This window comes from Girardinichthys multiradiatus, chromosome 12 (genome assembly GCF_021462225.1).
Source record: "Girardinichthys multiradiatus isolate DD_20200921_A chromosome 12, DD_fGirMul_XY1, whole genome shotgun sequence".
In the NCBI taxonomy this organism is placed as follows: domain Eukaryota; kingdom Metazoa; phylum Chordata; class Actinopteri; order Cyprinodontiformes; family Goodeidae; genus Girardinichthys; species Girardinichthys multiradiatus.
Genome location: NC_061805.1, coordinates 12,294,888 through 12,405,958, shown reverse-complemented (window position 1 = coordinate 12,405,958; position 111,071 = coordinate 12,294,888). Strand labels below are relative to the sequence as shown.

Here is a 111,071-nt window from a genome sequence, read left to right as displayed (position 1 = left end):
AAAAGGAATGTGTGTGGAAATTACCATATGGAGTAAGTAATGTACCTGCGTCAGCCAGTCACAACATGAAGTGAGTCAGATTTATGGCTTTAATAGAAACCAAAAACAGGAACAAATTGAAAAATGAAAAAGAAAAAGATTTATATTTAATGTATTTACCGATCACTGGTGTGATATAATGCTGACTGGAAGTTTAGGTCTGACCACAACACTCAACTGTATTCTTCCTGAATCTTTCACAGAGACGGGCGTGTTCAGGCCTGTTGCTTGGGGTAATGTGTTTGTCAATAAGGAAGTGGCTGTGACGGGTCCAAGAGGGCGGGTAAAGGCATGACATTGTTGGAGCAGCAGCACAACTTGCAGGTAGACCACATAAAACCTGATCAGAGCACCCATCAGCAACTGCTTGGACTGGGACAATGACACGAATACTCCTACTGTGGCTTCTCTTTCTAAACGCCTCGCTCAAACCCTCAGGTAAGTGAGTGGATACTGTTACATCTATTCATCACATGGGCTAATTAATAACTAAAGCCGTGGCTATTTATTCAAAGCACGCCGGGATGCAGGTTTCTAAACCTGAGGAACTAGTTGTGCTCTTAAGCTCTTGTGGAGGGAATGTATAATGTTACAAAAATCAAAGATACTATGATAACTGTTAAATATCTGATTGTGTCCATACATTTGGCTGATGTACTTTTAGATAAGGTCCAAAGGAGTTTTAGGATGTGTTGATTAGTTAAGAATTGGTAGAGCAGACTCTGTGCCCTGAGGTAACATCCCGCTAAGAGCCAAAACATAACAGGAGTTAGGTTGTTGCATGCTTGGTACTGTCCAATAATGACTGCAAGCCAAACATGGTAAACACACTGATAAACTGTAGGAGGCGAACGCTGGATCACAACAAAGCCTCTGCCCCCTCAGGTGCTACTAGGTCCTCGGGTAACCATGACTCAGAGGAAGTTAGTCACTAACTTTAAAGCTCCTTCCACTGATGGACAGTAGAGAATCTGGACAAGAGTTTTTCCTGATTTTGTTACAGATGGGGTTTTATAATGAAAGTAATAGAGTCTGTATTTAATGTTAAATCTGCCTTCGCCAACTGTAAGACTGAAGAGTTCTCTCTGTCCTCAGTTGTCCGGTGAATTAACACAATTCACATGGGAAAGTGCATCCGTTTCCTTTAACTTTCCATTAACTGTGAATAACTGCACTATTATTCTTACTTTCTGCTTTTATATTTCTATCTTTGTATGAATCTGCATGCTTCGACTTGCCTGTCATTTTGCTGCTGGTATGTCGGAGTTCCCCACTGTGGGAAAGTAAAGGTTATTTCTATTCTATCATAAAAAAAATGGTGAGGATGACGATAGAATCATTTTTGTCTTTAAACATATCTGCCTCATTCATTAGAAGTCTTTATCTGTTTATTTATCAGTTTTTTAAGAGCCAGGCTGAGGTTTTCCTTTTGGTAATTTACCTAAGCGCTGCTTTACTAGTTTTAGGTATGCACTTTAAGCACATAATTTGTCATGGATTGCCCAACAGAGACAATGGAGATTCCATAATTACTGTAGAGGTTAGTGTTAGAGCTCAAGTCAGAGAGTTTCTGCTCTATCTCTTTAACTAATGTGTGGTGTATGAACGTTGCTATCTATTTCAAAACATTTCAGTTGTTTCACATGTCTGCGTTATAAGCAGCGATACATCTAAAACTTACTATTATTGGATCTCAGCCCCGCTTTCCAATCAGCTGATCATAACATGCTGACAGATTGGAAAAGTAGGTGATGTTAAGGAAATGCTTTATATGGGCATCTTTATTATGACGTGCACCGTATATAACAGTTTAGTTGTTAGGAAATATTAAGTGTCGAAAAACAGTTAATAATTATTAATAAAATGAATATTTTCTGAAGGAACCAAATAGAAACCAGGAACTACTAACCAAAAAACATTGACTCAAAGGCAGATTGGCCTGTATTGGCCAGATTGGGGTGCAGACCAAGAGGAGAAATGCCCCCTTGCGTCAAGGAACCAGTTGCTGACAAATGTACCTGTCAGGTGGTCAGAGAAAGAGGCTGTGTGGTGTAATCCAGTGGGAGGTCATGATGTTTATTGAGGAGAAGACAAACTTCCACATTTATGCCGTCCGGATCCGGATCACCACCACAATTTAGTGGATTCTTCCTTAGGCTAAGACACACACACACACAAACACAGTCAGACATACAAACCCGCATCACCCCTTTGGCTTAGGTAAAAATGAATACGAGGAACCCTGGAACCAGAGAACATTTACCAGGTGATAGCTCCATCGAAGGAACAAAAAGTTAGTATGCAGCAATGGATGGTGGAAGATAGGAGATTATTGTAGTAGTCACAGAGAAGAGGTTAAATATTAATGCTCTTCAGCAAGACCATTTGAGGCAGACTTATTGAATGTCTTTAGGATTAAAAGTTATTTTTTGGTACAAATATGCCAATAATCCAATTTCTATAGTTGTCCAGTTTTGTTTAGGGTTGTGGGGGGTGGTTGTCTGTCTGTAGTGGTCAGTAAGCAAGAAGTGGGGTACACCCTAGACATTTTTCCCATCCATTACAGGGCAAAGACAGAGACACAAGAGACAGCCAGATGTCTCACATAGATGTAAAGATAGTTTATCTTGAACCTAAAATGCTTGATTTTGGACTGCAGAAGGAGACCAGAGCTGTAGTGTGCGTGTGTAGGTAGGTAGGTAGGTAGGTAGGTAGGTAGGTAGGTACACACGTGGACAAAATTGTTGGTACCCCTCGGTTAATGAAAGAAAAACCCACAATGGTCACAGAAATAACTTGAATCTGACAAAGGTAATAATGAATAAAAAATCCTATAAAAATGAACAAATGAAAGTCAGACATTGCTTTTCAAGCAGGCTTCAACAGAATTATTAAAAAAAATAAACTCATAAAACAGGCCTGGACAAAAATGATGGTACCCTTTACTTAATATTTTGTTGAACAACCTTTTGAGGCAACCACTGCAATCAAACGATTCCTATAACTGTCTATGAGACTTCTGCACCTCTCAGCAGGTATTTTGGCCCACTCCTCATGAGCAAACTGCTCCAGTTGTCTCAGGTGAGAAAGGTGCCTTTTCCAGACGGCATGTTTCAGTTCCTTCCAAAGATGCTCAATAGGATTTAGGTCAGGGTTCATAGAAGGCAACTTCAGAATAGTCCAATGTTTTCCTCTTAGCCATTCCTCTTGGGATTTTTTTAGCTGTGTGTTTTAGGTCATTATCCTGTTGTAAGACCCATGACCTGCGAATGAGACCAAGCTTTCTGACACTGGGCAGAACATTTCTCTCTAGAATCCCTTGATAGTCTTGAGATTTCATAATACCCTCCACAGATTCAAGACACCCTGTACCAGATGCAGCAAAGCAGCCCCAGAACATAACAGAGCCTCCTCCATGTTTCACAGTAGGGACAGTGTTCTTTTCTTCATATGCTTCATTTTTTGTCTGCGAACATAGAGCTGATGTGCCTTCCCAAAAATTTAAATTTTTGTCTCATCTGTTCATAGGACATTCTCCCAGAAGCTTTGTGGCTTGTCAACCTGTAGTTTGGCAAATTCCAGTCTGGCTTTTTCGTGATTTGTGATTTTCAACAATGGTGTTTTCCTTGGTCGTCTCTCATTAAGTCCAATTTGCCTCAAACAACGTCGGATGGTGCGATCTGACACTGATGTTCATTGAGCTTGAAGTTCACCTTTAATCTCTTTAGACGTTTTTCTGGGCTCTTTTGTTACCGTTCGTATTATCCGTCTCTTTGTTTTGTTATCAATTTTCCTCCTGCGGCCACGTCCAGGGAGGTTGGCTACAGTCCCATGGATCTTAAATGTCTAAATAATATGTGCAACTGTAGTCACAGGAACATAAAGCTGCTTGGAGATGGTCTTATAACCTTTACCTTTAACATGCTTGTCTATAATTTTCTTTCTAATCTCCTGAGACAACTCTTTCCTTCACTTCCTCTGGTCCATGTTGAGTGTGGAACACACCATGTCATCAAACAGCACAGTAGCCCTATATCAGAATTAGAATCAGAATCAGCTTTATTGCCAAGTTCGTACATACAAACAAGGAATTTGACTCCGGTACACTTTGCTCTCTGGTTTTTGTTTTTTGCATTAAAGAATATATATATATATATATACAATATACAAATATACACATATATAAATAAAAAGGTGCATTTGCAACATCTGTATGTATATAGGCCCACTGACTGATTACAAGAATGTAGACACCTGTGATGCTAATTAATGGACACACCTAGATTTAACATGTCCCTTTGGTGACATTATTTTCAGGGGTACCATCATTTTTGTCCAGGCCTGTTTCATGAGTTTATTTTTTAAAATAATTCTGTTGAAGCATGTCTGAAAAGCAATGTCTGACTTTCATTTGTTCATTTTCATAGACTTTTTATTCATTATTACCTTTGTCAGATTCAAGTTATTTCTGTGACCATTGTGGTTTTTTTTTTTTCATTAACCGAGGGGTACCAACAATTTTGTCCATGTGTGTAGGTATGTAGGCAGGCAGGCTGGTAGGTGGATGTCAAAGTTTCTTTCCTTGCATTTGGAACCTTTTTGACGCTCTGTCCAGGTCCTGTTTGTGATCCTAACAGTACAAAGTGCAGTGTGTGCTTAAAAAATAAGGAAAATGAAGAAGTAGAAGTGAAAAGAAGAAGTGATCAAAATCTGTCTAGAGCAAATAAATTAAATGCATAATTTACATCTTTAAAGAAAGGGGGGGGGGGACCCTGCCAGAGGGTCAGAGGAATGCAGCATACTTCAGTTTATCATCAACTGTAAACATGACAGTTTTTGCTCTGAATTAGTACAAGCCTGTGAGAATATTTACAACATAATACTTTCAGAAAGCTAGGACAGTGATTGATGGTGATATTACTTCTGCAAAGCCAGAGAGGGAAGAAGCTGTGGGGAGATTGGGTCAGCAAATGGTTGGACTGCAACTGTGGAAAACAATTATTCATTGCATTTTCACACTAATTTCTGTTTATGAATACATGGGTTTCCTTTAGTATAACCATTTACAAAGAAGGCAATGTACCTACCCTGATTTAGTTGAGCCCAAGGCCTTTTCCAGTGCTGGACTTGCTATAATGGATGGAAATATTGCAGAACTTAAACACATCACACTCCCCATATGGCACTCCTGTTTGGTATGGTATGGTGGTTTATTTTCATAGTGGCAGAGGATCAAGATCCCAGGTGCACCAAGGGGGTGGGGGAGTGGGGGAGTAATATAATATAATAATATAATTATGGAATCCATGCAGACAGTGATGTCCACAACATGAGACTAGAGCTGCAGGTAAATTACTGCAGTGCTCTTGACGGTGTGGCTGCAAATTATGTGACATTCCATCACCATTACATGTTCGTGTCCTGTATGACGGCTGAAGTTGCATAGTGTGCGCCAGGCTTAAAGTTCAGGCACTGCACACTGTAGATGTTCTTTTACAAAGCTCTGACTTCTTGATTTTGATGACTTGAGAAGAACCTAATCCATGGTTGGCAGGCATTCAGGTACTGTATATAGTGCAAAGAAAAACCTCTCTAATCTTCTGTTGGGTGTTCCCAGAAAGCCACAATCCAACCTTCGAGGTGGGGACGGACTATGAGGTGGTTCGACCTGTCAGACTTCATGCAGTAAGGAAAAGAAGCTCAGAGGTAGATCTTTCTTCTTCGAATACATTTAGACTGATTCTCTTGCATACCTATACAAGTTCTAAATGTGAAGGTGGATATGAGAATGACTGAAAGCACAATTCCCCCCCTCCCACAGCAACACCGACCAGAGACAATTAAATATGCAATGACTGTTGGAGGAAAACACATTCATCTGCAACTTGAGAAAAATAAGTATGTTCTTACTTCCCTGAAAGTATGCATCTTTCCTCTCTAAAGTACCAAAATATTACTGTTTGTGGTAAAAAATTCTAAACTAGATAAGGCATACGTCAATCTGTGTTGGTGCTCCAAAATGGTTTTATGATGCATTACATCTCTTCAGAATCAAAGGTTGAAATGAAATAGAAATTGATTTCAGTTCCTCAAACTGAATACAGATATATGATCATAAAATATTTCCATTACCAGTGAGTTACTAACCCAAGACTACACAGAAACCTACTACGAAGAAGATGGAACTCGAGTCACCATAAGCCCAAATGACGTGGTAAGTGTTTTAAGCAAGTTTCAACTCCATGTAGATAAAATGTGACTAACCACAGATTACAAGAAGCTGAGATTTCTGTGCTGGGTATTTTTATATAGGGTTTAAAGAAATAAATTGCCATTTAAGGCCAAGTATCCTATTATGTTTTGTATTTTAGATATCTAAGTATATAGAAAAATGAAACAGATAAAAAGGCCACTGTTGATTTACTTTTACCCGTTAACAATATTCTGTTTTGGTCAGGATCACTGCTACTACCATGGAAAGATTGTGAATGACAGTGAGTCATCTGTTAGCATCAGTACGTGTCATGGACTAAGGTGAGCCCCTCACATTTACTCATCATATCATGTGTGTAAAATGCTGATTTGGTGTAGATAAAGTAAATCTCTTCACCGTCAGTTGTACAGCTAAGCCATTTCACTGGAATGAGTGACTGACATGCTAACTCTCATAGCTGTTGCCAAAGTTTATATCAAAGCAGCAAAATCTGAAAGAGTGATGGTGCACAGCTACAATCTACCACAACCTTCCATGGTTTTGGAAATATTTCCCAAAAGCCACCTTTTCTTTACTAAAGAGAAAATAATTATCGGCATTACAGCAAACTAGTTACATTTTATATAAATAAAACTGAATTGAATTAAACCTTTCAACTACAGACCAGCTTTTTGTATGTTTCCACTGTAATTGTGATATTTTATGTTTGGTGATGAGCTCCAAGTCCTTTAGATTGAAAGGCCACCTTCCCATCACCCTAATCTTCAGCTCCATTAACAGATGTATTGCAGGACTCTGGCTGGGCCACTCCATAATGTTATTCCTTTCATTCAGAAGAAACAAGTTGGTAACATGAAAAGATAACTTTAAACCTAAATCTGCTGGGGCTATGGATAATTTGGAGCTTAACTGTATAAATCACAAATCAAAATTTCTCCAAACCTGTTAGGTATTGTTTAGTCAACTCAGAGGCAAGAACGATACAGTCAATTTACTTGCAAGGGTAGCTCTGCAGTACAGACTACAAAGTGTTGGCACCCCTGTCTCTTTATGTGTGTTTGTGTGTGTGTGTGTGTCTGTGTGTGGGGTCAAAAAGGTTAGGGTTCATGTGTCTTGATTTTAAACAGAGCGAGGGAGTGATGACTCGGTACCAGTCCCTAGATGTTGCTGATAAAAGCATAACTCATTCCTCTCCCCATCTCCCTTTCTCATGTAAGGAGGGAAAGGCACTTATAGCAGACATGAGTGATAAACAGCACAAAAGTTTTCAAACCCCTAACAGAAGCATTAAAAAGTGAAGACATAAGAATATCGTCTGAGACGATATGTTTAAAGTATTCAAACATGTTAATAATAAAGTCAAATGATATTTCCAGACATGTAGAGCTTCAAGGACCACATAACTAAAGTTAGGGACATCAAGTGAAGCAAAACCTTACCAATTTTAACTTAAGATTAGATTTTCAACCCTGTCTTTAAGCTATCTTTAAGCTATCTTTACATGCTATGTACACAAACAAGTTCATGGAATGGAAAAGTAATGCTATATCTCAGCCACAAAATTCTGTTTAATTTTGTGCCGAAGTATTCATTGTTACATGGTATACAGGTCCTTCTCAAAATATTAGCATATTGTGATAAAGTTAATTATTTTCCATAATGTCATGATGAAAATTTAACATTCATATATTTTAGATTCATTGCACACTAACTGAAATATTTCAGGTCTTTTATTGTCTTAATACGGATGATTTTGGCATACAGCTCATGAAAACCCAAAATTCCTATCTCACAAAATTAGCATATTTCATCCGACCAATAAAAGAAAAGTGTTTTTAATACAAAAAACGTCAACCTTCAAATAATCATGTAGAGTTATGCACTCAATACTTGGTCGGGAATCCTTTGGCAGAAATGACTGCTTCAATGCGGCGTGGCATGGAGGCAATCAGCCTGTGGCACTGCTGAGGTCTTATGGAGGCCCAGGATGCTTCGATAGCGGCCTTTAGCTCATCCAGAGTCTTGGGTCTTGAGTCTCTCAACGTTCTCTTCACAATATCCCACAGATTCTCTATGGGGTTCAGGTCAGGAGAGTTGGCAGGCCAATTGAGCACAGTGATACCATGGTCAGTAAACCATTTACCAGTGGTTTTGGCACTGTGAGCAGGTGCCAGGTCGTGCTGAAAAATGAAATCTTCATCTCCATAAAGCTTTTCATCAGATGGAAGCATGAAGTGCTCCAAAATCCCCTGATAGCTAGCTGCATTGACCCTGCCCTTGATAAAACACAGTGGACCAACACCAGCAGCTGACACGGCACCCCAGACCATCACTGACTGTGGGTACTTGACACTGGACTTCTGGCATTTTGGCATTTCCTTCTCCCCAGTCTTCCTCCAGACTCTGGCACCTTGATTTCCGAATGACATGCAGAATTTGCTTTAATCTGAAAAAAGTACTTTGGACCACTGAGCAACAGTCCAGTGCTGCTTCTCTGTAGCCCAGGTCAGGCGCTTCTGCCGCTGTTTCTGGTTCAAAAGTGGCTGGACCTGGGGAATGCGGCACCTGTAGCCCATTTCCTGCACACGCCTGTGCACGGTGGCTCTGGATGTTTCTACTCCAGACTCAGTCCACTGCTTCCGCAGGTCCCCCAAGGTCTGGAATCGGCCCTTCTCCACACTTTTTTCCTTCCCACAGACTTCCCACTGAGGTGTCTTGATACAGCACTCTGGGAACAGCCTATTCGTTCAGAAATTTCTTTCTGTATCTTACCCTCTTGCTTGAGGGTGTCAATAGTGGCCTTCTGGACAGCAGTCAGGTCGGCAGTCTTACCCATGATTGGGGTTTTGAGTGATGAACCAGGCTGGGAGTTTTAAAGGCCTCAGGAATCTTTTGCAGGTGTTTAGAGTTAACTCGTTGATTCAGATGATTAGGTTCATAGCTCGTTTAGAGACCCTTTTAATGATATGCTAATTTCGTGAGATAGGAATTTTGGGTTTTCATGAGCTGTATGCCAAAATCATCCGTATTAAGACAATAAAAGATCTGAAATATTTCAGTTAGTGTGCAATGAATCTAAAATATATGAATGTTAAATTTTCATCATGACATTATGGAAAATAATGAACTTTATCACAATATGCTAATATTTTGAGAAAGACCTGTACCTCGTACTGTAAATAAAAACAGAAATCAGGATGTTTGCCTTGTACCTGCTCTCAAAAGAGGAAGAGCATTTAGGCGCGGTGCTGATGGTGTAGGGGTTAAGCACGTGACCATATGCAGAGGCTACAGTCCTCGAAGCAGCTGTCCCGGGTTTGAGTCCCGGACTTGGCGACATTTGCCGAATGTCTCCCCCTCTCTATCCCTTTTTCCTGTCTGCCTACTGTCAAAATAAATAAATAAGTAAAGGCCACTAGTGCTGAAAAAATATCTAAAAAAATAAAAAAGAGGGAGAGTGCTCTGATCAATGCAATATCTCACTGGTTTAGGGGTTACTTCAGGACAGCTGCCCAGAGGTACCTAATAGAGCCTCTCTCTCCTGACGATAACGGCGACCATGCTGTGACAACTGTTAACGACAAGACCTTCACGCCTGCAGTGTGTGGCGTTACCAACACCTCCTGGAGCAATGACACAGAACCTCCAACAGGCCGGAGCCGGTCCAGATCTGGGGTTGGTACATTTTAACTCAACATCTTCATCTCCTAGTCTGAGGTTAAATGTGACTTAGGATGATGGGGACACAGAACAAATACTTCAAAAAAAATACTATATTGACACAATGCTCTGTGAAGAAACTAACATGTGTTTGACCTTGTTCCAGGGTATTTCTATTCTCCAGCAGCAGAAATATATTGAGCTTGTTCTTGTAGCTGATAATCGAGCGGTAAGAAATTGAACAATTACATTTCATTGTCAGCACTAGTGGCATTACACATTTTGCAGTTAATTTCTAATGGTCCACAATTATACAGTACCTTAAAAAAACCTTGACTACAGTCTACAAAGAGCTTAGTACTGTTTTTTATATTCACCCATTCACTCAGATTTACTCATACATATAGTCATATAAAAAAGGCTTGGGCATCCCTGATAATTTTGATTATTTTTACTTTTAAGCCTTTGGGTATTTGGCTGAACTAGTTCAGTTTGATATATGAAACAACTGATGGACACAGTAATATTTCAGTAGTGAAATGAGGTTCATTGGATCAACAAAAAATGTGCAATATGAATGAAAACTAAATTTGACAGGTGCATACATTTGGGCACCCCAACAGAAAAATCACATCAATATTTAGTAGATCCTCCTTTTGCAAAAATAACAGCCTCTAGACGCTTCCTATAGCTTCTAATGAGTGCCTGGATCCTAGATAAAGGTTTTCTGACCATTCCTCCATACGTTACATCTCCAGTTCAGTTAGGTTCGATGGTCGCCGAACATGGACAGCCCCCTGATGTTCCATGATAATCAGGTCTGGGGACTGGGATGGCCATTGGAGAACATTGTACTTGTTGCTTTGCATGAATGCCTGAGTAGATTTTAAGCAGTGTTTTGGGTCGCTGTCTTGTTGAATATCCATCCCCAGCGTAACTTCAATTTTGTGACTCATTCTTGAACATCATTCTCAAGAATCTGCTGATATTGAGTGGAATCCATGCGACCCTCAACTTTAACAAGATTGCCAGTATCCTTCCCCTAAATCATAATGTTGAACAATCTTTGTTTTCAGGTTATTTGGGAGTTGTTTGGAGGCCCCCATGTTGCGACTCTTCAGAGGAGATGCAAATAGGAGAATAACTTGCAATTGGCCACCTTTTCTCATGATTGGAAACACCTGTCTATGAAGTTCAAAGTTTAATGAACTTACCAAACCTATTTTGTGTTCCAATAAATCAGTGCTAAGTAGTTAAAGGTATTCAAATCAATAAAATGAAAAATGTTCCCAAATGTATGCACCTGAGAAATTTTGTTTTCATGCATATTGCACATTTTCTTTTAATCCAATAAACCTCATTTCACTACTGAAATATTACTGTGGCCATCAGTTATTTGATATATCAAACTAAAGTAGCTAATCCAAACACACAAAAATTTAAAAATAAAAATGACTGAAATTATTAAGAGCGCTCAAACCGTTTCATATGACTGTAATACTTTGCATACCACTCTCTCCAATCTACATATACATATATAACATTCTGGGATAACTTTTTTTCGGATCAGTTACAGAAAATGCATTGCATATAAATGCATTTCTGCATCATATAGTATACCCAACTACTAATAATTTGTCACCTCCTCTTTTTGTTTAGATACCAGTTTAAATTGTCTCAATTCTCTTTGTACATCCATCCATTGAGCAAAACTGATTTTCTTTTCAAGTTGTTCTGATGGATTACACATGGGAATTGGCAATTGGCTTAAATAGCTGACTTCTTGAATTTCCAGTGAAAATATTATCATAGTTATTTTGTGGCAGATTTCTAATTTCTTTGTTACAATTCTTTGCTTTGCTACATGTTTTCTGGGCTGTTTTTGACTTCATTATACAGGTCCTTCTCAAAATATTAGCATATTGTGATAAAGTTCATTATTTTCCATAATGTCATGATGAAAATTTAACATTCATATATTTTAGATTCATTGCACACTAACTGAAATATTTCAGGTCTTTTATTGTCTTAATACGGATGATTTTGGCATACAGCTCATGAAAACCCAAAATTCCTATCTCACAAAATTAGCATATCGTTAAAAGGGTCTCTAAACGAGCTATGAACCTAATCATCTGAATCAACGAGTTAACTCTTAACACCTGCAAAAGATTCCAGAGGCCTTTAAAACTCTCTGGAATCGGCCCTTCTCCACACTTTTTTCCTTCCCACAGACTTCCCACTGAGGTGCCTTGATACAGCACTCTGGGAACAGCCTATTCGTTCAGAAATTTCTTTCTGTGTCTTACCCTCTTGCTTGAGGGTGTCAATAGTGGCCTTCTGGACAGCAGTCAGGTCGGCAGTCTTACCCATGATTGGGGTTTTGAGTGATGAACCAGGCTGGGAGTTTTAAAGGCCTCAGGAATCTTTTGCAGGTGTTTAGAGTTAACTCGTTGATTCAGATGATTAGGTTCATAGCTCGTTTAGAGACCCTTTTAATGATATGCTAATTTTGTGAGATAGGAATTTTGGGTTTTCATGAGCTGTATGCCAAAATCATCCGTATTAAGACAATAAAAGACCTGAAATATTTCAGTTAGTGTGCAATGAATCTAAAATATATGAATGTTAAATTTTCATCATGACATTATGGAAAAAATGAACTTTATCACAATATGCTAATATTTTGAGAAAGACCTGTACCTCGTACTGTAAATAAAAACAGAAATCAGGATGTTTGCCTTGTACCTGCTCTCAAAAGAGGAAGAGCATTTAGGCGTGGTGCTGATGGTGTAGGGGTTAAGCACGTGACCATATGCAGAGGCTACAATAATGAACTTTATCACAATATGCTAATATTTTGAGAAGGACCTATAGATACCTTACCATTCTTTCCACTGTTTTAAATAGTATTAGACTTGTGCATGTATTTGTTTAGGATTACAGCCTTGAATCGACCCCAAGGTCTTTGTTTGGTGGTCTAAACTAGAGCTGTGCCACATATTGTGTCTACTTATGAATCACCTTTTACGAAACCTGATGGAACTTTGATCTTATGCAACCAAATGTTGTTTCAGTACATAAAGATGAACAGAGATCTGACCAAGATGAGACAGAGGATATTTGAAATCGTCAACTTTGTCAACATGGTGAGTCAGTGCCATTGCCTTTCCGGGGGAAATTACACAACAAATAATTTTATGGTTTGCAGTCAGCTTATATCACTGTCATGGTATCCAGGCTTCTGCCTTTAATTATTTTGCTGCACTCAGCTTTTTTTCATTACTTTATTGTTATGCTGTGCCACCTCTGCAAGGCTGTGTTTTGTTGAATAAGGAAATGGAATTGCTCACATCTTTTTTGTTTCTTTCTGGTGATCTCCTGCAGGCATACAAACCCCTAAATACCTTCATCGCTCTGGTGGGACTGGAAATCTGGTCTACAAATGACTTGATCTCTGTTACCAACCCTGCTGGAGCCAACCTGAATGCCTTCATGACATGGAGAAACTCCGAGTTGGTGAAAAGGACAAAACATGACAACGCACACCTCATCAGGTCCGACTAAACTATAAGTACAAATTGTTCTGTCTCTAGTCAACTTGAATTAAGTAACATCCCTTTTCTAACTGTACGTGGATTTTGCAACAGAGAAGTCATTGCATGAAGACAGATGTATCGCAATAAATTCATTTATTTCAGTAACTCGAACAGTGAAACTCATATATTTTATACATTTGGTAGAGAAACGGTGATAGATTTTAAGCTTTTACCTCTGTTCATTTTTATGGTCAAACGTCTATGGCCATGTTGAAGCCTACAGAATCATAGGGAAGACTGCCGACTTGACACATGTCTAGAAGACAGTCACTGACACCCTCCAAGGAGAGTAAGCCACAAAAGGTCATTGCCAAAGAAGCTGGTTGTTCACAGAATATGGTTCCCTTGCATATTGATAGAAATAAATTGGAAGGAAAAACTCTGCTATAAAATCTTGCAAAAGCAACCCTTACAAGTGTCTGGGGGAGATTCACAAGGTATGGGCTTTAGCTACAGTTGTTGCTTTAAAATCCATATAAAACACAGATTTATCCAGAACATGGGCTACAACTGTCTCATTCCTTTGGGGTGCCACGTCATCTGCTGGAGTTGGTCCACTGTGTTTTCCGACATCCACAGTCAACCCAGCCATCTACCAGGACAATGTAGAGCACTTCATGCTTCCTTCTGCTGACAGGTTTTATCGAGATGCTGATTTAATTTTCCAGCAGGACTTCACAGCGGCCCACACTGCCAAAGGTACCAAAAGCTGGTCCAATGACCATAGTGTTACTGTACTTGACTGGCCAGCAAACTGGTCTGACCTGAGCAGGAGACTCTATAAAGTACTGTCAAGATGAAAATGAGAGACCCCGGCCCCAACAATGGAGACGAAATGAGGGCTGCTTTTAAAGCAACCTAGGAATCCATTACACCTCATCAGACCCACAGGCTGATTGCCTTCATGCCACGCTGCTTTGATGCAATTCATGCAAAAGGAGCCCCAACAAAGTATTGCGTACATATACTGTGAAGTACATGAAATTTCTGTATTGAAATCATTGTGATAATGGTCTTTTGTGAGATTCAAATTGTCTAAAAAACTGCTTTTGGGTTTTCATTAGCTATAAGTTTCAATCATCAAAAGTGACAGAAATTACAGATTAAGTTTTAAGTTACTAAAAGAAATCCATCCGTCTGAACCTGATTGTCCTTGCAGGGTAGTGGGGGACTGAGCCTATTTCCAGCTGTCATTTCGCAAAGGCAGGGTCAGAATTCGTCTGAAATATATGAACTTTTTAATTACAGTATCTGCTATTTTATTTAGATGCACCTGTTGTTTGACTCTCATAAAACCACTTTCTCTAAACATCTGAATAGATTTACAATTTCCAAATAAGTCAGAAAGTGCATTTAACATTTTCCCGTGAGAATCAAGCATGAAAGAATTCAAAAGATAATTCCAAGAAAAATCCATCCATCACAGAGCAGTTCTTTCAGTACAGTTTTGGGGAAAAGGTGTAGATAAATCATGCAGTAATATGTACATCAGAAGCTGTACTGCTGACAGCCTAACACTGTGTGTGTCATTTCATAACCAAATCATGTAATACGGATAAGTTTGTCTTTATCCAAAAGAGTACTTAAAGTAAAACCCACAGAATTACAATATTCATATTTCCTGTAAATCTGTAGATGCTTATATTTATTTAAATCAAAAAGATGGAATACAACCATACTAGAAGAAAGCCTCATCTTGTCTTTCAGTGGGATAGACTTTGAAGGAGCAACAGTGGGTCTGGCTTTCATCGGGACTCTCTGCACTGACAACTCAGTCGGGGTAGTACAGGTAAGCTGGTGCTAACAGCGCTTCTTATTAGGAACCATACTGCTGAAGAAGTAATTATATTTCTGCTGTCTTCGGAAGTATATGAAATCATAATCACCTACTGCTGAAAATTAGTATGTGAGCATTAACATTCAGATAAGCCCAAAATTATTCGTACACAAAAAACTGTGCAGGGAACTAAAGATTAGGTTGATGGCAAGCAGACCTTCCACCCTCAAAGACTTAAAGCTCATGACCAAAGATAAATTCTGGGTTCTGGAGACAGCTGTAGCAAGTACAGCTTTGCAAAGACACTGCAGATTTTAAGCCTTGTTATTTTAAACATGTAAAAAGGTTGGGTTACGCATGGTATATGCAAAAGGCCCTCCCCCGAAGGCAAAGCAGGCAAAGCAAGCAAATTACAAGCGTAGGGACTGACAGCTTCAGCTGAATGTTAAATCAATCCATCCATCCATCCTCCATACCTGCTTACCTGTTAAGGTCACAGGGGACTTTATGTCTTTCTCCAGAGGTCATTGGGCAAGAGGCAGGGTACACCCTGGACAGGTCGCCATTACATTACAGTGGATGTTAAGTACTGATTATATATCATATGACATATGCTTCATTTCATCATACTTTAGGATCACAATAACCAAGCTATTGCAGTAGGAGCCACTCTGGCCCATGAGATGGGCCACAACCTGGGCATGGGCCATGACGACTCCAGTGCCTGTGCTTGTTCTGGGGACAGCTGCATCATGGCTGCAGCCCTCAGGTAAGGAAAGGTGTTCAAATGTCTCAGGCAAAAGGCGTGTTTGTTAAAGTAAGTCAGACACTGAGTTTGTCAAAGATTATCTAGTTTACCTGCAGTTCTCTCATTCTGTCTGTCTGTGTGTGTGTGTGTGTGTGTGTGTGTGTGTGTGTCTGTCTGTGTGTGTGTGTGTGTGTGTGTGTGTGTGTGTGTGTGTGTGTGTGTGTGTGTGTGTGTGTGTGAGAGTGTGTGTGTTGGGGCGGAAGAGTAAGCAGAAAAATAAGGCTTTCAACAAGTAAACATAATCTGGGATAAATGGTTTGAGAGCTACAGCTTTAACAGGCTTAGAGATGTGACAATTTACTGTAAAACCAATCACATACTGCACAGTCATTTTTAATTAATTCAGACCAGCTTTGACAAGTCCATATTACATTTTTCATGCTTGTCTCAATCTAAGGTGGTTTAAATGACCCCAATGACTTTTTTGTGTTTGAACAAATAGAAAAGAGATGTTTGAAAGTCTCACATCATGTTTTTAATATCCAGTGTTCAATATAGAATTATCCAGTTCAGGAAAACTAACCTAAATAGCATTCAATTTCAGTGCCATTAAGAAGCTCAGAAGGTAGATGCCAACGTTCACATAATTAGCAGCCAATGGTTAGTTGTGTTAATCTCACCATGCTTGCAAATAGTTTGTCTTTTATGGCAGTTTATTTTTATCCAACTGCCAAAATGCTGCCACATAAATTATTTAAAAGTGGTGGAGGTTTGTTCGGTGTTCCCCAAAGAGCAGCCTTTCTTAGTCCACTCGGTCGGCACAACAAAGCAACTCAATAACTGCTTAATTTCTCACTTGAAATACGAGTCTGAAAAGCGAAAACACTCATCCTTATATCTTGGGCTCACAGTAATTCACCAGACAAAGTTACGTGCCAAGAGTGGCTGAATAAAGGTAAAAGCAGATTGGACACGCATTGCTGAGACAGAACAGAAGACTGGACTTCAGCCATGGGAAGCTTATTAGAAGTGTCAGTGCTTCTGAAAAAGAGATTTGAAAAGGAACTGCAGGTTTGGGTGGTTTGATTGAAAATTCTGCTGTATCGCTTTTAATATACTTCCATCCACATTCATCAAGAAGCTCTGGGATTTGAACAGCAGTGCTTCACTGTATGACTAGATCCTGGTCGTCTTGGCAGATGGACTTGACAGGTGGGATCGATCAGACGCGTCTCCTCGTACACTCTGAAGCTCAACACTGGTATCCCTCAGGGATGTACTGTATGCTCAGCGTTATGGCTTTGTAAACCCTGGTCATGCACAATTGTACAGCTAAATGAACTGATGGGCTGGGGCTGCTGGCTGAATGGTTGGGCGGACTTGGCGGTGTGCTGCTCTGCTGGCTACTGTGTTTGGGAGGGGGACGGGGGGATTGGGGCGCCGGGCTAGAGGGTGGGTTGGGGGATTGCAGCGTGTGGGGTGGGGGGGTTGCGTCTTCCTCTTGTATGTGGGGTTACAGGCACTTGGATCCGCTGAGCGCAATGGTAGAGCTGAGCTGGATAATGTTTCTACCTGGGCTATCGTTGCAGTGGCAGTGTTGTGTTGTGTTGTGTCTGTGTGGCTGTGGGGACATGGTGGGGGACGCCGGCCCCGAGTGCTTGCCACTGGCCGGGGACCTCTTGTCAGGTGAGTTTGTCCCATCTTGGTGTGGGGTCGGGGGTTCTGTTGTGAGCGCGGTGTTCGATGGTGTCTGCCCTGTTGCCCCTGTGGGCGGGAGCTGGGGTGGCATTGCGCAATGCCCTTGCCTGGCAGTTGCAGTGCCTTTGCCTGGCTGTCATGGTGCGCTGTGTGGTGGGGGCGGGACGCGGCGGGGTGTTTGGAGCGCGGCTGTGTGTGGCGCTTGTGCTGTGTGGATGTTGCTTCGTTGGCTTTTTGGGGATGAAGCTCACCTGTGGGGGTATGCCAATGTGCTGTGGGGAAGGGATTTATGGCTTTTGGGTTCGGGGGGCATGTGTTCGATATCTGTGTCCTGGTTGGGGGTGGCCCTGTGGGGAAATTCATGTCGGGGTTCATTGGGGGTGGGGGGCTCATGGCGTTGGGATCAGAATTCATTGGGGGGTTGGGACTATTTTATTTTGTGGCGGCTTTGGTTGGCGGGCTGGTTTGGACCATGTGGACCCCTCTTTTGCACATGGCCCCCTCTCCAGATGAGGATGGGTGTTGTTGGGGACTGGGGTCAGGGTCCGGGCCGGGGTTGCTCAGGTTCAGGCACAAGCTGGGCTAGCCCGGACCGGGTTCAGGTGCTGGGGCGGTCTGCACCTGGACCTGGGAGTATAGAGTATGTATGGGAAGTGTGAGTGAGTGTACCACGTCAATTGTTGTTTGTCTTTACGTTGGGTGCGTGGGTTTTTATGTGTATGCATGAGGGTGGGAATGTGTGATTGTGACTGTGTGTGCCTGTTTTGTGTGTCAGGTTGGGTCTTGGGTTGCTCCCTCTCCTTTATCAGTTTAGGTCCCCATCAAATGTGGGGCCTATTCTCGCCACGCTACCTGCTAGAGATTGGTGTCTCTGCCCGCCGGTGTACTTGTGGTTCTCAGTGTCCAGGGCTGGGTGCTTTGGTGTTAAGATTAGATTCAGGTGTTAACAGATACACAAATGTTCTATATTGAGCCGCATTTACCACTAAATACATCTTGCATTGAAAAGTACCGTGCACTTTTTGGTAAAAAGGCTGCTAATATGAACGTTTCTGCAGGTTTAGAAGCAAGCAGGGTGTTATCTTGTATTCTCCTCGTCCCTCTTTCTTTCCTCCATTCTATTCTGCTTCTCCTCCGTTTTCCTTTTTGCCCCCCCTTTCTCTCTCTCTTTCATGCTTCTTTTATTTTCCTTTTCATTTCTGTCTCCGTGTCCGTAACAACTGAAATTGTCCCAAAGCAATTTCTAATAAAATTTCTTTTTATAAATATCAAGCAGAGCTTTAAAGCGTTAGCCATAATGCTCCACTTGTGAAAGTAAATCTGTTCGGCTTTTTCTTGGCACTCAGACAACAATTCTGAGGGCTACTCTGCCGGACAGGACACGGTAAAAAAAATTTAAAATAAAAAAATAAGAATAACACAGGCAAAATACAGAAACAGCAAAGTTCTTACAGGAATACCATTAGTAGATTACTTGATCCCCCCTGCTTTACATCATGATACTAAAAAAAGAAAATTGAATACATTTATTGTCTGAGAGGGTTTCTTGAATGACTGAAGACTTTACTAACTGCTGTGTCCTACTTTGGAGCTAACAAAGTTAATTTCTTGTTTGGCAGCTGGAATATTCCACGCACATTCAGTAGCTGCAGCACCATCAACTACGAAAGGTACCTGACAAACCGTAACCCCAGCTGCATCTTGAACAAACCAGACTACATGAAGATTATGGCTCCTGCAGTCTGTGGGAACGGCTTTTTGGAAAAAGGAGAGCAGTGTGATTGTGGCACTGTGCAGGTAAATAAAAGCCACCCCATAAAAAAACCTGGCCTTACTTAAATTGCTATGCTGCTTTTCATGAAGAGAATATTTCACTGTTCATAATTTCCTTAGAAGCTGACTTCCAAAGAAATTTAGATGGTTTTTAAAATTGGATTTGTAATTGCTTTAATGCTAATTATTTCCTAGCTCTTGTTGTCTGAGTGCCAATAAGCCCAACAGATTTACCTTGACAAGTGGAGCATTACGGCTAATGCTATAATGCTCCGCTTTATATTAAATAAACTTTATTAGAAACTGCATTGGGATTTTTTCAAATGCACTGGATACAGAGATGGAAACAGAAAGGAAAAAAAGAAGCAAGAAAGAGAGGTAGGGCAAAAAGGAAAAAGGAAAAAGGGAGAGAAGGAGAAAAGAACAGAGGGAACAAAAAAATGAACAGAATACAAGATCACACCCTAGAAGAGTGCTTCCACACCTGCTGAATTGCATATACAACAACAGCAATGTTGCCGAAAAGTGAACAGTACAAATGAATGCAAAATGTATTTAGTAGCAACTGCAGCTCAATATAGAACATCAGTTTATCTGTTAACACCTGAATCCAAACACCTTTGGGTGCACGTGTGAGCGTGTTTTTGTACATAAGGTTTCTCCATAAAAATATGATATAGCAAATGTGAGGAGCCACAGATCTGTCTCCCTGGACCCAAGACAGACACAGAGGAGATCTGAGCCACATACACCCAAAGACTCACCAGAGCAAGGGAACCCCGGAGCCAGGCGGCCCAGGCCCCGGCAAGCAGCCACTGGGAGTTAGCCGGCACACACCCAGGCACCCAGCCCCAGAAAACGAGAACCACCAATGCACCAGTGGGCAGAGACACCAACCACTGGCAGGGAGTGTGGCGGGAAAGAAATATGCCCTACATTTGATGGAGAGCCTAAGCTGATTCAGGAGAGAGAGGAGCCCAAGACCCCAACCTGACACAGAAACAGGCGCACACAGTCACGCTCACAGATTCACACCCTCATGCGTACACATAAAAACACTCACACCCCCAACGTAAAGACACACAACAATGGACGTCGTACTCTTACTCACACTCCCCATACATACTCTATACTCCCAGGTCCAAGTACCAATACCCCAAAGGGGCAACCGGCCCCTGGACCCAGGAGGTGGTCCCCTACCCTCCGGGTGTGGAAACAGGCAGACCGCCCCAGCACCAGCCCAATGAATTCCGATCTCAACCCCATGAGAACCCCACCTACCATGAACCCCAACATGAATTTCCCCACAGAGTAACCTCCAACCAGGACACAGATATTGACTACATGCACTGGGTTACTAGTCCCTGTCTGGCAGCACGTACCCGGGGCCAACAACCCCCACCATGCCACCGCAACCACACAAACACACCACATCATCCCCACTGCAACAACAACCCAGGGTAAAACACCAACCAGCTCTGCACCACCATCACCGCACAGCCAAATGCCGGCAACCAGACATTCAAAAAGAGGACACAACCCCTCCACCCAACACGCTGCAACTCCTTCGTACCACCCTCCGGCTCACCTGAACCCAAGGTTGCTGAATCCAAATGCAAGCAAATCACTGATTTTGCAAGGCACTAAATCATGAATAGGTCAGTGAGAAACAACCTGAAACATTTGATCCTCTAAAACTAATTCTGCAAAACTGAACATAGATACTCTTTAATTCAATAAAAATTTGCATCTGCGGTTCCTAATGATTAAAAGGACAGTTTAAAGGTGAAACGTTGAAACAGAAAAGGAATTAATCCCATTGTTTATTTGATCATGTTTTATAAAGAAAAAGGTTTCAATTCAATATGAGAATTCCTTGTGTATGTAAAGTCAAATTGAAATTCATTAACACTTTATAGATTTGATTGTTGTCCTCCAAGACTTCCTTTAAAGATTGTGGGGCTTGTCACAGTGTTTGCCTTTCCACCTGCTGTTTACTGAGACATGACTGTTCTTGGTGTTGAAGAATTATGAGTGACAACCTTTATGACAAACCCCAACATGCTTTAAAATAGCTAACAAGCCAGGTGATTCAGGGGATTCAGAAATGATAATCTTATTTAGATGGTTTTGCATTATTTTGTGATGTGCTAGACAACTACTTAAGCATTACATTTTTTAAAGGCTTTTATAAGCAAATTCATCCAATTTATACAAGGAGTATATAATCACAGAGTTAACCCTCTTCATCAGTTTGCTGTAATGGATATCAACTTTTCGACCCAATTGCGACGATGCGGGCCCTTAATTGGTTTTTTAGGTTTCGAGTAAATGCTTGCTTCTGTTTATCCAGATGCTATTTAAGAATTATAATTTCTTCGTTGGATTACACTCCCAGGGAGATTTCTCACCATAGGTCCAAAATGTTGTGATTTTTGAAACACTTCCGTATCACCTTTCCTTTGAGATATCATGCTGGGAAATGCAAAGATCCTCATCAAACTGTTCCTGGGTTGATAGAGGAAGATCACTCATGGATTGCATCGGGATAATACACTGTTGACACTGTAAGACAGTGGTAGAGGTTTGTCCTGTAACCGGTGGGTCGCCAGTTCAAACCCCTGCTCTGTCTGTCTCATTTGTTGTGTCCTTGGGCAAGAAAATTCAGCCTCCGTGCCTGTTGATGGTGGTCAAAGGGGTTGGTGGTGCCAATTGCATGGCAGCCTCACTTCTGTCAGTGGGCCCCAGGGTGTGAATGTATGAATGGGTTAATGACTGATTGTAGGGTAAACCGCTAGGGTAAACGCTTTGGGGTCTCTGGGGACTGGTTAAAGTGCTATACAAGTGCAGGCCATTTACCTTTTATTGTAGTGCTCATCTTTTCTTTTGTGGACAAATGATTTGCCAGATGTCCATAATCAGAAAGAGGATTCATAAATACTTCCTGCAGAGTTTTAGTCTACCTTTGGTGTTTTGTTGGAAAAAGATGCTTTTTGCTGCCCTTCTTGTTAAAAAGCAGCCATCTTGTCTTATATGCACTGCACTGGTGGCAACACAATTCTGTAATGCACTCCCCAAGAGGAGGCTTTCGATGTCCTGCCACAATCTTGGCTTGTTACTGTTACCTCTCGCCTAGAAGTTCTTGTTGATTGGAGAAAAATGCTCCTACAGGTGCAATATTAGAATCATCTTTAAAAGTCACAATTTTATTGAAGCGAATCTGCTTTTCTGATTAGGTTGACTGAGGGATTCCATCAAAATTTGTCTACATCTTTCCCTGTGTTTAGTACATGACTGTAGGGAAAAAAATTCTTTAAGGACAAACTTCGCAATTAATCAACATTCATAGGATCACGCTGCACCATGATCTAAAACAATGTAAATTGTCATTAAAAAAAAGCTGCAAACTTTGCAAAATACAACACCGGTGTTACAGAATGCAAGAGCAAACAGATGTTACAACAGTTAATAGCACCATGTTTCACATAGAGTATCAGCTGGGGGAGATTAGATGTTAAACCCAGTGCTGTCTTTACAGGAATGCAGCAACCCATGCTGCAATGCCACCACATGCACCCTGACAGCAGGTTCTCAGTGTGCTGAAGGCGAGTGCTGTGACAACTGTAAGGTGAGGTAAAACTTATTCCTCAATCCACAGCTAACTTTAACTGCCCTCTAACAATCTGTGAATTTAACAGATTGTTCTGTACGCTGCTGCCCTCTTGTGGTCTTTTGAGTTATAACAAATACTAATGTGAAAAAGTACAGATTTTGTCTGGTTTTGTTTTGTTTCACACTTACATGTTTTAGATTATGAAACAAATTCTAATATCAGACAGATAAGCTAAATAAATACAAAACGCAGTTTTCAAGAGATGATTTCATTTTTTAAGGGGAAAAAAATGGGCGGCACTGCTTTATCTTAATCTCTGTAACAGATTGTCTGTTTTGTGACTAGAAATGTTTCCAAAGAAATTAATATGTCTCTTTTGTAAGCAAAGGAAAAGTGTGGCACCCTTTTTCTTTAAACTGTTGAAATGGTATGAGAAAAAGTTTAGCCACAACTTTTTTTCAAAACTACAGTGATATAAGTAATCAATACTGACCTCCAGGAGGTTTAGAAAGGAAAATATTTCTCTGAAATAGCTCACTTATTAGATCTAACAGATCCAAACCATATTGCCCCAGGGAGGGACTAAAGTGTTACTTTTAACTACATATTATATTGTACTATTCTACATTTTGATAAAGCATACATCACATTCTGTTATATGTACAGCATGAACTGCATTCAAATACCTGAATGCTATAATTGTAACAATACCTATAACATTAGAACCTTAAACTGTAGAATCATATATGAAGTAATCCAGTTTGCTCCACACAGATCCAGCCTCGGTCCAAGGAGTGCCGCAGGAAGCAGGATGACTGCGATCTGGCAGAGTACTGCGACGGGAAGAGCGCCACCTGTCCTGAAGATGTGTTCGCTGTGAATGGAATCCCGTGTGAAAAGGGTTTAGGATACTGCTACAATGGCCAGTGTCCACAGAGGTCAAACCAGTGCATTAAGCTCTATGGGACCAGTAAGTGTCTCTTTTCTAAGTTCTATCATGGAGATGTTTCAAAGCGTGAAAAATTATATGACTGGCTGTTAAATTATGATTTTCTACTGCGCTCAGCTGCCACTGAGGCCCCTTCATCCTGCTACGAAACCATCAACACCAGAGGATTGTACTACGGCTTCTGCAGACGTCTCTCCAATTCCCAGTTCATCCCCTGCCAGGCACAGTGAGTCTCAGCACAGTGATCTGTGATCATCTACTATGATATTATTATCCACTAAGTAATTCACCAAACAAATCACCGGTAATTGACTGCAGACCAGGCAGTTTTTCTTTCATCAGCTCTGATCCGTGATTGGCAGGACCAAAAAACTAGCTGTTTATTAAATGCCACAACCCTAATTTCTGCATGAACAAACATGTTCTTGTTTGCACTTCAATCTGAGTTAAGTAAGGAAAATGTTTGATGCATTAATAGAGATCATCTTGGAATCCTAATTGTTATATTGAACTTTTGATTAATACAACGTTAGGGTAGGAGGTGCACCAATCGGCCAAAGTTTGCAGTTGGATAATTTACCCTTGATCAGCTCTGACCATGATCAGCAGAACAAATCCTGAAACATTAAATAAATCCTAAAACGAATGTCAACTAAAAACTCCCGTTATTCTTCAGTCAATAAACGTATCAGCTGCATGAATATTCTTTGACTTTAGGGAATACCAGGTGGTGGTAAGCAACATACACATTGCATAAAACGGTGGATAAACGAGGGATCATTTTGTAATTCCTTCATTCTTCTGTGGCATTAAAATACCAACTCTGCAGCTATGTCTCATAGGCCTTAGAGCAAATAAAGAAAATCAGAATCAGTCAAACTCTGAATGACTGGGACTTCAAAGATAACCAGGAATCAGAACCCTTCCAGAATCAGAAAGAAAATCAGAATCAAACCTCAAAGAAAAAACACACTAAAATGTCTGATTGGTGCATCTCTAATCCGTTGGGATACATTTCCCCTGAAGCTCTCTCAGCTGAAATACTGCGACTAAAGTAAATATGAACCTAATCTTTCTTGTGCAGAGATGTTTTGTGTGGGAAGCTCTATTGCCATGGTGGCAATAATGAACCAAACTACGGCCGTGCGGTCTCAGTCGGGACCTGCAAGGGATCTTTCTTTGGAGACTACACCAAAGACTACGGGCAGGTGGATGAAGGCTCTGTATGTGGAGATGGAAAGGTAAATTTTTTTCCTCTTTCCAGGAATATACACTTTTAGATTCATTATGAGGCGGACGCCATAGCTTAAAAGGCTTTATCTGTGTGTTTGAAGGTGTGCAGCCAGAATCAGTGCATGGATCTTGAAAGTGCTTACAGAAACACAAACTGTTCAGCAAAATGCCAGGGCAACGCAGTGAGTACAAACCAACATGACAGCTTTTCTAAACAGTACCGTTTTTAGATAGGAGTTAAAAGGATGGGTGGTGATAAACATTCTAAAACCTGCATGACATAGGCACCAACTGTTCAGCTGGAGGCATCATATGGTTTCTCTTTTCTCAGAGGCCCGATGTAAATGTCTTCCAATACATTTTCTTTTGACAACCGATAACGTTGCTTGAGATATCAATAAAATCTTTAAAGCATAAAGGGAATTTTACATTTTTAAGTAAATAGTGAAGACGCTAAACATATATAGCAGTCTGCTAGTCAGAGAGCATTAAAAAGCACTGTAGCATGTTATTAAGATGAACCTTTAACTGATCAAAAAAGCTAGTGCCTCTCCATTATGCAGGACTTAGACTGTTAGTCTATCATATAACATCCCGCTAAAATAGCAGTGCTTTTGTACGCCAATGTACATCTAGTCAATCTGATTTATTTTCTATCTAAATAACTAGATAAAACAGGACGAAATCTATTATAATAAACTTTGTACTGAAACTGTCCAAAGTCCAGTCTGGTATGTTTTCATGGTCTAATGTGGATTATTCAGGTGTGCAATCACAGGAGTGAGTGTCAGTGCATTCCTGGTTGGTTGCCTCCTAACTGCGAAGCAAAGGATGACGCTTTCAGTAGTCTTTCAACCGGTAAGAACCATCTCCAGATGTTCAATAGGACAAAATTTGGATGTAGATCATTGCTTTGTATTGCTGCATCCCAGCTAAACTCATTTTAAATTCATTCCTGCAGGAGCAACCATTGCAATCTCCATGGCTGTTATTCTGGTGGTCCTCGGCCTTGTTTTTGGTGCTGTGGGGTTCATGTGGAGGAAGAAACACAGTCCCACTCTGCCAGTGTAAGCAATTTTCACCTTTATAGATGAGGTTATTGTTGCTGTGTTGTGTTCCCAATGATGATGACTTAATCCTTTCCTGACAGTTCGCAGATGTACAGGAAGCCACCACCAGCCAGCAGCTCTGCTCCACATATCAACCAAAACCACACCATCAGTCAGCCCATGCCGCTAAGACAGGTAATGCTTGAGTCATTACAGCGTAATGTAAATACGCTGCTCAACACAACTCCTAATTTATGGCTAAAATCTTAGGCACCAAAACTGAAGCCCAAAGGGACTCCACCTCCACCACCTCCAGCAGGGAACCGACCCAAACCACCGAGCCAGAACTACATAGCTGCACGCCAGGTGACCACATTCTCTTGCACAAAGCTCACAGTAACACTGACATGTGTCTTCAAACACAGCTTTGGAACAGCTGAGAAATTGGTAAAAAATAAAAATTGACCACTTGAGGGCAGCACAAACAACAGGAAATACAACACTGATTTTAATAACCAGCCCAGCTCATTTTATAGTTGACAAGTGGTGTAAATCTCACTTCTACTGCAATTTTTTTTTATGTCCGTTCTTGCAATAATTTTGATAACAGCGACACATTACAATTACATAAATATCAGTTGAAGCCAAAAATAGGAAATGTTGAGGAACACTGAAAAAAAAAAACTAAATTGTAAATTGAGAAAACTGGTAATTGCTGAGGGTGACTGGGCGCAACTGAGCTTCTCGTGCCATTTGCCAATGAATTTTCCCTCTTATAGATTTCTTATGTCACACTTAAATGTTCCAGATAATCACACAAAAACTAAATCCAAAATGCAATTTTGAAAAAATAATTTAATTTATTAAGGGAAATAAGCTATCCAAATCAACCTGGACTAAACGAATTGCCCTCTAAAATTGGTAGTTAACTGTGATTAACCTCATTTTTTGGTTGACAGTCACCAGCCACACCCAAGCCTGCCTGCCAGACCTGTATCACGAAATCACTTACAATGTACCTGTTGGGCAACATGTAGTAGGTTAAAAGATCTCAAAATGCAACACATCATGCCCTGATATAAAGAAATAGATAAAGAACAGATAAGACACAAAATCTAAGGAATCTTTCAGTGTGGAAAGGGTAACAAAGGCAGTTCTAAGTATTTGGGAATCCAGTGAACTGCAGTTGGAGCCATTATATGTGAAGAAAGAAAAGATAGAAAAGTGCTGAATCTTCCCAAAGTATCAGGGTAACCAAAATAACTAGAAAACTGTACTGATGGCTCATGCAAGAGAACATAAATGAACCCAAAACAACAGCTTAATCACTGCAGTTCTAGCTAGCCCTTAGCAATAAGAAAGAGACTGGGTAAAACACAAAACCCCTAAACCACTGCTGAGCAAAAAAAACAAACAAACATAACAGCCTGTCTCATTCTCCAACAAATATCAAAATGATCCATCCCAAACCCATGCATGCAAGAAATCCTCCAGTGTAACAAATTCTGCAGAGATTGGACCAAAATTCTTCCACAGCGATGTGAGACACTCCCTGCCCGTTATCACCAACACTTGATTGTTGCTACCAACTACTTTTTGTATTTCCTCGGGTTATCTTTGTCTGATACTTTTTTTTTTTTTGAAGATTTGAAACATTTAAGTGTGACAGAAAAGCAAAAGCAATCTGTAAGGTGGCTAAGACTTTATCACAGTATTTATCTATATCAGCACAGGATTTTTGTAATCCAAAATGTCTACAGCCGAAAACCTAGAAGAAATCTGCCACTTCGATGCCTGTCAGCAGTTATTTTAATGGAAAAATCATCTTATTACGGTGGAAAGGGAAACACATTTTAAAAGATTTTGAAATTCTGAACCATAAAAGCCAAACAAGTTACCAATTTACCAGAATCAGTAAATTATTCCATGTTTTTGTATCACAGGCTCTGAGACCTGTACCTCCACCAAAGGTCTGACGTGCAGCACAGTGCCAAGTGTTAGTAAGCCCAGGGAGTCCTTCCTTATGGTCTTCAACAAAAGGCTGCTGGCTGTCCACAGAAACAGAAGTCCTGTCTCCATGGTCTCCTGCATTTCTAAACTGCAGCACCTGAGCCTTAACAAAAAGTACAAACTGAACTCTGTTAATGTGTGGCATCTACGATGGAATTCACAGGGATTCACTTTATGTTTTGATATGGCACATTTCTATATAAACTCGCCCTGAATGTAATAAATGCATATTATTTTGTAACCTTGTTGGGACAAAGCAGCTTTTAGCATCAGTGTTCTATCAGTTTCTATGTCACCCCTCTGGAAACCCCTGATGGTGGAATGTTTGTGGAATCGGCCCAGGTTTGAAGGTGAGGCGGTGGTTCGCAACAATGCTCTGCAAAATGCTGCATGCTTGGATTTCATGTTCAATATCAAGCCATGGCTATGTTAGGAAAACTGTGAAATGTGATTATGATTTTTAGATTTATATTATATTTACGGTCATTTTAAAGTACAAGCTGCATTTTTTTTAAATACCTTTACTCATGTTTACACCAAAGTACACCAAATCATTAAATGTCTGCTGGTCATTTAACATGATTTCCAGGTGAATAAATAACTATTAGAGGTAGACTAAACGAAACATACTTGATCAAAGTTTTAAGTTTATAGTTGTTGTGACTATGAATTTGGATATATTATTTAATATTAATACCTTAATATTTTATCAAATACTATTTCGGTCTGTTAAGGGTTGTCCTGTGAATACCAGCCCAGTAAGGCGGTGGTATTAGGACAAAATAGAAAGGTGTGAGACGAGCTCTGACATTATTGAACAGCATAAACTGCACATATATGGAATGAATTCACACAATTTCTTAAAATACAAGAATTTATTAACAAAAATAAGTCAACTCAAAGTCAAACATATTTCAATCAACAAACTCTTTACTATGCTAAAACAATCCAACTAAACTACCAAGCAGAATTAAAGAATAACGAAGACTAATGGGCTATGTACAATATAAGTTGATTAATGATAGTTAAAACCATGACAAAAAGAGTGATGTAACATTACCATGCAATGTTTATGTTTGAGAACCAAGGATTATCTTGAAGAATCTGGAAATGAAGTTAAGTTAGTCTTGGAACCAACTTAAGCAATAATCAGCATACCTTTAGACAACCATTCACAATGCAAGATCAGATAAAATATTATTTTAATAAAATTATATTTTAAGAACTAATTCTCAAGTGTTTAATTAGCTGCCTTTATTTATTAAATATTTAAAGAAATATTAAGGAAATAGTAAAATATTTAGCAGTTGAAGCTAACAAAAGAAGCTGATAGCTTAGCACCAGAATCAAACACACACCTTTAAAAATACCGTTAATAAAAGGGTTAAAATGCATAAGCGCGGACGGCGCGTTATGATCAATCTTCTGTGTTTAAAATCACCCTTTAAATAAAGTTTGTCTTAACTTCAAAAACACACAAACACAGACCACAAAGCTGAGCACGTGTGCTGCAGATAGCCTGCTAGCACTAACATAGAGTTCAACACAAACAAAACCAAACTTCATAAAATGAAAAACGTTCAGATCATTTCATCCTAAATATTTCTCTGCCCAAACCCTAACCTCGTTTGAATTGTGTTGAGGAGGAGTTGTCCGGGCGACGACGTTTGAAGAAAGCTCTGTGAACAAAGGGTTAGCTCCAGCTAACCTCCGTAGCTGTGGGTGAAAGACTGCTCGCTGTGTCCGCCAACCAACTGCACAGTTACTGTAACCACGGTGATGCGGTGCCGGTTTCCTTCCTTCAGTCTGGGAAAACCGCTCCACTAGGCTTCGTAGAGACAGCGTCTCTGCAGAGGATTCTCTGGAACACAGTTTGCTTCTGCAGGCCTCAGAGAGACAATCAGGCAATGCTTGTACCTTAATTATTCCCCTTCTTGAATGAATACCAGATACACATACAGCAATTCATCCATACTTAACTTTATGCATATGATCGATGATCGTATGACACCCTTGGATCCAGTTCAAGAGTTAAGTCTGTATGCCAGCAAAGAGCGCGCTGTGCCTCTCTGTCCAGACCCCAAGGTGACCCGCGTAGCAGAGGCAGGATGTAGCAAGAGTGGTGCTTTTATTTGGACAGTGACATCCCAGGAAGTCCGGAGTTACCCCGTTTCCTGGCTGTGTCGGACATAGGTTAAAGCAATTTATTTTGAAAGTTCCAGGAAAGTCTGTACTGGCCTTTCACGTTGTAACCATGGCTGTGGGTCCTAACATAGTTATTTAAATTTTGTCCTATAACACAATGATGATGATGCTACAAGCAGCATAATTCAGATAACTGTAATTGTTACAATTAACATATATATGAGAAACAAACCACCATTTGGTTTTATGGGTTTAATACTCCTTAATAGGAAGCCATAAAGCCAGGTGGTAGAGGAGGGGTGGGGGATTAGCTAAAGAAGAGTGAGTTTAAACTTAGGGGAATGTCACCACCATGGTTATAAATTACAAACGCTTTGTACAAGGTGATATAACACATTACTGTAAGAATTATGATTATTGATTAATTAATATTTATCAAGAATTATAATTTAAAATCATTATTTGAAAGAAATTAATTTCTTAACCAAAAATCATCACTTACGAATAGAAATCAAATGCCCTCTGGTGTTGTGATTATGGGCTCAAAGCTCTTTAATAATTACAATTAGTTATTTATCATTAATAATTGATAAATTATTAACCAAAACCACAAAATGTCACCGTTTATTCAACAACTTCATTGAAGGTGGGGGAACTTCGACCTTGTTTTGACAGATAAATCACTCTTGCACGGAATAAACACAAACGCTTCTCTCAATTATATATATGAAGATTTATTGAAGCCAAATAATACTGATATATCATTATTCTGGTCCAAAAATCTTCACCTAACTAACAAGCACTATTCTACACAAAGGGAATAAAAATGACTACCTAACAATAATAAGAAAAGAGAAATATATGCGCATTGAGTGTCTATGAAGATCAAACCAGCAGTTTTATGGACAAAATGTGCAATTTGGGTTAGATGGAAAGAGAAGTCCTCCTGGTGTGCTGATGTCTCAATTGTAGCAATCAGCTGTTAAAACGGTAGCACCACGCCCCTTAGCCTCTAGCAGCTGATTGCCCCAAATCTCGAACAAAGGGTCATAAAACTCTGAGGCGGGAACTCAGTGGAAAATCTCCAGCAATAAAACTAGAACAAAGAGTGGTCAGGCGAGGCCCAGACCGCAGTTGCTTTGAATGAAAAACTTTTAAAAGTCCAACTTCTAACTCCTGGCTGATTTGGGATCAGCCGGACAAAACATGAACACACACAATTCAGCAGCGCTTGCGCAGCAAATCAAAACACCACTCAGCATAAAACACTTCAATCAGTATTGCATGCAAAAAGTTGATACCTTAGATTAACTACTGGTGAATCTAAATCAACTTAACTCTGCCTCATCCTGCCCAGACCTCTAAATGCACATATCCGGTTTAATATGAAAAGAACAAAATTAACTTTGACGTTGATTTCTTCTCTTCTCTGGTTGACATTTGGTCAGGTCTGAAGAAAAATGAGGGGGGAGGGTCACGCGTCCGTGATCACCTCAAGGAAAAAACAGTAAACTTCTCATTTGTCCAGGAGGGGAAAATATGAAGAACCGTTAGTCGACTGAATCAACAAGGAGGAAACTCTTCTCCCTGGAAATAAAACCTCTGTGGGTTTTCACCTGCGTGGGCATCGACATGGTCTTCGATCGGCGTATGAATCTTCTGACCTTCTTGTATCAGACAGATTTCCAGCTTTCAAGCTCTTCTGGGAATGGCCTTGTGGAGCAAAAGTTCGCCTGCGAGCTTTTATCTTTCCAGACATGCACCTCCGTTGCGTTGTTCTGTGAGACAAGCAGGAAATGGCAAGGAAACTTTATTTCCTGCGGGTTTTACCATCCCAGGCGACGTCAGAGCAGCGACGTCTGTTGAGCTGCCATGTCACAATGCGCGACCAAAATGGATGACTCCAACATTACAATACAGCCCTTTCAGCTTAAACAGTAAATGGACAGCAAAACTCCCTTTAAGAAAGCTAATGAGGCAAAATATTTTGCTTTCCCCCATTTATCTTCTGAAAGTCTAAAAGTCACTCCAAGCAATATGGGAAGTTTGAACAAGTGGAAAATACAGGTAGACCCAGGGACACACCACTTCCAAGTGTTGAGGCAGAAACTAAAGAGTATATCTCTTGGAACTACAAAAATAAATACATTTTAGAAAAGAAATGCAACAGGAGTCGGTGTTTCTGAGCAAGCTGTAAGGAGTCGGCTAGAGGACACAGAATTTACACAAAGAAAAGCCAAACCAGAATTGTGACTTACACCCAAACAGAAGAAAACAAATGATCCAGAGAGCCAAAAGGAACCAATCATTGACGGTGGACTGTTGGATGAAAACAACATGTGGAGGAAGATTATGCCGCCCATTCAAGCATTCGAGGACTCGGTTCTTTAACTACAGATGGTTTTCTTTATTAATGCACTTAAATAGCTAGCACAGCTAGCAGCACAATACATCATGGACCACTGTAAACCAACATACAGAACAAATAATGAATTTACGTACATACAGTCTGTGGGTAACAACTAAAATACCGTTATAGAATTATATTTTGCCTACCACTTTGCCCGATCGCAGCTCCAAATGAGATGGGGATTACTTTGTCTTACAATATCTTGCTTTTCGAACAACAACATTAACACGCCCGCTATTCATCATGACAAGACAGGAAGTGACAAAAGACAGTAAAAAAAAAAAATGTCAAAGGTCAACCCACACAAAAACTGTATTCACAGCATTTACGGTTACTAACAGCTTGACTCTTCTGACCCTGTTGTCAGCAGCGGGGAAGACTTCTACGACCCTCGCCAATTTCCCAATTTCCACTGTTTCCTTGGCAAGTTCTCATCTAGCAGCAGGACGATGCACTTTAGTGTTTCTCCTGTCCTTAGTCCATTTCCTTCTTTGCTCCACATTGAGCAGATACTACTTTCTCCACCTGGTCTTGGTCAGCTTGTGGATTGGTCGAGGATGGACATGAGGACACTCCTTACAGTGCAGATCTGTCTCTCCCCAAGTGACTAGAAGCAGGAGCATTCATAATGAATCTGCATCCCATTTCTTTCACAAGTTATTCTGGTAGTCCTCTCATCATATTTTGGAACTCATTCCGCGCACCTACGAACCTTGGTCGCTTTGGAGTTGTTTTAAGTTGCCCCTTATTGCGATAAAGCAACGCAGCGCATTCAGGAAGGCATCAGTAGTGAGATCATCCATTACCCCTATGTGAATGGCTCCTGAGCACATGCAGGTAAATATGAACATTTCCTTAGCTCCTTCCTTCACTTGCTCACATAGAATGGTCCTAAACAGTCCTTGCCACTGTACGTGAATGTACCCTCCATCTCTGGTGGAAGGTTCTCTCTGGTGGAAGATCAACCATTTTTTGTTCTACATTTGGCTTTCTTAACATCCTGTACTTGACACACTTGAAGATGAGACACTTGGCTATTACATCCGAGAATTCAGAATCCATTGGCACGTATTTCATTGACTGTCATTCCACGACCCTGATGACACACCTTCTCATGGTAGTGCTTGACTAGGAGACAAGAGACATGATGTCCCTTTGGGAGAATGGTTGGGTGTCTGACATGTGAATGGAGTGCGGCCCAGGTCAATCTTCCTCCCACCCTCAGAATACCAACGTTGTCAACGAAGCGGCTTAATTTATGCAGGTAGGTTGACTTGTCTTGATGGACCTCTTTCTCTGGGCTTAAGAGTTTCAATCTCTGTACTAGACACTTCTGTTTGAACTATTTGGATCATGAATTTTTCAGCCTGTTGTCTTTCTTCAAGTTTGGTGGGCTTATTTGATCTCGTCTTCGGACCCTTCGCTTCCTTTGCACGACGCTTAAGTCTCGCTATGGCCTTTACTACTCTTCTCCTGTCTGAGAACTTCTCAAGGCGATTTGACAGCAATCCCTCCTCCTTTGCTTTGGTTATAAGAACCCGTGCTCTTTTGAGATCTGGATCTTCACTGTCAATCTCATCGACCTGAGTCTCTCCCTCTTTAAGGACTTTATTTTGCCTTAGTAAGTTAGGCCCAGTAAACCAGTTTGACTTCACGAGTTCCTTGGCGGTGAGCTCGTAAAACATGTGGTCTGCTGGGTTATCTTCAGGGGCAACATATCGCCACTCCCTTGGTTCTGTGCTAGATTTATTTTGCCGAATATGATTGGCTATCAATACATAGAACCTCCTTGCATCAATATTGAGATACCCAAGGACGACTCTCGAGTCGGTCCAAAAGTATTCCTGTAGGCCCCTCCAGTTCCATCTCTCATCTGAGCAGGTCACTTGTCCTTCTGGCCACTTCAGAGAGTTCCAATCTTGGCATTGTCATTACTTTTGTTGGTGCAACTCTCGCCTGTCCCATAACCAGAGTGCAATGGACTTCTCCAGACTTGGAAAGAGTAATGAGGTAAGATCATTCTCCATAGCCAGTTGAAGTAGCATCAGAAAAGGGGTGTGGTTCATACTGCTGAACTCCCTTGGGTGTTGTTGGTGTGTAGCACCTTGGTATTTCTACCGAAGACAGATTGTGCACATCCTGCGGCCAAGCTTCCCAATGTGACCAGGTCAATAGGAGTTGGCTCATTCCCAGCTGTCGTGTCCTGGCACATTTTTTGTAGGATCATCTTTCCCGTCAAGACGAAAGGTGCGAGAAATCCAAGAGGAACAAAGACTGAGGCTACAGTCGACAGCTACAGTCCTCTGCTGGTGAAGAGATTCTCCTTAACTGCAACTCGGAACTTGTCAGAACTGAAACACCATTGGACCCTGAGAGCTCGTTCCATTTTGTGTTCTCCAAGGGCCATGTCCAAGTCTGTTGCTCCTTAAGCACATTCTTTCTTTGGAACTGTGTCTATCACCTTTGTGTTATTACTGATGAACTTGTGTAAGTGGAGTTTTCCAGTTCTACAGAGCTCTCTTGCTTCTTGGACAAGCTGGATAGCTTCATTCACCGTCTACATTTTTCAATCCACCATCGATGTAAAAGTTGCATCGAATGAACCTCACTGTTGGCTCACTAAACTGTTTTTCTCTTTCTGCTGCCAGTTGCTTGAGCCTGAAGTTGGCGCATCTTGGTGAAGATGCAGCACCAAACAAGTGGACCTTCATGCAGTACACTGATGGTTGATCTTCCATCTTGCTTTCGTCCCACCACAGGAATCGGAGGTAGTCTTGGTCTGGTGGTGCCACATGAAACTGGTGAATGCGTTTCACATCATACATGATGGCCACCTTCCCTTTTCTGAAACAACACAAGATTTTAAAGGGCAGATGTTCGTTGAGCGATGTGTTGCAAAACTTGGCTGAACAGTCAAATACGGCTCTAATCTTTCCAGGCTTTTCGGGGTGGTAAACACCATGGTGGAGAATATACCATGCCGTTTAACTGTCAATTTCTGTCTCTGGGACCTTTTTAGCATCCCCTCTTGCCATTATGTCCTTCATGAAAGCCACATAATCCTTGCAGTATTTCTCGTCTCTTTTCAGACGTTTTTCCAGACACATTAGACCAGGAGTCCCTAATTAAAATAGCAGGAGGTCCACTACCTCTCTCATCCAAACACTTTGGGGTCCGCACATTTTAAATCAAGAGAAAAAATAAACAAATAAACACGGTGGCGCAGTTGGTAGCACTGTTGCCTTGCAGCAAGAAGGTCCTGGGTTCAATTCCCAGCCTGGGGTCTTTCTGCATGGAGTTAGCATGTTCTCACCTTGCATGCGTGGGTTCTCACCAGGTACTCCGGCTTCCTCCCACAGTCCAAAGACATGCCTGTTAGGTTAATTGGTCAATCTAAATTGCCCTTAGGTGTATGAATGAGTGTGTGCTTGGTTGTTTGTGTGTTTCCCTGTGATGGACTGGCGACCTGTCCAGGGTGTACCCTGCCTCTCGCCCATAGACTGCTGGAGATAGGCACCAGCTCCCCCGCAACCCACTATGGAATAAGCGGTAGAAAATGACTGACTGACTGACAATTTTTCTTTCATCTCAACCTTTCATTAACACTAGAGTTTCTTTAACTACTTATCAATTGTTCATATGCCTATGAAATCAGCAGTCGAGCTGGGTCTGTGCAAATTGGCATGTTTCAGCTTTCCTTGTTGTGATTGTGACAGGCATGGCAATTTGCTTAACCTTTTCCTTAAGTTGTTGTCCTTCTTTTCCATCTTAAAGTGTTTCTGCCACAGCTTCTATGAACTCCTTGATAAATTCCCACTCAGTGAAAGGCTTTTTGTGTTTACCCACTGTACTCACAGTAAACACTTGTAAGCTGTCCATCTACAACAGCCCTTTGAAGAAACCTACATAATGAGCTACAACAACATTTGCAACATCTCTTTGTTTTTGTATTTTGTGTGTTTTTATGTTTTTCGAGCCACAGTACTGTGGTCTCGGGCCACAATTCTGTGGCCTCATTCAGTAGAGAGGAACGTCTCAACATCAGAGAGTACTCTCTTGGGATTTTTTCACCATCTTTCATTAATCCGAGGTTCACTGAGCTCCTGGCAAGTGGAGCTGCGGCACTATACGGGATACTGCGCCGAAAGCGTCTTAGAGGAAACCGTGCTGGCGCGCTGGTAAAGCTCCGCAAAAGAGGACTTCGCACACCACTGCCTTCAATCCACCTGGCAAATGTCCGCTCTCGAAACAACAAGATGGACGAGCTTCTTCTCACCGGTAAAAACACGGACCTCCGCAGATCAGCGGTTCTCTGCTTCACCGAGACATGGCTGAGTGAAAACATCCCGGACCGCGCACTGCTGTTGCCGGACTTCCAGCTGCTCAGAGCGGATCACAGCGCGGAGCTATCGGGGAAGTGGTGGGGAAAACATGTAGCCAGATCTGGAGATATTTTCCATAATCTGTAAACCATTTTATTCACTGAGAGAGTTTTCCTCGTTTATAATAATCGGCTATATTTTCCACCGCATGGCTGCACTTCTGCCACGGAAAAACATCTTGCTGAGCTGATTACAGACGTGGAGAAAAAATACACTGACTCTTTCATCATAATACAGGGAGATTTTAACAGAGCAAACCTCTCCAATGGACTCCCCAAATACAGACAGCATATTAAGTGTCCCACCAGAGACAAAAACACACTGGACCATTGTTACATAGCTTTAAAGGACTCATATCATGCTGTTACCAGGGCTGCTCTGGGTTTTTCGGATCATTATCTAATCCACCTCATCCCAACCTACAGACAGAAACTAAGTGCTTCCAAACCCAAGGTTCACACTGTTCAGAAGTGGACTGAGGAATCAAAGCAGATGCTACAGGCCTGCTTTGAATGCAGACTGGACTGTTTTTGAAACCTCAGCCACTGACTTAAACCAACTAACTGATGTGGTGACATCATACATCAGTTTCTGTGAGGACATGTGTGCAAACCAAGACCTTCTGCACCTTTGGGAATAACAAGCCATGGTTTACTCCACACCTCAGGAATCTGCGCAGGGAAAAGGAAGAAGCTCACAGCAGTGGAGATTGGGTGCGGTACAGGCAAGCCAGGAACAAACTAAAAAAGGAGATCAAAGCAGCCAAGAGAAGCTACAGTGAGAAGCTTAAGAACAGCCGTTCTACTGGTGACACTTCAGCTGTATGGACTGGTCTGAGAAACCTGACTGCCTATAGGAGCCCCCCTACCCATCCTGAACAGAGTCCTCGCCTGGCCAACTGTCTGAATGGCTCCTACTGCAGACATGACAAGAAGCCATTCACACCTCAAATCATCTCCTCCACATCCCATTCAGGAACAAATTCCTCCCATAAAGTAACCAACCCCCTACCTTCAGATCCTCTGCCTGCACTAAAGATCTCAGAGGAAGATGTAAATAGGCTCTTTCAGCGCATGAAAACAAAGAAAGCTGGAAGACCTGATAACGTCTCCCCATCATGCCTGAAAGCCTGTGCAAATCATCTCGCTCTGATCTTCACAAGGATCTTCAACAAATCACTGGAGAAATGTGAGGTCCCCTTCTGCCTCAAACGATCCACCATCATCCCGGTTCCCAAGAAACCCACCATCCTAGGATTAAATGACTACAGGCCTGTAGCCCTGACGTCTGTGGTCATGAAATCCTTTGAGCGGCTGGTGTTGAAGCACCTGAAAGACATCACAGGCTCCCTGCTGGACCCCCTGCAATTTGCTTACCGAGTAAACAGGTCAGCAGATGATGCTGTTAACTTAGGTCTATACTTCATTCTGCAACACCTCTACCACCCAGGGACGTACACCAGGATCCTGTTTGTAGACTTCAGCTCGGCCTTCAACACCATCATACCAGACATCCTCCACCAGAAGCTCACCCAGCTCAACGTCCCAGCCTCCACCTGTCAGTGGATCAACAGCTTCCTGACGGACCGACAGCAGCAGGTAAAACTGGGGAGCATCTTCTCCCGATCCAGATCAATAAGTACTGGTGCCCCCCAGGGATGTGTTTTATCCCCAGTCCTCTTCTCTCTGTACACAAATGACTGCACCTCATCGGACTCGTCCGTGAAACTCCTTAAGTTTGCAGATGACACCACTGTCATTGGACTGATCCAGGACGGTGATGAGTCGGCATACAGACAGCAGGTGGATCGGCTGGTACACTGGTGCAGTCAGAACTACCTTGAACTCAACCCACTCAAGACTGTGGAAATGGTGGTGGACTTTTGGAGAACACCACCCCCATACACCCCCCTCACCATCCTCAACAACACTGTATCGGCCGTGGACCACTTCAGGTTCTTAGCAACCACCATGTCTGAGGACCTGAGATGGTCTTCACACATAGACACTGTTCGGAAGAAGGCCCAGCAGAGACTGTACTTCCTGAGGCAACTCAAGAAGTTCAACCTTCCACAGGAGCTGCTGGTCATCTTCTACACTGCCATCATTCAGTCTGTCCTGTCTTCATCCATCTCAATGTGGTTTGGCTCATCCACAAAACAGGACAGGTCTAGACTGCAATGAATAATCAGGACAGCAGAGAGAATAATCAGAGCTGACCTTCCCTCCATCCAGGACTTATACAGGTCTAGGGTCAGGAAAAGAGCTGCTAAAATCTCTGCAGACCCCACACACCCTGCACATAAACTGTTCAGAGCTTTACCTCCAGGCCGCCGCTACAGAGCACTGTTCGCTAAAACCAGCCGCCATAGAGAAAGTTTCTTCCCCCAGGCTTTCTCTGTTGAACATTCAATAGAGTACAAAACAACAGTATACAGATGTTGCAAATGCACCTTTTTTATTAGATATGTGTATATTGTACATTGTAAATATGTATATTCTGTAATAAAAAAACAAACCAAAGAGCAAAGTGTACCGGAGTCAAATTCCTTGTTTGTAAGTACGAACTTGGCAATAAAGCTGATTCTGATTCTATAAATGTAACAGAAATATAGACTAAGTCAGTCTAGTCTTACTTTTAGTATGGTTTGTAAAAATATCTCTGTCACCGAATTGCTTTACATGAAATGGATCTATCAATCGAATTTTTGAAATGTATAAATTATACACATTTATGAAATGAAAATATATGTCAATAAACAGATAGGCTAGTGTGCTAGTGGTCTTAGTTTCTTACATTTCAAAAAAGGAAACTGGTATAAAGTTGATTTATTTAAAACTTTGTCAAATGGTAAGATCCTAAAAACACATTTATTTAATTATGCTGAGTGCTTTCCAAACATTTAATTGAAATTGTTCCTTCTTTCATGAACCTCTTCTGTTTTACTGCCATCTTTTCAGCCATTCATTCCACTTATGAAGGAATTTGGCCTGCCAAAAATAATAAATGAAACATTTACAGCACAGTCTGTTGTTCTCCACTGAGCATGTGAGCTATGAGTTAAGTTCTAACTATTAAACACTTTCTGAGAGAAAAGGGTGTCATTCTCGCATCATGTCTTGCTGGGTGAACAAGTGATTAGCTATAACATGACGATTAGGCCATTCTGAGTCAGCATTCAGATTTTATCGCTAACTTAAGCTTGAGTTATGCTGCTCTGCTTCTACCTGTTCCTGTGCCCAAACATGCACCAGACTCAGCTTTCCGGTTGGCTCTGCGGTTGTTATGAATTAAGCACTGTTTGAGGTAACTTTTCGGTTGATCAAGGCCGAGGGCTCTGAACTGAACAGCCGTCCTGAACTTCTCCAGGATGGACAGTCTGCCGGTGTCTGTGCGCGTATTTGCGCAGTCGCGGTGTCACCTGTGTGCGCAAATAAAAAGTTTTTGTTTTTTTCTTTTAACTCATTGCCAGCTTTGGCCAAGCAGCCAGTGATTATATGGAGCACAATAAAAACAAATCTGGTTTTTTTTAGATAAAAATGTGAAATCCAATGCCATTTTGTGGCTTAGTGCATCTTTTTAATACTTCTAAATTTAATCTTTTAAGAGATCCGGGGCTATTCAGAAAACATCCGGGGCTTCAGACCCGGAAGCCAAGTTCGCGCCAGTCTTAAAACTTGTAGTCAGTAAACTTGATAAATGTCTTTTACCTATGCAGCCTCTTAGCTCTTACAATGCAAACAAGTATAGGGAAAGATGCGTAATGGTAATCCTGCCATTTTTTTCTAAACACATTATAAATGTCATTAATGTATTTGTTTTAAATGTGTAAAAAGTCTCCCAACCATTTAGAATTTTATTGGGGAGTTCGAATTCAATTTGGGTTTCAAGATTTCTGTTTCAGGATTTTGTGGGTGTCTGAAAGGGCGGCCACGTGTCGTCACTTGGCTGCCTTTAGCTTAACCACGCCCCAGCTGTTCCAGCGGTATAAAAACGTAAAGTGCAGTAGCCTTAATGGTTCTCACCCTCACTTGCAAGTCACAAATAGAGCCAATGATAGTTTGCTGCAAATTAGCTAACCAATTATGGCTCATTCACCTTGTTCACGCATCTTCACTGGATGCCACAATGTGCAGGGTAGCAGCTTGGTGACTTTACTTAAGTTTCCGAGATGACTGCATGAACAAACTCTGGATCAATTTTGTAAAGAGGAGCCGGTATAGAGACATCAGGATCACCACCAACACTGTGCCCACTTTCCTCCAAACAGTTTTACTAACTACCAGGAGATAAAGTTGGGAATTTTGGAGAGTCGGTTGGTGCTGGCTTGTGAGGCTGCACCGACCATCTCCCTCCTCATCCTCTCGACATCGCCGCTGCTGACGTTGCAGCCCTTGACATTTGCATCACCGGCATCTCCGAAGGCAGGATTATACACCCAACGAATGGGGTAAGTTTCCTTGTGTGCTTAAGTTGTAATAATTGTAAGTGCTGCCTGCCTTCGCAAACATCGTCTTCTCGTACAAGACATGGAGGCGGGAACGCTTCTGCGCGTGGGCGTAATTTCAGCGCCTCGAGTGGACACACCCAGCATTTCAGAGGAGAGAAATCTGTTTTTTCATTACTTTTGAGACTGAATTTTATATGCGTGACGGTGTTTTTAATCATTCTAGTTTGGCTGGATTATTATTAACACATTTCTGTGGTGTGACAATCTCAGAACACATTTATTGCTACTTTACGTGGATTTAACGCAGTGAAATCATAATGCGATGGAAAGTTCTGTACTTGCGCTACTTCCGAGCTATATTCTTTGCCGTGCCCGCTTGGTAAGCCACACTGCTCCTTTATCCTTCCCAATGCAAGGTTCACCAGACGACATGATACATCTTCAACTGCAGACTATTCCTCTATCCAACATCTTAATGGGTTTACCGCGACTTCGTCTTTATCTGGAGTCTTAATCCTCAGTACGGTGAAGCTTGTTCAACTATGCCACCCATGCAGGCATATTTTTTTAACTACAGATGGTTTTGTTTAATGCACTTAAATAGGTAGCAAAGCTAGTGGCACGATGCATCACAGACCATCGTAGAACTAGAAACAGACAAAACAAACAATGGGTTTACGTACATACAGTCCGTGGGTAACAACTCAAATAATGTAACAGATTTATATCTTACCTACCACTTTACCTGCTTATAGCTCCGAATGGGAGGATTACTTTATCTTAAAAAAGCTTGCTTTTCAACCAACATTAACATGCCCGCTATAGATCATGAGGAGACAGGAAGTCCCACAAAAAATGTCAAAGTAAAGGCGTGAATTCTGGCAGCCAACCCACACAAAAACTGTATTCGCAGCATTTACTAAGATGTTCTGGTGAAATTAGACCAAGATTGAAGTTTCTGGTCTACAGCAGAGGTTTACAAACGTTGTGGCACGACTACTCTGAGAACACAAAAATTTGATTTTTTTTTTTGGTTAAAAACACAATAACTTAAGTAAAATGTTTGTTTTTAACTGATCAACAATAAACTAAACACAATTTATCTTCAATAAAATGAACAACGCAGTCAGATTTTTATAGAAAAAGAATTTGTTAACACAGTAGATCCAAAAATTAAAGACTCTTGCATATTTGCAAACAGTAAAGGAGACAATTTCATTTTATGGGTGGATTGTTTTCTCTCGGTCTAAACATTTTTTTTATTTTATTCTCAGCAACCACAACAGGATATGGGTCACGTTGCATGTTTGAGGTTCTATTTACAATAAATTAAAAATGAAAGCAAAACAACATGGCTAGTAAAACACTTTATGTTGTACCTACATTTTCTACCAAGACGTTCTTAACTTGTGTGCATTGTGCAAAAGACCATACATACATTAAAAAAAAACCTCACCGTAAAAATCTTTTATAAAGTGCCCATCAGCGTCAAGTATGTCTGCTGTTGGCTCAGGTTTGTACCTTCTTAGGAGAGGACTGCAATGGATTGTGAGTCACAATTTGGACACCTTTGGTCTTTATGCTAATTAGTATGTGTGGTGTAAACCTACCACTGCATATCATCCTGAATAGTCCATTCTCACAAAACACGGTGGAGACAGAATCATGCTGTGGAGATGCTTTTCTTCTGTCTCATCAGGGAAGCTAGTCAGGGTTCAAGGGAAGACAGATGGAACTACATTCAGGTCAAACGTGGATGAAAACCAGTTAAGCTGCAAAGCACTTGTGACTGAGTTGGAGGTTCACTGTCCAGCAGCATAGCCATCCTAAACATTAAGCCAGGGCTACAATGGTATGGTTAAGTTCAATGCATCTTCATGTATTAGAATGACTCAATCAAAATCTAGATCTAAATCCAATATGGAATCAATAGTAAGGCTTCATATTCACAGATGCTCTCCATCCAAACTGACTGTTATTGAGTTATTTTGTAAAGATGAATAAACAAAAATTTCAGTGAATGTGTAAAGTTTGTAGAAGCATACCACAAACGACTTGCAGCTATAATCCAAACAAGGCTGGTTCTACAGAGTACTGACGTATGGGGGCTGAATATAAACGTGCATATATCTGTGTATAGCAACCCCCATACCCGTACTTCCCACGGCCTTGGTGCAGCACCTTTCAGATTAGGATTTATTTTCATTGCTTGGTTGTATTGTGTGAAAGGAACAAGCTGCAGGACGTAGAGGTACTGAGCTAGAGGTATCACTTGCTATGATGTTTGGTGAGGAAATGATGCTACCAACACAAAGACAGAAGTTACCAAAATGAAGAGGACTACAAATCAGAATGCAAGGTCAGGTTGAGTGATCTACGTGAAACAAGGTCATGGGCAAGGTTGAGAAGGTTTGGACATGTGCTGAGGAGGGATACTGGATACATTGGATTAGGGAGCATGAATGTGGAGTTACAGTGGAGAGGAAAAACAGCTTCAACCAACATTATCACAACCAGTCAAATCCATGTTTAGATTTATATTTTATTTTCCCCCAAAAGATACATCTACATAAACAAAATGATGGCCTTGCATGACATATATGATACAGTTCTTGATTCTTTACTACAGCTAACATAAGATTTTATTTCTTTAAACATTCTTAAAGACATGTATAAGGTCTGACAGGAGTCAGTACACTGTATGGCTCACCATGGAAAGCCTTAAAAACAATTTCTAACATCACAGATATCAATGTAAACCAAATGCTTCATTTTCTGGGAGATTATCAGAAATCTGCTGAACAGCAACTCAAAAAAGAACATTCTGGAAATGTTCAAACGAATGAAATGTGAAATCCTGAGTCACTACATGTCTCTGCACATACACAGGGTTCCTACACGGTTTTCATGCAAAAAAAAACGGACTTTTCAACATCAGTTTCTTTAATTTTCTAACTTAACTACAAACATTTTCTGTGAATTTATGGCAGACATTTCTACACTTTAAATATGAAACCTGCAAATACCTCAGACAGACAGACAGACAGACAAAGCAATAGAGAACACATGAAAGAGAAAGTTACAAAAGGAGGATTTGAAAAAGGAAAGCAAGAAAGGAGGGAAAAAAAACAGTGCGATAAGGGAAGCACACAGAATTAAAATCGTAAGGATAGCAGGAAGGACAGAAGGAAAAAAGCTCACAATGAAGGACATAATGACACCAGGATGCAAAAAAGGCAGGTAGGAAACAAAAAAAGGAAAGACAAGAAAAAATTTCAAAAACAGACACAAGGAAGGACTCTAGAAACAAATGACACCATGAAGGAAGGAACGAAGGGAAGAAGGAGGGAAGGAAGGAAGTAAGGGAAGAAGGACAAACTCAACTTTTAGACAATGGAATAATTTTCTACCCTCCATTTTCTTTTTACACATTTATTCTCATCAAATTCCAGACTTTTCTAGACTGTGTAGGAACCCTGCAGATGTTGACATGTGTGGCCACGGTGGCATGGCACATGGGCACAACTGCCTAATTTGTGTACCTGTTTAACAAATTTGTCAATTTACAGGAGTATTTTAAAGTCTAAAGCTTATTTCCACCTACCTTGTTGATAAAGACAAGGGAATTACAGTCAGGTGTGTCGGAGCACCAGTTTCTGTACGCTTTGGTGAAAGCAGGTCTTAAAGGGCTGGGAGTGACCGTGAGCAGAAGTGTGCCTGGAGAGTATTGGACCCATGAGGAAAGCATGCACACACCAGGGTCTCTGCAGATGTTGATGGCCCACCAAGTTAAGAGGGATGGCGAGTCTTAAATATACTGTATCTGTGAGTCAGGCACGCTTGAGATGAAGAAAGAATGGTTAGGCCTTGACAGACAGCTGTGAGTGTGGAGGTGGTACCTTTTATAGCACCATCCCCGCTGAGCACAGTGACTCAGTCTATTGTGTCTGTGTACAGCATCATCAAAGCGCTGGCGTTTCAAATGTTTTTCCTTCTCCCATATTCATGCCTAAGAGCCAAAAGGAATCTGCAACCTGTATAATCAACATGAGAACACTGAAACAACGCAGAGCCCAGGAAGCATGCCCAGTTCTTTTTTTAGTGCTTTAAAACAAAACGTCTAATCGAACTGCTGTGATAACGTTGAATACATTTCCTATGAAGCAGTTCTGGGGAAAGCAGGGACAGCAGGACCATGGCTTTGGGACACAATCAACAAATATGTCCTTTTATTCAAGAAAATAAAACCATCATGTCATTTTTACATAAACCGGTTGTCTTAAATCATCTCTTGATCGTCAAGTCTTCAGTCCAACAGTTTAACCAGAGAAGAAAGAGGAAGAACAGTCCCCAAACAGGATGTGGGAATACTGGCGGCTCTGGTTGTGATGAAAGAACACTGTATATGAACCCATAATGCTTCCTAGCTGCCATCAAGGGATCATAATACATACCAAACGGCAATTGTGATTGCACACAAAATATCAGTACCTCATTTCATTTCAACATTACATCCTTCTCATAAATGTCATTCCTAACCTACAATACCTGAACTTGTTTCTGTAGACACAACCAGAAACCAATTCCACATCAATGGGAAGAGGATAAATACGAATTAAATTATATTTTACATTAAAATTACATTCATCTGACACTTTTCATCCCTAATTCTTGAGTTTTTAACTTTTCCCTACACATATCTAGACATGCACCAATTGGAATTTGTCAAACTTTGGCCTTTTCCTAAAGAACCATAATATAAAAAGTTTTCTCTGCCCTACCTCCCCGTTGCGGGCTTTAATTATCAGGAGCAGATGTGATGTTAGGAGTTGCAAAAGTTGTAAAACAGGGTTTTAGTAATATTTTCAAACAATGTGGAGTTGTTTTACAGGGTTAAAGATTTAAAACATCTTTAGCATCTTATATTAGTGATTAGTGCGGTGCGCATTGTGAATATTTTGTAGAATGTCAAGCCTTCCTGTCACATGATCCTCAACCGAGGTTCAAGGTTTAAAAGGATAAAACAGAGCCACTTTGCTGTGTACTGTACAGCCTTTCTGTTATCTGCTGAAAGTCTCATTCTCTCTTGCTCTCCTACAGCCTGAATGAAGAACCAACATGATTTACATGCTATCAAAAATGGTCGACTTTAAAACAGCTTTTCTGCTTCGGCAAACTTCCTAACTTTGTAAGAACTTCCACTTTGAAGAGTGTTATTGTCATAGCAAACTGGTAGGTGTGGTGCATTCACTGGTCGGAAAAAGATCAGAATTTTTGAGTTTTAGACGATTTCTCGATGCATCTCTTCACATATTATGTATCTTTAAAGTGACTCAGAACAAATAAACACTGCACTGTATGGACTGTAACCTCACAGAGTCCAATGAGGCAATTTCGGCTACAGTATTTGTACTTTTCCCTTATTAAACTAGCACAACAATAATTAAAAAAGCTAACTTAAAGTGTCTGAAACTCCTACATAACAAGGGCTATTTCTATTTGAATTGATTTATAAAATTCTCCTTTTTAAAAAAAATCTGTTTGATGTAAGTTCAATGTCTTTAATCATTAGTTGCTATTAAATAAATCTGATAGATGTATAATCTTCAATAAATAAGATCAGGTTGCCCCCCAGCAGTTTCATCATTCAGTATGTCTTGTTTTTTTGTTGGAAGTGTTTTCCCAGTGCTTAGGCCTCAATCAGTTTTTATCCACTGAAGTTGCTATTTCTGTGCTCTGCCTGAGCAGAAGGCGGACAGTCAGTTTCAGCAGAAGAGACAGACAGACAGAGACATACAGAGAACATGGTATGGGTTGTGTGAAGATACGCGAGGGTTGCATCTTCGTTGCTTATCCATCAGTGCCGTTCTTGTTGGGGGTGTTGGTGTTGATGGTGGTCCCGTCTGGCTTCTGACCATCTTTGCGCGGCGGCATTCTCTCGTTTATCCGGTCCAGGCCTCGCGCCTCCTCGAAATTGCGAATCTTCCTTGTTGGAGAGAAGCCTTGTATGGCTGGAGAACAGATGAAAAACTGAAATGTAAACAGAAGCTATAGGGCTATAAGCACACCTTACTTGACAACAAGCATTTGTTGACGAATCATGTTTTGGAAGCCTCAGTTGAACTGGATCTCTTAACACAAAGCACAAAACACAGATTCTGCCAAGCACAGTACACATGATCTATGAACACAACACATGCACGGGTAAACAAGGACTTCTAGAGTTTGAATGCCAGTGGGACAAGCTACAACATCAAAACACTCAATGTTTTGTAGACTTACGGTTCGTCCCATGACAGCAGAGGAAACCGGACAGAGAACATGTGCCAATAGAAAGCAAACTAGTGAGGGAATCTTGAGACAAACTTTCCACATATTAAGCTGTAAACAAAAGCTCACAGGAAAGTTTACTGTTTTAAAGCAAGGTCCTTCAGAAAACTCTTGCACAACCAGATATATGTGATGGTGACCTGTTTGTTCTTATGAACTCATTCTTTGGATCAATATCTTTCCACACTTTGAGCCTTCTTTCTCAATTTGAGTTAACTCTGGGTTCAAAGAAAGAAACAAAGCAATATTTATGGAATAACCCATGAAGTGTATACATCTTTGGGATCAGCTCATTTCACCGCTTTAAATTGTCATACTTTTGCGCTTTAGATTGTTTCAATCTTTTTCCTAACTAAAGGGTGATGCGTACTCACTCTTACAACCGACAATTTCAAAGAATTTTAGAATTTACTTCGTAAGGAAATGATGGTATGTGCCCTTACCAGCAAAAGACCCCTTAGAGAAGGGTCTCTTAACCCTGTTCCTCAGGGCCCACTGTACTGCAGGTTTTTGTTTCCCTGCTGCACACCTAACTTGAATGAATAGGTGATTAGCATGTTTCTCCAGCACTGGATGGCATGCTGAGGAGATGATGCATACAGGTTCTTCTCAAAATATTAGCATATTGTGATAAAGTTCATTATTTTCCATAATGTCATAATGAAATTTTAACATTCATATATTTTAGATTCATTGCACACTAACTGAAATATTTCAGGTCTTTTATTGTATTAATACGGATGATTTTGGCATACAGCTCATGAAAACCCAAAATTCCTATCTCACAAAATTAGTATATCATTAAAAGGGTCTCTAAACGAGCTATGAACCTCATCATCTGAATCAACGAGTTAACTCTAAACACCTGCAAAAGATTCCTGAGGCCTTTAAAACTCCCAGCCTGGTTTATCACTCAAAACCCCAATCATGGGTAAGACTGACGACCTGACTGCTGTCCAGAAGGCCACTATTGACACCCTCAAGCAAGAGGGTAAGACACAGAAAGAAATGTCTGAACGAATAGGCTGTTCCCAGAGTGCTGTATCAAGGCACCTCAGTGGGAAGTCTGTGGGAAGGAAAAAGTGTGGCAGAAAACGCTGCACAACGAGAAGAGGTGATCGGACCCTGAGGAAGATTGTGGAGAAGGGCCGATTCCAGACCTTGGGGGAAATGCGGAAGCAGTGGACTGAGTCTGGAGTAGAAACATCCAGAGCCACCGTGCACAGGCGTGTGCAGGAAATGGGCTACAGGTGCCGCATTCCCCAGGTCAAGCCACTTTTGAACCAGAAACAGCTGCAGAAGCGCCTGACCTGGGCTACAGAGAAGCAGCACTGGACTGTTGCTCAGTGGTCCAAAGTACTTTTTTCAGATGAAAGCAAATTCTGCATGTCATTCGGAAATCAAGGTGCCATAGTCTGATGGAAGATTGGGGAGAAGGAAATGCCAAAATGCCAGAAGTCCAGTGTCAAGTACCCACAGTCAGTGATGGTCTGGGGTGCCGTGTCAGCTGCTGGTGTTGGTCCACTGTGTTTTATCAAGGGCAGGGTCAATGCAGCTAGCTATCAGGAGATTTTGGAGCACTTCATGCTTCCATCTGCTGAAAAGCTTTATGGAGATGAAGATTTCATTTTTCAGCATGACCTGGCACCTGCTCACAGTGCCAAAACCACTGGTAAATGGTTTACTGACCATGGTATCACTGTGCTCAATTGGCCTGCCAACTCTCCTGACCTGAACCCCATAGAGAATCTGTGGGATATTGTGAAGAGAACGTTGAGAGACTCAAGACCCAACACTCTGGATGAGCTAAAGGCCGCTATTGAAGCATCCTGGGCCTCCATAAGACCTCAGCAGTGTCTCAGGCTGATTGCCTCCATGCCACGCCGCATTGAAGCAGTCATTTCTGCAAAAGGATTCCCGACCAAGTATTGAGTGCATAACTGTACATGATTATTTGAAGGTTGACAATTTTGTATTAAAAACACTTTTCTTTTATTGGTCGGATGAAATATGCTAATTTTGTGAGATAGGAATTTTGGGTTTTCATGAGCTGTATGCCAAAATCATCCGTATTAAGACAATAAAAGACCTGAAATATTTCAGTTAGTGTGCAATGAATCTAAAATATATGAATGTTAAATTTTTATCATGACATTATGGAAAATAATGAACTTTATCACAATATGCTAATATTTTGAGAAGGACCTGTACATTTAAATCGAGTGTGCTGGAGCATAAACACATCAAAAACATGCAAAACAGCACAATGCTTATGTTGGCTATTGATTCAACAGTGTGGTAAACGGCTACTTTACTGCAGATATGGCATCCTGACTAACTCAGGTTCCTTACATTTCAAAACTCATTCATAAACTGATGATCTTAAATACAAATTCTTTAGAGCATAGTTTGCTATCTTTTGGCTGTTTTTCTTTGCAAATATTTGGTACAACAACAAAAAAAATTGGAATGTAAAAAAGTTCAAAACATTTTGTCACTCATTTTAGAAAAATAAACATATTATACAGATTCATTTCATACAGAGTTAAACATTTCAAGCCTTTATTTCAAATGATGAAAACGTAAACATCAGTGTCTGTTAGAATATTGTGAAAAAGTAAAATATTAGAAACTCACCCTAATCAGCTAAATAACGCAAAACACCTGGAAAGGAGCCTCTAAATGGTCTGTCAGTCTGGGTCAGTAAGCTGACTGGACAGATGTCCAGAAGACAGTCATTAACATCCACCACAAGGAGGTTAAGCCACAAAAGGTCATTGCTAAAGAAGCTGGTTGTTTCCATAGTGCTATATTCAAGCATATTCATAGAAAGTGTGTATCCCAGCAACAGGGATAACTGTAGCCTTGACAGGATTGTCAGGCAAAATCCATTCAAGAATTTCACAAGGAGTGGACTGAGGCTGGAGTTGGTACATCAAGAGCCCTTACCATAGATGTGTCCTGCACATGGGCTACAAATGTCGCATTCCTTGTATCAAGCCACTCCTGAATCAACGTCTTAAGGTAAATTTTCCACAGTCAGTGAAGATTTAGGGTGTCATGTAATTTGCTGGTGTTGGTCCACTGTGTTGTCTGACGTCCAGTCAACGCTGCCACTTTCTAGGACATTTTAGAGCACTTCATGCTTTCTTCTGCAGACAAGCTTTATGGAGAGGCTGATTTCATTTTCCAGCAGGACTTGGCAACAGCCCACACTTCCAAAGGTACCAAATGCTGGTCCAATGGCCATGGTGTTACTGTGCTTGACTGAGCAACAAACTAGCCTGACCAGAGCCCCAGAGAGAATTTATGAAGTTCTGTCAACAGGAAGATGAGAGACACCAGACCCAACAATGCAGATGACCTTAGTTATTAAAAATAGTTTAAAAGAGAAATAGGTAGAGTGCAAGCATATTAAATAGTATATTAAAAATCGGTTGGGAGGATGGCTTGGTTGGTTTCTGGTAACAGGTCAAAATCGGGATTTTAAAAAGTTATTTTTCAAAAACGCTAAAATTTTCTGTGACACTATTCCTACAATTTACAGGGTTTTTAATGAGATGACAAAGTGCTGGAGTGAAGGCACAGAGTAAAGCAGAGTTCACCACCTGCTGCACACTGCCAGTCAGCTGGCTAAAAGCAGGGTGTTATACCTTACACGAAAGACAGATTCTGCTGTTTGAAGGTCTGCTGGACAGCAAGTATTTATCAAAATGTAAATAACAATAAATATCATAGAATGCATTATTACAACAGTCATAATGTAGCATTTTATTTTATTTTAGTATGAACACTTGTTGCTTATATATTTAAAATAAACGCAGTAAACATAGTATTTTTATTACACAGTGAGACCACAGCACATATCTTGTTAGATGTAACAATGTACGGTGGGGAAAATACGTTTTTATTTTGCCAGTTTTTCCACTTAAAAGAATAGAGAGGTCTGTAATTTACGTCGTATCTACAACTGTGAAGGACAGTAATGTGAGGGACAATAATCCAGAAAAGAAATCACATTTTATGATAATTAATGTGCATTTTATTGCAAGAAAAGGGGTATTTGATCAACTACCAACTGGCAAGAATTCTGGCACCCACAGACTTGTTAGTTTGTCTTTAAGAAGCTTTCCTATCCTCCACTCATTACCTGCATTAACTGCACCTGTTTGAACTCATAACCTGTCTAAAACACACCTGTCCACACACTCATTCAATTAGACTCCAACCTCTCCACCATGGGCAAGACCAAAGAGCTGTCTAAGGAAACCTGGGACAGAATTGTAGACCTGCACAAGGCTGGGATGGGCTACAGGGGAAGGAGCTTGGTGAGAGGGCAACGACTGTTGCCGCAATTATTAGAAAATGGAAGAAACTTAAGATGACTGACTGTCTCTTTTGGACTGGTGCTCCATGCAAGACCTCCCCTCGTGGGGCATCAATAATTATGAAAAAGGTGAGGGCTCAGCCCAGAACAATGCAGGAGGACCTAGTCAATGACCTGAAGAGACTACGGACCACAGTCTTAAAGGTTACTATTGGTAACACACTCCGCCGCCTTGCATTAAAATCCTGCATTGCACACAAGGTCCCCCTGCTCAAGCCAGCACACGTCCAGGCCCGTCTACTGTTTGCAAACGACCATCTGAATGATCCAGAGGAGGAATGGGGTAAGGTCATGTGGTCTGATGAGACATAGAGCTTTTTGGTCTAAACTCCACTCACCATGTTTGGAGGAAGAAGATGAATGAGTGCAATCCCAAGACCACCATTCCAACCTTGAAGCATGGAGGTGGAAACTTTATTCTTTGGGGATGCTTTTCAGCAAAGGGGACAGGACGACTGCACCGTATTGAGGGGAGGATGGATGGGGGCATGTATTGCAAGATTTTGGGCAACAAACTTCTATCATCAGCAAGAGCATTGAAGATGGTTCGTGGCTGGGTCTTCCAAAATGACAATGACCAGAATCACACAGCCAGGGCAACTAAAGAGTGTCTCAGTAAGAAGCATCTCAAGGTCCTGTAGTGGAATAGCCAGTCTCCAAACCTGAACCCAATAACAAATCTTCAGGGGGAGCTGAAATCCATGCTGCAGTGTGTAAAAACCTGGTCAAGAACTGCAGGAAACATCCGACGTCTGTAATGGTAAACAAAGGTTCCTGTACCAAATATCAAGTCCCATTTCTCTATTGTATCATTTCATGCAATCAAATGCTAATTAATTGTTTAAATATCATAAAATATTATTTTTTAGGTTATTTTTTCACAGTTGAAGTGTACTTATGATGTAAATTACAGACCTCTCTATTTGTTAGTGGGGACACTTGCAAAATCAGAATATTATAATATAATCGCAAAATACTTACTTTCCCCACTGAAGCCCTACAGTACTATTGGCTGGATACCCAGCCCTACAGCTCTATATGTGCTGTACTCGTCACCGGTTCATGTGATCTGAATCAAATCTATTTTTAATGGATATGATCAAAGTGTTTCTCATGCACTGAGCGTCGCTATAGACCTAAAGAGAGAGACAGTGTAGCAACAGCCAAATGGTGTAACAGGATTAGCTTCTGAAAATATCCCAGGCAGGGATGTCCCCAGTCTTATCTGAGCCCCATTTAAGCAGGATTTTCTCTGTGTGGGAAGCCAAACCTGACCGGAAAAGCCTTTGTTTCCACAGTCAGAGACTTCTCAGCAACAAAGGACAAGTCCGGTCCTAAACCTCAATTTACAAACCTACCTACATGAACCTCTCAGTAACACAGACTGCATTTTAATCACGTGAAGAACCAAAAATTGTCTCAGCTCCATTGGTGAAAATATTGAGATGTATCAATTAATAAGCCAGTGATTGAAATTGGCCAATGTTCCCGATTCGCTCTGATTGGTCATCTGTTGGTGAAATCCAGAAAATACCTTTTTTTCTATAAATCCAATGCATCAAAACTGAGAACTCTCACCATTTTTGATCTAGACATACATCTATTATCTGCATGTAAATGCATGTGCACCTTTTTTAGTTTAGAAAGATCAGATAAGGGTTAGGGGAATCTAGAATGTTTTAAAGCATAAATGGTGATAATTTATTAATTCCTTCATTTTCTGTTAGATTCAAAACTACTACTTCTATCATAAAACTTGCAGCATATCAGACCACAAAGAGAACTGGAAAAACGAATATTTTCAGTGTTCACCTTGACACCGTTTTCAAATTCTGGAAGCTACAACTCAGTTCATACAATGATCGGGGTTATATAACAGTGGCACACCCTGGAGGATCATCAGACACTGATGGTGAAATAGCTATAAAAGTCTACATGTTTCTGTCTTTAAAGTGTGAAAACCAAAAACACAAGACACAGACAAGAAATCTGAGTAAAACTGCATACCTTTTGCTTTAGCTGCTTCAATGGTAGCTTTGTTATTGGGTGTTTGGGAAGGAGGAAAAGAGGGAATGTCAAAACAATAGATTCAAGAGCAACATCAAATATTTCACTTTTATGTAACAACAGGAGGAACAAGAGACCAACAGGTGTGTGACAGTCACAAAGAGGCAAAATTCCCAGCAGTTTGTAAACATCATCAAAATATACACTTGAAAGGAGGGATGGTCAGAGTGGAGATGCCTGTCAGAGATTTAGCATACTGTTGGTGTTAAAAGGTCATGAGGACTATGTGAGGAGAGCTGAGGTGGGATTTGCCTCAGCTCTAATAGTCTAAGACTGGGAAGAGGTGTGCAACAATGACCAAGCAGAGTGATGCACTCCTGCAGTCAGATGTTGTTTAAGACTCATTAACTATTACACAACAGATGCAATCAGATGAAAAAAAAAAGCATTTTCTTTCATCTTTTGTTAATAAAAGATAAAAAGCAGAAAGAGATTCTGCCACCAAATGATGCACAGTCATCACATGAAGCATCAGTGTATAAAGAGTCGGGACACAATGACACGGGACAGTGTTTGTTCTAAAGTCTGCATTTCTATCACTCACAGTGCTGCACATTTGCCTGATGTTCCGTCCCCAAATGAGGCTTTCTTCTATTTAACAATTCTTACTAAAGGCACACCAGAAGTAGATTTAACATGCTCACTTTTGCATTTCTTTTTGTTGTTGTTTTTCTAAAAAGTCTGCCCAACACCTGCATTAAATGTGATCTACAATGCAACCAGTGCAGCTGAATTCCATAGAAATCTAAGCATTAAGAGAAAATTGAGAAAAATCCTAAAACCAAACTAGCCAGGCTGATCTGAACGCTGTGGTAAGCGGAGCAGACATGGACAGTGGCATTCTGTGAAAGGTCACAACATGTGGTTTCTTCTTCGATTGCTCTGCAGCTTCTGGAAACCTCCAACATAGCCGATCGTGGCTCTCAGCATGTCCTCTCGCAGGCCACACCAGGCGCTGGCCTTTAGATCAAAGGGTCAGTAGCCAGTTCCAGGTGACAGGCTGACCTCCCCACAAAGCCAACTCAAAAACTGCTGCTGCATGGAAGATGCGTGGGGCTTGAAACAAATTTTAGCCAGTGCCTCCTGTGCGGCACATGCAGCCATTGATCTGGAGCCCTTCAAAGAGACTAGGAGGGCAGAAAACTGGTCTTCACAAACATGTCAAAATAAAACCTTGGCTCATGGCTTCTTTTGTAAACTGGTTGATCGGCTGTCAAGCAGAACCATGAAAACCATTTTCTGCCTTTCAGTCTAACTGATGGGATAGAAAACATTGAGCTGTTTGCAGCAAGGCCAATAGCTAAGTTTGGTAGAAAAAGGAAGGTTCCGAAGTTATTAAACACGGGTTGAGAATTGTTAACATTGGAAAGGTTTGCAATGTTTTCATGCCCCTTTAACTTTTTCACATTCTGTCATTTTACAACCACAAACTTGTGCAGAATTGTTAAATGTAACAGATTTCAAAATTTGTTCAAGTCAGGGCTTTGACTGGACCACCCTTTGACATGAACATACTTTAATCTAAACCTTATAGCTATGATTGAAAGGTGAACCTCTACCCCAGCTTCAAGTCTTATGCAGCCTCCAATAAGCTTTCCTCCCAGTATTTAGCTCCCTCAATCTTCCTAACAACTGTGGCCACCTTCTGTGCCCTTGCTGAAGCACAGCATTCCCACAGCACCTTACTCCCACCATCATCTTTCACAGTGGTGATGGTGTTTTCAGGGTTCCACATGTTTGCTGTGTCTCTGACATATCGTTCTTTGAACAATGAGTTTCTCCTTGCTACTCTTCCATAAAGGCCAGATTTGTAGGGTGCAGAACTAATAGCTGTTCAGACAACAGATTCTGCCACCTGGGCTGTGGATCTCTGCAGCTCTTCCAGAGTTAGCATTGACCTCCTGGCTACTTCTCTCAATAATTCTCGCCTGCTGGCTTAGTTGGACGGCCATGTGTTGGTGAGTTTGCACTTGTTCCATACATCGACCATCTCTAATTAGGTGATTTCTCAAAGGAACTGGTTACACTGATTTTTATTTATGGGAATCAGAGTAAAGGTAAACGAATACGAATGCAAGCAAGACTTTTCAGAATGTTATTGTGAAACAAAACATTGAAATCCATGCATCGGTTTCCTTGCAGTTATACACTCCTTTGTGTTTGTTTATCACATAAAATTCTATTAAAATACTTTAAAGTTTGTGGTTGTAATGTGACAAAATGTAGAAGAACGGTATGATGGCACGGCACAGTCTGATGAACAAACATTTATAAAACCACTGATCCTTTTTGTAAGAACACTCACATTTTGGTATTTACACTTATTTACTAGGCGACACTGCAAGCTGCTGCCAAGGAATATTCTGCCACATCAAACAGGAAATGCAGCTTGCTATTTTAGTACAGATTACATAAACCCCATCACAAATTGAGATGTGCTGAAGTAAATTTGGTTCAGTCTGGATAAACCTACACTTTCAGTTTTCCCACACTTCCAATCTCTTTGCATACAGGGTGAATACATGAAATTTACCAATTTACTTTGACAGGTACATTTCTGATGCTCAGGGTGTGTATTTCAGCAGCTATCTAGACTGAATTAAAGAGTGAACTTACCATTCTGTAAAGTCTGCTTCCCCCCTGACAACACTCCCACTGGAAGAGTTCCAGTAGGGGTGAGTCCTTTCAATGTTAGCACACTTTCACTTTCCTCCCTGATCACCAAACACACAGACACAAACAGGTCAGCAAAGAGGGATGCAGACAGACACCTAACGGTCACAAGGTCCTAACGTTGATCATCAATGGCTATTTCCCCTGCCCCTATTCACAGAAAGCTTGAACTGCATTGAACCAAAACCTGCTAACATCCATGTCCTGGTTCTGTAAGTGGGTCACTGACAACTTGTGTAGATTTTAGCAGCTGAAGCAATATTTTCAAAGGTTGATTACCCGTGTTAGGATTTGTGTCATCAACCTTATCATGAAACACTTGATGTTTGCAGCACTCCTGTCTCAATCAAGTCAAATAAAACTATTACCCAGAAGAGATACATTTAAAAAATGCACTGAAAGTAACATTTCCCATCATCTTTTTGTGCAGAGGAAATCGTGTGATATTTTATCTGCTTCTAAAAACATCTATTACCTGGATAACTCATATGTATGGTCTACACCATGAATTCTTCCAAGTTACAACATCCTTTTGAAATAATGGCTGCTGTAACTATACATTTTGGGTTCCCATTTCTTTCTTCTTCCATAATGTAACACGGTTGACCCATATTTTAAAGAAACCACAGAACTCATATAAACAAAGAAAAGTCAAGCTTTAATCAGAGAGTCAGACCTGAGAACGGAGAAGACTCGTGCCATTTTCCCCACTGCACGAATCTTGTTCCGGATGACCTCCTTGCGCATCGCCGACGTACCACCTGGAAACAGCACACAGTGCGGCAGTTAAGATTCAGCATGCTGCAGTTCCCCCTTTAGAGGTATTCTGCTTACAACAATTTGTGAGATGAAGACAGTGGATGAAGGGATGAGAGAGGATGTTTTCAGTTTAAATGTTGATTCTAGCCCTGACAGATTGTACATGGTTATCATCAGGGAGAATAGTATTTAAGTTTTCCAATAAAACCATCATCTTAGCTCTAATACTTTGAAATCATCTTTAAAAGGGTCAAAATTTAACATTAATTATAAAACAGCCATTTTAGGAGAGCTACTAACAACTAAAAGTCAGACACAACCACATTTAAGCCCTATATTTCGAAAGTGTTTAGTGTGCTGTGATGACAGCTAACTGGTTTCTTTGAGGCCAATAAACTGACAGTTAACAAGTGCAAATATTTAGCAATTGTAATAATACCAGTTTGTTTTTTATAGTTACCTTCATACAGGTCGTCTCCTTCTGACATGAGCTCATCATCGGAGCAAATGTTTAATACATTCACCAGCATCTCAGTCACTGCATGACAGAAAAGGCATATTTAGACTTGCATGCTTATATTTCATCTTCTCAGCTTTAACTGTTATCTTTAAAACTAACCAATTAACGAACTAACAACTAACTAACTGTTTATCAATAAGGAAAAGGCTTAAGGTTGAATATTTTACAATAGCTTTTAGACAAAGCAAATGTTTGTCAATCTCTTTCAAGCAACAAAATCTGAAAAATTTACTTTTTTGTTAAGATCCAGTCCACACTGACGCAGAGATATTACACAAATCAAGATATTCTGTTGTTCACATCCAAGCAGAAATTTTAAAAGTGGGGATTTTGACAGCATATGAGTTGCAAATACAAGCTACAATTGTCTGGAAGGGACTATAGTTGTTTTCAACATTATCGCCATCTAGTGTCAGTGGCACTAAAAATGTAGTTTTGGTCGGAGTTTCTTTGGATAAAGATTTATTTGTTTATTAATAATTTACAAACGGAGGAACAAATATATGTATATGGAACAAAATCCAGCATGGCCTTAGTTTGAAGTAGTGGTGGGCATGGTATGGCATAAGCGAAACCTTTCAGTTTTGCAGGTAAAGTTACTGTTAGATACTCATGCTTGGATGCATCCTGCGCCTTAAAGGTTTTCACCTCTCAGGGTAATTTATTTTCCTTCTATTTATTTTAGGGAATTTAGCATTAGTATTTATTTCTCTGTTTTTCCAAACCTGCATTGAACCATGACCCCAAAACTTTCCAAACTGGGATTAATTCTAATTAATCATTCCATTATTCCATAACCAGGCAACTTACAGAAAACTGCACTTTGATGTCAAAAACATACAAAGAAAAGTAGGAGAGGTAAAAAAAAAAAAAAAAGACAGTATATGGAAGAGCCACCATGACAGAACACTCTACAATCAACAGATTGTTTAATGAAAAATTAGCATTTGATGATTGGGTAATAGAAGAAGCAGCCAGCAAAGGAGACATCTTTGCAAGTGGGGGGGTGGATCCTTACAACTTAGAGAATCATCTGTAAATGGATATAAAATATCTCATCACAAAAATTTAAAGACTGGTCTATATTGCTTCACATCTCTAAAGTTGGGTCAGCAAAAACCCAGAAATATGTTTCTTTTCAACTTCTCTTTCACAAAATGTAAAAAAAAAAAAATTATGTGTTCATCTTTTTTTGGATTTCAGTTTTCTGAAGTTATCATAAAGAACATTTATTTACCATAAACTGCCTAATTCTACCATTAAAAGGGAATATAACAATTGCAGATTCTCATTAAAGATTAATTTGACTCATCATCTACAACCTCACCTTTCTCTCCAACAAAAGGCAAACTCCATGTGAAGACATCCATGAAGTTGGGCAACCAGTAGGGGTGGGGGGAGCAATTGAACTGTCGGATATTCATCACATTGTTCTCGTACTTTAATACTGCAGCTAGGGTTAAGAAGAAAACAGGAGGAGTCAAGGACCAAGTCTTAAGATGCAAGTAAACACAAGAAGAAAGAGACAAAAAAAGGGTTGAAACCTTTGTTGTTGTAGACATCTAAATAATTTGGAGCTGAAAAGATTGTGATTAATGATGGGAAGCCCGTGGTCTGGCTTTTTCTGTACATCCTATACCTGTAAGGTAAAAACAGTAAAAAGCTGTAAAACCTAAAAACTAATTTCACATACAACCCCCCCCCCCCACTGCACTTTCAATGTAAAACAGGATGTTATGTGATAGACAAACACAAATTAGTGCACAAATGGAAAATTATGCTTGATTTTCCAACTTTCTCACAGAAACCTGAATACTGCAGCACATGTTTATTATTCGCCCTCGGATAACCCCTCCATTTAGTTACCCTGTATGTTTATTTCCTGGAACCTTTTAATCAACCTAGGCCGTGTCTTGTGTATGTTGAGCCCCAGCCATGGGATGAAACATGGCCTAAACTCTGTACGAACAAAGGCACTGGCAAAAACCCTGTATCTTTAAGGACGACAAACGTTAACTAATGATCTGTGATCTGCTGTTTGAGCATCCACTGTTCATGCTAAAAGAGTCATTAAGACAAGCTTGTCTTGAACTTTTCTTTCTGAGCTTCTGCAGAAACAGAATATGAGCCAGAGATTTCCCCAGATGAGACGTGCCTCTAATCACATCGAGTAAAGCGGTTTTCCCCCTGCCTGAACGCGGACAGCGTAGTCCTGTAGTCCTTGGGCAGAGAAAATTAGTTTAGAAAGAAAAAACCTAAATATTGTTAGCATGCTGTTTTGATTTGTTTGTGGTGGTAAAATGGCTACCTGGTGAAGCTAATGCAAAACCGGCCTCTAGACCATGAGGCTAGTCTATTTGTTCTGTGCTGTGTTGAAGCTGATAAAACTTTACTTTCAACAAGAAACACTGAAGGTCTAGTAATGTGAGTTTGCTCCATTTTATCTGTGTAAACCATAATGTCCTTAAAATAACCTGCTAAAATTAGGTTTGAATATTGTTTGTAACCACACGATAGACTGCTTTGTTTACAACAGAGCTCATTTCATTTGCTTCATAATCGTTAGATACTGCGCTGTCAGCGCTTGTATATATACCTTAGTATTTGTATTAATGGTATTCAAAGTATGGGTAAACTTTAAAGGGTTACCAGATGAGCTATTTTGTTTGTGTTAGCAGCCGGTGACCAGGATGCAATACCCCCACATTTCTCCGTTCGTCCGTTGGCCGGGCGTACCCTGTTATCTTTAAATAATGTTTCCTGTCAACATTTTAAGAGTTCATTACTCTGTTCAACCATTCACGGAAGAATAATTACATATCATGAATAATCAATTGTCCAAAAGATTATTGGTTTATAATTCGGCCAACAATATTTCCACAAATATTTTTACTAAAAAATGTTTGCTAATTAAAACAACATTAAGAATAAATTATTCTAAAAAGGTTATTGACTTCTGATTTGGGAAGATAAAAAATATTTTATTAAAATAATGTTTTACTTAACTTCTGATTTTGCATTGTGACTGGCTGTTTAAAGACATACCAATTGTTACCATTAATAAGTGTTAAAACTAATTTGACCTATATTTCTTTATTCTTCTTGGTTCTTAAACAGAATTATCCACATTGAACTGTCATATTGTTGCATCAATTTTATTGGCTCCCTTGTTCCTTTATTTACACATAGTTTATGAGTTTTCGTTATTCCTTCATTTTGCTTGGAGGTTTTATTTGAATTGTTCTAGCCCATGAAAGAGTTTGTTAATTAATATGTGTTTAACGTGGAGTTGTTCCTGTTAATAAATTCTTATATTTTTGGGAGAAGTTGTTAAAAACTGCTGGTATTCCCAGGACAATACTTGACAGACAGAATGTTGATTTAATTAAATATTAAATAACATAAGCATATTACTGCACAACAGGTGCGTTTCCACTATGGAGTCATCTGAGATGACGTGCTGTGAATTGGCGCTATATAAATAAATTAAACTGAACTGAATTGAAATGTACTGATTAAAATCTATTAAAAAAGCTTGATGATTACATTACTTTCTCAGTCTCCATGGAGATGCAGAGGTCAATACCTCCTTTTAATTAAACATTTCTACTACATCACGGTACTCTGATTTAGACCTGGTTCCTGCAGTGGAAATGACGGGGGTAGAAAAATGGCTCCAGAGTACTAGCCTGGGTCCAGAAAAGGTTCTGGCAGTGAAAAGGCACCTTGTGTGGTCTTTTAAAGGCAATTAGTTGCACCGGAGTCAAAGGGGCTTATTATAAATGCATGTCACACTTGTCAAATATTTTAAAATGTCTATCATTGTTCTATCATTTTATAATTATGCACCGATTTGTGCCGGTCGAGCAAATAAAATCGAATGTAATTCCCTGAAGCTTGTGGTGTGAACATTTCAGTAAGGTACAGTGTAACACTTACCCAGCATCCTGCGCTTCATGGGCTCTTATTACTGACAGCAAGTTATTATTTACCAAAAAATCACACACTGCTGCATAACTGCATAGAAAAAACAGAATGAAAGAAAGAAAGAAAGAGGACAGCATTATTAAAACGTTGAAACAGGTCAAAGCTTATCCCATAAAAAAAAACATAAAACCACTTAGGACCCATTACCTGGCTAACTGTTGAAATGCTTTCATATTTACATTAAACATGCAGTTTCATCTAGCCAGTTCCTGTGGGAGTGAAAGACATGATGGGAATCCAAAGGCTTGTGCTTATATTGTCACTCCTGACTTAGAGGACTACAGTCAAACAGAAGCTGTCAAGCTCAACATACTAATCCAAAGACATCGAAAGTTTAAGGAACAGCAAGTTTTAGGAAGGCAGAAATCCACTTTTGTCAACATGTTTTATTTATGCTTTAAAAAGAAAAACGTTGAATTTTCTGTTTAAGTTGATGGCTTATATATAAAGGGGCTATGTATGTTTTGATCGAGAAAATGCAATAGCTCTAGTCTGTGATTTGTCTGCAAATGACTATTTCACTAAATGTACAGAACAAAGTGCATTTGTTAACCTAGTTGTGTAGCCCTACTGAATGTGCAAACATATCTGGAACCGACCTTTTTAATCAGCAGAACCTTAGGAAAGCACATTCAATAAATAATCAAGCCACCTGTGGAGCAGAACTCTGACATCTTACAGCTTCTTCTAGCTGATTTTTACTCAGTTTTACTGTATTTTATTAGTGTGAATGCAGTAGGCATTCACACTTATAGTGTTCCTGTTTCTCTATTCTTTATTATTATTATTATTCTAGTTTTGTTTGATTTCTTAGGAGGAGGGCTTGTTTCCTTTAAAAAGAAAAACTTCATGGTGTAGCGAAGCACTGGTTTGACCAAATACCTAAAAAAGTATGAGCAGCCTCTGACAGAGTTGTGATTGAAGTGTTCAGATGTCTTCTCACTGCCGTAGTCCTCACCGGGGTCAGCCCAAATCAGGTCACACATTGGCCCAAATGCCGGTGGCTCTTTAAATCTGTCTAACTGTTCAAGGCAAACACAGACATATTAAATACAATGGGACCTGGGCTGATTGGTTACACACAGGAAGCTTGATCACTGACTTTTCTTATGTCATCTAAGCAGTTGATTTCTGGTGAGAGTCCCCCGTGTACACACAGAAACTGTTGGTTAAGTAGGGCAGCAAGTGGCAGGCAGTCAAAGGCTTCCATACAGGCGTCATATACCCGCTCAGAGTATTTAATTTTACCTGCAATGAAAACACAGTGTTCAATACAGCTCCCCTGCCAACAGGAGGACTCATGATGGAGTGTGCAGAAGCATTAGTACAATACTGTAGGTTAGATTAGGTCGGGAGGAAGTCAACTGTTTATAAGGCAGGAGCGCCACAGCAGTACGATGCAAAAGATCAATACTGCAGTAAAAAAAGCTTGCAAGTTTAAATGGATCTTGTTTTGTTACTGATTGTGAGACTGAGCTCGGCTTTAAATTTAACAGTTTTTTAATTCAAATAAATTCTTTTTAAAATTTCTAACCCCAATTTGTCTTAAATGAAGTACCAGACTACTCTGGCTGGATCAGTGAACAGACCTAATACAGTCTTTAAAGCCCAAGATAGGAAATGCTTCTTTGATGCATTTATCATTTATCATCTTTCAAGGCAGATATTCAGTCTAAAACATGTGTGGCAGACAGTCCTTTCTGATTCAATAAACTATCCTTCTTAAGCAGCAATAACGGGAAGTTGTCATTTTCCATCTGACTTGAGTAGTTGAACACATTCTTTTTTCACAATGTTGCATCAGTTCATTGATCTTATTGACTTTAACACCTTAAAGTTGGTCATTCTGATGATGCAGTGTAGTAGCAGTTTTCATACAGCTTATCCATTATGGTCTAGTTTATGCTTAATTAATAAACTGTGGAATGAATGTGTTTATTGTAAGGCTGAGGTTACATTTAACTAAATTTGGCACCTGGTAAAGATGAGCCACATGAACAGGATATTTAGTATTTATTGCAATGATGATGAAAATGGCATTAAACTGGTATCTGTCACGGTTTACTTGATATCGGACCCCAGAATGCAGACGAGCAGGCAGCGTGATGGTAAGTGAAAAGGTTTTAATGACGAAAAAACAAAAACTCACTCACAGCAGGAGGCAGGAACAAAACAAACGGGCAGGCAAGACAGGCATGGCATGATCAAAAAAAAAAGACAAGACTTGGTTTTAGAACAAGACATGAGCATGAGAGTGAAAGATGTTTCCGCGATGACTAACTGAACAGGTGTGTATAAATGGAGCATGGTACAGGTGGAGCAAGGAGACAGATTAACTTGGACAGGTGAACCGAATAAACTTAATTGACAGAGAACACAACGTGACAGGAGCAAAACATGGCTTGAACAGAACGCAAATCCAAGGAAACAAACTAACAGAAATATAACTAGAAAAACATGAAACAAAAGCATAAACAGGAAAATAACAAAAGAACGAGTCAAAACCTTAACTGTGAAAAACATAAGAAAAAAAACAGAAACTAAAAACCAAACAACCCCAAATCATAACAGAACCCCCTCCTTAAGGGCGGATACCAGACGCCCACAAGAGTCCAAACAAAAAGAAAACAACCCGACCAGGGCGGGCGGTGGGGGCCTTGGTGGGGCCAAAAACAAAAACAGAGTCCAGGCGGGCGACCAGGCCTGCAGCAAAGACGTGGAGGCCGACTGAGCAGAGTAGAGGACTTCCGAGACACTGTGTGAAGCTCCAGAGGCGTGGAGCCTGGCAAACCCTCAGAGGCTGAAGCAGAGCCTGGCGAACCCTCAGCTCTGGGTTCAAAAGCCAGAACGAGGACAAAACGTTCCCTAAACTCCTGCAGACTAGGAACAGGAGCTGAGGCGTCGACGGGACCCTCCTTGACATGAGCAAGAGCTGAGGCGTCGGCGAGACCCTCAGTGACGTGAGTAGGAGCTGAGGCGTCGACCGGACCCTCCTTGATGTGAGCAGGAGCTGAGGCGTCGACGAGACCCTCAGTGACGTGAGCAGGAGCTGAGGCATCGGCGAGACCATCAGTGACGTGAGCAGGCGCTGAGGCGTCGGCCGGACCCTCAGTGACGTGAGCAGGAGCTGAGGCGTCGGCCGGACCCTCAGTGGCGTGAGCAGAGGCTGAGGCATCACCAAGACCCTCCGTGACGTGAGCAAGAGCTGAGGGGTCGGCGAGACCCTCAGTGACATGAGCAGGAGCTGAGGCGTCGGCCGGACCCTCAGTGACGTGAGCAGGAGCTGAGGCGTCGGCCGGACCCTCAGTGGCGTGAGCAGAGGCTGGGGCATCACCGAGACCCTCAGTGGCGTGAGCAGAGGCGTCGCGGGGCCCCCGATGACTTGAGCCGGGGTGTCCCTCTTACGACGTCTTCTGCGCCGTGTGGAGGGGGTTGAGGCTGACTTAGGGTCAGGCTGTGGTGTGTCTGGCTGTGGAGTGTCAGGCTGTGGACCTGGCGTGGGCTGCTCTGCAGCAGCTTCCTGGAGACTTGACGTGGGCTGCTCTGCAGCAGCTTCCTGGAGACTTGACGTCGGCTGCTCTGCAGCAGCTTCCTGGAGACTTGACGTGGGCTGCTCTGCAGCAGCGACTGGAGACTTGACGTGGGCTGCTCTGCAGCAGCTTCCTGGAGGCTTGACGTGGGCTGCTCTGCAGCAGCTTCCTGGAGACTTGACGTGGGCTGCTCTGCAGCAGCTTCCTGGAGACTTGACGTGGGCTGCTCTGCAGCAGCTTCCTGGGCGCTTGACGTGGGCTGCTCTGCAGCAGCTTCCTGGAGGCTTGACGTGGGCTGCTCTGCAGCATCTTCCTGGAGACTTGACGTGGGCTGCTCTGCAGCATCTTCCTGGAGGCTTGACGTGGGCTGCTCTGCAGCAGCTTCCTGGAGGCTTGACGTGGGCTGCTCTGCAGCATCTTCCTGGAGGCTTGACGTGGGCTGCTCTGCAGCAGCTTCCTGGAGACTTGACGTGGGCTGCTCTGCAGCAGCTTCCTGGGCGCTTGACGTGGGCTGCTCTGCAGCAGCTTCCTGGAGACTTGACGTGGGCTGCTCTGCAGCAGCTTCCTGGAGACTTGACGTGGGCTGCTCTGCAGCAGCTTCCTGGGCGCTTGACGTGGGCTGCTCTGCAGCAGCTTCCTGGAGACTTGACGTGGGCTGCTCTGCAGCATCTTCCTGGAGGCTTGACGTGGGCTGCTCTGCAGCAGCTTCCTGGAGACTTGACGTGGGCTGATCTGCAGCAGCTTCCTGGAGACTTGACGTGGGCTGCTCTGCAGCAGCTTCCTGGAGACTTGACGTGGGCTGCTCTGCAGCAGCTTCCTGGAGACTTGACGTGGGCTGCTCTGCAGCAGCTTCCTGGACGCTTGACGTGGGCTGCTCTGCAGCAGCTTCCTGGAGACTTGACGTGGGCTGCTCTGCAGCAGCTTCCTGGAGACTTGACGTGGGCTGATCTGCAGCAGCTTCCTGGAGACTTGACGTGGGCTGCTCTGCAGCAGTGCCCTGGAGACTTGACGTGGGCTGCTCTGCAGCAGCTTCCTGGAGACTTGACGTGGGCTGATCTGCAGCAGCTTCCTGGAGACTTGACGTGGGCTGCTCTGCAGCATCGCCCTGGAGACTTGACGTGGGCTGCTCTGCAGCATCGCCCTGGAGACTTGACGTGGGCTGCTCTGCAGCAGCGACTGGAGACTTGACGTGGGCTGCTCTGCAGCATTGCCCTGGAGACTTGACGTGGGCTGCTCTGCAGCAGCTTCCTGGAGACTTGACGTGGGCTGCTCTGCAGCATCGCCCTGGAGACTTGACGTGGGCTGCTCTGCAGCAGCTTCCTGGAGACTTGACGTGGGCTGCTCTGCAGCAGCTGCTCTGCAGCAGCTTCCTGGAGACTTGACGTGGGCTGCTCTGCAGCAGTGCCCTGGAGACTTGACGTGGGCTGCTCTGCAGCATCGCCCTGGAGACTTGACGTGGGCTGCTCTGCAGCATTGCCCTGGAGACTTGACGTGGGCTGCTCTGCAGCAGCTTCCTGGAGACTTGACGTGGGCTGCTCTGCAGCAGCTGCTCTGCAGCAGCTTCCTGGAGACTTGACGTGGGCTGCTCTGCAGCAGTGCCCTGGAGACTTGACGTGGGCTGCTCTGCAGCATCGCCCTGGAGACTTGACGTGGGCTGCTCTGCAGCAGTGCCCTGGAGACTTGACGTGGGCTGCTCTGCAGCATCGCCCTGGAGACTTGACGTGGGCTGCTCTGCAGCAGCTTCCTGGAGACTTGACGTGGGCTGCTCTGCAGCAGTGCCCTGGAGACTTGACGTGGGCTGCTCTGCAGCAGTGCCCTGGAGACTTGACGTGGGCTGCTCTGCAGCAGCTTCCTGGAGGCTTGACGTGGGCTGCTCTGCAGCATTGCCCTGGAGACTTGACGTGGGCTGCTCTGCAGCAGCTTCCTGGACGCTTGACGTGGGCTGCTCTGCAGCAGCTTCCTGGAGACTTGACGTGGGCTGCTCTGCAGCAGCGCCCTGGAGACTTGACGCGGGCTGCTCTGCAGCAGCTTCCTGGAGGCTTGACGTGGGCTGCTCTGCAGCATTGCCCTGGAGACTTGACGTGGGCTGCTCTGCAGCAGCTTCCTGGACGCTTGACGTGGGCTGCTCTGCAGCAGCTTCCTGGAGACTTGACGTGGGCTGCTCTGCAGCAGCGCCCTGGAGACTTGACGCGGGCTGCTCTGCAGCAGCTTCCTGGAGACTTGACGTGGGCTGCTCTGCAGCAGCGCCCTGGAGACTTGACGCGGGCTGCTCTGCAGCAGCGCCCTGGAGACTTGACGGAGATTCTTGCGGCGGGAGGAAGATGACGGCTTTGTTGCCGGTACGGAAGCAGGTGGGGAATGTCGGAGCTGAGGCGGAGGGACAGAACAGCCCTCCCGAACTCTCTGGCGCTGGGCCGCCTCAAGCTCCATCTGTTCCAGCAGCAGAGGAGAAGGCAGAGCCTCCAAATCAGTCTGCAGATGTCTCATTGCCTCCTTCATCTGCTGCTTAACCCAGCGATCCCTGGCGCTCTCCTGCCTACTGTCCGCGAGGTCCATGTTTGGCGGAAACATACTGTCACGGTTCTGTCACGGTTTACTTGGAATCGGACCCCAGAATGCAGACGAGCAGGCAGCGTGATGGTAAGTGAAAAGGTTTTAATGATGAAAAAACAAAAACTCACTCACAGCAGGAGGCAGGAACAAAACAAACGGGCAGGCAAGACAGGCATGGCATGATCAAAAAAAAAGACAAGACTTGGTTTTAGAACAAGACATGAGCATGAGAGTGAAAGATGTTTCCGCAATGACTAACTGAACAGGTGTGTATAAATGGAGCATGGTACAGGTGGAGCAAGGAGACAGATTAACTTGGACAGGTGAACCGAATAAACTTAATTGACAGAGAACACAATGTGACAGGAGCAAAATATGGCTTGAACAGAATGCAAATCCAAGGAAACAAACTAACAGAAATATAACTAGAAAAACATGAAACAAAAGCATAAACAGGAAAATAACAAAAGAACGAGTCAAAACCTTAACTGTGAAAAACATAAGAAAAAAAACAGAAACTAAAAACCAAACAACCCCAAATCATAACAGTATCATAGTCTTTTTGGCTCTAAATCTACCGCTGCTCTAAAAGCCAAACTTTTTTTCAACACATACCACATTCACAGTCAGCAATGCTACTGTAGTGCTGAACAGTAAACAATAATGGCACTCAATCATCTTATTGAAGCTTCAATTGATGCAGTAAAATGTTAATTGTTTAAAAAGAAAAAAGAAGCAATACTCTTTTTTTGGGGATTGCAAATTTCTTTATTTTAGTTTTACATTATTCTGAAAGGATTGCTCATTTTTATTATTATTTATTGTTTTCACAATAAGAATGAAATAATTGGGATTCCCTAGACCTGATTTGTTTTATGTCCTGATGTGTAAATCCATTGGAGATAAAAAATGGTGTGCTTTCTTTTTCCAAAGACTTAATCTGTACTGAGACACAGAGTGAACACATCCAGTCAAATGAAAGGGATCTAAGTGCATATCCTTTAATTTAGCCTGTAGATCATTCTTTGGAGGCTGCATGAACTCTAAAGGTGAGATTCTCAACCATTAAATATCAGTAAATTTAACACACCAGCAACTACAAACAACTGGAATAGGGAGCCTATTAGCAGCAGGCATGGCTGTCTTTGCCACCTGCATGTGTGACTTTGTTTCTGAGTTTGCATCTAAATACCTCAGCTTCAAGGACACACAGAAAACACATATTCATTCACACACACACACACACACACACACACACACACACACACACACAGAAGACTGAACCCAGTAGGTGGGCAACTGTTTGAAAACCATCAACACCATGCTTTGCTGCTTTTTATTCTCCAGAAACTCATCTGTAACATGAAAAGGAAAGTCATCTCTTCTGTGCTGATAATCTGTCACATCTTGTGACAGGTCTCCCTGCATTTATGCACAACATCCTTGTCCTAATTAAAGACAGCTAGTTGTTTTCTTAAGGTTAGACAGGTCACTGGGTGCCAAACCTCTTCACCCAGACTGTCTGAAATCAGACTGACAGGCTACTATGAAGTGGTACAAAGTGTGTGAGAGATCAGCCGATTGCTTGGCCTTGATATAGACAATAGTGCTGCACTTACATTCCTGTTTGAAGGTGAAGTACTCTGTGAGGTGCCGGCACTCGTGGTTCCCACGTAGGAGGAAGAGGGTTGTTGGGTGGTTGATCTTAAGCGACCAGAGGTAGAGAACACACTGAGGAGAGACAACAGGAGGAAAAGTGTGATGGGGATTTTGGTATCAGGTGGATGATGCTCAGAAACATACAGAGACAGCAAGAGATGCAGAACTGCTCCAGATTTAAAGCAAAACACTCAAGTCATCATTCTTAATTTGTCAAGCAGCTACAGTGCCAAGCACATTTAATGGTAAATCTGCTGGTACTTAAAAACTTTCCCTGTTGCCATGCACCCTTCCTAGATCTTGCTGGAAGAATTACAGGCCCACAGCATCACGGACCTTGCACTGAACTTAACAGTGGGCTTGATGTGCTTTTCCCCGGATACACTGTTTATTTAACACCAAACCCACCTGAACATTTTCTTGTTGAAAGCTTTGTCTTACCTCATCAAACCAAAACACATGCTTCCAGTCAAGGTCCCAGTAGCACCCAGCACATTCCACATTTGTGAAAGTAGAACAGAAAAGTTTTTTTTCTCCCAAACTCCCAAAAACCAGTTGGCATCCACATATTATCTAATGATCTTAATGGACACATAGTGACCCTACGATGCCACTTTTTGATGCAGTTCTTTTTTTTTTTTAACCGTGTCTTGTTTGGCAGAGTAGCCCTCAGAATTATTGTGAGTGCTAAGAAAAAGCCCAACAGATTTACTTTCACGAGTGGAGCATTACAGCTAACGCTTTAATGGTCTGCTTGATACTTATAAAAGAAACCTTATTAGAAACTTATTTGGGATTATTTCAAATGTTACAGACATGGAGACAGAAATGAAAAGGAAAAAAAAAAGTAGCACGAAAGAGAGAAAGGTGGGACAAAAGGAAAAAGGGATACAAGGAGAAAGGAATGGAGGAGATAATGAAGGATGAAGAGATCACAAGATAAGACTGCTTGCCTCCACACCTGTAGAAACTTACAGGTCCTTCTCAAAAAATTAGCATATTGTGATAAAGTTAATTATTTTCCATAATGTCATGATGAAAATTGAACATTCATATATTTTAGATTCATTGCACACTAACTGAAATATTTCAGGTCTTTTATTGTCTTAATGCGGATGATTTTGGCATACAGCTCATGAAAACCCAAAATTCCTATCTCACAAAATTAGCATATCATTAAAAGGGTCTCTAAACGAGCTATGAACCTAATCATCTGAATCAACAAGTTAACTCTAAACACCTGCAAAAGATTCCTGAGGCCTTTAAAACTCCCAGCCTGGTTCATCACTCAAAACCCCAATCATGGGTAAGACTGCCGACCTGACTGCTGTCCAGAAGGCCACTATTGACACCCTCAAGCAAGAGGGTAAGACACAGAAAGACATTTCTGAACGAATAGGCTGTTCCCAGAGTGCTGTATCAAGGCACCTCAGTGGGAAGTCTGTGGGAAGGAAAAAGTGTGGCAGAAAACGCTGCACAACAAGAAGAGGTGACCGGACCCTGAGGAAGATTGTGGAGAAGGGCCGATTCCAGACCTTGGGGGACCTGCGGAAGCAGTGGACTGAGTCTGGAGTAGAAACATCCAGAGCCACCGTGCACAGGCGTGTGCAGGAAATGGGCTACAAGTGCCGCATTCCCCAGGTCAAGCCACTTTTGAACCAGAAACAGTAGCAGAAGCGCCTGACCTGGGCTACAGAGAAGCAGCACTGGACTGTTGCTCAGTGGTCCAAAGTACTTTTTTCGGATGAAAGCAAATTCTGCATGTCATTCGGAAATCAAGGTGCCAGAGTCTGGAGGAAGACTGGGGAGAAGGAAATGCCAAAATGCCAGAAGTCCAGTGTCAAGTACCCACAGTCAGTGATGGTCTGGGGTGCCGTGTCAGCTGCTGATGTTGGTCCACTGTGTTTTATCAAGGGCAGGGTCAATGCAGCTAGCTATCAGGAGATTTTGGAGCACTTCATGCTTGCATCTGCTGAAAAGCTTTATGGAGATGAAGATTTCATTTTTCAGCACGACCTGGCACCTGCTCACAGTGCCAAAACCACTGGTAAATGGTTTACTGACCATGGTATCACTGTGCTCAATTGGCCTGCCAACTCTCCTGACCTGAACCCCATAGAGAATCTGTGGGATATTGTGAAGAGAACGTTGAGAGACTCAAGACCCAACACTCTGGATGAGCTAAAGGCCGCTATCGAAGCATCCTGGGCCTCCATAAGACCTCAGTGCCACAGGCTGATTGCCTCCATGCCACGCCGCATTGAAGCAGTCATTTCTGCAAAAGGATTCCCGACCAAGTATTGAGTGCATAACTGTACATGATTATTTGAAGGTTGACGTTTTTTGTATTAAAAACACTTTTCTTTTATTCTTCGGATGAAATATGCTAATTTTGTGAGATAGGAATTTTGGGTTTTCATGAGCTGTATGCCAAAATCATCCGTATTAAGACAATAAAAGACCTGAAATATTTCAGTTAGTGTGCAATGAATCTAAAATATATGAATGTTAAATTTTCATCATTACATTATAGAAAATAATGAACTTTATCACAATATGCTAATTTGTTGAGAATGACCTGTACAATATGACCGCTTTTTTACTGAAAAGTGCACGGTACTTATACATGCAAGATGTATTTAGTGGTAAATGCGCATCAATATAGAACATTTGTGTATCTGTGAACACCTCGATCTAAACACCTTTGGGTCTGAGTGTGAGTGCGCTTGTGTATACAAGGTTTCTCCATAAAAAATTTGCAATAGGAAGTGTGATGAACCACAGACCTGCCCCCTGGACCTGGGACAGATACGGAGGAGATCCGAGCCATAGACATCCAAAGACCCCCAAGAGCACAGGAACCCCAGGAGAACCATCGCTGGGACTACCGCAACCCCCTCAGAGAAGAGCAGGGGAGAGTCCCAGGGGAACCACCCAGCAGCCACAGCGCAGAAGCCCCAGGGAGCTGCAGCGAAGAGCCCACAGGGCTATGCCAGAGCAGCCGTCTACGCCAGAGCAGATCCAGTCATGGACCCAGAGACCTGAGACCCCGGGACATATCACCCCCCAAGCAGAGGCCCAACAGGGCCCAGGGGTCCAGGCCCCGGCAAGCAGCCACCGGGAGTGAGCAGGCACACACCAAAGCACCCAGCACCCGACACCGAGAACCACAAGTACACCAGTGGGCAGAGACACCAACCACCGGCAGGTGGTGTGGCGTGGAGGAAATAGGCCTCACATTTGATGGGGGGCCTAAACTGATCCAGGAGAGGGAGCAGCCCAAGACCCAACCTGACACAAAAAACCGGCACACAGTCACAATCACACATTCCCACCCACATGCGTACACATAAAAACACTCACACCCACGCACCCAACGTGAAGACAAACAACAATGGACGTCGTACACTTATTCATACTCTACATACATACTCTATACTCCCAGGTCCAGGCGCCAATACCCCATAGGGGCAACCGGTCCCTGGACCCAGGAGGTGGTCCCCTTCCCTCCGGGTGTGGAAACAGGCAGACCGCCCCAGCAACAGCCCAATGAATTCCGATCTCAACCCCATGAGAACCCCATCTACCATGAACCCCAACATGAATTTCCCCACAGAGTAACCTCCAACCCTGACACAGATATTGACTACATGCCCCCGAACCCAAACACCATGAATCCCTCTCCCCCACAGGGGCACACCCCCAAAGGTGAGCCCCGGACACAACAGCCAGCAGAACAGCACACCGCCAAGTTCAATGCAGTTCTCTTACAGAGAGCTCACTCAATAGGGATTTCCCTTCCCTACCATCCAACTCAGTGTGTGGTGGCAGAAAACTATAGATCATCATCCAGACTAGCGACTAAAAGAAATGGGCCTCTGTCTGTGTCAAGTCATATTTATTCCTCAGGGACTCAGAAAGTCATGGATTACTATATGGAAGGTCTTAGAAACTCTAGTTAACTTAAAAAATGTAAGTATAAATAAAAACATCCGTTACATTTATTTTGAATTGACTTACTTGTAATTTCAATAAAAATAAACAATTCCTTTATTAACAAGATGTTTTCACCCATTTGAATAAATTTACTCAAATTTAAAAAAGGGGTTTTCCACATTTATCAGTGTGCCTCTCTACTCCTGCCTTAAAAGATTAATTAAAAAAAGGCTTTCACTCATCTTTACAAGGGGTAACTGAATCATCAATTTTGAGTTTTGTGTATTCACACCAGGAAAGTCCTTTGGTCCGCTTGTTTGGTCCAGACCAAAAGCGAACTTTATTTTTTTCATTTGGTGTGGTTTGTTTTCACATTGTACTTTTTGCAAGTGAACTATTACTAGTAAAAAAAGCCACACGGGTGACGATCATTGTTCTCATTGGACAGCAATGGCGGGGGCGGGGCAGAGCACAGACCCGGAAATGTAGGAAAACAGCTGTAGACGTGCTGCGTGCAGCAACTCTGTTCTGCATATTTGTGCCGTTATTACAGCTGCAATATTATTGTGAGGGTCAAGAGCAGCTCATTCAACACAAACTTTGCGACGTTCCATTTATAATGTTGGAACCCCGTCGGAAAACGTGTGCTCAACGCCGATGTTCTCTACGTGCCTTGTCCCACAACAAGCTAGTAGCGTTGCTAAGCAACACACAGCTTATCAGGTATGATTACCTTACAACACACACCTTTGCTAGCGGCTATGGTCGCTTTTTAGGTCCAAAGAGACGTACGCTTTTTGTAGTTGGTTCGGATCGGGGCCGGTGTGTATTCAGACCAGAGTCCGTTTGGAGGCGGACCGAGACCACCTCAAAAAGTGGGTCTCGGTCTGGTTGTTTGGTCCGGGGGGAAGCGAACTCTGGTCCGGACCAAAAGTGGCAAGTGTGAATACACCCTTAGACAGATTTCGTAATCACCTAAGTTCCGTGTTGTAACACATCAATCTATTTAGTACAGAAAAAGACAAACCTCGATAAAGTCTTGGCAGCTGGTCTTAAAATAACAACGTTTGAATAAATAAACTATAAGCAGTTGGAACTACCAACATGTGGAGGCAAGTCTGACCACACAAACAATGATCTGATGCTCTGTCGCCAACTCATTCCATATTAGAAGCAATAACATGTTTCCTCTTAACACATTAGAGGTCACAGTTAAAAAGAAAGTAGAGCAACATTTACAATCCAAATGAGGCAGCTTTCTACTCCGTACTCAAGACAGGGCACTGTTCAATGGCTGCCACTTGTCACTCTCCGCCCACTCTTAACACGCACACCAACCATAGCCTGCTATTAAAGTTGCTGGAACAAGATGCCAAGGAAACAAGAGCCAGCAGGTGTGTACTCACAGAGCTGACAATGTTCATAAAAAAAGGGGAGGGGGAGCTACAACTAGCTTGTCTTCTCACATCCATGATGAGGAAGATAATGGAGTGGTGAAGTTTCTGTAAACGTGTTAAGGGAGCTGTCGGCATGGCGTGATCTGTGTGGAGACAGAGAAAGGGCTACGGTTTCGATGGTCCAGAAGGCTATGTGCGTTTTAATGAGAAACCTCTGCTCTCTGTAAGCTTTCCATTCTGTGTCTGAGCCAGGAGTGGGGGAGAGGAGGAGGACAAAACTGGTGGTAAAACGCTTCATGAGGCAGACATGAACTCTGGCTATGTTCACATCAAACTTATTCCAACATGAATGCAGATGCACATGAGCCTTGTGTGCAGAGGCAGAGCTAAAAGCTAGGAGTGACTGTCTACAGACAAACTCTCCGGGGTAAAGGAGAATTTCCTGCCTAGATAAGAAGACGATGGATAAAACAAAGTGCTAACATGCTCTGAATGTTAGACTCTGGTAAATTGCTGGACTGCAGGGGCAAGACACTGCTTTAAGAGGCAATACGGACTCCTTGTTACCAAGGTAACTGTGTCCTAACATCCTTTCCACTATATCCATATTGCTACTTTGTAGAGAAGGTACTCTAGAAAGAAGAAATTTGAAGAGAAGCTGTTTAACAATTTTCACAACTCATGTTGGGATGAAAGGATTTTATGACAATCATGAAAAATCCACAACTGCACTGCACTACGAGACGTGGTGTGGATAGGACTCCACTGTCGTTGGGAAAGTTGCAGACAGCTCTTCTTTCATGGGGGCACGAATGCAATGCACAAGCACCTAAAATGCACCATGGAGGTAGGTGCCAACCCTGGATGGGAAAAAGTGAAAACACAACCAGATTGCAGTGGTGCATCGCTTTACATCCTTGAGTACTCCCCATTAACAAAATGAGCCCCTGACACTGAGGTGGGGTGAGTAAAGGTGTGTGAAATATATTCAATCAAATATTTAAATATTTAAGCCATTCTTCTTGCAGGATAGTGGCCAGGTCACTACGTGATACTGGTGGAGGAAAACGTTTCCTGACTCGCTCCTCCTTCAACTTCACTTTCATGTTCATCAAACCAATCTTTCACCAGTCTTGCTGTGTGTATTGGTGCATTGTCATCCTGATACACAGCATCGCCTTCAGGATACAATGTTTGAACCATTGGATGCACATGGTCCTCAAGAATGGTTCGGTAGTCCTTGGCAGAGACACGCCCATCTAGCACAAGTATTGGGCCAAGGGAATGCCATGATATGGCAGCCCAAACCATCACTGATCCACCCCCATGCTTCACCCTGGGCATGCAACAGTCTGGTGGTACGCTTCTTTGGGGCTTCTCCACAGCGTAACTCTCCCGGATGTGGGGAAAACAGTAAAGGAGGACTCATCAGAGAACAATACATGTTTCACATTGTCCACATCCCAAGATTTGCGCTCCTTGCACCATTGAAACCGACGTTTGGCATTGGCATGAGTGACCAAAGCTTTGGCTATAGCAGCCCGGCCGTGTATATTGACCCTGTGGAGCTCCCGACGGACAGTTCTGGTAGAAACAGGAGAGTTGAGGTGCACATTTAATTCTGCCGTGATTTGGGCAGCCGTGGTTTTATGTTTATATATATATATATATATATATATATATATATATTATGTATAAATATATCATATAAACATATATATATATATATATATATATATATATTATATATACATATATGTTATATATACATATATGGGCTGCATGGTGGCGCAGTTGGTAGCACTGTTGCCTTGCAGCAAGAAGGTCCCTGGGTTCGATTCCCGGCCGGGGGTCTTTCTGCATGGAGTTTGCATGTTCTCCCCGTGCATGTGTGGGTTCTCACCGGGTACTCCGGCTTCCTCCCACAGTCCAAAGACATGCCTGTTAGGTTAATTGGTCACTCTAAATTGCCCTTAGGTGTATGAATGAGTGTGTGCATGGTTGTTTGTGTGTTGCCCTGTGATGGACTGGCGACCTGTCCAGGGTGTACCCTGCCTCTCGCCCATAGACTGCTGGAGATAGGCACCAGCTCCCCCGCGACCCACTATGGAATAAGCGGTGGAAAATGACTGACTGACTGATATATACATATATATATATATACATATATACATATATATATATATATATACACACTTGACCGCACTCCCATGCCGGAGCCCTGGGCAGCCAGCGAAGCGGGGAGGTTGGCCCGAGTCAACCCTTCACAGCAGGCCCAGGCACCACTGCCCCCGTCAGGCTGGAGCTTTAGAGTGTGGGAAAGAAAGAAAAAAAAAAAATATATATATATATATATATATATTTTTTTTCTTCATCTTCCTTTTTTTTTTTTTCTTTTACTGGTTTGGCAGCCAGCGAAGCGGTCTAGCGCGGCCCGAGTCAACCCTGCCAGCTGTGGATGACCACAGAATAAGGGAAACCTGCTGGGACCCCCTTTCCCAGCTTTGAGTGCCTCCACATGGGCATTTCTAGACCGCATGCTCCAGTCTAATTTGGCTGCGCTGCATCACATGCGCTGATTCTTCACATTTCACAGCCAGATCTGACCCTAAAAGAGTCTCATTCGGCTGTGCTGCATCACATGCGCTGATTCTTCACATTTCACAGCCAGATCTGAACCTAAAAGAGTCTCATTCGGCTGTGCTGCATCACATGCGCTGATTCTTCACATTTCACAGCCAGATCTGACCCTAAAAGAGTCTCATTCGGCTGTGCTGCATCACATGCGCTGATTCTTCACATTTCACAGCCAGATCTGACCCTAAAAGAGTCTCATTCAGCTATGTGTGTGTGTGAAAAACCATTAGGACCTGTTACTATCACCACTGACGGTTCCATGAGACTATCAATAAATATCAATAAACTAAAAAATATGATTAAATGCCAGCTAAACAAACCAGTGCAACCCCATGCAGAATGTTCCTGTGTGGACCAAATCCTTGTTTACATTGTACAAAATATGTTCTGAATGCACCAGATCCATGCTTGTTTGAAACACAATTTATTTAATTTAGAATCCTGATTTGTCCCTCATTAGTAACATTTATTTGTATTAACATCAAATTGGCCCCTCCTTGAACCACCACCTTTGCGTGGTGGAGGGGTTTGAGTGCTTGAATGACCCTAGAGGCTATGTTGTCTGGGGCTTAAATGCCCCTGGTAGGGTCTCCCATAGCAAACATGCCCTGGGTGATGGGTCAGACAAAGAGCGGTTCAATACACCTTCAAGAGGACCACACAATCATAGTGAGGGTCTGCTGGGAACGTCTGGCGGCCAGGCACGTATTAACTCCCACCTCTGGGAGAGCTTTGACCAGATTTCGGGGGAGGTTGGGAGTCCGAGTGGACCATGTTCTCCACGTCTATTGTCGATGCTGCTGCCTGTAGCTGTGGCAATCCCCAAACCCGGTGATGGACACCAGCAGTAAGAGATGCTGTCAAGCTGAAGAAGGAGTCCTATCAGCAGTGGTTGGCTTGTAGGACTCCTGAGGCAGCTGACGGGTACCGTGAGGCCAAGCGTGCCGCAGCCCGGGCTGAGGTAGAGGCAAAAACTCGGGCCTGGAAGGAGTTTGGTGAGATCATGGAGAAGGACTACCGGTTTCCTCAAAGCGATTCTGGCAAACCGTCTGGCACCTCAGGAGGGGGTGGGGAACTGCTGACCTCGACTGGGGAAATTATCGAGCTGTGGAAGTAGTACTTCGAGGATCTCCTCAATCCTGCCATGGAAGCAGAGGCTGGGGACTCGGGGTTGGACTCTATCATCACCCAGACTGAAGTCAACGAGGTGGTTAAAAAGATCCACGGTGGCAGGGCTTTGGAGGTGGATGAGATCCGCCCTGAGTACCCCAAGTCTCTGGATGTTGTGAGGCTGTCATGGTCGACAGACGGATCGGTGCGGCTGCCGCAGTAATTGGGACACTGTGCCGGTCCAATGTGGTGAACAGAGAGCTCAGCCGAAAAGCGGAGCTTTTGATTTACCGGTCAGTCTACGTTCCTACCCTCACCTATGGCCATGAACTTTAGGTCATGACCGAAAGAACAAGATCCCGGATATAAGCAGCTGAAATGAGGTTCCTCCGTAGGGTGGATGGGCACTCCCTTAGAGATAGGGTGAGGAGCTCGGCCATCTGGGAGGAGCTCGGAGTAGAGCAGCTGCTCCTCCACATCGAGGGGAGCCAGGATGACACTATGGTGGATTGATGGATGGATGGACGGACGGACGGAGGAATGGACGGATCATTTGAAGAATCGGACAGGTAATGAAATCTAGTCAAATTTATGTTTCTTAATCTGCTTCCTATTATATCAACAAGCTGAATTTTAACTTTTCTCTTAAATCTCCTGTACAGTGTGATCTGATATTATTAACATTACCTACTTCCAAAAAAACAGAAAGAATTAAAATTTGGAACATTTTTAAATGCTAATGATTGGAAATAAATAACATAGGCTGAGTTGTGATTAGATTCACACACAGTTCAACCAGCTAGATCCCTAATAGGCATTTGTAAACTATACCTACACACCAAGAGCTTACCTCAATACTGAAGTAACCGCGATCCACATAGTCACCAAGGAAGAGGTACCGCGTGTTACTGGGTGATCCCCCCACTTCAAACAACTTCATAAGGTCGAAGAATTGCCCATGGACATCACCGCATACTGCCAAAAGACAAAAACATCGGCTTTAACTATGCATCTAACATTTTTCCTGCATTTCCCCACAGAGGGACAAAAGAGATTGCCTACTTAAATCTTTCTAGATATAACCACATTTAATAAAAACATTTTTAATTTAAGATTTTAAATGTGAAGTATACAGTTAACACATTTTACCAGTTATGACAAAATAAATCTAAACAATACTTAACAATAACAATAATCAGCATATAAATAATCCTCTGCTGTGATACCGTCACGTCAAAAATCAGAGAGAATTTTGACCGTCTTTAACATTCTTCCATTTATTAATTTGTCCATGGACAATCCCACCAAAACAAAGAATACAAATAGACAAGTTACTGTGACTGTTTACAGCAGCAAAATTTATCAACAAGTTTTTGATGTGCTGGCCAATGTATTCATGGTTTCAGAAATCACACAAGAAAATTATTCCACAATAATTTCTGTGCTGAACTCTACAATCATTTTGGGTAAATGTCCACTATCGCACAGTGCTTTACAGGGATTTTCCTGTAATTAGGCTATAATACAAACTAAAGAAATAAATGGTAATAAATGTCTGCATGCAAAGCAATCCGATGGTATGCCATTTTGATTTAGAACTTAGAATGTCCATCTGTTCCATTTACTGTCATCAGCATTGTGAGTTTATGAAAGAATCTCCAAGAAGCTTTCCACAGTTTGACTATCAGGGTGAGAAGAGATCCTGTTGCTTCAGCTTGTGTAGATGTCAAAAATCAAACACACAAGGAATTACAACCCTATTTCAAATGAAGTTGGGATGTTGTGTAAATGGTAATAAAAACAGAATACAATGATTTGCAGATCCTGTTCAACCCATATGCAACTGAATACACAACAAAGAGAGGATATTTCATTTTCAAACTGATAAACGTTATATTCATTTTGAATTTCATGCTTGCAACATGTTCCAAAAAAGCTGGGACAGGGTCATGTTTACCACTGTGTTACATTACCTTTCCTTTTAAAACCACTCAATAAGCATTTGCGAACTGAGGACACCAATTGTTGAAGCTTTGTAGGTGGAATTCTTTCCCATTCTAGCTTGATGTACATCTTCAGTTGCTCAACAGTCCAGGGTCTCCGTTGTCGTATTTTGCACTTCATAACACGCCAGACATTTTCAATGGGAGACAGGTGTGGACTGCAGCCAGGCCAGTCTAATACCAACGTGGGCAAAATTGTTAATGAAAGAAAAACCTACAATGGTCACAGAAATAACTTGAATCTGACTAAGGTAATAATGAATAAAAATTCAATGAAAATGAACAAATGAAAGTCAGACATTGCTTTTCAAACATGCTTCAACAGAATTATTTAAAAAAATAAACTCATAAAACAGGCCTGGACAAAAATGATGGTACCCTTTACTTAATATTTTGTTGCACAACCTTTTGAGGCAACCACTGCAATCAAACGATTCCTGTAACTATCAATGAGATGTCTGCACCTCTCAGCAGGTATTTTGGCCCACTCCTCATGAGCAAACTGCTCCAGTTGTTTCAGGTTTGAAGGGTGCCTTTTCCAGACGGCATGTTTCAGTTCCTTCCAAAGATGCTCAATAGGATTTAGGTCAGAGTTCATAGAAGGCCACTTCAGAATAGTCCAATGTTTTCCTCATAGCCATTCTTTGGTGTTTTGGGCTGTGTGGATTGGGTCATTATCCTGTTGCAAGACCCATGATCTGCGAATGAGACCAAGCTTTCTGACACTGGGCAGCACATTTCTCTCTAGGATCCCCTGATAGTCTTGAGATTTCATTATGCAAAGAAGGATTCTTCATAAAATAAAGAACATTCTGAAGAACCCTGAGCATCCTCTTCATGAGACTGTCCTACAACAACAGAGTGTCTTCAGTCAGAGGCTTCTTCAGATGTGCTGTAAGACGGGGCGCTACAGGAGATCCTTCCAGCCCACAGCCATCAGCATCTACAACGGCTCTTTGAAGAAACCTACATAATGAGCTACAACAACATTTAATTTCCCTTTGGGATTAATAAAGTATTTTTGAATTGAATTGAATTATACCCTGCACAGATTCAATACACCCTGTGCCAGATGCAGCAAAGCAGCCCCAGAACATAACAGAGCCTCCTCCATGTTTCACAGTAGGGACAGTGTTCTTTTCTTCATATGCTTCATTTTTTTGTCTGCGAACATAGAGCTCATGTGCCTTCCCAAAAAGTTTAATTTTTGTCTCATCTGTTCATAGGACATTCTCCCAGAAGCTTTGTGGCTTGTCAACCTGTAGTTTGGCAAATTCCAGTCTGGCTTTTTATGATTTGTTTTCAACAATGGTGTTCTCCTTGGACGTCTCCTAGTAAGTCCATTTTGCCTCAAACAACGTCGGATGGTGCGATCTGAGAATGATGTTCCTTGAGCTTGAAGTTCACCTTTAATCTCTTCAGACGTTTTTCTGGGCTCTTTTGTTACCGTTCGTATTATCCGTCTCTTTGTTTTGTTATCAATTTTCCTCCTGCGGCCACGTCCAGGGAGGTTGGGTACAGTCCCATGGATCTTAAATGTCTAAATAATATGTGCAACTGTAGTCACAGGAACATGAAGCTGCTTGGAGATGGTCTTATAACCGTTACCTTTAACATGCTTGTCTAAAAGTTTCTTTCTAATCTCCTGAGACAACTCTTTCCTTCGCTTCCTCTGGTCCATGTTGAGTGTGGTACACACCATGTCACCAAACAGCACAGTGACTACCTGTAGCCCTATATATAGACCCACTGACTGATTACAAGAATGTAAACACCTGTGATGCTAATTAATGGACACACCTTGACTTAACATGTCCCTCTGGTGACATTATTTTCAGGGGTACCATCATTTTTGTCCAGGCCTGTTTCATGAGTTTATTTTAAAAAATATTTCTGTTGAAGCATGTTTGAAAAGCAATGTCTGACTTTCATTTGTTCATTTTCAAAGAATTTTAATTCATTATTACCTTTGTCAGATTCAAGTTATTTATGTGACCATTGTGGGTTTTTCTTTCATTAACTGAGGGGTACCAACAATTTCGTCCACGTGTGTACCTGCTCTCTTTTACTATGAAACCACGCTGTTGTACCGTGCAGAATGTGGCTTGGCAGATGTGCAAGCTACCTATGCCATTGCCATTTACACACCCTCATACCTTCACAGATGCTGGCTTTTGAACTTAGCACTGATATCAATCCAGATAGTCCATTTCCTTTTGGCATGAAGGACATGATACCCATCATTTCCAAAAACAACTTGAAATGTGGACTCGTCAGACCACAAGACACTTTTCCAATTTGCATCAGTTCGTCTCAGATAAGCTTGGTCTAAATGCCCCTGGTAGGGTCTTCCCATGGCAAACAGGCTCTAGGTGATGGGTCAGACAAAGAGTGGTTCAAGAATCCCTCATGAGGACTAAAATATCGAGGCACGTGACGTCGCCCGGTACGGCGGAGCCGGGGTCCCCCCTGGAGCCAGGCCTGGGGTTGGGACTCGTCGGAGAGCGCCTGGTGGCCGGGTTGCTCCACGCGGGACCCGGCCGGGCCAAGCCCGAACGAGAGACGCAAGGCCATCCCCCAGTGGGCCCACCACCTGCAGGGGGAACCGTGTGGGACCGGTGCAAAGAGGATTGGGTGGCGGACGAAGGTGGAGACCTCAGCGGCCCGATCCCCGGATGCTTAGGCTGGCTCTAGGGACGTGGAATGTCACCTCGCTGGGGGGGAAGGAGCCTGAGCTTGTGCTAGAAATAGTCGGGCTCGCCTCCACGCACAGCGTGGGCTCTGGAACCCATCTCCTTGAGAGGGGTTGGACTCTCTTCTACTCTGGAGTGGCCCACGGGGAGAGGCGGCAGGCTGGTGTAGGTTTGCTTGTTGCCCCCCAGCTCAGCCGTCTCGTGTTGGGGTTTACCCCAGTGGATGAGAGGGTCGTATCCCTGCGCCTTCGGGTTGGGGAGAGGTCTCTGACTATCATTTCAGCCTACGGGCCGAGTGGTAGTGCAGAGTACCCGGCCTTCTTGGCGTCCCTGTCGGGGGTGCTGGATAGTACCCCTCCTGGGGACTCCATTATTCTGCTGGGGGACTTCAACCCACGTGGGGAACGACATTGACACCTGGAGAGGCGTGATTGGGAGGAATGGCCTCCCCGATCTGAATCCGAGTGGTGTTTTGTTATTGGACTTCTGTGCTAGTCACGGATTGTCCATAATGAAAACCATGTTCAAACATAAGGGTGTCCATCAGTGTACTTGGCACCAGGACACCCTAGGCAGGAGGTCGATGATTGACTTTGTTGTCGTATCATCAGACCTTCGGCCGCATGTTTTGGACACTCAGGTGAAGACAGGGGCTGAGCTGTCCACTGATCACCACCTGGTGGTGAGTTGGAACCGCTGGAGGAGGAGAAAGCCGGACAGACTTGGCAGGCCCAAGCACATAGTGAGGGTCTGCTGGGAACGCCTGGCGGAGCCCTCGGCCAGGGATGTATTCAACTCCCACCTCCGGGAGAGCTTTGACCAGATCCCGCGGGATGTTGGAGACATAGACTCCGAGTGGACCATGTTCTCCGCATCTATTGTCGATGCTGCTGCCCGTGGCTGCGGCCGTAAGGTCTGCGGTGCCTGTCGCGGTGGCTATCCCAGAACCCGGTGGTGGACACCGGCAGTAAGGGATGCTGTCACGCTGAAGAAGGAGTCCTATCGGCTGTGGTTGGCTTGTGGGACTCCTGAGGCGGCTGACGGGTACCATGAGGCCAAGCGTGCTGCGGCCCGGGTTGTGGCACAGGCAAAAACTCGGGCCTGGGAGGAGTTCGGTGAGGCCATGGAGAAGGACTACCGGTTGGCCTTGAAGCGATTCTGGCAAACCGTCCGGCGCCTCAGGAGGGGGAAGCAGTGCTTCGCCAACACTGTTTATAGTTTTGGTGGGAGACTGCTGACCTCGACTGAGGACATTATCGGACGGTGGAAGGAGTACTTCGAGGATCTCCTCAATCCTGCCATCACGCATTCCGTGGTGGAAACAGAGGCTGGGGACTCGGGGTTGGACTCTTTCATCACCCAGGTTGAAGTCACCGAGGTGGTTAAAAAGCTCCGCGGTGGCAAGGCTTCGGGGGTGGATGAGATCCGCCCTGAGTACCTCAAGTCTCTGGATGTTGTAGGGCTGTCATGGTTGACACGCCTCTTCAACATTGCGTGGTGGTCGGGGACAGTGCCTCTGGACTGGCAGACTGGGGTGGTGGTCCCCCTTCTTATGAAGGGGGACCGGAGGGTGTGTTCCAACTACAGGGGAATCACACTCCTCAGCCTCCCTGGTAAGGCCTACGCCAGGGTATTGGAGAGGAGAGTCCGACCGATAGTCGAACCACGGCTTCAGGAGGAGCAGTGTGGTTTTCGTCCCGGCCGTGGAACACTGGACCAGCTCTATACCCTCTAAAGGGTGCTCGAGGGTTCATGGGAGTTTGCCCAACCGGTTCACATGTGTTTTGTGGACCTGGAGAAGGCATTCGACTGTGTCCCTCGTGATGCCCTGTGGGGGGTGCTCCAGGAGTATGGAATCGGGGGCCCTTTATTAGGGGCCATCCGGTCCCTGTACGAGCGGAGCAGGAGTTTGGTCTGCATTGCCGGCACTAAGTCGGACCTGTTCCCAGTGCATGTTGGACTCCGGCAGGGCTGCCCTTTGTCGCCGGTCCTGTTCATAACTTATGGACAGGATTTCTAGACGCAGCCAAGGGCCAGAGGGGGTCTGGTTTGGGGACCAGTGGATTTTGTCTCTTCTTTTTGCGGATGACGTGGTCCTGCTGGCCCCCTCTAGCCAAGACCTACAGCGGCTGCCACAGTAATGGGGGCGCTGTGCCGGTCCGTTGTGGTGAAGAGAGAGCTGAGCCGAAAAGCAAAGCTCTCAATTTACCGGTCGGTCTACGTTCCTACCCTCACCTATGGCCTTGAACTTTAGGTCATGACCGAAAGAACAAGATCCCGGATATAAGTGGCTGAAATGAGGTTCTTCCGTAGGGTGGATGGGCACTCCCTTAGAGATAGGGTGAGGAGCTCGGCCATCTGGGAGGAGCTCGGAGTAGAGCAGCTGCTCCTCCACATCGAGGGGAACCAGGATGACACTATGGTGGCACGTCCCACCGGGAGGAGGCCCAGGGGACGGCCCAGGACATGCTGGAGGGACTATGTCTCTCGGCTGGCCTGGGAATGCCTTGGGCTCCCCCTGGAGGAGCTGGAGGAGGTGTCTGGAGAGAGGGACGTCTGGGCATCTCTGCTGAGTCTGCTGCCCCCGCGACCCGGTCTCGGATAAGCGGAAGACGAAGAGTACGAGTACAAGTGTTTCACTTTATCCCAAGATGAATAGAACAAGTTAATATGCTAATTCGGCTCATAATACAATATCTAAACAATTTACATTTTCTTTCAGTCCCTGAAACAATACTGTGAAAATTATTAAATATGCTTAGGTAGATCCAACAGGTGCCAGTTTCGTTTTTTTTTTACTTCTGTTTTTATTTACATTTTACACATTGTCCGAACTTCATTGGAATTGGGGTTGTAGAATTGCACAATAAATCGAATTGCAATCATCCCAATGTCAGCTTTAAACATCACATTATTGTCTTTTCCTGTTTAAGATGTACAGCCTTGTAAACAGGTAGGTAATATCATAAAATTCTTCCATCATGAATATGCTTACAAATTTCTTATAGTTTTGTGAAAATGTGTTGAATAAATCCACCAAGTTTTCTTAAACACTAATCTTAATACACAAAGTTGATATAAAATGTCTTCTGAGACATATTTTATAATTAGAACAGGTTTGTTTTGAGTGTGAGATTATCTGTATAGGTAATCTATAAAGATTCAATTACAAAATAAATAGAATGTAATAAGATGGAAAAGAAACTTCTAGAACTAAATGTACGTTTTTAGGACAGTGTCAGTAATTTCACTGTGAATAACACCCCCACAAGTGATCTCTTTGCAGAAGGAGATTGTTGGAAACCAACTGTTACAGCTCATTAAATGTACAAATATAACTGGCTAATTTCTGCCAACAGTGCATTGTTCATGATGCACCTAGCATGTAGCTTCTAGCTTTATTTAGAGGGGGCAATTAACAAAGCAGTTGTGTTTTTACTAGCAGAGAAGATCCTGTAGCCCATCTTTCTCCCACTTTTTCCATCTACTCATCCATGGCGTGTAGGGGTGCAGGTGGAAGGATTGACATTTTTCAAGTAAGATTATTAATTAAGATTAATTAGTGGTTGTATTTGAATGAAGCCAGCAGTTTCACACTCCCTTGGATTTAATAAAAAGGATGTCACTGCAGCTGTGGCCTTCACCGGTCGGGAGAAAAAGAAAATCAGTCCAGCACATCCGAGGCATTAATAAGTGATAATGTAGTCTATTCTGAGATAAGACCCAGATCTTAAAAAAGGGGTTTCATGTTTGACAACACTAATAATCACTGCAGAATAATTCAGCCCAGGTTTGACTTGACGACTGAAATTTTCAAACAAGACTAAGATTGTGCTAATGCCAAAAACAGTTAATCCTGTTTTTTTGTACATCACAAATACATAAAATCTTTCAGAGATTGCCATTTCAGTAAAACTAATCAAGACCAGGTTGGACCACTTTACATATTTCAGTTTTTTAGATACAGACCACAAAGTATGAAACAGCCCTTTAGTTTACTGTATAATATGAAACTACTTGTACAGTTAAACCCAGAATCATTGTTAGTGTCTTGCGACCAAAGATACCCTGCAATAAATATCTGACAGTGTCAGATATTTAGAATGACTATCTCACAATGTGACAACTACAACAACCTATAGTGGGGTGAACAGGTATTTGATACACTGCTGATTTTGCAGGTTTGGTACAGAAACATTTGTTTGCAATTACAGATATCAGATGTTTCCTGTAGTTCTTGACAAGGTTTGCACACACTGCAGCAGGGATTTTGGACCACTCCTCCCTACAGATCTTCTTCAGATCTTCAGGTTTTGGGGCTGTTGCTGAGCAAAACAGACTCCAAAGATTTTAATCCATGGCGGCGTAGTGTGTTACTAATGGTCTTCTTTGAGACTGTGCTCCCAGCTCTCTTACGGTCATTGACTAGGGCCTGCCGTGTAGTTCTGGACTGATCCCTCACCTTCCTCATGATCACTGATGCCCCAATGAGGGCAGAGATCTTGCATGGAGCCCCACATGGAGAGAGCTTGACTGTCACCTTGAACTTCTTTCATTTTCTTATAATTGGGCCAACAGTTGTTGCCTTCTCACCAAGTTGCTTGGCTATTTTCCTGTAGTCCATCCCAGCCTTGAGAAGGTCTACCATTTAATCCCTGATGTCCTTCCACAGCTCTCTGGTCTTGGTCATTGTGGAGAGGTTAGAATTTGTTTGATTGAGTGTGTTGACAGGTGTCTTTTATATAGAAATCAAGTTCAAACAGATGCAGTTAATAAAGCTAATGAGTGGAGAACAGGAGGGCTTCTTAAAGGAGAACTAACTGGCCTGTGAGAGCTGGGATTCTTACTGGTTGTTAGGTGATCAAATACTTATGTCATGCAATAAAATGCAAATCAATTACTTGAAAATCACACAATGTGATTTTCTGGATTTTTGTGTTAGATTCCGTCATTCACAGTTGAAGAGTACCTATGTTTAAAATTAAAGTCTTCTACATGCTTGCAAGTGGAAAAACCTGCTAAATCGGCAGTGTATTAAATACTTGTTCTCCCCACTGTACATCTACTAACAAGCCAATAGAAATGCAGCATAAAACTGGTGTTGTGTAAAATTTGTTTTCCCTTTAAATAATGTGTTCCCCCGGTCAGACAGCAAAGGTGTTCCAACATGGTGGGACTACATGTATTTCACCATAAAGTGTTTCCACAGAGTTCTTTAGGTATATGAGTCCTGTGAGGTTATGGTTAGTGGATAGTAGACTAGTGAGGAGAATTCTCTTGTGTGAGGCAACCACACGGTGGTCACAGAAGGGTGTAAGCATCTATAATTATTGATTATAAATATTTATCAAAATTATAATTAATAATAATTTGAGAGTGATAAGTTCTAACCAAAAATCATTCTTTACGAATAGATATCAGAAATAAACTCTGGGATTGTGATTATTGGGCTAACAGCACTTAGTAAATTGTCTGTAATAATTGATAATTATTAACCAAAACCATGCTAAATCTCAATGTGTTATCAACCGTTTTACCAAATGAGTAGAAACTAACCTTAGTTGACCAATGATCACTCTTACACAGAATAAACACAAAAACTGTCTCTTTATCTATGTGAAAATTTATTAAACCAATAATTCCTTCTTACAATAAACTATTCAGGTCCAACAACTTTCATCTATTAAAGCATGCACTATTCTACAAAAAGATAAATTCATGATAACAAAATATTAAGAATTTGTACTGAGTATAGATGGAGATCAAGCCAGCAGTTTATGAACTAAATGGGAATAGATCAAAGCTTTGGACCAACTTGAAACATGGAACAACAAATGAACAACGGCGAATCTTTATCTAGCAGCCCTCACCTGACAGAATGGTAGAACCAGGCCAACTCAGACACTGTACAGCGCAAAGCAGCCTTGCTACTTAGCCCGCTAACAGCTGATAACGAACTGTTCTGAGACAAAGGGTCATAAACCTCAGCACAGAAAACCAGAGGAAAAACACAGGGCAATAAACCACTGAGACACTGAAAATGATCAGGAGTCAGCCCACATCGACTGAAAACTTCAGTAGTCCAACTTTAAACTTTGGAATCAACTAAATGGTCATTTTAAATGACCATAATTTTCCCTACTGTACCCTGCCCAGACTATAAAAGTATCAAACGAAAGAAAAAATAACAAAATTACTTTTTGTTGACTTCTCTTCTGCGGAGTCTGAGGATGGGGAATGTAGGGACAGTCTGGTTTTGGGCCAGCGTTTTTGTTTTCCAGTGACCCCGAGGGATCAAACAGGTCTTGGCAGGAACGTTGTGTGGGGAAGTCGGGAGGGCCTCCTAGGCATGCGCAGGCGATGTTAGGAGGGCCCATTCGGTATATTTCTAGCCGTGGCGGCAACATTGTGCACTTATGTCGGGAGGGCCTCCCAGGCATGGGCAGGGGATGTTTTTTTATGTTACAATGGAACAATACAGCCTACTGAAGCTTTGCTCTTTGGGTATACCATTCATTTTCTGATGTAGAATTTCCCCAACCAAACCATTGGTCCGGTCTGTTTCTCAACCCCTGCACATGCTGGAAAGCTGGAAAGTCAGAACAAGGTTCCAAGCTTCCCAGAATGACAGATCAAACAATCAGAGCTTCAGCACCAGCAGAAAAAAGTTACCGATCAATTCCAAAAGCTCTTGGGTGCATCGGTTCCAATGCCATACTTTTGACAGATTTGAGAAAAGACGACTCTTTAGCCCAGGGCAGATAGGCGTGATTTGGGAGTGGATTATCACAGCAGAATCCAATAGCAGTATACAATAAGAAAACGGTATCCGCTCAAACCTCCGATCCCAAATTATGAGACAAAATACTTAACCTTTTTTTTTTCTCAAAACCTAGTTTTTTCGCTGAAGAAATACATTTCTTAAACCACCCAAATGTGCATCCACACTAACCAAATTCACACAGAAGACTCATCAGGGACCTAATAATTAGTGGGAGTTTTATTATTTGTGAAAACCGATGAAACAAATGAAAAAGGAGGCAAAAGATAAAGTTATGTTCCATTGACTCCATTGACTTATGCCTTACATATTTTGCCTCTGATGATAACGTAAGGCAAGTGCCTAACACCCTAGTTTCGTGACCTTCGGCTTTCATTATCATTGGGGAAAGTGTAAGTCGAAAGTCTATGGTACATTGGACCAATTGTTCAAAGTGCTCCATTGACCTTTGCCTTACACTTTCCAGAATAGTAATGTGAGCCAATTGTCCCAAAACTGGGGTGTTTTGGGACCTTAGACATTCATTACCATTGCGGAAAGTGTAAGGCAAAAGTCAATGGCTCTTAGTTTTAACGTATGGGCCTAAATATGATTTAGCTATATCTCTAAGGAAACCTATCAAAAATAATAATAATAAAAAAATGTGCCTCAGCAAAAGTGTTTGATTTATTAAAAAAAAAAAAAAAAACAATCGCTAAACCGAGGTCAACAGGGTCACTGTAAAAAATGGGATACTTGACTTGCATTATAATTGTAGAACATGTATGGCAAAAGTCAAAAATGGTAAGGGCACTTATCCCTGGGTAACCTTGGGACCTTTGCTTAAAATTTCCCTAATTCTCATGAATGCAAAAGGTCCCAAAAGTAAAATAAATGGGATACGCTCTAGGTTGACCTGCCCATTGGCACTGACTGGTATAAAGGGATCCTGGTATGTTTTGTAAAAGTCCCATTGACTGATCAAAGGGGCCTTTGGATAAAGTGTACCCAGGTGTCAGGCATTTGTCCCTGGTTAACCTCAGGACCTTTGCCTGAAACTTTACCTAATTCTAATGCATGCAAATGGTCCCAGATCACAAGTTGAGATTTGGTTAATGTCATCACTTGCAATGCAGAGGTTCTCAGGGGCCTTTCTCGTCATTCTTTGACAGATGTCCGAACCTGAAGTGCCCAGACCCCATTTTATTTTTCCAAATTCCAAAAGTCCCAAAACACCCTAGTTTAGGGACACTTGGCTCACATTGTCAATGCAGACAGTGTAAGGCAAAAGTCAATAGAGCCTGACTTTTGTAAACAACTGGTCCAAAGTACCATTGACTTTTGCCTTACATTATCCCCAATGATTATGAATTCCAAAAGTTCCAAAACACTCTAGTTTAGAGACACTTGGCTCACATTATCATCGTGGAAAGTGTAAGGAAAAAGTAAATAGAGCCCGCCTTTTGTTTGGTGCATCGTACCATTGACTCTTGACTTACACTTTCCCTAAAGATAATGTATGCCAAGGGTCCCAAAACACAATTTGAGATTTGGTTCATGTCATCACATCTGATGCACAGGCTCTCAGAGGCCGTTCTTTTCTTTGACAGATGTCTGAACCAGGTGTGCCTGAATCCCATTTTAGATCAAGTATAACCAGGTTGTAAACACTTATTCCTATTAGCATGATCCATACCCTCACCTCCTTTGTGCGTATGCCAAACACCTGTCCTTTGGGCCCATTTGTCATGCAAATCATGCCATTTGAACGTATGCCAAAATTTACCCACCAACTTTGCTTTGGGGCCTTTAGTCAAACAAATCACACCCTTTGAATGAACACCAAGTCAACCAACATATCTGCTTTTGAGGCCCTTTGTCATACAATCACACCCTATGAATGTACACTGAAAGTCACCCAACCCCTCTGCTTTTGGTGCCCTTTGTCATACAAATCACGCCCTTTGAACAGAGTGCAAAAGTCATCCAACCCCTCTGCTTTTGGGGCCCTTCGTCATACAAATCATACCCATTGATTGTATGCCAAAAGTCCCTAAGCCCCCCTATCTAATCCCTATCCTTCGGCTTACAGGGGAACCAAGGGTCGCATAAGACAAGAGTCCATGCCCACCAGGTGTCTTCGCCCTTTTGGTACATTCATGCCCAAGGGACGGCCCAACAGGACTATCCAGACATTTCGTGACGACAAGACATTCCAAAGGTCATGCGGGCCCTTTGCCTGACCATGTGTAGCAAAGGGCCGTCCGGACATTACAGTAGAATCCTTCCGTTCGAGAGGGTGTCCTTGCTCCACCTGGTGGCAGTTTGGGGTATTTTTCCCTTTGGGAACATTCCCAGCAAACTTTGGAAGTTCGCAGCGCGGAGCCTGAGCACCTGGGCGAGCCATGCTCCAGAAGGGGTAAAGTTCCCAAGGAGCTAAGAGGGGTGCAGGGGTCCTTGGGGCAAAGGTGGGTCGGGAAAAAAAAAAATCAAAGAAAAGCCGCCCTAATGGGACACAGTAACTGAGGTCCCTAGGGGGTTGTAGGGGGAGTAGTTCAAGCCTCCATATACAACTCAAAACAGTCAAATTCTCCTTTGGCAAAGGGGAAATATATGATGAACCGTTGGCAGCCGACTGGAACAAACAAGGAGGAAAATTCGTCTCTTTGGAAAAACCTCTGTGGAGTATTTAATTTCACCCAAGTAGCGGTGCTATACTAAGTCGTTGATCAGCAGGTAAATCTTCTGGTCTTCTTATCCCAGCAAGATTTCAGCTTTGTCAAGCTTCTCTCGCAGTTGGCCAGTGTAGAGAATGGAGTTAAACCCGCCCACCAGGTTTTGCTTTTCCAAAGATTGCCTCAGTTGCGTGGCTTGGCGATAATTAGCATTAGCTTGAGCACGTATTTATCACCTCTGCTGGTGACATCAGAGCTGCAATGCATGCTAGGAGGTGTAGTGACAGTCCGTTTACCTGAAAATGGACAGTGGCCCAACAAGGTGGAACAGATAATTTCATGGCAACTAAATTTGACACCAGCATCCCAAGTTGCCCACTTTTCCCCAGCCCCAACCATATCCACATTCTCCTATGCCTTCTCCTTTTCTTCATATTTAAGTCAACAAACATAAATGCCGCAACTACAAGGCAGGCATTCTACATTGTGTTTTTGTTGTGGTTGTGGTTGGCGGCAAATATGGATGGCATATGCTGATGAGGAGCACGCTATTGCCGTTACTAATTGCCATACGTGCTAACCGATGTAGTAGTAAACCATCATCATACAATGTGTACACATCAAACTTGATGTCGTACCAAAGTGTATTAGATCCACGTTGTGTAGTGTATCATGGAAAAGTCTTACAAGATTGCTAGAATACACAGTGTAAGAAGTCCATGAGAGAATCTGTGGAAGGGGCTAAAGATTAGGGTAACGGTAAGAAGTTTTGGGGCCAATCGTAGTTTGCTTTGAATTCATCTTTTTCAAAAATAGAATAAAGGTTTAAGAAGTTATAGGCTGTGTTTTAAAGACACTTCAGGTTTGACCAGTACAACAGTTTTAGATTATGACCTCCAAATAAGAAACTTCAAATGGGAAGCCAACTTCAGAGTTATTAGCTATGAACACTACAGTGCCCAGAGAACATTCTCATCTTGTCTGTCAAACTGTTTATCTTTCCTACCGGGCTGCCAAAGGGCTGCCTCACAAAGATGTTAAGTGATAGGAAATCTCCATTGTTTATGTAGTCAGACAAAACCACACTGACTGTAACTGGGAAGAGTTTGGCGAGACAAAACGTTTGACTTGTCATTTTTGCCCCATTTTGCCAAACGTTTGGAGACCTGAAGCTGATTATTTATATATATATATATATATATATATATATATATATATATATGTATGTATGTGTGTGTGTGTGTGTGTGTGTGTATGTGTGCGTGTGTAAGCGAAAAAAGAACGGATTATTGTAATTTCACTTTACATCGTCCTCCCATTATGTTACATAAAGTCCGACATAAAATCCGAAGATTGTAGTTTTAACATGACAAAAAGTTCCGAGGATGTGAATACTTTTACAGGGCTCGGTAAGTCACTCTGGGTGGTAAAAAAGCCAGCTTTATAGCAGACATAAAAAGTTTACATCAGCCATATGCAGCCTCTGGTATGTGCCATCCTACCTGTTATTGGTGCCTCAACTTCCAGCATGCACTTCTCTTGGCGAAGTATGTTGGCCCCATCATTGATGATCTTCAGTGCCACATCCTCTTCCACCCTGCCTTCTTTGACCAGGTGATTGCGGAGCACCTCACCATTGGGCTTTCCATCTTCAAATAGTTCTTTCAAACTTAGCTTATGCTGGGGGGGGTATGGCACAGCTGTTGGAAAAACGATAAATAACAAAATAAGCTTTCTTATAGTAAATACAGGTCCTTCTCAAAATATTAGCATATTGTGATGAAGTTCATTATTTTCCATAATGTCATGATGAAAATTTAACATTCATATATTTTAGATTCATTGCACACTAACTGAAATATTTCAGGTCTTTTATTATCTTAATACGGATGATTTTGGCATTTTGGCGGTGCAGAAGAGGTGAACGGATGGACTCTACATGCCTGGTTCCCACCGTGAAGCATGGAGGAGGAGGTGTGATGGTGTGGGGGTGCTTTGCTGGTGACACTGTTGGGGATTTATTCAAAATTGAAGGCATACTGAACCAGCATGGCTATAACAGCATCTTGCAGCGGCATGCCATTCCATCCGGTTTGCATTTAGTTGGACCATAATTTATTTTTCAACAGGACAATGACCCCAAACACACCTCCAGGCTGTGTAAGGGCTATTTGACCAAGAAGGAGAGTGATGGGGTGCTGCGCCAGATGACCTGGCCTCCACAGTCACCGGACCTGAACCCAATCGAGATGGTTTGGGGTGAGGTGGACCGCAGAGTGAAGGCAAAAGGGCCAACAAGTGCTAAGCATCTCTGGGAACTCCTTCAAGACTGTTGGAAAACCATTTCAGGTGACTACCTCTTGAAGCTCATCAACAGAATGCTAAGAGTGTGCGGAGCAGTAATCAAAGCAAAAGGTGGCTACTTTGAAGAACCTAGAAAATAAGACATATTTTCAGTTGTTTCACACTTTTTTGTTCAGTATATAATTGCACATGTGTTAATTCATAGTTTTGATGCCTTCAGTGTGAAGCTACAATATTCAATATTCAACTTAGCAGATGCCCTGTTGTTCTTAATTTGCATGCATTCTACAAGGACATAATGCTTTTCTCATTTATTTTGTGCTATTTCTTGTTTGATCAGTCTTACTCACAGTATATATATATATATATACACACACACACTGCTCAAAACAATTAAGGGAACACTCAAATAATACATCCTAGATCTGAATGAATGAAATATTCTCATTGAATACTTTGTTCTGTACAAAGTTGAATGTGCTGACAACAAAATCACACAAACATCATCAATGGAAATCAAATGTATTAACCAGGATTTGGAGTCACACACAAAATTAAAGTGGAAAAACACACTACAGGCTGATCCAACTTTGATGTAATGTCCTTAAAACAAGTCAAAATGAGGCTCAGTATTATGTGTGTGGCCTCTACGTGCCTGTATGACCTCCCTACAATGCCTGGGCATGCTCCTGATGAGACGGCGGATGGTCTCTTGAGGGATCTCCTCCCAGACCTGGACTAAAGCATTTGCCAACTCCTGGACAGTCTGTGGTGCATCGTGACGTTGGTGGATGGAGCGAGACATGATGTCCCAGATGTGCTCAATCGGATTCAGGTCTGGGAAACGGACGGGCCAGTCCATTGCTTCGATGTCTTCATCTTGCAGGAACTGCTGACACACTCCAGCTCTCCATTGTGTCTCCAGACTCTGTCACGTCTGTCACATGTGCTCAGTGTGAACCTGCTTTCATCTGTGAAGAGCACAGGGTGCCAGTGGCAAATTTGCCAATCCTGGTGTTCTCCGGCAAATGCCAAGCATCCTGCACGGTGTTTGGCTGTGAGCACAACCCCCATTTGTGGACGTTGGGGCATTAGAGACTATGTTATCAATATGGTCATGATTGGCCAAAGTGGGCGTGGCTTATTAAAAAATGCCCCAAAAATCACTCGTGCTACCTAAAGAGCTCAACCATTCAGGATATGTTCTGTGCATAATCCTGAAAATTTCCTATTTTAGCTAAAGTTCTATCTCAAAGCGTGTCACTTCGAGATACGTTGTTTGGTAATAAAGCTAGCAACTATAGTTCTCTAGTTCTGTTAAGCCAATTGCCATGGAATTTTGCACACTACTTAGGCAGACAATGCATATAATTCCCAATAAACATTGTTCAATTTGGACTGCCCACTTCTGTACACTTCTGAAGAAGGAGTCCTATCGGCTGTGGTTGGCTTGTGGGACTCCTGAGGCGGCTGACGGGTACCGTGAGGCCAAGCGTGCTGCGGCCCGGGCTGTGGCAGAGGCAAAAATTCGGGCCTGGGAAGAGTTCGGTGAGGCCATGGAGAAGGACTACCGGTTGGCCTCGAAGCGATTCTGGCAAACCGTCCGGCGCCTCAGGAGGGGGAAGCAGTGCTTTGCCAACACTGTTTATAGTGGGGGCAGGAGACTGCTGACCTCGACTGAGGACATTATCGGGCGGTGGAAGGAGTACTTCGAGGATCTCCTCAATCCTGCCATCACGCATTCCGTGGTGGAAACAGAGGCTGGGGACTCGGGGTTGGACTCTTTCATCACCCAGGCTGAAGTCACCGAGGTGGTTAAAAAGCTCTGCGGTGGCAAGGCTTCGGGGGTGGATGAGATCCGCCCTGAGTACCTCAAGTGTCTGGATGTTGTAGGGCTGTCATGGTTGACACGCCTCTTCAACATTGCGTGGCAGTCGGGGACAGTGCCTCTGGACTGGCAGACTGGGGTGGTGGTCCCCCTTTATAAGAAGGGGGACCGGAGGGTGTGTTCCAACTACAGGGGGATCACACTCCTCAGCCTCCCTGGTAAGGCCTACGCCAGGGTATTGGAGAGGAGAGTCCGACCGATAGTCGAACCTCGGCTTCAGGAGGAACAGTGTGGTTTTCGTCCCAGCCGTGGAACACTGGATCAGCTCTATACCCTCTACAGGGTGCTCGAGGGTTCATGGGAGTTTGCCCAACCGGTTCACATGTGTTTTGTGAACCTGGAGAAGGCATTCGACTGTGTCCCTCGTGATGCCCTGTGGGGGGTGCTCCAGGAGTATGGAATCGGGGGCCTTTTATTAGGGGCCATCCGGTCCCTGTACGAGCGGAGCAGGAGTTTGGTCCGCATTGCCGGCACTAAGTCGGACCTGTTCCCAGTGCATGTTGGACTCCGGCAGGGCTGCCCTTTGTCGCCGGTCCTGTTCATAACTTTTATGGACAGGATTTCTAGACGCAGCCAAGGGCCAGAGGGGGTCTGGTTTGGGGACCAGTGGATTTCGTCTCTTCTTTTTGCGGATGACGTGGTCCTGCTGGCCCCCTCTAGCCAAGACCTACAGCATGCGCTGTGGCGGTTCGCTGGGATGAGGATCAGCTCCTCCAAGTCCGAGGCCATGGTACTCGACCGGAAAAGGGTGGCTTGTCCTCTTCAGGTTGGAGGGGAGTTCCTGCCTCAAGTGGAGGAGTTTAAGTATCTCGGGGTCATGTTCACGAGTGAGGGAAGAATGGAGCGGGAGATCGACAGACGGATCGGTGCGGCTGCCACAGTAATGGAGTAATGGAGAGCTGAGCCGAAAAGCAAAGCTCTCAATTTACTGGTCGGTCTACGTTCCTACCCTCACCTATGGCCATGAACCTTAGGTCATGACCGAAAGAACAAGATCCCGGATACAAGCGGCTGAAATGAGCTTCCTCCGTAGGGTGGCCGGGCACTCCTTTAGAGATAGGGTGAGGAGCTCGGCCATCCGGGAGGAGCTCGGAGTAGAGCCGCTGCTCCTCCACATCGAGAGGAGCCAGTTGAGGTGGCTCGGGCATCTATACCGGATGCCTCCTGGACGCCTTCCTCGGGAGGTGTTCCAGGCACGTCCCATCGGGAGGAGGCCCAGGGGACGGCCCAGGACACGCTGGAGGGACTATGTCTCTCGGCTGGCCTGGGAACGCCTTGGGCTCCCCCTGGAGGAGCTGGAGGAGGTGTCTGGAGAGAGGGACGTCTGGGCGTCTCTGCTGAGTCTGCTGCCCCCGCGACCCGGTCCTGGATAAGCGGAAGACGACGACGAACGAACTTCTGTACATTAATTTATAAAGCTGTATGCTAATCAATAATGGCAATTATAAATAAATTTTGATGAAAAAATTAATGTGTGGTGGCTGACGAAATCCATGCATATTCTTCATATTAAAGATGTTCTTGGTGAATATTTTGAGATTTTTCTGACCAACTTGCATTTCATGTGAATTTTTAAATTTTGGCCATTATTACTACCTTAACAGGATAGCCGTACAACATTCTACCTCTGATCTTCCCGTCGGTTTGGTATGACTTGGATGGTGAGGTAGTTAAGAGATTGGCTTGTGGTTTGAATGGTTGATGGTTCGAAGCTCAGGCTTGACTGTTTTTTGAATTTTCACACACAAATGCTGAGTACTAAGACTCTATATTGTGTATTACGTATTAAAGGTTTCAGAATTATTCCACACACGTTTCAAGTTCTAACCTGCCCCTATGGAAAATGGGTCTGTTTCAAACAGTCGTGGCATGCTGGGTTGGAGGGGCGCGTGACGCGTGACACGTGACTCGTCGTGCTGGGAGGGGCGGGGCGAGGGGGCGGATTCGCAAGGAAGGTTTGGAACCCGATAATGACTGCTTGCAGTTCTAGTTTACTGTTGATATTATAAGTGGAGGGGAGATCACATTGTGTGTGCGTGTGTGCAAAAGAGAGAAAGATCAGTTGCTGCCAAACAGGGAATTGTTATTTAAAAACAAAATGATTGAGTTTACAATTTCAGCAGTCTTCAGTATTTCATATTAGCAATTCCTTGGTTAGCAATACTGTCTGTTAGTATTCGCTATAGAATGTATCTACAGTGCCTTGCAAAAGTACTCGGCCACCTTGAACTGGTCAACCTCTTGACACATTTCAGGCTTCAAACATAAAGATATAAAATTCTATTTTTTTGTAAAGAATCAACAAGTGGGACACAATCTTGAAGTGGAATGAAATTTATTGGATGTGTCAAACTTTTTTAACAAATAAAAAACTGAAAAGTGGGGCGTGCAATATTATTCGGCCCCCTTGCGTTAATACTTTGTAGCGCCACCCTTTGCTGCAATTACAGCTGCAAGTCGCTTGGGGTATGTCTCTATCAGTTTTGCACATCGAGAGACTGAAATTCTTGCCCATTCTTCCTTGCAAAACAGCTCAAGCTCAGTGAGGTTGGATGGAGAGCGTTCGTGAACAGCAGTCTTCAGCTCTTTCCACAGATTCTCGATTGAATTCAGGTCTGGACTTTGACTTGGCCATTCCAACACCTGGATACGTTTATTTGTGAACCATTCCATTGTAGATTTGGCTTTATGTTTTGGATCATTGTCTTGTTGGAAGATAAATCTCCATCCCAGTCTCAGGTCTTTGCAGACTCCAACAGGTTTTCTTCCAGAATGGTCCTGTATTTTGCCCCATCCATCTTCCCATCAATTTTGACCATCTTCCCTGTCCCTGCTGACGAAAAGCAGGCCCAAACCATGATGCTGCCACCACCATGTTTGACAGTGGGGATGGTGTGTTCAGGGTGATGAGCTGTGTTGCTTTTATGCCAAACATATCGTTTTGTATTGTGGCCAAACAGTTCGATTTTGGTTTCATCAGACCAGAGCACCTTCTTCCACATGTTTGGTGTGTCTCCCAGGTGGCTTGTGCCAATCTTTAAACAAGACTTTTAATGGATATCTTTGAGAAATGGCTTTCTTTTTGCCACTCTTCCATAAAGGCCAAATTTGTGCAGTGCACGACTGATTGTTGTCCTATGGACAGACTCTCCCACCTCAGCTGTAGATCTCTGCAGTTCATCCAGAGTGATCATGGGCCTCTTGGCTGCATCTCTGATCAGTCTTCTCCTTGTTTGAGATGAAAGTTTAGAGGGACGGCCGGGTCTTGGTAATTTGTAGTGGTCTGATACTCCTTCCATTTCAATATGATTGCTTGCACAGTGCTCCTTGAGATGTTTAAAGCTTGGGAAATATTTTTGTATCCAAATCCGGCTTTAAACTTCTCCATAACAGTATCTCAGACCTGCCTGGTGTGTTACTTGGTCTTCATGATGCTCTCTATGCTTTGAACAGAACCCTGAGACTATCACAGAGCAGGTGCATTTATACGGAGACTTGATAACACACAGATGGATTCTATTTATCATCATCAGTCATTTGGGACAACATTGGATCATTCAGAGATCCTCACTGAACTTCTGGAGTGAGTTTGCTGCACTGAAAGTAAAGGGGCCGAATAATATTGCATGCCCCACTTTTCAGTTTTTTTATTTGTTAAAAATGTTTGACACATCCAATAAATTTCATTCCACTTCACGATTGTGTCCCACTTGTTGTTGATTCTTCACAAAAAATTTTAATTTTATATCTTTATGTTTGAAGCCTGAAATGTGTCAAGAGGTTGAAAAGTTCAAGAGGGCCGAATACTTTCGCAAGGCATTGTACTTACCCTAACTCCCTAACCTAAAATTTCCAAAAGGCTGCTAACATTTCCAAACCAGCAAGTTCCATGACAGACGTTTAAAGTTCAAAAGGATGAAATAGAGCAACTTTACTGTAATTTGTTAACAGTTAACGTTAACTGCAGAATTCTGCTCCGGGTCAATTTGCCCCAATTCAAAGAAACCCAAAATTGGCAGCCGATTCTGCTATGAACTTGAAAAAACTGTGTAGGAAATGCCTAAAACTGCAAACTTACAGAATGGTAAAGGTAGTAAATGGTCAGTACCTGCTAAACTCTTGCTCTCTGATGTTGCAGCCTTAATAAACAGCTAACACAATCTCGTGGAAAAAAACTTGTGGTACAAAATCTTGCGATATTAAATCATTATTATATTTCCTTTTAAAGTAAAGTTTGTCTTGCAAATTCCCATCCAGTTGCTGGCGTTGTGACTTTGTTTGGTACATCAAGTTTAGCCTTGGGTGTGAAGGTGAGTGCTTTAAGCACAACAGCTTGTAGGATCTATTTTAAGGCTCTAATTTTGTAGTATAAAAAGGAAATAGTTCTCGAGCTAAGTCGTTGATCTGGCAGTATTTTCGGTACTTGGAAGAAAAAAGACATGCTGACTGGGTGAAAGAAAAGATGCAGTTTTTCAACACTGAGAATGTGGAGACTTGCTAACCGCTAACCGCTAGCTGCTAACAAAGCTGGACTTAGTATCTGCTTCGTAACTTCTTACTGGCGCTAAACTAAAGAGCTACTTTACAGTTTTTACTGAGTCTGGATTATATGTATGTTTAAACAGATTCTTTAAAACACAGTCTGAGATTTATGCCATTTCTGAACATACAATAGGTTCAAATTTGCATTGGATCCCCTCAGACAAGGACAGACACCACAATATACAACCTAGAGTACAATATTTTACATTAATTGGATACTTTAAAACATAGGTTGTGATTCGTGAAATCATTAGCTTTTTCTCGAAAACCAAACAAATTGTGATTTTTTTTATTTCCCTAAAAATTTGGCAAAAGCCTCATGTTCTTCTCAAGAACCCAACATGGATCCTGTTGACTTGGGAGATGCATCTTTCATTACATCACTATCTTGCAACGAACCGGGCAGTGTTCAGTGTCTAATTACAAGAAAAAGAGTGGATAGCAAAAGAACCTAAAAAATGACATAACTACTAAGCACAGTAGACGATTTCTCCAATGGTTTGAACCAAGACTCCTGATAACCAAATCAATGTGCAGGTCAGTGGGCATGCCATCCTGCACTACCAAATGTATCACAAATACTAATATCAAATTGTAGGGATCAGGACTGCTAATGCGTTAAAGCTGTGCCAGAAACAATGAACATAAACAAGAAGGAAAGAGAGACACCATGAATGACACACCCACTCACCCACACAGAGTAAATCAAAGTGCAAAATGAAAGTGGCCTTACTGATTTTAGTGTGGGTGGTCACTAATCATTGAACTTGTGTGTAAGTGTATAGCTTACTGGATTCACGTGTGTGCTGGAGTTCAGATAGAAAAAAAAACAAGGTCTCTACTATTTTTATAGTAAACAAAGTACATGATACATTGTCTTTACTGCTGATCTAATGGAGTCCAGGCACTAAACACAGGATTGCAGGTGGTGTTTGACTCAAAGTAAGGATTACCAGTAACTGATGTTAACTAGGGCACAGACAGCAGCACCACAGACCCGGCTTGACTTGGCCGGGCCGAGGACAGGCTGTCATGTGTTGACCAGTGAAGTATAAATAAACAGTAAGTTCTCTCAGACCTACAAGACATGGCTACGAAGAGAGCTGTAAGCTGAGGTACGAGCCTTAAGAACAGATTAGGTAAAGCCTCTATTAGCGAGGGCTTCCAGATCCAGGGGCTGTTTACCTAAACGTCTCGCCGCACTGAGGGAAGGTACCATGAAAGCAGGATCTGGAAGTACATGAAGACAGAATGGGGAATGCACCAAAGCAGAGACATAAACAGACTGCAAGAAAAAAAAAAACTCAGGCTGTAGATGTTTTCAAAAAGCTCACGAGCGCTTGCTTGGAGGCCTGGCAGTAATTATGCTCGCTGGACTGTAAATATGGATTTTAATCCCAAAGAACTGAAAACTCCATCCAACTGAACAGAAATGGCATTGTGTCCAGTAATAATAATACAATCTGGGCTTATTTGCATGCAGGATCAAGGCAGGAGCATATCCACTGACTTGCTAAAGTATTTATACCTCTTAACCTTTTATATACACTCATCGGCCACTTTATTAGGTACACCTTGCTAATACCGGGTTGGACCCCCTTTTGCCTTCAGAACTGCCTTAATCCTTCATGGCATAGATTCAACAAAGTACTGGAAACATTCCTAAGAGAGTTTGGTCCATATTGACATGATGGCATCACACAGATGCTGCAGATTTGTCAGCTGCACATCCATGATGCGAATCTCCCGTTCCACCACATCCCAGAGGTACCCTATTGGATTGAGATCTGGTGACTGTGGAGGCCATTTGAGTACAGCGAACTCATTGTCATGTTTTATCCTGCTGGAAATAACCATCAGAAGATGGGTACACTGTGGTCATAAAGGGATGGACATGGTCAGCAACAATACTCAGGTTGGCTGTGGCGTTGACACGATGCTCAATTGGTACTAAGGGACCCAAAGTGTGCCAAGAAAATATCCCCCACACCATTACACCACCACCACCATCCTGAACCGTTGATTCAAGGCAGGATGGATCCATGCTTTCATGTTGACGCCAAATTCTGACCCTACCATCCGAATGTAACAGCAGAAATTGAGACTTATCAGACCAGGCAACATTTTTCCAATCTTTTATTGTCCAATTTTGGTGTGTCTGTGTGAATTGTAGCCTCAGTTTCCTGTTCTTAGCTGACAGGAGTGGCACCCGATGTGGTCTTCTGCTGCCATAGCCCATCCGCCTCAAGGTTCGACGTGTTGTGCGTTCAGAGATGCTCTTCTGCATGCCTTGGTTGTAACGAGTGGTTATTTGAGTTACTTTTGCCTTTCTATCAGCTCGAACCAGTCTGGCCATTCTCCTTTGACCTGTGGCATCAAGTGAAAATCCCAGTAGATCAGCAGTTTCTGAAATACTCAGACCAGCCCGTCTGGCACCAACAACCATACCACGTTCAAAGTCACTTAAATCACCTTTCTTCCCCATTCTGATGCTCGGTTTGAACTACAGCAGATCGTCTTGACCATGTCTACATGCCTAAATGCATTGAATTGCTGCCATGTGATTGGCTGATTAGAAATTTGCGTTAACGAGCAGTTGGACAGGTGAGTGTATTTGTGGCCGGTGAGTGTATTTCATAATGTACAAATAAAAATGTTGATATTCCAACACAAAGTAGTAAATACTTGTGAAGTAAAAGGAGAATGATGCATGGTTTTCAACAATTCTTGCAAATAAAAACTTTTAAAAAAGTGTGGCTTGCATTATTGCTCCCCCTTTATTCTAATGTTCTTGGACAAAATCCAGTAAAACCAACTGCCTTCAAAGGTCACCTAACTGTGTGTATTTAAATCTCAACTGGAGCTGAGACAAACTGGTTTTCCTTAGCAGGGACGGGGTAGCTGGACAGAGGTGACTGGAAAACGAATAGATATAATGGAATACTTCAGATCAAAGAATATTTATGTGTTAAACATGGCCAGCCAAAGTCCAGCTTTAAATTGAGAATTTCTAGCAAGAACTAAAAACGACAGTTCGAAGACCCTTTCCGTCCCATCTGAATATGAACTAACTTGCAAAAATGTCAAGTTGGTTAGGATATATCCCAAAAATATGTGCAGCTGTAATTGCAGCAAAAGTTGGTTCTAAAAAGTGACTCAGGGGCTGAATTCAATTTGAGTAATTGAATATTTTTTTTTTGTAAAAAAAATAAATAATAATGTATCCTTTTTCTTCTACTTCACAATTTACTGATGTGTGGTTTGAAGTTAAACTTTATTTAAGGAGGTACAGATGGAGTTTCTGTTGGAAAAAAGACCAATGTGCAGTTAACAAAGTGAGCTCTTTTTCTAACACATAACCCAGAAAACAAATATGGTTAGGTCAAAATAATGAGCTAACAATATAATAATCATCTACCACCAACCTGACAATGGCTTCATATTAAAGCCTGTCGGGCCTAATTAGCATGAATGTTTGATGAACTCTTCAAAAGTGCAGACGCACAGTGCTGCGCCGCGTCAACACCCCCAGTCTGGCATGACAACAAACGCCACAAAACACAAAGAAAGGAGCATCTACCGTGCGCTGCCCATCAAGGTTAATGTTTTTGACAGTGATATGAGCCAGCGTCTAGAATATGTTGACTATTGTTTCAAAAATCAATACAAAAGGCTAGGCTTGAATTACAAAGATGCGGCTGGGTGGAGATGAATGGAGCAGTACCGCCGCCGGATGAATCATTAAGTCCACTTCAGATTGTTCTAATTATCAGTGAATGCATTAGCCTTGAAAGCTAAATCAGCCAGCCTGGGGTTTATTTGCCATTGCAAGCAGTGATCTCTGGTGGTTGCATGTATTTGCTTCTTCTTTTTTTTTCCTTGTAGATTTTATTTCAGATGGAAATAAAATCATCAATCAGAGAACGAAGTTATGTGCTGTGCAAAGATAAAACAGTTGCGTGTCCTGCGATATCCTAAGAGGAGTTAACAGTTCTATCTTTTACACTGTAATGCTCCTATTCTCTTCTCCTCTCCCTCTCCACACTATGGCTGGCCATGTTGGGAACATCACTAGGGAGATTCTTTCCACAGTTAACTCCCTCTCTCCATACTGGTTCAAGCTACAGCATTCCAGTCCTCTGGCAGGACGTTCTCCCAGTGCCCTTGCAGACAGACCGGGATGTGGGCTGCGCTGGTATTAAGTAGTTGTGCTGGTGAAGGAGGCATTATCTGCAGGGGCTGGGTTGTGCCCTCACGCTCTCTTGTGTCTCTCTCATGAGTTGCCCCTAAGTTGCCTTACCCAAAGCAACTAATGTTCGCCTGTCTGGTCAAAGAGCAACCACAAGGTCAGCGGGAAGAAATACGTCTTTTCCAAGCTCTAATAAGAAAGCACGATCGTGAAGTTGCTGGTTTATGTTTGCTGGACTAATGAAAAAAAGAGTGTGTGTGTTGGGTGGATGTGTGCGAAAAAGTTTAACAGGGGAGGGGTGTGGTCCTGCTAGAGGATTATTAACTTTTGACATTCATCTATCAAAACATAAAATAAAAAAATTAAATAAAATCAGCACTGGCAGAACTACAGTCATGGTAAAAACAAACTATGGCTTCAAACCCCAGATTTAACACAGGGTGTACTTTCTTATTACCATTGGCTACACCAAGGAAGAGCTACGGGCAGCGGTCTAAATTTTATGGCCATCCAAGCCAGATATATGTATAACATTTTTCATTAATAAGAATCTAAGCTTATAGATGGGAAATTACATGTTTCAAAAAGCTGCCACATTTATTTGTGACTCATCTGCTCAACCACCTCCCGAAATATTACAGCAGCATCATAAAACTCCTAAGATTCTGTTCTGGTCTTCGGTTTTGGACGTGCTACCCCAGGAGTATTAGTGGGCCTCCTCATTTGGCCAGCCATTTGAAATATTTCTGGAGCCGACCCTGCTTTTTACCACAACTATATCAGATATCAGTGGGTTTGGACCTGCTGGCAGGATCATTTACCTTTGTTCATCAAAGTTCTGAGAATTACCGATAATAAAAGTAAACCAAACATACCCAGAATATAATGAGCTGAACTTATATAATGCTTTTCTAGTTATTTCTGGTGCTTATAGTCATACCGACCACTCGATCAAATCATTTTCCCAAACTTACCTAACTATGCATTCTGTTCCTGCAGCACAGGCTGAGTTATGCAGATATCTGAGCCTTCACGTCTGTTATGTTATTAATCAGCTGACAACCTTAGAGATCATGCCTCGGTGAACCAACAGTGTCGTCAATAACTAGAAAACATAATTAAGGGGTATTTAAGGATCCCACAGTAACAAAACAAATGGCTTCATGAGCCAGTGTGTATCTATAAGGGAGGAAGTAGGATATCATCTTTCCTAAATAATTACAGGATTTTGATTAAACAACAGTAATCCTAATTATATTCCCCACTTTGAACAAAGAGAAGTTTGGCCAAAAGCTACAGGTGGTTTTGTGATCTATGCAACACTGGACAAACACGGACTCACCTTTTACAAGCCGTTCTGTGGTGGACTGTTTCTCCTTGTCGTTATCTTTTCCTGACATCTCTGGTTCGGCTGGAGGCTGCCTTCGGGGGGGGAAGAGCTTCAGTTCTGGGTCCAAATCCGGCGGGGAAGCTAGCGCATAAATCTGCTCGTCAGCTCCGTCCGGACTTTCGGCTGGGTCAGCGGTACCACTTTAATGCCTGCGGTTCCTGACACTAGCCACCCACAGCTCTCCCTATGCTGTGACTAATAACCCGATTAGTTTATGATATTAATGCTAGCGAATAATGAAAACTCAAAGAAGTGGTTCTGACATTATTATATTTAAAAACAACAATAAATAGACAGAAGGACCATCTGAGCTGCACTAATTGGAAGCTATTGAAAGGGACACCTATATGTTACCCAGAGGAAGCTACCGTTAGCAGGTAATCCGATTTATTTAGTCCTTTTCAGCTAGTTAGCCTGCTAACATCTTAACGTCTTGGCAAGTCAGCGGACAGGCAGAAAGAGCAACGAAGGACCGGCGGCTCATTTTGTACCCGTCGTATTTTGCAGAAAAACAAAGTGGCAGCAGGACCTAGAAACGCCTTTATTTTGTGTGCACAAAACCCCCGGAGCGGCACGACCCCCTCCTAGATGCAGGCAGCGTCTTGACAGCGCGTCCTCCTCCTCGGATTAAACTCTAATCTGACACAGAGTGGGGAGCAGCAGCCCAGGGGCGGATTTCCTCCAACATGGTGGAGGCCAGCCGCTGTGACGGGAATATGGAAACGTAACACGAGGGGTTAGGGGTGGGTTCATCAACACAAACTCTGAATTCAGAAAAAGAAGAAAGGCAAAGACTTGAAGGGAAGAGTGAAGAAGTAGCAAAATACTACCGCAACCGCTGTGTTTATGTTATCAAATAAATAAGTTGTCTTTAAGCACTCATTCTTGATATGAACTTGAAGTTATTTTATTCAATTGAATTCAATAAAAAAATACTTTATTAATGCCAAAGCTCATATTATGCAGGTGGGCAGGAAGGATCTGAAGAAGCCTCTGACTGAAGACACTGTTGTTGTAGGACAGTCTCATGAAGAGGATGCTCAGGGTTCTCCATAATGTTCTTCATTTTATGAAGAATCCATCTTTCCACAATGATCTCCAGAGGTTCGAGAGGAGTCCCCAGAACAGAACAAGCCTTATTTACCAGCTTGTTGAGCTTTTCTGGCTCTGATGCTGCTTCCCCAGCAGATGACGGTGGAAGAGATCACACTTTCCACAACAGACTTATAGAAGATATGAAGCATCTTGCTGCAAACACTGAAGGACCTAAGCTTCTTCAAGAAGTACAGTCTGCTCTGTCCCTTCTTGTAGATGGCTTCACAGTTGCATCTCCACTCTAGTCTGTTGTCCAGGTGAACACTGAGGTATTTATACTCCTCCACCACCTCCACTTCTTCTCCCATGATGGAAATAGTGTTTGACCTATTCCTGCTGCTGGCTTTGTCCAGATGGGTTTGTTGAAGCAGGTGTATGATGGCATCTTCAACTCCACAACAATGAGCAAACTAAAGGCGGCCCTGATGTTTTATTGCTTGGTTACTCAGGTGGGTCAACAGGAGTCTCTCTGGGACCTTCATGATGTGGGATGTCAGGGCAACAGGTCTATAGTCATTGAGGACTGATGAGTGAGTTTTCTTTGGTACCAGAACAAGACAGGAGGTCTTCCACAACCCCGGAACCTTCTTCTGGGCCAGGCTAAGGTTGAAGAGGTGCTGCTGAATCCCACAGAGCTGCTCTGCACAGGCCTTCAGGACTCTAGGGCTGACATGATCTGGACCTGCAGCCTTATTCCGGTTGAGTCTCTCTAGTTGCCTCTTCACTTGACTTCTTGGGACACACAGATGGAAGGTGGAAGTAAAGGGAGCATCAGGATCTGAATTGGGTTGAAGACAAACATGTAGAAGCAGAAGTGTCCAAGCCTGAGGTGGAAGATGAAACACTTGGGGTGAAACAGGAAAGCTGTGGGTCAAAGGAGGGTGGGATGTCTGTTTGGCTGTGAGCAGGAGAGAAGGATGCTGAACTTGTTTCTGAACTGAACCTACTGCAGAATGTGTTTAGTTCACTGGCTCTGTCCAGACATCCATCGGTCCGATTGTCCTTCTGCTTGAAGCCATTGATCTTCTTCATCTGTAAAAGAATTAGCTACATTTTCTGTATTATAATAACACTGCTCAAAAAATAAAGGGAACACTCAAATAACACATCCTACATCTGAATAAATGAAATATTCTCATTGAATACTTTGTTCTGTACAAAGTTGAATGTGGTGACAACAAAATCAGACAAAAATGATCAATAGAAATCAAATTTATTAACCAATGGAGGCCTGGATTTGGAGTCACACACAAAATTAAACTGGAAAAACCCACTACAGGCTGATCCAACTTTGATGTAATGTCCTTAAAACAAGTCAAAGTGAGGCTCAGTATTGTGTGTGGCCTCCACGTGTCTGTATGACCTCCCTACAACGTCTGGGCATGCTCCTGATGAGACGGCGGATGGTCTCCTGAGGGATCTCCTCCCAGACCTGGACTAAAGCATCCGCCAACTCATGGACAGTCTGTGGTGCAACGTGACGTTGGTGGATGGAGCGAGACATGATGTCCCAGATGTGCTCAATTGGATTCAGGTCTGGGGAACGGGCGGGCCAGTCCATAGCTTCAATGTTTTCATCTTGCAGGAACTGCTGACACACTCCAGCCACATGAGGTCTACCATTGTCCTGCATTAGGAGGAACCCCGGGGCCAACCGCACCAGCATATGGTCTCACAAGGGGTCTGAGGATCTCATTTCGGTACCTAATGGCAGTCAGGCTACCTCTGGCGAGCACATGGAGGACCATGCAGCCCTCCAAAGAAATGCCACCCCACACCATTATTGACCCACTGCCAAACCGGTCATGCTGAAGGATGTTGCAGGCAGCAGATCGTTCTCCACGGTGACTCCAGACTCTGTCATGTCTGTCACATGTGCTCAGTGTGAACCTGCTTTCATCTGTGAAGAGCACAGGGCGCCAGTGGCGAATTTGCCAATCCTGGTGTTCTCCGGCAAATGCCAAGCGTCTTGCACGGTGTTGGGCTGTGAGCACAACCCCTATTGGTGGACGTTGGGCCCTCATACCATCCTCATGGAGTTGGTTTCTAACCGTTTGTGCAGACACATGCACATTTGTGGCCTGCTGGAGGTCATCTTGCAGGGTTCTGGCAGTGCTCCTCCTGTTCCTCCTTGCACAAAGGTGGAGGTAGTGGTCCTGCTGCTGGGTTGTTGCCCTCCTACGGCCTCCTCCACGTCTCCTGGTGTACTGGCCTGTCTCCTGGTAGCGCCTCCAGGCT

At 42.6% G+C, this 111,071-nt stretch overlaps 2 protein-coding genes and 1 long non-coding RNA gene across 6 annotated transcripts; 2 read left to right on the top strand and 1 right to left on the bottom strand.

The window, feature by feature from the left end:
• The first annotated feature begins 304 nt into the window (after positions 1–304).
• Positions 305–28,987, top strand: adam28 (ADAM metallopeptidase domain 28). Its single transcript, XM_047380510.1, has 22 exons — positions 305–477; positions 5,657–5,745; positions 5,861–5,937; positions 6,175–6,253; positions 6,497–6,573; positions 9,745–9,928; positions 10,080–10,142; positions 12,991–13,062; positions 13,301–13,470; positions 15,220–15,301; positions 15,925–16,058; positions 19,355–19,532; positions 23,047–23,136; positions 23,896–24,091; positions 24,188–24,296; positions 25,155–25,311; positions 25,405–25,485; positions 26,068–26,161; positions 26,265–26,370; positions 26,454–26,547; positions 26,623–26,718; positions 28,296–28,987. The coding sequence occupies exons 1-22, from the start codon at positions 420–422 to the stop codon at positions 28,326–28,328; spliced, it is 2,319 nt and encodes a 772-aa protein (XP_047236466.1). The 5' UTR covers positions 305–419; the 3' UTR covers positions 28,329–28,987.
• A 15,284-nt stretch (positions 28,988–44,271) lies between these two features.
• ppp3cca (protein phosphatase 3, catalytic subunit, gamma isozyme, a) lies at positions 44,272–108,252 on the bottom strand. 4 transcript variants are annotated; one of them, XM_047381253.1, is made up of 15 exons: positions 107,691–108,252; positions 107,323–107,453; positions 94,928–95,125; positions 80,145–80,269; positions 70,175–70,286; positions 63,575–63,720; positions 63,355–63,494; positions 62,425–62,502; positions 60,030–60,124; positions 59,813–59,938; positions 58,426–58,503; positions 57,883–57,967; positions 57,150–57,247; positions 54,474–54,500; positions 44,272–47,760 (listed from the first exon to the last, which is right to left on the bottom strand). In XM_047381253.1, exons 3-15 carry the CDS (start codon positions 94,953–94,955, stop codon positions 47,600–47,602), a joined length of 1,299 nt encoding a protein of 432 aa, XP_047237209.1. In that variant the 5' UTR covers positions 94,956–95,125; positions 107,323–107,453; positions 107,691–108,252; the 3' UTR covers positions 44,272–47,599. The 4 variants fall into 4 exon arrangements, with proteins under 4 accessions (XP_047237209.1, XP_047237206.1, XP_047237207.1 ...); XM_047381250.1 differs by lacking the exon at positions 107,323–107,453; XM_047381251.1 differs by lacking the exon at positions 107,323–107,453 and having other exon boundaries at positions 44,272–47,751.
• LOC124877766 lies at positions 107,981–108,620 on the top strand. Its single transcript, XR_007040600.1, has 2 exons — positions 107,981–108,115; positions 108,246–108,620. It is a non-coding gene; the product is annotated as an uncharacterized LOC124877766 (long non-coding RNA).
• Positions 108,621–111,071: the final 2,451 nt, after the last annotated feature.

Excerpts from the sequence above, each read along its gene's own strand:
- adam28 (XM_047380510.1), top strand. The coding sequence starts at position 420 with ATGACACGAATACTCCTACTGTGGCTTCTCTTTCTAAACGCCTCGCTC. Across the intron at positions 10,143-12,990 it reads TTGTAGCTGATAATCGAGCG|TACATAAAGATGAACAGAGA; the intron begins GTAAGAAATTGA and ends ATGTTGTTTCAG. Across the intron at positions 13,063-13,300 it reads TCGTCAACTTTGTCAACATG|GCATACAAACCCCTAAATAC; the intron begins GTGAGTCAGTGC and ends GATCTCCTGCAG.
- ppp3cca (XM_047381250.1), bottom strand. The coding sequence starts at position 107,748 with ATGTCAGGAAAAGATAACGACAAGGAGAAACAGTCCACCACAGAACGG. Across the intron at positions 63,721-70,174 it reads CTTCACCTTCAAACAGGAAT|GTAAAATTAAATACTCTGAG; the intron begins GTAAGTGCAGCA and ends TTTTCATTGCAG. Across the intron at positions 58,504-59,812 it reads GCCTTTTGTTGGAGAGAAAG|TGACTGAGATGCTGGTGAAT; the intron begins GTGAGGTTGTAG and ends TCTGTCATGCAG.